Source organism: Anopheles nili, chromosome 3, assembly GCF_943737925.1.
Source record: "Anopheles nili chromosome 3, idAnoNiliSN_F5_01, whole genome shotgun sequence".
Classification (NCBI taxonomy): Eukaryota; Metazoa; Arthropoda; class Insecta; order Diptera; family Culicidae; genus Anopheles; species Anopheles nili.
In genome coordinates, this window is record NC_071292.1 from 75,640,198 (window position 1) to 75,774,468 (window position 134,271).

Sequence of the window (134,271 nt, forward strand, 5' to 3'; positions counted from 1 at the left end):
CGTGCGTCTACCAAAATGCTGGGACTTATCCTATGCTGGCCTTCATCTCCAGATGCTCTACGGCAGTACCAGGGAGTGACTTTCGAACAAGAGGCTTCGTACTACACAATTCACATGCTGCTCAAATTAGATTATTGACTGTAATTAGATTCACTGTAGAGAAGCATTGCAATGATCTAGTCCTTTTACTTAACGTCACGGCACGTAACTTTGGAAAGCTCCATTTCCCTTGTAAAATCTTAGTAGGCTTTGTAAAACTTTAGTATCACCTGTTTTGCTTTCCTCCAGGCAAGGCACGCACGCTCACACTAACTCAAAAGTTCACGTTCGTCCGAGGGATCGTCTCCTTGCACGGGAGAATAACTGGGAGTGGGTCTCGCTTGCTTCACATCCGATCTAAGCCGCGATCTACCAACGACTGAGTGTACCCGGGCAGCGACAAGCCACTAGTATCAGGACCGGCGTTGTGTGGTTCCGCCGTCTTGCTTATGTTTGCTATCATCTCAAATCACACCGAGCTCGCGAGCGCGTGCGCGGACCCGCGAATGTGTTTGCTTGGTTCCCGCAATCCCACCCAGCCGCTCCATTCTACTGCTTTATTTCTCCCACTATCCGATCGCATAATCGGCCGGTCGAGGGAGGTTGGCTTGGCCGCACAAATGAGATGCACTTTACGCGAGAAGGCATGTCGGAGGCTTCCGGGGTTTTGGTTCCGCCCGTTATTAATCGATGGAGGACGGCACCTGTACGGTTCACTCCAAGGTAAGGAGGAAGCCAAGAGCGTTCTATTTTGCGATTTGTTTGCATTTCCAGTGTTTTTGTTTCACACGCCATTTCTACACGCACAGGTGGTGTCCATGTACTACATAGGGGGGATTTTTTGTTTCCCCGAGAGTGTTGGAATGCGCCAAGAACTCAGCAATACCATCACGCATTGCCGGGAATTCCCGCAAAGTATGTTAGGACTCAATATGACACGTGGGTAGAAGATGTTCTTAGGCATTCCCTCCACACCTGTATTCTTCGATTTACATAATCAGTTTGAATCGGGTTTGATTAATTCGACCCGATTCGCTCGTGAATCATTAATACTAATTTAGAATAATGATACTACCGGCAAATTTTAGGTTGCTGTAGACAAAAGGACAGTTCGCTCGAGCAAAGTGCGCAGGTGCGTTGTCGTAATTATTCTATTCCCTATGAGGAAGAAAAACTCTCACCAGCGCGATCATTCTGGAACACGCACCCAATTTTCCGAGCTCCATAGCGAACCATGAGATCCTGGCGACTAACGCAATAATACGCCCCACCGCTTTTAGCGAATGCTCCGGAATATGTGCAATAGAGATACAATGGTGAGAACATGTTACTTAACCATAGCTTGAGTTGCAACCCTTCCTGAGGCAAATAATCGGCACTTCGTATTACCGGAGACTGATTGCTCCCATCAATGGACGCCATCGGTCAGAGGGCGCAAAATCAAAACTGATAGGGCAATCACTCAAAAGGGAAACTAATAGCTTTACTCGCTTTCCGCTGGTCCGGGGACGAGAGTAAGCCCCTGCGGCTAATTAGATTAGCCGCCTTACTTGAGAACAGGCGTCGACGGCGATCTGTCCCGGCACAGATCAAAATGGGATAATCATACTATGTGCTGATTCGTAACCAGGGATAAAGGGAGACAATCGGCGAGCTAACAAGCGCCGCTGATCGTCCACACGTCAACGGTTTCGCAGTGAAATTTGATGGATTTGATATCAAACCGACCTGTTATCGGACGGAAAGATTAAAATAATAGCAAGGGAAACAATTTGTTAATAATTGCTTAAAGAAACTCAAATTCATTAGGATACGATGGAGAAAACAGTAAAATGTTTGGTCAGATGCAAAGCTTCAAAACCTTCAGGTTATGTCACATGTTCAATGTCAATTTATCCAACCAAGCACTGTCTGGATGGAGAGGACACAAAAAAAGCTTGAAATTCTTGTTTGGATATCAAAATGTGATTGATGATGTACTGAATTCTCCGTAATCATATATCTCTCTGAAATCTTTGATTCGATTCGGTTGCTGGCTCCTTTGCCCATCATGATAACCTGAGCAACCTTGCAAATCAATTAGCCGGTATTCGCCTGCTCTGATTCAATTACACCTATCGGTGCCCGATCAGTTTTGTCAATTTATTTAACGACTTAACCTCAGGAAACAGATAAGTCGTAATCGGAACTCGGGTGAATTCACGATCTCATAGACCCTTACTGGTCCTTCAACGTAAGAGCCATGACGTTTGTGATGATCTTTATCTTTCAGAGACCTATTTCCATTTCACTAGCAGTTAGTGATCGCGGGAAATTGAGGCTTAAACTTCTCAAAAGTGACAGTAATTGGCAATTAGCAGTGAAGATTTTGGCTCCCACCAATAGTCTTCTCCTTCTTTCCTACAGCAATCACTTCAGCTCCAACTCCAGCGCATCTCCATGAACTCGCATTTTGAATTTCCCTTGGATGCGAAAACATGTGTGCGAAGGGGCGTTGTGTGCGAACAAGTCAAGCACTCGAAGGACAGGGAACTGGCACTGCACGCAACTTTTCTGTAGCTGTGTCGATACGCAGGCCGATCGTGCACCGATGCTAAGAATGCTTACCCACGGAAATGGCTGCTAGTGCTGGTGCATCGACGCACCAAAGTCAACGCCGGACGGGTGGTGCTCGCAGCTTCCGGGAGCTGTGGATGCAGCGGAGGATGGGCACGAAAGTTTTCTCCATGCTCTAACGTTCGTGTTCCGGACCGGTGAGGGTCAAGTTTGCCAGACAGACGGGAGTTTCCCATCCGTTTCGTTTGTGGAGTCTAATCACCACCAGTAGCGTGCGTCGATCTACATTGATCGATCGAAGACGCTTTTGTATTGGTGTTGGTTTGTGTGTGTTTTTCCTTGCCATCATTTCCAACCGAACGGGAACTTCCGACCTGCGAATTGAAGAGCTTCGAGGCAAAACATGGGCCAGGAAATGTTCAAAAGATACCACTAGCCCAGAGGTGCTAGGTGCTGGGCAACCTTGTTTTTGTTCGAGTATCATTTCTCTCGTACTTCTCCGCTCACGAAACCTTGTGTCCGGAGGTTCTGCATGTCCGGTCCAGCATGGGGGAGACGTACTTCCACAGACCTTACAAGCCTCGTGCCCTCGATCAGGACCACAACGCCTACGTGCAGCTTGACGTTATAATGGAGGTGCTGGAAACGATTAAACGCAACCTTTGCACGTATAACGCATCAGTGAAAGATCACCTATTTTGCGGAATTCGCACATTGAGCGGAAACCCAATCGGTCTGTTGCTGGGGAAGATTACGTTCCTGCGGTTAACAGACTATTCGCTCTTACGTTAGAATATACCCACCCTTGAGAAGCGGTGTATCTATGAAGTGTGTGTGTGTGTGTGAGAGAGAGAGAAAGAGTGAGAGAGAAAGAGAGAGATAGAAAGAAGGCAAGGAGTGTGGATTACCTTTCCCGCCAAACGCAACATGTGACTCAGATCCAAGCGCCACGTTTGCGTATAGTTACAATCCGTTGCCTCAAGCAACTGCCTCAGATGATCCGGGGGTTTCCCGAATCTCGTCCCAGCACGCCCCCGATCCGAAGAGTTGGCTTTTACGAAGTCCAAACTTTCCAGGGGCCAGTGCGGAATATCCTATGCTGATTTGCATAGGGTGAGTTTTTAAGGTGGAAAAAATCAGCCTATCCAGTCTCGAACTACCACGTGCGTTCGTTGCAATGCATGATACAACGGGGAACAATTCTGTATGCGGCAACCGTTCACTTGGGGAGTTCCGGTAACAGAGAATGAAGCGTGTGGTGCTGGCACACGAGACTCTTCTTCATATAAATCATATGGGGCGGGCTTCAAAATGCCATTATCGACTAACATATTGTGAGCTAAACATACTGTAGTATTAGAATTTATGGTAGTAAAAGGAAACAAATGGCTGTAATTATAGATACTCAATCATCATTCCATTCAATTCTTTTTTCAAATAATTTGCTCAATTAGCAGATATCTACAAAAACAGCTATCAAAACTTCCTTACGCATAAAGAGATTAAGTGTGAATGTTTTCGAATTTAATTAGTTTTACCGATTGGATAATATAGTTGGTTCTAGCAGATTTTCAATCGACTCGAAATAGATTGCCAATCACTACGTTTCTGTTTAACAAACTTTACGAAGACCCGCTCTAGAACTAGTTCGAAATCATCGCTTGGAATATCAATTGATTCTGGCGTTTGAAAAACCAAAATTATCCTTCCACTATTGAACTGAGTGGTACAAGTCTCTCGCGCCGCATCACGAACTCATTATGTTAGTTTCCCAACGAAAGATTGCGCGCTGTCATGTTATAGGCCAATTTATCTCCGTCTGGCCCCCTTTTTCGATCGAAAGGAAAATTGTTACTATGAAAAAAAAAACAAAGTAGCGCGATAAACAATAAATTTTTCCATCAAAAGTCACCGAAGGTGTTGTTGGCTCCTTGTTCATCTGCCTTCCGCCTGATATTGCCACTTGTAACCTCACTGGCAACAGCTCTGATATTGCGCCTCGTGCAGTTCATGCTTGCCCCAAGTGCCACTTCAATTATGCAAATCGCCAACTCTCCCACACGTACACCCTTCCCAGGAGTTGGGTGGCCTGTGACTACGTTGGCGACTCCCTAACCTCTGAAAAATCACACGACCCACAATGGCGCCCGTAGGTTCTCTGGCACCTGGCACCCCGGTATGATGGAAAAGCTCAGCGTGCCTTACGTGCGACCGGCAGTGATAAGATCGCCCCGATATGCGAACTGATTCTCGATTGATTTGAACTGCCGATTAGCATTCACGGTAAAACAATACCATCCGCGGTGGAGTGAAGAGACGCCAGACAAATCGGAGGGGTACCGATTCTGATAAATACACCAGCTGTTGCAAAGGTGTCGGAAATTGAACGCATCATACGCGTTTGTTGCATACCGATTTGGAAGCTGCCCTATCGCGAAAATAACGAAAAAACACCATATTTCCGTTATCTTATCGCCAAGATTCCACAAGAACTGCCTATTTCGGGCAAATAAATTCAACACTCAGTACTCCGTATTCAGTGTGCCGCTCGCAGTAGCTGTTCAATGTGCATTTCGTAAGAAAGCTCCCAGTGCTACCATGCACATGCGTCGATTGTAAATGGTTAACGTAAGCGACCTATCAGTTTAACCGATGACAAGATCTACGCCATCAGAGATCTGTCATGCGACATCTTGCACGCTTCGGCGCTATAAGGCTAACTTTACGACGGGCATTAAAAGCCATCTACAAAAGAGTGCCTCCGCTCCCATTACACTCCCACAGCCCCTTCGAAAACAGCGCACCATTCGAGATACGCGTTGAGAATTGCTCTCCGGTGGATGAAACCGTGGGAGTTGCTTATCATCGTCGGTGCTCTGGAACAAACAGCAAACGATTCATTCATGGACAGGTACCGTGAAGCGGTATGTTCCATGTGAATGAAACAATTTAGTACCCTTTGGGTGCTCCCTAGGTTTCTCGAGTTAACTCCAAACGATTAGACTGACCACTGGATCGGATTAGCATATCGGCCCTTTCGATGGGAAATGACAAAAAAAGCAGTACAGCTATCGAGGGTACAAATTGTAGTTTTCGCGTTTAAAAAAACTGTGCCCTTGCGGTTTTAAATCCGCCCACCTCCATTGGCTGTGAGGCGATTGAATGAATAATGGCAAATCCTTCATAATTGAGCGAAAAGGGAAAGGGAGACTAGTGATATTACTAAGCGCCGGTTTAGAATGTGTCAAGAAAACCACATCATATTAACCGATGACGTGTTCCAACTGAGTAGAACCAGGACAGAGATCTTCATCATTCCTACTCGGGTGTCCATTTTTATGCTTCACTAGCTGTGAAGTGGCGTATGGACAGGTGCGATTGGCATTGTGGTACGTACTACCTTTAGATTGAATCGCCTGCACACGGCACAACCACGAGAGTGGTATGATGCTGAGTGTTTGCAAATCTGAATTATAGCTGGTGTCAACGTTTCTCTGCACACGGGATAAACATTGAGTTTCCCAGTAAACATCCACACATTGGAGTACAAAGATGCTGTTTGATATGACTGTAGTCTGCGGATATTATAACAATAATGTAGTGTTGGAGATTCAATCCTGCTCTGAGTTTTCCACCCATACACGAAGTAAATGATTAGAAAACGTATTGTCGTTTCGAACTGTTTTGGTTAAAAAATACAATATTCTAATGAAGGATAGTCTGGAGAATGCTGTTTATAATCTTGCATTTATCCTAAATATTCTTTTGTTTGCACCGTAAATAAATTAAGCCGGCCAAAGGGTAGATAAAACGGATGTTCCTTCCCGGACGCATTCCGATTCCAACATCCGACGGATTGAAGACGGTTTGAAATATCCGTTAGAGATAGAAAACACGCATCCAATGCTTGACGCTCGCTATAGAACACAACTGCCAACATTTTTCATGGGTAAATTACAGCTCAAACCATTCGTGGACCATTCTTGGGACTAAACGACCACCGTTAGCATTAGACGTACGTCTGCCGAAACAACCCTTTGCAATGTGGCAGTGACGAGTGGGTTAAAAATAACTCTTTAGCATCGCATGCCAAAAAGATGCATTAAGTAGCGTTAGCAGCAACTCTAGCAGCATTAGTAATTAATTGCTAGTAAGGAAAATTGAAGGCAAAAAGAAAGTCGCGCCTTTCGTGCTTACCTTCGAAACTGGATGCGTGTATGTGTGGGAGTGTGTATGCAGGGGGAGGGGCAGCAAACACGTCCAACGCTTGCCTAGCACTCCCCCGTCAGTCAATTCGTTTGAGAAAACTTCAACTTCCTGCTTGCAGTTTGAAATTCGCTCGCTTTGTTGGCAGTTCCTGCCCCTTTTTGCTTGTGGTTGTTTCGGCCAAGCTTCGTCCGGAGGTGTGGGTGGGTGAAATGCATCTAACGGGGTTCAAGCACGTGAAGCAAGCGATGTGTCTAGTCCTAGCGTCCCGTTTCCTGCGACACAGAGCTGAGGGTCAAGTTCAAGATCCAACTTCGTCCAGTCCACTGAAACTGGTAAGGCAAGACTACACGACCGACGATGTTTTTCAGCCTTAAACCATGCCAGCCCCCGTGAAAACGCTCTATTTTGCACTGTTAGCACATAGCGTCCAAAACTGTCGTAGCGGTAGTAACCCTTAAACGAGCTTACGCCGGGCAAGAGGCTCTCATTAGTTCACAGATACCACACTGATCGGCTTAGTGGCATGACCGAAAAATGAAAAGCTCGCGGAGATGAACTGCGCCCGGCAAGGATTGCGAAGTCTGCGGAATACCGCATTGAAACTAACGCTCCTAATGACGGCGGACAACGGATTTATACGATGCACATTGCATCATTACGATACTCACCGGCGCACGAACACCGTACCGTCCCGAACGCAGCTGTGGGTGTAACTCGACGAGTTTTCCACTCGGTATCCTTTGCGGAAAATGAGTTCCTCGGCAACGAATATATGCGAGTGTGAGTGTTTGACGAGAATTTTCCGATCCCTCTCACAGCTACCACAAACAGAAGGATTTGGTTTGTCATTTCGAGCGAAGCGATGGTTACTGGGTTGTAAACAGTGACCAGTGTAGACGACGCGCGCTTCCTATGCGGAAAAGGGGTTGTTTTTTTTTGCGGGAGCTGAAGAGCAACAACATCAACAACAGTACACGTGCTACCCGTCGTCGGGACATTGTCTGGCGCGTTGTAAGGTGAGAGAGTCTCCCGTAGCCAGCCGCACAAGTGCAAGGTCAATGAATCAGCGGCTCCCGCGGTCCGCGAAGGTGAAGGGAATGCGACTTTATTGTTGAATTTATGGTGGAATTAACGGCGGAAGGCAAGCGTTACGAATCATTAAAACCTCTTGCCATACGTACTGTTCACATTTGGTGTCCGATCGGGTGAAGTAATTAGAAATGATTAAATAATAATTGTTTCCATCTGTGAAATGGCTGCGGTCGAGAGAAGGATTATTGATTTTGCTATTGGTTTTTAAACACGATATGTGGTTTGTCATGATTTGCATGTGTTTCTCTAAGTGAAGAAAGGATAACCGTTTTATTACTGTTATGTTTCTTCTTTAGATAATAATAAATTATCCCTCTAGTACAAGTTATCGAGATTTTTTGGAAGATTTCTGTTTTTAGTCTATCTTATCTCTTTGATTATGAAAGATAACAAATTGAAGGGCTAGACCATCCCGTTACCACAACTAGACATTTATCATGTTTTTATGTTTAAGAACCTCTTTTTCGCTAAAAAATGACCAAATTCAAAGTAATGTGGCAGTTATTTACGAGTCGTATCTTTTCGAATCGAGTTTAAATTGGGTGAAATTTCAAACAAAAACTTTTTTCAAAACTAATTGCCTAATTCATGCATGTGGGCTGTTCTACGCGGGAGTTGTTATACATAGAAGGTTGTTATACACGTACGAAAATAAACGGATATATACAGTGTATTGTGGTAAGTTATCAGTGATTTAATAGTTTATCGTTGCTTCTCAAAGTGGACGTTTGTATCCGGTGTATTTCACTGTAAGGCATATGACTCTAGATAGTCGAGCCTATGAGGAAGTGGTCAACCTTTGAATATATTAGAAGCGACTCTTTGGAGAATTCAAATATAAAAGGCTATAACCTATTTCTCAAAGAATGATGATAATAATAATAACAATAACAATAATAATAATAATAATAATAATAATAATAATAATAATAATAATAATAATAATAATAATAATAATAATAATAATAATAATAATAATAATAATAATAATAATAACAATAATAATAATAATAATAATAATAATAATAATAATAATAATAATAATAATAATAATAATAATAATAATAATAATAATAATAATAATAATAATAATAATAATTGTTTATCACCAGCTATAGACAATATTCTAAAAAATGTTTTTGCCTAAGCTAAATTAGCAATGTTGAGTTATAAGCCAACGTTTTATTTTTGCATTTAAGATTACAATTTTTCAATCGTTGCATGTTGTTGCTTATGTGGTCGGTAAAATATGTGGTTTTCTATTCCTATTCAATTACTTGGCCAAGACAATTGTCCTTTTCATCACTGAACTACAATATGTGTTCAATATTTTTCTGTGAGAGTTAAATACGCAACTATTTCTCATAGGAACAAAGTGTTTTTAATGTGTAAATCCATCAACTCTATCATTCTGAAAAGTTATTAACCTGTAAAAAAATTCTTTTTAAACCTGATGCAATTATTTATAAAATAATGTAGGATATGTTTCTTTCGTTTAGTTGAAAATGTTTCCTATTTTCTGATATATTGAGGGATAAATTTTATTGTCTAATGCCACCCTGTTTTATCTCCTATAGACTAGCACTGACGTTCATCTAATGCCGTCATGCGCCTTGCCGTCAAATCGAAACTCTCAGTTGTTGTCAAAGAGAGTAAACAAAATACGGGCGAAGTAAAGCGGTTTGTTCATTATTGCATAAATATAAGGTAAAAAAGTAAATAATAATATAACTATGGCGCACATACCAGCAGCAACATTGGGTAACAAGAATAAAAAACATTTTCTTGGAGTACCGGCACCATTAGGATATGTGGCAGGTGTTGGTCGAGGGTAAGAAGAAACAAGCTGTTAGCAGCCATGGCAAACTAAAGCAAACAACTAATGTATTGTTTTTAACCTATTTTACAGTGCAACCGGGTTCACCACACGTTCTGATATCGGTCCTGCACGAGATGCAAACGATGTATCGTAAGTTATGGTTCCATGGTCAATTCCAACGTCTATATTAAATTTCATTTTCCGGTTTCCTCCCTCAGAGACGATCGGCATGCACCACCGGCAGCAAAGCGAAAGAAAAAGGAGGAAGAAGAGGAAGACGACGAGGACTTGAATGATTCGAATTACGACGAGTTCAGCGGCTACAGTGGGTCACTATTCTCCAAGGACCCGTACGACAAGGACGACGCGGAAGCCGATGCCATATACGAGAGCATTGACAAGCGGATGGACGAAAAACGCAAAGAGTACCGCGAGAAAAGACTTAAGGAAGATCTCGAGCGCTATCGCCAAGAAAGACCTAAAATTCAGCAGCAGTTTTCAGATCTCAAGCGAAACCTCATTGCCGTATCGGAAGAGGAATGGGCCAACTTACCAGAGGTCGGAGACAGTCGCAACAAAAAACAGCGCAATCCGAGGGCAGAAAAGTTTACCCCACTTCCGGACAGTGTACTCTCGCGCAATCTTGGCGGTGAGTCAGCTTCGGCAATCGATGGTCGATCGGGACTGGCTTCAATGATACCCGGTGTTGCCACACCGGGTATGCTGACACCTAGTGGAGATTTGGATTTGCGAAAGATCGGACAGGCGAGAAACACGCTCATGAACGTAAAACTGTCGCAAGTGTCCGATTCCGTTGCCGGTCAAACGGTCGTCGATCCGAAGGGCTACTTGACGGATCTGCAGAGTATGATTCCCACATATGGTGGAGACATAAATGACATTAAGAAGGCACGCATGCTGTTGAAGAGTGTGCGTGAAACAAATCCTTACCATCCGCCGGCATGGATTGCCTCAGCTCGGTTGGAAGAAGTGACCGGAAAGCTGCAGATGGCGCGTAACCTGATCATGCGCGGATGTGAGCAGAACCCGCAAAGCGAGGACCTCTGGTTGGAAGCTGCACGGTTGCAACCTCCGGACACGGCGAAAGGCGTCATTGCGCAGGCTGCACGTCGAATTCCGACATCGGTTCGCATCTGGATCAAGGCAGCCGATCTAGAGACGGAGCCGAAGGCGAAACGACGCGTGTTCCGCAAAGCTCTCGAGCACATTCCCAATTCCGTACGGCTGTGGAAGGCTGCCGTCGAGATGGAAAACCCGGAGGACGCCAAAATCCTGCTGTCCCGCGCAGTCGAGTGCTGCGGCACGAGTGTTGAGCTGTGGTTGGCGTTGGCTCGTCTGGAAACGTACGAAAACGCTCGTAAGGTCTTGAACAAAGCTCGCGAAAAGATCCCCACCGACCGACAGATATGGACGACGGCCGCAAAGCTGGAGGAAGCGAACGGAAACATACACATGGTGGAAAAGATCATCGACCGAGCGCTGTCGTCGCTAAGCGCAAATGGTGTGGAGATCAATCGCGATCAGTGGCTGCAGGAAGCGATGGAAGCGGAGAAATCGGGCGCCATCAATTGCTGCCAGGCGATCGTGCGTGCTGTCATAGCGACCAACATTGACGAGGAAGATCGCAAGCAAACGTGGATTGATGACGCTGAAAATTGTGCCAAGGAAGGTGCATTTGAGTGCGCTCGGGCCGTGTACAGCTACGCGCTGACCGAATTCCCGTCAAAGAAGAGTATTTGGCTACGTGCGGCATACTTCGAGAAGAACCACGGCACTCGCGAGAGCCTCGAGACGCTGCTACAAAAAGCCGTCGCACATTGCCCGCAGTCCGAGGTGCTATGGTTGATGGGGGCGAAATCGAAGTGGCTGGCCGGTGATGTGCCCGCCGCCCGGTGTATCTTGTCGCTGGCCTTTCAGGCCAACCCGAATTCGGAGGACATCTGGCTAGCGGCCGTCAAGCTGGAGTCAGAAAATGCAGAGTACGAGCGGGCTCGACGGTTGCTCGCGAAGGCTCGTGCCTCTGCACCAACTCCGCGCGTCATGATGAAGTCGGCCAAGCTCGAGTGGGCCCTGAACAATCTTGAGGATGCGCTTAATCTGCTCGAGAATGCCGTGAAGGTGTTTCCTGATTTCGCCAAGCTCTGGATGATGAAGGGCCAGATCGAGGAACAAAAAGGGTTGCTTGAACAGGCGGCGGAATCGTACAATGTCGGATTGAAACGGTGTCCAACCTCGATACCGCTTTGGTTGTTGCTGGCGGCTTTGGAGGAAAAACGTAACCTGCTGACGAAGGCACGCTCAGTATTAGAACGGGGCCGGCTCAAGAACGCCAAGAACGCGCTACTGTGGCTGGCTGCCATCCGCATTGAGATACGCGCCGGGATGAAAGATATGGCCAACACGCTGATGGCTCGAGCTCTTCAGGACTGCCCGAACGCCGGTGAACTGTGGGCGGAAGCCATTTTTCTCGAGGCGAGGCCGCAAAGGAAAACAAAATCCGTACGTTTCTAATGATAGTTTGAGCTACACTTCGTTATTTAATCGATTTGACTTCTCCTTCTCCTGTTAGGTCGACGCTCTGAAAAAATGCGAACACGATCCCCATGTCCTGCTGGCCGTTTCCAAGCTGTTTTGGAGTGAAAGGAAAACCCAAAAATGTCGCGATTGGTTTAACCGGACGGTAAGCGAACACAAAACAACACGAAACCAACTTAAGCATTACGGTACAATCGATTCTATTCACTTGTTTTTGGTTATTTGCACTTTCTCCCAATTTAGATAAAAATTGATCCGGATTTCGGGGACGCATGGGCGTATTTTTACAAGTTTGAACAACAGCACGGTAACGAACAACAACAGGGTGAGCTGATAGAGCGGTGCAATGCCGCAGAACCGAAGCACGGTGAGGAATGGTGCAAAATGAGCAAGGATATCGCCAACTGGTGCTTCAAAACAGACGACGTCCTGAAGGCAGTAGTGCGCAATCTACCCACACCGATTTAAGAGAACACTGGCAAACTGGCAGCAGTGTATGTGGCCTCTTTCAACCATGTTTGCCAAACAGAGTAATACTTTTCCCAACGTTAGGCGCTCGCGAATTCAGAATAAGCAACAGACATGCTACTAGATATAGATGTTCAAAATTATTCGCGCTTTCAAAACACGAAATTTGTTTGCGTTCGCGTTTATTGTACTTCAATAGGTTCTACTTCGTAATGGGTATGAACATGGGGACCTTTTCGTTCATATTCAATGAAGTATCAATATATCCTGGCATAAACACTCACATAGCATGAAAAATTTGATGATAAATGTCGAGTTTTCATTGACGGTAACACGTATCGTGCAAGTGTGATTGTAATAGAAAATTGCTGGTTAATATGTTGGATAATAAATTTATCTTTCCAAGCTTTTAATAGTAGATAGTCTTTAAAGCTATACGTAGCATTATAAATAAAGAGAATTCAGTAATGTAAAGTTTTTGTAGAATATGATGTAAAAGAAACCCCGTCAATGTCGCATTCATTTTTGTATATATATATATTTCGACAGAAGGCTGGTTTACTTACTATTTTCTTTGGAGATTCTAGTTTTATTTGAATTATTATATTTTCAGTTCAGATATTCGCAATGAACAGTATGCAAAACGAAAAAAATACGAGAACAAAAACAGACGAATTTTCGCAAATGTAACAAGAGAACATACTCTTAACTGATAACATTGTTTCGCGATTAAACGACTGGTCTAAACTGTATAACTCAAACGGAGATCAATTTCGAACAGTTTTTGAAATTTGCTCATAGATTCAGATCAACTTAACTAGTGAAATGTTTCAAATCTTTCACAGCACCATCTATGATTGAGTAGAAAAAGCTCATGTTAGCAGCACTAGTGCTACCTGTTGCACATTATCTAAAACTTCAGCTTTGAAGCGTTTGTTGAATTTTAAGCGTTTGACGCATTTTTAGCGTTTTCATTTTCATAATGTCTAGCTCTTAGCTGGTACGCTCTCCTGTTACTTTTTTGTAAATTTTCACTCTGTCCTAGGACTTCGAGAAGTGCTTGGTTTGCCGGTTTTTATTTTACCTTTTCCACTTTGCTCAGTGCTGTAAATTGTCATGAGGCATGAGAAACTGGCGGTTTTCTTTCATTTAATTATAAAAGGAGTACTGCTGAACATCGTTTTCATTTTTACTTAAATTTTATTGAAAAAATATTTCTTTCCAAAGCCGACACATTCCTAAAGGCAACCAAACGCCAACGTAGATAATATTTAACGAATCCTGACGTACCCTGCTGCATCGTTTATTGAAACCTATATAAATACAAGTCAATACTGTCCTGTTAGTGCACCTTCACTTTTGCTCCCTTTCGATATTTTATTCCTGTTTTTGCGCTCTAGTTTGTTGGCTCGCAGTCGCACCCCGACGGCAAAATTCCGTTTCTAAAATTAAAATACTTTAGACAAACGTTTTGCCAACTGTTTCGAAATAGCATTGATTCACATATTATCTGTAAAGGTTTTGCTAAATTTCTGAATGAAAATCGGCTCGATCGAAAGAACACACAATGTACGCATTTTCCAGCATTCATTCACATATATACTTACAGGAAACATAGAGAAGTTTGTTTATGCTGTCTCGCTAACATTTTCATATTTTCATTTATTTCCACAGATCACATAGACAGTAATATCCACAGATTTCTTTTTAAATGGTCTCTATTTGAACTTGTTGAATTTAGAATGGCAGCCTCTTCGTAATAAAGGAGGAATATGCGATGTTTCAAGTCGAATTCTATTTCTGTGGTTAAGCAAATATTTTGGTACCTGATGCCTATATTCGAAATCCAATCGAATGTGAATTAAAAATAACTTTATATCTTAGCATAATGATTGCAAAAGTAAAGTAAAATTACAAAAAAGGGAACCATGAAAATATTTTCTATTCTAATATCTCATGTGCGAGACAGTGTTATTAAAAAAAAAGACCAAAACCGATCCTTCTTCGCAAATTTAATTAACTTCCACGCTTATATTTCGATATGGTGTGGGTTTACGTTAGAGCTTTTGGACGGGTATAAAGCGTTGAAATTATTAAACAAATTGCTGAAAACGCTGAAGCGACAAAAAACTGCCGACATCGACATGATTCATAGGAACTAAAGGACGCATGGTCGCAGATTGGAATAAAAAGAAATGCTACATTTTGGGTGAGGTAGGATTATGAAATTATTCTATTTTCTTTTATCGACTGTGGTGTATTTTACCAAAACATCTTTCTTCCGATGAATTCACGACCCCGAATGGTTCAGAGTCATGCGCTGAAATTTGATTGCATTTTGGAAAGCGTCTCTTAAAGGGCGAAGACGCGTACTGCTTTGATTTTTCATCCTTAAGAGAAAAAAAAAAGAATGAAGGGTAAATTTATTTTCACCCTTCTTGCTACCAGTTAGAAACCCATCTCCACGCCTTAACATGATTAAAATTACCACCAAAATGGCGGTACGAGCTTTGGGGCAAGCAAATTTGGCTGGAGAACTATGTTGGGTTTGTTCAATGTTTGGTCCACGTGGAGTTTCGCTAGGATTTTTGTTTTAATTCCCACCGCACCGCCGGTCAACAACCAAGTGACCACCGGTAGAGTTAAGGCAGAATCGAATTAGCAGAAAACGGGCTGTCAGGTGTTTGGTATGTATATGTTTCACTGGAGACTACTTATGCTTCTTTGAAATTGGTGTATTATGATAGCTTATTTCTTACGAAAGGTTATTGCCTTTACACTTTCCTTCCGATTATTCTGTACGTATATGCTTTTGTTCGAATGTGGGATGATTTTTGAGTTAGAAATTAAAAGAATGCCCAAGCTGGAATGGAATCGTTCCACTGGGCGGTTGTGCGCTATGAGGTATGGTTAAATCCTTATTATGATCACGTGTAGGCATCCTTTGGAAACCAGCAACCGGTTGAATAGTGTGTTGAATTTATGAAGTTGTTTTTTTATCCTTGCTTATGCAAAAGGTACGCAACATTTTCAAGGTATGCGCGTTGCAATCAAACCGATTATCCGCTGACAATCTGATTACGTATAGAGTAAGAAGAGAAGGAATGGTCTTTACCTAGCATAAAATACTATTTGGATGCTTTTCATGGCAATAGGTAAAGCTTTGCTGCCCTTACTCGGGGGAAAACAGCCTTCCAATGTCTCTTCCGATAGCGATTGCACTATCTATAAAGCTGTGAACGTTGTGCTGAACCTGGTTATATGTGGTTTATGTGATTATCACTGTTCGCTCCGTGCTCTAACACGCACTTTGTTAGTCCTTAAAAAACCTTGGATGGAGCGTTGGAGGGTCCTGGGGCGGGGGCATTAACCGCATTCTTCCGTTATGTTTCAATTCAATGTCTTACTATTTTTTGTATCGTATGTTTACTAATCTGGCGTTATATTATCGTTTTTTTCATTACACATATAGTAGAATCTGTGCACGCCATATTTAATCACCCCAAAAAAAGCTACCAGGAAAAGGAAGCTAAATGTAGAACAAGTCTTAGCTACAAGCAGATATCCCTGCGCTTTTGACGTAACCTATGCTTTGCTGGCGAGACCCAAAAATGACTCCAAAATTCACGTACATATAGGCACACCGTCACGCTGCTCTTCAGCTGCGCAACGAATTTGCGTATTCTATGCGTTCCTTCTGAACATTGACTTGCTTTATCGTGTTCAATTTTCATACACATATCCGCGAGTTGACACGTATTTTTCACTCCATAAATTCTTACAAAAATTTTCTGCATACGTTTTCTGTAATAATTTTTCTAACTCGCCTGTGCCACAAACAGCTTATATGGTCTACTTTTTTGCTGTCGCCACATAACTACCCTAAATTGATTTGAATAAATGTGTTTGTGATTTGGTAAGGTAAATAACTTAAAGTAAGATGTTTTTTGCAAAACCTTACAAAACAAATATAGTTATCCTTATATGTGTCCGTAATAGGAGTTTGTTTTCATCTTAAATTTTCGTTGTACAATAGATTTGGAAACGTTCTACGCAATGTAATACAAGTAGTAATAAGTCCCATGGAAACTCTATCGGCAGAAAGACTTAGTCCCCTAATAGTGTTCATTCTTTTACGTTCTGCATTTTGACATTTCTGGTTTACCAGCCACTCCGCATTTCAATTGATATCCATAATGCAGCAAAGCTCATTTCATTACAGCTCTCATTTCATTTATTGGCTACTTCTATCTTGACTTGATTCATAAAATTATGGTGCACATTTTATCATAACTCCCTAGAAACGACTATCGCGAACACGAGCCTTGCAAACGTTTACGCCGGGTCGGGTTTATCGAAAATTAACATGCCTTTCACGTAAGCCGGTGAAGTGTGAGCACTACCCATCTACTTCCTATCTAGTATAGTAACACAAATTTTTAATGTTTTCTTTCAATTTGTGGCCGCGTTGCAATATATGTGCATACTTGAAACACTTGCATCATCGTATCGTAACCGCTATTTTCGTAAGCAAAATCGAATGATTTATCGACCACCGACGTCAATAATACCTATCAGGTGATACATGCTGCTGCTGATGGTATGTTTGGCCCGGCGGCAACAATTTGAGCTACCATTACTAATGCAACCGATGCCCGTCATCGTGCCCCATCGACGTCTCCCAGCGTGAATGCTTCTCTGGTGTCAGGTGCGTTATCTGAACGTGGATGGCCTGTACCTTCTCGTATTTCGGTGGGATTGAACAGAGCCGATAACTGACTTCGTCCCCCGGCAGAGGCACATATTCGCCCTCGATGCTGAGGGATCACAAACCGAAAACAAAAATAGTTACAAAATATAGGCGACTTCGCGATCAATGACTGATCAATGATAAATGAATTCACCCATGGGTGGACTACTACTTACTCGGAGATGTGCACAAAAATGTCGTCTCCTCCGGCGTTCGGTACGATGAAGCCATGGCCTTTGCTTCTGCTGAAAGACTTTACCTTGCCTTCCTCGATCGGGTTGCGCATAGCACGATCGGATCTGGAAGAGGAAAGAAAATAAAACGCATCCGTCAATATTGAAACAGAAAAATAACACAATACAAGCTCCTCAATAAAAGAATGAAGGTGAACCGAATGAACAGAGGGGAAAGAATAGCAAGTTGCCCTCTCGGTCCGAATGTGGTCTTGCATTTCGAAGCTCGGATCTTGCAACATTCGTCAACCTTCTGCCTAAACTTGGATTAGATTACCCCCCACAGTTAACCCAACTGATTTGATTACTTTTGAAACGAATTGACAAAAGTACGAACTATGGACTCCCTCTCCATGGGAGGAACAGCTACACGTTTTGACGTTCAAAAAGCATGCAGTTTCGATTAATGCAGAATCATCAAATCCATATGTGTGCTAATTACGTTAAAGGTTCATCACGTGAGATGAACGAGATTCATGGCAGTTGTTAAACATGTGGCATGTAAATTAGAGGTTGCGCACATATGCTTGATTATATTAAGGTTTTAAATCCTTCCAATTGTACTACCCGTACCACTCAAAGAATTAAAAAGAAGCTCATCACATTCTAGTTCAATGATTAGGGCAGGGTAGCTGATATGTTGCCAATATTTGAAGCTAGTATACAACAAAAAAGATGCAAGGTTATTAACGAAACAAACAAAATCGGAAACACTTAAAACTAGGCTCAGTCGATGTTGCATACTGAGTGATATAAGCAGCAACTTACTTTCGTACAGGCGAATGCCTTTGTAAGGAACACCTTTGGAGTTGCCATTCAAATGCATGTGCACGGTGAGTATAATGCAACTCAGTTCAGTCTCTTAGTCGGTGGTGCTGGAAGTGAGCTAAACTCATCCTTCAAAAGCGAAGTGGCTTTCTGACAGTCTCATGAATGATGTATAAGACATAGCTTGCAACATAGCACTTACAACGACGTTTTATGAGCTCTGATAAGAGAGACTATAGCTAGTTCAGTCATCGTACACGGCATATGGTAAACGAGCCAAGGATATTTCACCCTCGGTTATTTCACGAAAAATGGAGGGTGGAATTAAAAATTCTCTAGACAAACACGGAACGCACGTGTCCAGCCTTAATGAGTGACACGGGATAGAGCCTGCGGAGTTTGCGATTCATTTTTTTTTTTTGTGTATTTTTATAGAGACTTTGAGCCGGCGTGGCTACATTCGCCTCTATTGCGATTCATTTGCTTGGGGTTGCTTCTTTAAAACGAGTCAGTACTTTTGGAAAGGAAAGCGGTAGATACATAGATCACAAGGATTGCTGGATGATGGAGACTATAAATAATAGCAGCTAATAATAGCTCGGGGCCAAAGTGAGTATTGCAACTTCCGTTACCTAATGCGCATAATCGCAAGCAAATCTTTCGTCAAACAGATGGGTGCATTTTAATCGGTCCTGAAAGCTTGTTTTACTGATGCTATTAAAGCGGATGGTGATGAAAGCAACGACCTAACAACATCCGGCTGCCTGTAGCCGTGCTTTAAGGATCGTTGACATGTCAGAGGCTCTTTAGTCACACAAGAGGAGTGGAAAGAAAGTCCTTTCATTCCATGCATCATTCATTCCTTCTGTCCCTCCCTTGCCTAGTAACAAATACGCCGAGAATGTCAAGCAAGGAGTGTTGAATGGCATTCCAATCCGCAGAATGTAGAACTCTAACGATAGCACCGGCAGCACACTCTAAAATCAGACCATTTATACGACCATCTCGACAATGCATGCCAGCACCATTCTAGATGGGCTTTCGTCTGATAGGAAATATTTTTTACACCTTCCTTTATGACATTAATCAACAAAACATAAAAGTTTCAACAGAACATAAATTGTATCTAAATACTTCCGTTATGATTTCCATCCTTTATAAAGTATTAATTAATTTATGTTTTGCTAAAAACCCAATCTATCAATTTGATTAGACAATAACTGCTAATTGAGAGAACCAGCACCAAAAAATACAAAACAGCTGAACATCTATACAGTCTATCATATATGTAGCATGCATATCGGCTAAACATCCAACTGTAATCCAGACTGTTATGTTGCTAACATACTACTGGCATAATAACGGGTTGAAGAAAAATAAAATACCCGTGAACAAATATTAAATATTAACTGTAACGCAAATTCGATTCTTTTTATAATCATGTTTATTCAATAAGCTGGATATATCACAATCATACTTGAGTGGAAATAAAGCCAATTAAACCTGGACTAAGGACAGAATGTCAGGTTAACTTAACATCCGATGTTCTCAGCTCAACAGCATTGAGGGTCTCCCTACCCAAAGTAAGGCCTCAAGGCTCCAACGTTTTCTGTAAAGGAAATCTCTACGCACCCACAAAGTATGTGCCGTCTAACCCAAAAGGTGAGAAAAATGAACGCAATCAGTTGCGTTATATCCTATTATATAATAATGTAAATGCAAATAATAATGAAAGTTGGATAGTTTTTTCCCTAATGCAAATAATTGAGATGCATTGCAAGCTGAATGCCTCGCAAGCCGTATCTACCCTATCGTTCGAAAAATGAACTATAAATAAATTTGACTTGTTTCGTCGTCTTTCGTCTCGTAGTTATCGTTCGGTCACTTTCCATTTACCCCACGCTAGATATATGCATGACTTTCGCACTGAACGTGGATAAGCACTGCTAAGTCTTAGATTAAAAACCAATTTTGTACAGGTGCGCGTGAACCTCGATAAGCTCTGGCCATTGCCGTATACCGCCCGCCTCGGACTATAATCTTTACGACCTCCTTCCGGACACAAGCCACCAACAGCTCCCCATTTGGACCTGGGATACTCAGATCCAACGATTCTCAGATGCAGTTTGCATCGGTTCTTCAAGCGAAGTAAACGTGTTTTGTTCAACAGAATAATGACAAAATTTAAACTATTTCTGCTGGCCACGGCTACCCTATTGCTCTCAGATATATTCACAACGTCGGTCGAAGCAACCCATTTCCAGAGTGCAATCGATTGGAGCCGGGTCAGGCCCATTGGTGAATTCCCACACATTGTTGCTCGAGTGGAACAGCTTAGGAAGCAACAATCGATCGGTAGCGACCAAGCTCCATCGGTGCGCATCGTCGGCGGGTCCATCGCTAACGCAGGGCAAATTCCTTACCAGGTACGGACAGTATTAGCAATTAAACCTGTTGATGCTAGGAATTTGTTGATTCTACATTTGTTGATTCTACATCTCATTGTACAGGTGGCAGTTCTGTCAGATTTAGAGAGCGGCCAGGCCTTGTGTGGAGGTATTCTATTATCCAGTAATTTCGTTCTGACAGCAGGCGTATGCGTCGAAGGCACGTCAGGTGGTGTGATCGTCCTTGGTGCGCAGAACCTTCAGAATGAGGCAGAAGCCGGTCAAGTCCGAATCAGCTTCACTTCCAGTAGCGTGCGCCTGCACGAAGATTTCCTCGGTGTTATTTTCCGCAACAACATTGCCGTAATTCAACTATCCGAGTCGGTTGCATTCACCGATCGCATCCAGCCGGTTCGTTTACCGGAAGTCGGAGATGCGCGCACGTTTGCCGGCGCCATGGCCACGGCAAGTGGCTTCGGAAGGACGTCAGATTCGAGTACTTCTTTCTCGGATGTGTTACGGTACGTGCAGAATCCGATCATGACCAATGCCGACTGCCACGATACGGCTTGGGGTGGACTAATTGACGGTCAGAAGCTCTGCATGCACTATCTCGGCGCACGGGGACCCTGTGATGGAGACATTGGTGGCCCGATGACCGTGGCCGACGGAGGAAACTCATTGCTGGTGGGACTGTATTCCTTCGGCTCGGTTCTTGGATGCGAAGCTGACTGGCCAGCTGTCTTTGTGCGAGTTACGTTCTATCGCCAGTGGATAGTGGCCAACACGGACGTGTCGTCGCATGTATTAACGTGAAGAGCTTTATTGACCCCACGTGCAGTGTTCATCGCGTGTCACATTCGAATGCGTTTCACTTCCTTTAGTAGCTTTGATTTTCATGCCAAGCAATGCAGAAATACGCAAAGTAAAAACTCATAAAAATTTTCCGGCATTCCAGACCGGCTGTTTGCGGAGGTCCTTTTGAAACAATCCACTATATTGTTTGATGATTAATACATTTTCTATTCCAAACTCGGTAAAGCCTACATAAAAAGTTGGGTAGTTTTGCTTATAATAAAGGATAAAATTCAATTTAATTTTTGATTTGCTAATTTGTCGTAGCAAAGTCTCACTGAAAAGGAAAGTAAGATAAACCGATCGGGAGACCACACTGTACCAATGTACCAATAAAGATGATCAGCGTTTTTCCAAGATTTGCAGATTAGATTAGTCAGCGTTTTTCCAAGATTTGCAGGTCCGAAGATTAGAAACATTCTTGGAAAAAAACGTGTGAAATGTTTCCGACACACCTCCCCAGCCGGTCATCAACGATGGAATGTTCCGCTTTGTCTTGCCGTACCGGATACGTGAACCGGATGACCTCACCTCCAAAAGATTGAACATCCGGACGTCCGAAGGCCAGAATCGAGAAAACGGTGGCAAAACGAAACAGCGAAGCCACACGGTGGCCAACTATTGCGCTGCCAAAGCCAATTGGTTGGTAAAAATAGATCCCTGTTAGATGCTTCATCACTCCCCACTTTATTGTCCCGCTCCAGCACACTCCCAGTTCGAAAATGGTATTCAATATGACACGATTTTCTCATCCTATTTTGCTGATCTTGAATCGAAATGTGGGAAAAAATACAACTACGCTTTCCAGGTAACTATTGAAAGCACGAATAACGTGAGCAATGTGCCTTCGTAAAGAAAATTTCCAGTACCGAACATTATCCGGAGAAGGATTACGATTATAATTAAAACCGGCATGAAGTCATGAATGTATTGCACGATAAATTTATCCGGTCATTGTGTCAAACCGGTCAATAGCAGCTAGGAAAAAGGACTGGAATCTCTGGAAGGACTGTAAGATAGACACAAAATACAGACACTTTATTGGAGTGAAAGGACTGATTTCAGATATCCCATTTCGAGAACATGCATGCACGCTTTCAAAATTGTGAATCACTTTTAATTGAGTTTTCGATTGAGCAACCACAAGATGAAGCGAAAATAGATAGCAAAAGGAGTGGATTCAACAGCCGGGAGCTTATCGAAAAGGTTTGCGGTGCTTAATTATGCCGCTTGAAAAGGAACCGCGTAGCCGAGATTTCCAAGTGACATTTTATCAATAGCTTGCGTGCTCTCTCAACCGCATTTGTGGCAAGTATAGTCACGTCATGAGTATATAGTCAAAAACATGTTTTTGACCCTATAGAACACAAATTGAACCTATTTCATTTACTCAACCTCCATCAGTGAACCTAAGAATAAGAAATCAGCCAAAATACCAAAAGCTTGGAACAGAGTATTGCTAAAATTGACACGGGTAGAGTAACCTATGCGATCAGCCAAACTTTTCCATCAAAGTAAAAGAAATTAAGAAAGATTAAATTGTTTGTCGCAAAACAAATATATTTCGGATGTTGGTGTACATAATCGAACCAATTTGAATAATTTGAATGACATAAAAATATATAATGATCCTTGACCATGAGTTCTATTTGTGTATCAAAACTATAGTATAAACTTGAATAAGTTTCTCACAGGGAGAGAATACAAAAATATAAAAAGTATCCAATACGTGAAAAGTTTTATCATCTAAAGATGTTTATTTCTCAAATGTGACCATTCGTTGATTTATCTACTACCTATATAATATTTACAGCTTTATTTAATTACAATTTGGTTATAAGTTTAACCAAAACATCTTTGGTTATAAGTTTAACCAAACCAAAACATCCATCTGCCAGTCTACAAAATATAAAACTCGTCTCAAGTGACACACCAAAATGAAATACCTCAATAAAACAAATAAATCGAAAAAATGATATTCTCTATGCTTGTTGCCATATCTACTAAACGAATAATTCCTTTATTTCATCGTATTTTTTTAAGCAAATTTTTAACATCCTTATTCGAAGAGCAAATATAGGACGAGAAGCTCGCAATTGGCGAAAACAAAACACTAGAGCATGAAACCCGTTAACTCTCGCTTCTCGATTGGTAGCGAACGGAAAATGCTAAATCATTTTCATTAAATTAGAGAATCTCTTCACAAGTCGATTTTCGTGTGTTAAGGAAAAGTAGAAAGTGAATCGAAAACGATACCATCACCTAGAGAGCGGCAGTATTTCCTTCTCTGTTTCTCTTTCGCTCACTCTCTCTCTCTCTCTCTCTCTCTCTCTCTCTCTCTCTCTTTCTATTTCTCTCATTGAACCATATTCCGTGAAAATTCTTGCAAATTTTGAAAGGCTGGATTTTTTATATTTTTCGCACTTTCGACGTCAGTTCTAAGATGCTAAAGCGCATTTTCCCGTATGTTCATATTTAGATAAATATTTCTATTCTTTTCTTGATGATACCTTTTTCTTTTTCTTTTTCCTTAGGAACATCAGTTACGATCAGTAATGCAGGCTAAGCCCATCGTCATGAATTCCAACGAGTGGTCGAAAAAAGAGCGTGACAAGGCTCCTCAATCGGATTCCGTCTAAGAGAGCTTTCGTGTTTTTTTGCAAGCACTTGAAACAGCTTAACGCTTTCTTGTACGAGTACAAACGGCATCATGCTCACCCATCAAGCGTGCAGCATCACGTTCACGCACGACCTCCTTGTCCTACTTGCCATTGATTTTCCACATCATTTTCACGGTCGATTTTTCTGCTACTATATTTTTACTTCCTAGTCTGATCGTCTGCCTTTGATGGTACTTCTACATGATATTGTATTTAGGTGTCGTTATGCTCATCACCTATTAAATCCACCAAAAGCTAGACTAACTACCATGCTTTTGTGATTGTTAATAGCGTTTCTACGGTTGTGAATTATTTTTTGATTTGCTTTCTTCCACCAGGCGCCTCCATCAAGGCAAGCCACTGCCGGCAAAGACTAACAAGATGGCCGTATCCCAGACAATGATTTGCAGTTTGTACCGATATGTGTACCTTTTCCGCAACCTATCACTCTTGTTTAGCTCGTATGTTGAGAATGATGCGGGAATGGAAACGAATGATGCGGGAACGGAATCTTGATGCAATCCCTACGAGCTCAATGGGTAAAAATTGTTGTACACATTATGTTGTTGGAGAAATTGAACCTCCACTTGATCTGAATGTACAGTTTCAAAAATACATACATTTAATGTAACATCTTCGGTTTATGAAACTCTTTTGAACAACAAGTATTCTGTACAAAATAAAGGTAGTTGAGCACTGCAGAAAATTTGAATCTCACATTTACACACACAAAATTAATATGTTAATAATGACAGTAATGATTGGTTAACATGCTTAAAATATACTTTACATCTTGCAAAATAACACCAAGAATATAACATAATTTAATTTAATTTAATTCTCCTTAATTCTGTCCCTGAAGCTACATACTCGTCAGATCAAGTACGAGAGGAGTAAGTTTGTTATACGTATTCACTGCCGATGGTTCGTGCCCGTACTCAAAGATACATGCACATGCCGATGCGGATGTGAATGCGGTTGGAATCGTGGAATGCAACAAACAGACACGCAATTTGTCCTGTCTTAATGCTTGTTGGGTAAACCCACAGGCTCATTACGCTGTGTTATCAGTCAGTCAGCCCGGCAAACAGAAAAACGCCGCCACACCATCCTCTTGAGGAGAGCCAATTTTTCGCATCGAAGGTGAAAAATGCTCACTTTACGATATTTATTCTACCCAGAGTCTTCGAGTCCTGTAGATCGAAAAGAAAAATGAATAGAGAGGCTCACTTCCGGCGGTGAGAGGTTGCCCCTCAACTGGACTTGGATGCGCGGTATTGCACGGTACTCCCTACAGAAACCCAGGAAAAGGATCAGCCAATGTATACCATGCATATGCAACGGAACGGAGAATTGTCCTCAGGGAGTGGCGAACCGAACCATAAGGATTCAAAGCATTCCAACGTGACTAAGTAAGGGACAACCTTTTGGATTTTGTTTTCGCTTTATTTGCAAGTCCTCCACTGGGTTGTAAAAGAATTGCTGCTTTGTCTGGTCGTAGTGGAAATGACTCACAGGTGAAAGGAAAAATCATCTCCGATGATAAAAACGGTGAGGTAAATAGAATTGCCAATTCAACCAGTAAACGATGTGGAAAGGGTGAGGAAATAAAAGTTCTAAGGCCATTTTCCACTGCTTTTCCGTTTTCTTCCGTCATTTCGCACAGAAGATAATAGACACGTTAAGAACGTGCAAGAAAGAATTGTTGCTATTTTCCTTTTTATTTTCCGACGGCGATGGGTAAATGTTAATCCTGCCCAAGCTGAGTGCTTTTCAGGCGTACAAACAAGGTTTTTTTAGAATTTCTGACACTTAAACTTTTTTCAAAACACGTTCAGTAATTTATTGGGAAAATCATTATTGATGTTAAATATTTTTTTCCATACCTTTCCATAATGCGTTCGTGCGGTTGCATGCTTTTATGCCTGAACCAACTTCTGTGCTTGTAAATCGTTCATTCGTAACATTTCGCTTCAACCTCCGGGTAATAAACTGTTTACCACCGACTTTGGTTGCGAGATAGTGTGGAGCATGCGTCTAGCTGCTCATCAGCGCTGTACCAGTAAATTGTTATTTCACAACTTCCAACTGGACGAATAACGCGGTTTGTCAGGGTTGTCACTTCGTGTGGATCTTGCCCATTCGCTTTACTCATCCGCTATTGTGTTATTTACGTCAGTGATGGTCACAATTAAGTGCTACCGAATAACATGTTCCACAGTCTGGCGAGGAATGACGACGGACCGAAAATAGTATACAAATAAATTGAGCACCGCCCAAAGAGGAACATTGATTGTGCTTGCTTAACTTTTCGGGTAAATACAAAAATTCCTGATACGGAGGTATTGCATTTGTATATTATTACCGCGATTCGATTGTCATTTGGCAGCCACATTTGTCCAAAATGTGGATGGGGTAAAGTTATGCATCTACTATAATAAAGCACGATAAAATATACCCCACTGTCTCAATTCACATTTATGCTACACATCGAATGATACTTGAGTTACGGGACTACCGGGACCTATATTGAACATATAAGACAGACGGGCGTGTATAACACGCAATAGGCATACCAAACGATCCCATCTCAAGGTTCATCAGCTTGGTCAGCTCGGTTTTCGGTGTGGGGCACTGTTTATTGGTATAACAAAGTAAAAATAGCATCATATCTATTTGTTTGTGCAAACCATGTTCTGTTTTTCTTCGATTATTCATTCCGGTAATTTGTAAGAAGCGATAAATAAAATTAACGCATTCTGATTTATTTTACAGTTATAATTCATGAACAATGACGTGTTCAATATTATGATAAAGTTGATATTTTGAATTCTAATCAATTGTATAATTAGCAGGTTCATTCGTTAGTTTCTATATCTCATAAGCAATTTTGGGATGTGTATACTAGGTTTCAACATGTAAACAATAAGATTTTATGTTTGATGTCCAAACACAGCATTTTGGGAATATAAGAGCTAAATTCGAATATCTAATTTGTTTGTTTAATTTTCTTAGTTGTTCACAACTTATAGCTACATTAAACGCTGTAGTTTGGTCTACATATTATCAATAGAAGAATCATAAGATTAGTGCCCCATAATCCAAGGACGAGAGATAGTTCATCTTGGTCTATCTTATCTTTTAAGTGCGTTAGATTCCGTACAGCCTGACGCGACTTCGACGGAAGCTCTCCAAACCATCACTATCAAGGTTTAAAAATATATTGAGTCTAAATATTTTGGCGCTGGTACTGAAAACAAACCAACAATCGATATCGTTTTACGACATATCTGTTTCATTCTTTAACTAGCTGCAACGCATGGATGCTTGTCACAATATTGCGTCACGGCAAACATTTCCTCCAGAACCGGATTCAAATAACCTCGAAAAATTGTAGTAAACGACAACGACCACGTTGTGGTGCCCGTCTCTATCCAATTTCTCTTCCTGTCAATTGTATGTACGGATGGTTATAATTTGCTATGTTGGAGGATGGAAGTTAACAGCACAACGTATCTTTCAAACATCGTTCTGTTATGAGAAAACAACAAAATCCCTCAAATACGACCGAAGCTGCGATTCATCTAGCGAGACTACTACTCATTCCCTGCAATATACCTCCTCTGCGGTATTTTCACGGAATTTTTCAATATCATGCGATAAGTCTTTGGCAGCAGCAATTGGCGTCTGAAACGTGTCCACCTCTTGTGGTAGATTTTACGACCTAAGCAACTCGCTCTAGGTTGCCTTACATGAGGTTCTGCCTTTTCCTGTCACAGATTTTTACCAATCATGCCGCAAACGCAACGTAGATAAAACAACTACGCGCAAACAAACACGCATCCGAAATCTCGGACGAGTTTAGCTAGATTTGAAAAAACTCCTCTCTTTCGGAATTAGTTCGCTCGGTTCTTTTTAAAGAGCTAGATTTTGGTTCCATTCATCTCGGTGACGCGTCTGACCTTGGATGACCCATGCTATCGCGGCCGTGATACATAAGTCCCACATAATTGAGTTACGATAACTGCGATGTAATATGGACAAGGCGCAACTTAAAGGGTGTTTTAAGTTGAAGGAGAAGAAAAACAAATGTCTACTCACGTCGATGCAGTTCTGGTACGGCGCGTAATTATCGGTGACGGCAGCTGTAGATGCGAAGGGCTGGAAGGAACCCCCGACACCGGTGGACTCGGCATCTTGGACGGCGTAACCAGTCCGCTCGCCGGTTTATCGTCGGTCGTAATCTGGATTCCGCTAGACATGACGCTAGGGTGACCACGAGTTCACTGGTTTCTTATGATGGTAGATGGTGGAAATCCACGCACAGCTTCTTTTTAGAAACACAGTTTCTTCTCTTTATCTCAAGTGCAGTTACACTGTCCACTTTATATCATTACAGGCTCCTCGAAGCTGAATTAATAATTAACACCCTTTAAACATCGGAAGCTCTCCTACCAATTTAAACCAAGATAGGTTGATGCAGCTCGTTGAATTTAAGTTTGAAAACACCGCCGAAGACGAACAAGATGGTGGATTACAAAAGTATTATCCTGATTTACATGGAGGTGAATGGCAGAGTTAGATGAGACACGTTATCCGAACAGCCATTACACTTCACGACGACTTTACCGAGCACTGTCGGGAAATGGAATAATGGTTTAAACAAATCGCGCTGTCATTAGGTACGCCATATTGACTCGCTCTGTTGCGACCCAAGTGACAATGAAATTTTTAATTCTTGAAGTCAGATAGCGGTTCTACAAAAAAATACTTATTGGGGAGCGAATAGAGTGTAGTTACATACTCAAAACCATTTCTCTTAAATTTTTAATCATATTTTTCATCGAGCAAATGTACAGTCAAATTTTAATTCATCCTAAACAAAAGGGAATTAATGACACAATATTCATACAAAAAAATCTCTCATCCTGTTGTAATCCTGTAATTTTTTTACCCCTTTTATGACTTTTAAACAGTTATTTCTGGGAAATGGTGATTGCAATCTTGCTCGAGGAACCTTCAAAATTAATGACAGTAATTTGGGATCGAATGTTTGACTGCTTACTGAAGAGGACTGTCATATTCGATTACAGCAACATTGCAATACTCTGGTACACCATATTTTCTCCTCAATTCCACAAATCCATTATTGCCGTTACAAAAATGCGATTTTTGGGATATCGTTCAATTGGCAATATGACACGCTTATTTACCAGCAGAGCGGCATACACACAAGTAACAGCTACAGCTCCAGAACTAGATCAAAAGTGGGACTTGTACGCCGGTGTTCTCGTCGAGCGGCTACCCATCGTTACGAAAACATTGACTCCTATAGAGGCTAAATTTAAGGTAAAGTTTAAAGTACAATGATCAATTGTTGTCATCAAGAATTCCTTATTTATTGTTACACAGGAAATGTTAAGCCAAGTGGAGTTGGAAAAAAGCCTCAAATCTAACCATGAGTTACGCAAAGAAAACGAGAAACGGCAGCTAGAGCTCTTAAAAGCGGGTAAAATTGATCTCGACTCAGAAGCATTGAAACAAACCGCACAAGATCTAGAGGATGCGTACAACGAAGAGTTTGGTCGTTTCAACCCGGCTTCACGTGTTACAGAGGCGGACACAAAGAACGACGTGCAATCGTTAGATCGTAAATTGGAGCAAACACTTATTCTATTGGTGGAACAAAAATTAGGTATGAAGAGCCACTACTTACTGCCTCAGGGACTGCACAAAACAGGGGAATCGTTGCGGCAGACAGCTGAACGAATATTAAAGGAACATTGTGGTGACTCCCTCGAGGTTTTATTCTACGGCAATACACCGGTTGGATTTTATAAGTATAAATACCCCTCAAATGAGCGTAGTGATACGGTAGGGGCCAAAGTGTTCTTTTTTCGTAGCGTAGTAAAGAAAACTAGCAATTTGAAAAACACTAAGATGAAGTTCAAGTGGTTATGTCAAGAAGAACTTCATAATCAACTACAGCCATCGTACTACCAAAGTGTTTCTCAAATATTGTTCTAAATGTTGCGATTTTGTTATATCTCAACAGTAAGCATAAGCTATGGGTAGGAAGTTGCGGAACAAGCTTGTTTATTTTATTCTAAAATAGACGCATAGAATTATGCTAGAATTGAATGGCCTTCCGGTTCGCCTGTGTTATTCGCACCAGTGTCCATCCGATTTCGTTTCTTGACGACGTAAACACGTTTGTTTGAAAGGCATATGGTGTAACTATGATCAGTGAATACGATGGATATTTTTCTGCATGAACGTGCATTGAACATAGTTGAATCGACACTGTAATTAGAAATGAAAATTATTACCGTTTATCGAATCTGAAATGCGGAATATACTATGCCTTACCTCTCGGTGAGAGTAAGCAGATTGTTAATGATACTAGCACTACGCTCATCGTTCTCCAGTTCGCCACCGGAGGCATGTACTGAACCATCTTCTGAAAGGACTAGAAATCCAAGTTGATCCGGTAATGGATGACGATCGAGATCCAACATCGTGTTGCTACTTATGGTGCTGTTGCTATCACAGAAGTCACTTTCTTGAAGCCAGGCAGCGTTAATATGATGATTATGATGAGACAGTTCCGTTTGCAGCGTTTCGCATACCACCTCTGTAATATTCGTTACGTGGTGGTTGCTATAGTTAGTCGACGACACTGATGACGAAATGCTGGCGCCGATGGTTACAGCAGTAGCACTAGTTAGCGTAAGCTGCCCGATACGGTTAAATTGTCAAATGAAATGCGTAAGAAACCTAAATGCAACCAAGAGCCAGTATTTGAGAGTACTCATTCAACTAAGCAACACTATCCAGCGAATCGCTGATATCCTAGCGGATCACTTTTTAATTATCGTACGAGAGGCACTAAGCGATGGGTTATAACGAGTTCAACAGATAAGCCCAATATTGACCTATTGTTTTGCTCCACGGTGTATTATTCTTTGTCTCAATCTGCAATAGCAATAAAACTATTCGATTGATATGCGTTAAATTCATACAAATTGAAATTTAACACGTCTAACGTTTGTTTTCTAAATTTCTCCTTTTACCGACCAACCACGGCGAGGGCAGACTTCTAAAACCAACTAAATATTGTTTCGCAGTCACATTATTTTAATCGTCAAAACCCAAAATCGACGAAAGAGAGATTTCATCGATTATTTATAATTTTGCTGTCACACATATGATTTGCCAAGAATATCAATTGCAAACTAGTGTTTTGTAATAAAACTCATATTAACCATGAGTACGCTCGAGAATACATTCCAAATAGAGTTAAAACTGGAAAAGGTGAGCAGAAACAACATTACCCCTTTTGCATTTTGTATACGTGGCGAAAAATTAATGTCTTTTCAACAGGAAAAAACTAACCAAGCTCTGCTGAAAGATCATGTCGAGAAATATTCTGAATTGACGCAATCCATGTCAAAGATTCTAAATTCATTCGAACAGCGACTGGGTAAACTTGAGCATACAATACTACCGGTTTACAACATAACAAAGAACCTACAAAAACAACAACAGAGTAAGTTATCAATTTAACTTAAAACTGACATTTTATGGCAGCTATTGGACCGAATTTACTTACACCTATTTGGTCGTTGAAGATCTTGATAGCACCCTTCAATGCATGGAGCAGGTGCTCTCTCATTATGATGCCTCGCAAGATGTATGTAATCTCATTCATCAAGGACCATCCGAAGGAAACATAGGAACGTTCCTGGATGGATTGAATAAATTGAAAAAGGCGAAAGATTACTTTTTGAACAATAATCCTCAGAGTGTCGAGCTGGAGAACGTAACCAGCTTGTTTAACAATGGTTGCGAGACTCTGAACAATCACTTTAAATCGCTGCTGAAAAAACACAATGCTCCATTGAAACCGGTGGACCTGCTGGACATGATTTATATCGAGGATGATTCATCGAACGAAGACTGCCCTTCGATCAAGCAACTACCGCCTAGCGCTCGCGATGAACTGAACGTGATTGCCCAATGGCTGGATAACAATCTGCGACGAGAGTATGTGCAAATATTTGGCGACGAACGTTCGGATGTGATAATGCGTTCGTTGCAAAATTTAAAAGATCATCAAAAAAGCGGAAGCTGGGGAAATGAACCACTGCGAACCAGGCACGGATACGGTCGCATGGATATGGGGGTAAAGAAGACCACATCTGCCCGATTACAACAAATGTAAGCACTAATCGAGATTTAAAACCATTTTAACAACGTGAAAAATCCTACATTATCAATCATTTCACATTTTTTTACATTTAAGATTTGAGCGTAAAGCCAACAAAATGTTTATGAAAGCTTCCCAAACTCTCGGCCAATCGGCGGGGTTAGCTATGCGAAAAAATTCCTCTTTTGGAGATATTTTAGCAGCTGAAGAATATGGTAATGATAATGATCAGGAACTGGAAAAGTATCTCGTGCTTTTGTTGGGACTCCAAAAGTTGCTCGTATGGGAGCGGCAATTGTTAAACGACATTGTTCCCTCTTCGCGCCACAACGAAGTCTTCTCTCGTCTGTCACAACCATCTATCGAAATGGTGGTTAAGGATGCGGAGCAAATTACATCTAAAGTGATGCGAAGTATTTCTCGTAAGGAGTGGTCAGCAGCGTTGGGAATATTTTCAGCGCTCAAGCACGTGCAAATCTTGCAACCAGATATCGATCGCATATGCGATTCCATGCAAAAGCAGCAACTGTCCGGTGTACTGAACAGGTTGCAACAAACGGCTTCTAAGGGATTGGAACAGTTTATTGAGTCCATTCGTAACGATTCCGGTGGTGGTGGCATGGTCAGCATGACGTCTAGCACAATTAGCTACGGTGGAGGGTCGAACGTTCCGCGTGATGCTACAGTGTATGAACTGACCTCGAACACGATCTGGTTCCTGGAACAGTTGCAAGAACATTGTGATACAATTGGAGGCCTTCTTCAAACGGAAGCGATATACACAAATGATCTTGATCGCATTGCTTTGCATAAGGCGGTGTCTGTGGAACAGAAAAATAAGGCTCTACTTGGGATCTATATTAGTGAGTACATTGAGCTAGATTTACATTCATATCTTATGATATTAAAATTATTCATGCTTTTTTCTTACGGCAGGGAAAGTTTTGGCAGAATTGAATTACACCATTGCCACTAAATCAGAACAGTACGGTGATCAGGCCACAAAACAGTTATTCAAACTGAACAACACTCATTACATATTGAAATCACTACAACGATCAAGCTTGATTGAGATCGTTTCCCTGACCGAACATGACTGCGAGCGTCGCTATCAGAAAATGATTCAAGATCTGAAAAAGGCCTATTTAGGTTCGTGGTCGAAGCTATTGTCCTACATTCATCCATTAGACGATATGCCACGGCCTATAAACGGTAAAGTCAAGGATAAGGAACGAGCTACAATCAAGGATCGGTTCTCGAACTTTAACAAGGAGCTGGATGACGCAGTAAAAATACAACGTGCGATTTCCGTACCAGATGTGCTGTTACGCGAAGGAATCAAACGTGATAATACAGAACACATAGTCCCAAAGTACAACGCGTTCTTTGAAGTGTAAGTGCTTAAAAACATATTGAAATGGTTATTGTTTATTGATTTCCACGTTGTTTGCAGGTATTCTGATGTGCAATTTAGCAAGAACATCGATAAATATGTTAAATATCGGCCATCAGATGTCACAACTATGCTAAATAGTTTTTTTGATGATACTGTGTAAATTATAAACTGTTTTATTATGTTATAATTTATTGAAATCATAAACCAACGCGATAACGCTTGCTAAAAAAGTTATTCAAAATTATGTTACATTTATATAGCAAAAAGCATATATATATATATATATATATATATATATATATATATATATATATATATATATATATATATATATATATATATATATATATATATATATATATATATATATATATATATATATATATATATATATTGCAAATATGCAAAATAAATTTGTCTTTTTTACAAAAATTAATTTCGTTGAAAATCATTTCATCGCTAATTTTATGAAATATGTCGGTAGACTGTATTAAACATTATATGAAAAAAATTAAATGGATTAAAGAGATTTATTGTCAGCTTGAAATAAAAAAAAAACTGTGCGAACTGTCAAAATTTTGTCATTCGTCCTGATACGTGTGTACGAGGCCTGAGGCATACATAAATCGATATTCTGCTATTACTACGGTCAACACAGCTAAAAGAAATTTTGTATTTACTTTTACCTTGTGTAGATACCGTACAAGCATATTTGTAGTTATAAATTTACAAGTTAACAATTGATAGTGAATTCCAACCAGCAATCCAAGTATCCGTTCAATCGCGGGTGCTTGAGCATTCGACGGAATAACGGAAAAGAGAAAAAAAATTTAAACAAAACACACGTAGAACGAACTATTTCAAACATGAATAACAAAGGAACTAATGGTAAGATAATGACTTTACTCATATTACGTCTAATATATGGTAAAATTATAGTCTTGCACGCCTGTTTGGTGGAATAGCATAAAAAGCATTTCAAGAGATTTGGGATTATAAGTTTCGCGTAAACCTAACATGAATTCAGCATCGACGTCAATGGTGCGATTGTAGTTCATTTTTTTCCGCCTCCGTCCATGACGGATTTGGGTTTGCGCAAAGAATTTGGCAACAAACAAATCAAAATTTGCATTGTGTAAACCAGAAAATTGTGCATTTCGGTTATAAAAACTTTTTTTTCTCATGATTAATCGATATGCCTCTCCCGCAGGTTATCCTACCTACGAAGCAGCTCAACAGGCCGCATATCAGCAGTACATGAACAGCCAGGTGAATCATCCTTATTTGCTAGCAATTGAAATGTACTCTTGAACAAATACATTCTGTAACGTTTTTGTTTCTTTTCTTCACCCTTTTAGATGCCAGCACACGCACAGCTTCCCCCCTCGTACAGCTCGGTGGTTACCAGTATGACACCGACGTACCCGCCATATCCTCCCGGAATTGTGCCGCAACCTTTCTACGGCAACAGCTGGAGCGTAAATCCGTCCCCACAGGCCCAATTTGCTCCAGCCCCTCCGCCATACGGAGCTTCGCCGGCGGCCGTTGCAGCTATCCCGGCTCAAACGGTACATCCACAAATGTATCAGTATCAGATTGCGGCAGCTCCTCCGCCAAACCAACCGCCTCAAGTATACCAGACGCAAATCTATCCCGTTCAGGTAAGTACTTATTTACTTATTAGTATGGATTGGCATCATGTTCGTATTGATAATGCTTTTTGTTGTACAGGGTGCCATGTTCGATGCTGGCGCACGCTTCGGCAAAACCGGCGGACAGCCAACGATTCCACCCCCACCACCGGGAATAGCACCGAATGCAGCTCAAATTGCAACAATCCAGGGCCAGCAGGTCGTGGTGACTAAAAAGAAGAACAACTTTCTTCATGGAGGAAACGGCGGGGGGTATACGTTCTGGTGAATGGTCAAACTAGCGTGGCCTGTGTGCAGCCGTTTTGTTGCATTCTAAATAGATGGGTGGAAGAATAGTGTTCGAATCTGACAGAGCTAGCAGTGCCATGTGGAAATTGTGAAAACTAGAACGAGAATGGATGACTGCTCTGGAAACGAAGACCGCATAAGAAGACTGCAAACATTCGGTAGAAGAAGCGCCCTAATGATAGTTTGTTACCAGCCAGTATATAGTTACATCTGGTATTTGACTAGCAGCTGGAACAACAAAGGGTTTGGAAGGCAAAGAGCACGTAAGAATTCATTTTCCTATTCGAAACGGACACAGCACAAACTAGAAACCATGAATGAATATTTCTATCAGCATTTGTACTGCATATGTAACACTGCAGGATTATTTTTCTTCTATTTGTTTTTTTTTTCATTATCATTTTTACAACGAACAATTATTTCATTCAATTGAGGTACTGTAAACAATAACCCTGTTTCTTTTTTTTTCAATACGTATTATTTCATTCGTATAGCGAAGTAGCCAAGTAATTACTAAACACTATGCACTGTTAGTCAAAACGTTAATCAATATTTGTTTTTGGTTTGGATACAATATCACGCATTGCGGCAGCGCACATGTGTGTAGCGTTTTCCCCGTGATACAATTTTGAAAAATCTAAATCATATTAAAGAATAAAAAGGCAAACAAAACCCATCTTAATGAAACAGAAGATAAAATATTGAAAACTTGTGTGTTCAAATTTAATGCAAATTGTAAACAACCAAAAAACAGGCCCTCTATACAAATTGTTGTGCAAACGAGAAAATATTAACGTGCAGGAATGTACCGGATAATAATGACATCCAGACTGCTCAATTTAGCGATATAGTATTGAATGAATGAAATCGAAAGTTGCATCCATCGGCCTGTGCTGAAAGATTTAGGAATGAAAAATAATATTATAATTTGCAAAAGTGGTCAAAGGAATGGAAAGAACGAAAGGAATACATTTATTATTTAGCTCGATCGAGATCATTCCCTTGTTCAGCAAATAATTACACAACATGCAATTACGCAGAAGAATGGAAACAACAATTACAAAATTGACCCCCTCAGTAGGACTTTGCCAATATACTGGAGTAAAGTTAGAACATGTGAACCAAATTAAGCCCTTTCGATGTTGCATTATGCAAAAAACGTATCACACGAGCAGTGAACAGATATACGTAGTTTCATTTAAATCAAATATATTACCCAAAGCCTTCGTGCGAAACTAAAAATTGAAGCAAAAATGGAAATCTTACGATGTTGTACGTACTAATACTGGATCGAAAAAGGAGCGGCATATGATGAGCAATCTTGAAAAGTAAACATTTAATGATCCAACTGTGACACAATGTGCACCAGTATTGCTCAACGTTTGGCGATTAAGTCGGCAATTATTAGTTGAACTTTCGTGCACTTTATAGATTGAAACACAGCACAAGTTAAATTTATTTTTGTGATATCCCAAAGCTGGGTCGGTTGTGGCGATTCCCTTTTTCCTTTACCGAACGGTACAATATTTCTGGCTAATTGCTGAGTACAGCTCAAGCATTAAATATAAATTTAGCTAAAATATTAATTTAGCAAACAAGGCAAATTTAAGGTAATTATTTCCTCATCATCTCTTCCCCCAAAGAGTGTAAAACATAAACGACCAAAAACAGTAAGACTTTCGGAAGTTTAAAAATGTGCCGACGCATGATAACGCATGATAATTTGTTTTAACCAAAATTTGGTACGTTTGATAAAATGCATTTGGGTAGGCTTGATCGAGCCGTCGTTTGGCGTCAAGTAACTGAATTTGTAATATCTGGTAAAGGACGGCGTAAAACATAATATCATAGGAAGAACGATCAGCCTGAAAAGTTTGTTGCAGATCGGTGAGGAAATGCATTACAACACAAAATTTAAAATATAGTGAGCCAATTAAGCGCGACGATGTTAGAAACAAAAATCGTGAGTTTGCAACATTGTTTGAGCAGCTAACAGCATAGAAACTGTATCAGGGCAACTCGAAATAGGCGATTGCATGTGAATAGCGGCTAAATGTGAAGCAAAGAGCAGTTCGATATTGATTTAAATTGGAAGAAATGTTCCAAATTACTACGACGATGATATTCATAGAAGGATCAATGAGAAAACAGCAAAGATACGTGAAAGTGTAGGGATTGGTCGAGAATAAAAGTTATGGAGTCATATTAGCCAAAAGCGAGAAGTATTATAGAAGAATATAGAATGAGAGACCATGAGGATGTAAAAGGATTCGAGTAATAGGCAAAGTGAAGCCCCGGCGGAAAAGACAAATTTGTGTCAAGAAATTGTAAGATAGTTTAAAGTTTTTGTTTGGTTTATTCAGCTTTGAATTTGTTTATTTCGAAATTTACCATTAACACCATATACGTTTATCATTGCATTGTATCTTATACAAAATAAAACGACTGTCACAGTGTAGTTTTGTTCCTTTTGCGGAGACTGTTGTTTTCACGTAGATATTTTTGGCGATTGAGTTTGGAACATTACAAGAAAAATAATTCAAAAAGTAATGATATGAATAAAAAACCAAAAAATACACACAAGAATGTTTGTTTTTTTCGGGCTCGTTGTATAATCTACTTTTAAAATAATCAGTGTTTAACAAAGTAAAGATATCCGTTGATCAGATTGTTTATTCCAAAAAAAAAATAATGCAAAGTTATAATGTAACAAGATCGTGTTTAATGAAGTTCTCACTAATTTCTAACACTGAGTGCATCTTTGAATCGATCCTCTTGCTAGACATTATCCCTTCACTTTTGCTGACGACGCAGTTTTAGCTCTGAATTCCTTGACGTGCCTGCCGTTACAGATACCGACTCCAGCTTGCTGTTTTTTATTTGTGTAACGTTGGTTCCCTCTGAATCGTCGAATGCCGTACTCATTTCTTTGTGCGGGTCTATTGCCATCGCTTTAGTGTTTATCAGTGGTTCTTTTTTATCAGAAGATTTCCGCAAACTTTCAAGTGCATCCAATACCGGTCGTTGTTTTTGGTGCTTTAATGGTACTGTTTCTTTTGACATCTTCAAATACTCCTTCTGATCGAGTTTATTTGTGTCTATTTCCTCACAAGCTGGGTTATTCAAGATTTCGTCCAATATATCTTCGTTTGTACACTCCTGCTTATTTTGCTGTTCGACCTCGATTGAATTCTCGAATGTCTCTTCTATGATCATCTGTTTACCTTCAATCACTGGTTTGATTAATTCCGAACTGATAGCTTTCTGCTCATTAGCTATGGTGTTTTTTGCGAATTCCTCATGCTCTACTGTAGCAGTATATTGTGATACCGATTGCGTTGTATCCATCGGTTCCGGTTGCTCTTTTGCCAAACCAAGTTCTGTATCCAGATATTCTTGCTTTGGTTTGTTCTTAGCAATAATACTGACCGGCAGTAGAGCTTCCTCCAAATCGCCCAGGTCGACTTCAGGACGTTTCCCGCTGGGATCTAGGCACACGCCAGTGGCTACGGAGATAGTACTGTTACTGGTGTCATGGACGATCGTTAGATTCTGCTCGGGTTCATGCGGTTCAAGTTTTTCTTTTTTTATACTACGATCCTCTGACAATACGATCGACGTACGTGTCTGCTGCTGTTGCCCATCTAACTTTGCCATGGCAGCTTTCGAAGCGCGGGTGTTGCGTACGCGTGTCGGGGTTAATATGGCCGAATCCTGCCTGATAGTTCGGCGTCTACCATCAATCTTCGTTGATTGTTTTAAGTCGCTTATCTCAACATCGTGCAATTCTTGTTTAATATTTGCATTCACTTCTTGTCCCGCGTTGGCCTTGTTTGCATCAATGGAACTGAGTTCACATTCTCCTTCTGATTCCGATTCATACTTCCGTTTGTTGAACGAACGCTGTGCCGGAAGCTCCATGTGCAATGGACAGGTTATGTTATCAAATAGCCCGGCCAATGGTTCTTGGCAGACTACACCATTCTTGTCGATACTGCACGCCCTGAACAACACCTGCTTCTTGTCCTCTAGGATGTGCTTACGGCAGTGCTTGCAGCAGGGTAAAGTTCGCTCACCACACTTCACTCCGCCCTCAGTGTACGAACACTTCGGTAGCGACGGAGGCTTGTGCTGGAGGCCCTCAGTTGCCTTGGCTCGCTTCTCTAAATACTTACGCTGTAGAATTGCCTCGACACCGTGCTTCCGGTGGTATCGATTGAGACCCTTCAATTTCTCGTACAGCATGCGTTCCCGGGGTGTTTCTTTAACCTGGTCATAAATGCTGCAATGTACGTCCCGCTCAGCGCGTTGCTCCTTCAGATAGCTGCGACGTCGCTCGCGTAACACATGCTGTAAATGGTGAATCTGGTCGATGTACAGCGATTGCAAACGGCTCAATTTGTCCTTGGTGATGCGAGTAACCTCCTCGGCCGTGTAGATCCCAGCGTGTTTCAGCGGATCGTCCCCTTGCGAGTCAACACTCTCGTTGTCGGAGTTGTCCATCTCATGACCTTTCCAGGACGTACCGTAGGTAGGATGGTATACGGGTTCATCGTCAGAGCTCGAATCAGAGGCATAATCAAGTACGACACGCCCGGAATCATTTACCGCTGTTACGTCAACATCAACTAAAATGGAAAAAAATGATGCATACACGATTAATTTTCCAATGGATGCAGTAAATTGGATACAGGCCTATTCTGGACTCTATGGCGCTTAAGCGAATTTTCTCTATCATGATGACTAATGTAAAACTCAATTATTAACATAAAAAATATCATCAAAATAAACATACAATGTCGCGCTTTGATCTTTGTTGAACGTCTACTCTTATATAACACGGAAAAATAAAAACGCATTTGTTTCCACCTTGCAAGCACAATGAAAAACGTTGTATAAAATTATTCGTACCGTACGAAGCATTTTCTGTATGCAAATGGTCCATATTTCATTGAACTGAATAGAACAAAGGATTGATTGAATTAACCAGAAAGGTGAGTATTACTATCCTAAATATGTACCGAATCGACCCGGAACTAGATTGAGACATACTGCGAACATTATCCGCAAAACGAGATTGTCATGGTGAAAAATTTGCCTTGCGCTATATAAAAAGCCACCGACCAATGTTGAAACGCTCGCAGAACAAAAGAAGAAAATGAAAGGACTCGCACTACTGGCGCTGTTTGTCGCAAGCACGGCTCTGGTGGCCGAAGGACAAAATGTCAACGTCGTGATAACGGCCAACACGGACGGTACAATCACACTGGCAAGTGCTGACGGATCCCAGAGCATTACGGTGTCGGCCAACTCCCCGCAGTTGCTCACGGAATTGGCCACCTTGATCAACACCATCATTGCTAACACATCTGCAGCCTCCGCTACGACATCAGGGACCACTGTAACCGCTTCAACTGCAGCAACTGCCGCCACGGTTACAGCAACAACGGCTGCTACGACGGCATCTACGACTACCGCGGGTTCAACAACTACGACCACCGCTAGGACCATTACCAGAACGTGCGGACGAAAGAGTATTAATCAGCCAGGGTTTGGAGTCGGATTTAGAGCAGGCATCGGCCTCGGTGGTTTCGGACTAGGCGGAGGACTATTCGGAGCAATCCGGCCGGCTACGAGCGTAAGTTATGGCACCGGAAGCAGTGCGGGCATTATCCCTGGAGCGATCAATTTGCTCGGACAAGGCATCAGCTCTGGCATCAACATGGTAGGCAACGTACTGTCCGCGAAAACCAACTTCGAAGGACGCTCGCTGTATAATGGCGGCGCCCTTGCCGGTGGCATGGCACAAACAGCTGGCAGCGCTATCGGTAACGCGGCAACTAGTTTAGGAAACATTGTCGGTAGCTTCCCTCGACTCGGTACGGGAGTGGTCGCCAACACTGGATACCAGCGACCAGCAGTATACGGATGAGCATTGCCAGCATAATTTGTTTTCTTCACTCAAACAGCAAACTAAAGCTCTACTTATACTTATCTTGCAAATTCAATAAACGCAATACTGCCTGCGAAAGTAATCGTCTCTTAGAACACTTACCAAATGGATCCACCGATGGTGTAACAATGTCCACATCGGTATCCTCATCGTCTTCATGGACAGTTATCTTCAGAGGCGTATTGCTTCCTAAGTAGTGCTGCTGCTTTTTGTCTACCTTCACGTGGTGAGCGAGACTGTTCAGTAGCGTTTCCGTCGTCTCGACTGGTACGAGCTTTCCAATGGTAGATTTCGTTTTGCTAAGCTGAGTCTGTCGGCTGTGCTCGAAGCAATAGTTCGTCCCGTAATCCTTCTTTGCGTCATACTTTGGTGATGGTTCCAAACAACGACGCCCGTTAGAGAAAACATATTCACACTGCTTGTATGGTGCGTTTGGGTCTTGTAGAATGTGACGAAAGCAATAAGCATATGAATCAACACGTGGCAGCGTACACTCGTACTGCGTGTTGGCACAGAATTTAGCTTTTCGTTCGATTTCCGACTGTATCTGCGAACGAAGAGCTTGTTCCTGGTCTTGCCTCTGGATACTGCTACCGCTAGCTCCGCCGCGATTAGTAATACGCCCTTGTTGCAGATTTATCGGACCCATTATGTTGCTTTAGTACAGCAAAAGTAAACGCACTGAATGATAAGATTGGCAACACAGAAGCTTGATTAATGCTCCGTATAAATATTTTCCGTGCGTCACAACACTGTTAACACGCTCTTTGCAGCGAGGACGCGCTCGTCTGTCGAAGAAAAATAACTGTCAAACACCTGAAACGTCGCACTTTGACAGCAAACGTCAGCTCGTTGTGAGGTCGGCCATGTTACGGAGTGAAAAACATATTTGTGGAGTGCATTTTTCTACACCAAAATAATACCTTCCAACTCACATAGTATCAGCTGGAATTGGTTGCCTTACGATCCCGAACGTGTCGCTAAACGTTTCGGATAGTTTTTCAGCACGGCAACGGCGGCCCAGTGGAGGCACGACACATTTTCGCACCGCGGTGGCAGTAGCCAAAGCCAACCGAGTCCACGAATAAAGCTAAGAAAAACGGCACGACACGACGTAAGAAGGCCCTCACTCTCCCCACCTCCAACCCCACCCGCAACGGCCTTTCCCTTTCTGGCGCAAGCACCTCGCGGTCGATTGGCGTCTTGGGAGCTAGTGTGACGACAGGCAGTCATGAAATGATGAAATTGTTCCGACCACTTTAATACTTTTCACACCGCGACTAGCGGTCTCGAAGTTGGTAAAGTAGGCTGCGTGTTCAAAACAGCGGTCGGGGTTACCTGACTCGATGGCAGCAGTAGCTTCGTCTCCACTCAATTGAGGCATGTAATGAAAAACGTCGCATATTTCTTTTCTCCGTAAGACAGCAAAGAAATAGGCTGCCTGGCACTAGAGTGTAATAGATCGGCTTGAATAACGCGAGCATCACGCTGCTCCTGCTGTAGGTTCAATCGCAAACCAAGCAAAACAAAATCTCGCATTGAGCGATTGATCGCCATTATTTCCCTCTGCATACATGAGGGGGAAGGGAGGATATATATGAACAGGCAGTAGAACCGCTCGTCAAACGTGTGTGTGCGTGAATGCGCGCGCGTTCTCTGTGTCGTGTAGGTGCAGTTGATCGGAGAGCTCGCCCGATCTATGACGTTTATGAGTTGTGAGCACGTACGCCAGCTCAGAGCGTAGACGCGTGTGTGTGGTGCGTAGTTGGCGCGTAGTCTCTAGCAACGGAGGAAGAAGCAAGCGTATTGGCGGTGATGTGAAAGTGTCAATGGCTTGCAAACGGTGTGTGCCCGGGTTGAAGTAGGGACAACGAGAGAGGTGTACGTTTAAAGTAGACGGTTGGCTTGTATATTGTTTTCCTTACGTCATCGATACGAAAGGTTCTGATGGATAAACAAACCATGATAAACAGAATCAGTAACAACAACAAGAGCGGCAACAACAGCACCTCCATTCTGCGGCCATAGCTTATCATCACTCATTTGTAGGTAAAACAAGTTTGCAGCAAACGACTGCTTCGTGCCACAAAATCACCTCCAGAACAACGGATACAATCAACAAACAGTTGGTTCGGGATGAAAGCAAGTGCTACCGTGTGCATCACTCGCAGAATCAGTGAAATTCGTGCCATCTGTGCGCAAAACTGAATACATCGAGAGATTATAGTCAACGACTCATTAACGTAGACGTAATTTCGGTGCTGAGATAGGCGCAAATCCGGAAAGCAGTCACTTGTTCCACCGCCATTCAGTAAGGCGGAAGGCGATCACTCACCCCGGACCGCCATCAATGGCTTCTGGTGGTAGCGCAAGCGGAACGACGAGCAAGAACGATGACTCGAAATGGTACTTTACGGCTGAACAGCTCGCGAATTCGCCGAGCCGTAAGTACGGCATGGATGCAGACCAGGAGCTTATGTATCGACAGCGGGCAGCCAACCTGATACAGGACATGGGTCAGCGATTGCAAGTGTAAGAGTTATTCCACGATTATAGATTGTTCCAGAATGCACGATCATGATCCTTGAATTACGATGGTTGCTGTGAATAAAATTCCATTAGCAGCTAACTTTTTCATTTATATTAGTATGGAGGTGTCTTTTATCAAGAATTTTTTATATATCACGTAGGTCCCAACTATGCATCAACACGGCAATTGTTTACATGCACCGATTCTATGCATTTCATTCGTTCACACAGTTCCATCGAAATAGCATAGCTGCTGCCGCTTTATTTCTTGCGGCAAAGGTATGTTATGCTGATTTCATAAAAATAGATCTTTTAATAACAGGGTAATATCGTCTTGCAGGTCGAAGAGCAACCACGTAAGCTAGAACACATCATCAAAGTCGTGCACATATGTCTAGGATTGGATGCACCGGATCCAATGCGGGAGAATTACGCCGAGCAGGCTCAGGATTTGGTATTCAACGAGAACGTGTTATTGCAAACTTTGGGATTTGATGTAGCCATCGATCATCCTCACACGCACGTAGTGAAAACATGTCATCTGGTGAAAGGTAAGGTGATATAGTGCTTTGAAGTAAACAATATGAGTATACGATGCATTTTTTACTATAAATTCTTTTAATAAACAGCTTCTAAAGATTTGGCACAGACTTCTTACTTTATGGCATCTAATAGGTAAGTAAAACTTGTCTTTGTTTAATAACTAGAGACAAAATGGTTTTTTTTTAATGCAAAATGATTGTTTCGTTTCAGTTTACATCTTACAACCATGTGCCTCCAGTACAAACCGACAGTCGTAGCTTGTTTTTGCATTCATCTCGCCTGTAAATGGTCACGATGGGAGGTGTGTTGCGATCAACTGAGCGGTTCGAGCATTTTTATGAATATTTTGTTCTTTAATTTTTCTTCCTGTGCCCGCACCTCTACCGTACGGAATGGTATGATTCTGCAAAACGCTTGCAGATTCCCCAGTCGAACGAAGGTCGGCACTGGTTTCACTACGTGGATAAAACGGTAACGCTTGATCTGTTGAAACAATTAACCGACGAGTTTCTGCATATCTTTGACCGGTGCCCGACACGACTGAAGAGCAAAATGAAATCAATACGAGCAGACGCGGGACCAGTAAGTTGGCTGAGCAGAAATTCCTATTTGAGACAAATGATTATACTAATAGCACTTTTTGTGTTATCGCTTGCCAGGAGGATTCCGGAAGACGCACGGGTGGAAGCAGTAATAGTAGCAGCAGCATCATGGCAGCTCCGTCGTCATCTGCAGCTTCTCGCGGCACTGATGAAGGCAGCTCTGGTTCATCGTCGGCTTCTAGTCATCATCGTACCAAGCAAAGTTCTGGCCGTAAGATTCTTGTTGCAAATATGGCCTTATGTTCGATGGTCAATTCTTTTAATTTGCTTCGTTTCGTCCTATTGTAGCTGAAATGATAAAATCCCACAGTATGTCATCATCTGGAGCCCATCAGAAGATATCTTCCTCATCGAGTTCAGGGTCGCGCTCACGTTCGGATCGACCCTCGGCCGGTCAGTCTCAATCTTCTACGGGTGGTTTGTTAGGCCAACAGCAACAACAGCCACCACAGCACTATGGAAGCAGTAGTAGCAGCGGCAACAGTAACAACAATAGCAAAGGGCCATCATCGATATCGTCCCACCGGAGCAACATGCAGCAGCCTCCGTCGATGTCACAAAGCTCTTCCAATTCATCATCCTCTCAGCGAACGAGCTCTGGGTACCAGGGACACGATGGCAGCAAATCTCGCCAACCATCATCATCTTCTAATATGCTATCTTCTGGAGGAGCACCACCTGGTATCGGTGGAAACTCATCATCCTCTTCGTCCATGCATTCCGGTTACAATCAAATGAAAGCAGATCGCCACGTGGGAGGGCAAAAAATACCCGTAAAATCACAATCCACTTCCTCATCCGTGTCGTCCGGTTCCGTTGCTCCGATGTACAGCGTGAAACATCAGCAACAACAGCAACAACAAGCATCCCAACAGCCTTCGTCTCTCTTTTCTCATCCGCCAAGCTACAACCAATCGATAAGCGGACGTTCAACGAATGTCTCTTTGCCAGACCAACAATCGGGCTCGAGTGCCTCGCTAAGCAATGCGCAGATAAAAACGGAACCATCCTCTTTTCGATTACTGGACGAATCAATCGGGCGGTTGGCAGATCCGATTCAGATATGTACGCCACCGAAGCAAAGTAAACCATCTTCGATTTTTAGTCCTGACTGGAAAGATTCGCAAAACGAGTCTCTACAGAGTGTGTCGTCGAGCAAATCGCGATCTAGTGGCCATTACGGAAATGTTATGGCTGGGAGCACGGGTAGCAGTGCGACTCAGGGCGATCGGTTGCTGAAACCACCGAAGGGAAGTCCCAGTGGCAAAAAGCAACACTTACAGCAGCAGCAGCATCATGGCTCCACGAACATCTCAGGATCGCAAGGAGGTTCACGCTCAGACATGCAGAAGAAGGATCGCCGTATGGTAGAAGGCTCTGCAAGTATCGCTGGACAGCTACAGCAACAGCCGTCGGGCAAGCATCAATCGGTGGTAAGCGATAAAAAATCTCTAATACCACCTGGTTCATCTGTCGCAATGCCTGTGTCCGGTAACACTACCGGCAACAGTTGCACCGGTAACAATAGCAGCAATAACAATAGTCATAATAGCCATGGTTTGAAGAGGGCGTTGGATGGAACGCTTGTACCTCCGAACATGCTGACTGCCAATGACGCTCTGACAACGGGTGGCTTGTCGGGTAACGGAACAACAACAATGGGAGGCATGAACAACACGCATTCCAACAACCTCGGCGGTAATACCATGCCCACGCAGGGGAAGCGGCCGCATTCGAGCAATGAGCAAATACGTCAAGATGATGGTACAGATTTCCGAGAACAAAAAGTACGTCGAACAGAACAGGCCAGCTCATCGTTCCTGACGGGTGGTTCGCCTTCTGATACGCTGTTTAATTCGTCATTCGATCTGGCTTGCACTTTTGACAAGATGGACGATTCGTCTTCATTGTTCAATTTCAACGATCCTGGATCGTTGCTTTCACAGCCGCTATTGAGCGATTCGAAACCATCGACGCTTGCCAAAAGTAGTGGTATGTTCAACAATACCATCAATGGTATCGAGACAAATGCGGCGCTTGTTAGCAGCCTGCTTAAAGAAAGCCTATTTAATGAAACGCCGAAGTTCAGTTCGCTTTATGGCGGAACTGGCATGAATGAGGTGCCATCTAGTGGGTCAAGAACGGATGCAGCAGATACGAAACCGATGGATACGCTCATGCCCGTACCACCCGCGGTCGATACGAAACCTCCCTTAGATAGCCTACTGGCTCAACCACTACCCCCACAAGTCGGCTCACAAGCAGTTGGTTCCGCCGGAGCACCGAGTGAATTTCCTCAAACGAGTAGCGCAGCCCCACCTTCTTATCCATGGTCGACTGCAAATGCGCCAGTAACGAGCATTTCCTCCGCTAGTATGCCCGTTGCTACTGTGGCCGCTCAGCCAAACCCCGGTGCCGTAACAGAACCTATACCTTTAACATTGGCAACGGGTGTCTCAATTGCTTCTGATCCTGATACAGACCAGGGCACAGGAGGGCATCGATCAAAATCGGAGAAGAAAAAGAAGAAAGAAAAACACAAGCACAAGGAAAAGGACAAGACGAAAGATCGTGATCGGGAGGAAAAGAAGAAGCACAAAAAAGACAAGGAAAAGCATCGAGATCGAGAGCATCGTGAAAAAGTGGACCACCATTTGGTCGGATCTTCAGGATCAGATGCCACAGTTGTAGGTTCCGGGGGTCATCAACATGGTTCGGACACACAACCCGGACCACCACCGGGACCGATAAAGATCAAGCTTAATAGGTCGATTATTCCGCCCGTGGTGGAGAGTGTGGTTGGCACAGGATCACATGGGATGGCAGGTACGGGGTCGGTCGGAGGTGGATCCAGTGCTGTAAACGACGGGTTGAAGATAAAAATTCCAAAAGATAGACTGTCCGGGTCCTCCTCGCTGCCCGGTGGACCAAGTGGTGCGGCTTCAGGTGCAATCGGTGGCTCGCATAGCGGATCTTCCTATCCTGCATCCGTCTTGACCGGTGTTTCCTCGGGCAGTTCGGGAGGATCGGCTTCACTGAAATTGAAAATTTCAAAGGACAAAACTGAGCATTACAACATCAGTGCTACTAGCGATCCTATTGGAAGCGGGCACCATCTAGCGGGCCCTGCCGGAATCACTGGTGTTACAGCGGCTGCCTCGCTGAGCGTGGGTGGTGTTCCGATAACGGGAATTGGAACTACCGGCAATAGCGGTAGTAGTGGTAGCAAAAAGAAAGAAAAAGATCGTGATAAGGATCGAGAGAAGAACAAATCGAAGCCGTCCAGCTCATCCACGGACCATGGCAATCGTACGAACGGAAGCGGTACGACGACTACCGGAAACAGTAGTAGCAAATCCTCTAATAAGGTGAATATGAGAATATCATTTTCTTTGTAATAATACTTTTTTTCTGTTAATTTTTGAAAGGAATTAACGTAGATATTTGCTGATTTTTGTATGAAAAATATTTATTTTAAAATTGTCCAATAAAAGATGTTTCCCTATTTCTACTCACTACAGGCGCTATCTAATCTCTTGCAACAGCAGCAGCAGCAATCACAGGCGCAACAACAGCAATACGGATTGTTCATGCCAGGGATTCATGAGTATCATCATCAAGCAGGATTCGATTATCTTCAGCAGCAACAAACCTCCCTTCAGCAGCAACAACCACAGCAGTACTATTCCCAATTCGGTCAGTATGGACAACAGCAAGCGCAACAGCAACAATTTCAACAGCAAATGCCTGCCACTGGACCCGGGACAATGTTGATGAACACATCAGTAAGTGGGTTAGGGGCTAGCATGATTGGCAAACTTCCGGGGCAGCCCGGAACAGGCATGCAGTCATCGTCGTTACCACCTTACTATTATAGCGGCGGTCCTGGGGCGACAACCGGCCCGAATCAAGGCGGCAATAACGTTGGGAAAAAATAAGGCTCAAAGATTCGCAGATTACCATGGTAACTCATATAGATTTGGATCTTAAAAAAGAAGTTTACTTTTTTTATTCCATTCCGTTAGCGCTTATTTGCAGATATGCTTCTCGTCAATATTTCTCTATCTGTCTGTCTGTCTCTCTCTCTCTCTCTCTCTCTCTCTCTCTCTTTCTCTCTCTATCTCTCCAATCTATATTTTTTATCACCAAATTTCAAAAAATATTTTTATATTCTAACCGAACAGTACATACGTGACACTATCTTGAACCCGCAGTAGTTTTTATGCGACCAATGAATTTATGAAAAGTAATACACATCGACCTTTTTAGTCGATTTAACAATTGTTTGATTACGAATGTATCACCCACTATCGTGGAACAAAACAATTACGTTGTTAAATGTTTATCAAATGTCGTTAATATGCTACTAGGTTCTTTTTCATATTTAATTTTAGCTACGGTTAACTTTATCAGCTAATACACTCAAATTTTATACCAATACGAAGCTGTGCACTGCAAGCATATTTTGTCATCAGAGGCATGGGGAAGGGAAATTGGGAACCCAAAAAAATGCAAACGTTTGCGGTAATTTAAAGTAGGCACTATATAGTAGTCTAGCCCTTCAGCAAACCCTCGTCGATGCAGCGAAGGTGCGAAGGAACTGTAATTGATAGAATAAAGACGAAATCTTATCAAGAATTTAACGATAAAGGAGCAAAGCTAAATACACGAAAACGGATGCAGTTGTTATATGATAGGTGTTGGTTCCTCCTGCCACTCAGATATAAACAGTCAGCGCTGGCTCTTCTAGGTTAAACGATGCCTTAAGCAAGGTAACGAAATGGAATAGAAAAATCAACAACATAAAAAAGATCAGTCACTATGAAAGGACGGCAAAACAGATTGTGAAAAGATAATTTTAAGCTAGTGAAAATGAAATTTATGTCTAAGTTCTACGATTAGAAGAAACAACAAAATTTAACCGAATGTACATCGTAGGCAAGGACAATATGCGCATATTGGTGTTTGCAAACTTCTTAGAAGTTTCGGTTTCTTATGATGCAGAATAAGAAAACGTGGATCAGAAAAAGTTACAAAAACAAAATAAAATGTCACAAACAAAGTTGAGAGCGAAATTGTTTACACAAATATTTACAACTATGTGTCGGTCGTCGTGGGAATTGTTTTAGTTGAATTTTGTTAGTTCTGCTTACTAATTCCTTTCCTTATGCTGTTTTCAATAGAAGTACCGTTTCATTTTTTTTGAGAACGGGTGTAACATGTACTGACTTTTAAAATGCATTGCGTAGCCTTGTATATATGGTAAAAGTTGTTTGAAGAATTCAGTTTGGATTTGGTCTGAATTTTTTTTACGGTTTGAGGCTTCCCTGAAGCCATGTAAAGTAATGTTCGAGTTGAGGCTACAAAATTCGAACCTGCTTCGACTTCGTCACAGTGAAGTCAAACACCAGTCACAAGGATAGGCTTCATTATAGCGATAGATAGTCCTCAACATTTTGGCAACTTTGCTTCGACTGAGAAAAGTGCTAAGATATAAGAAATATAACCCTTAATACAAGATGCCGAATAATTCAGCACTATTTCTTTAATTATCTAGAAAAGCGACTGCAATCGTAAGATAAACAAAATGTAGTTGTTACGTTCGGAATAGTTGTCACAAGGAGATGAAAGTTATCAAGTAAATATTAAAGATCTTCAAAATTAATCGTATTTTGGCTTAAAAATAAACAAGAATTATAAAAACGTATGCATGCTACTGAAAAAAAAACATTGAGGTTATACAACAACGGCTTGATTTATTTTATATCCAACAATTATTATGATATTTGGAGGGATTACTGCAAAAGCAAATTTTATGAACGTGCCGTTAACATTGCTTTATCGAATACGGTGATAGAACAGCACCTTTTGTTCCTTTACACGTCTACTATTTACCGTGTAGAGAAACTTGTTCATCAATTGCGGGAGCTGCTGTAACTACACGTAGTCTAGGTTCCCATGTTTGGGTTTGCAAACTTAAAAACAATCATAGGAGATTGTGATGTCGCTGATGAGATCCTTTCTAAAAGCATGATAGGATACATGTTTGATGATTTGACTTGCATCGGCCACAGTTGAACCAATGAATCTTGCATCGGCCACAGTTGAACAATGAACCAAGATTTCTATAAGGCTACGGGTCTGACTTGCAACTTTTACCTATTTTTCTGTTTCTTAGTCGCTCAGAAGTATAACACTAAAAGCTACTAAAAAGTACAATCTACGTATCATTGTCATAGACCACGAGAAGATTGAGTAGTTTGAATGTAACGTGCAAGTTTATATTCTTCCTTGTGAGAAAGGAAGTGAGTTGTTTAGTAGGTGGTGAAAATGATTGTAAAAGTTCTACACACGATGGCAGATCAGAAAACAAGAAATATAACCAATCAGTGAACGATATTTAACTGCATTATGACAAGACAAGGATAATGGCTACAATACACAAACCCTCATAATACAGATTAAATCGAAAGCAGATATTACAATAAATGGAATCACTTATAAAGGTGAATGATGCACATTTAAATGAAACTATACACAACAAACACTTGAACTGATAAGTCTGAAATAGATGGAAACTGTAGTAGACGAATGATTGATTAAAACAAAATAATCTCGCCTAGATGCGATAGATAGTCCAAAAGAGTGAGAATAAAAAAAACAGGAAGGATAAAATGTTGTTGAAAAAAGGCATAGAAAGAAAGGTAACATTCAAATAAATATGTAACGATCTAGTTAAACAAACAGCAGCCCAAACAAAACAAAAGTTGCATGAAACCATTTATATGGATCAATATATCTTTCCGTCTTAACTCTGTAAGCATACAATTACCGTTTCTTGATGCAAGAAAGAGGAATCTTTCATATATGTCGCAATTAGTGATGACTGGAAAAAGCGAAGGATTTCGTGTACTAGTAACCATGTTCCATAACGTTCATCTATATACATATATTGAAACAGAAGCAACTAGAGAAGACAAGCTAAAGTTATGAAACACGTTGGATATAGCATGGTAACGATCACAGTCGGAAAACGTCTTGCTGTTATACTGTGCTGCTATGGTTAGATACGGTTCTAAAATAAATTCTGGAGAACTTCAGCTGCAGTTATTTGTAGCTTTAAGCGAAAACCTAGCCGATCGCAAGTAAACGAATCATGAAAATAAAGAAAAAAAAGAAAAAAAAATTATAAAAATAAGGAGGCTTTTTTATGTTTCTACTATGTGCAACGATACAACAATGCAGCTTTATTTCACCTGTACATATGACAAAATCTATGTATTGATTATGCATTACCGTCAATGTTTCAAATGAAATTGCATTTCTGAGAATTCTGTAAAAAGCTTATGCAGTTGATTGATTGATTTCAATGATTACCAACAAAGTTTAACGACCGCTGGAACAGCAGCGATTCTCGCGTTCACCAGTGTTCCGTAGAACACTAGCATTCACATGGAGATAAATTCGATATTTTCGTTTTATTCGCTTATTGTGATGTATTATTAGTTGAAAGTTAAATAGATATTCAACAAATCAAATGCACTAATATTTCCATTTCAAATTAATAATAATAATATCAATGTTGCACAATTTTCGGACAACTGTTAATTTAAACTATTTAAATATGAAAAAATCCCTACTTGCAAGAAATTTAGTACAATTTTTCTTTATTGATTTTATTCAAAGCACATTTTTTTGGTTTTTATTGTTTGTTTTCAAAAGTGGCTATTAAAAACCATGTCATCATAAAATTTTTTGGAATAATTTGAGGCTTATGAAAATATTGACCGTTTCCCTCTCACTATGCACTGTCGTTGCTCGTTCAACGTGCAATCTGCGGGATTTCCAACGCAATTCGCTTGTAGATATCGAACCGCTTCGGTTGTGTTTTTAACCCGTTTGCTCGCAAGTAAACCAATACGTTTTCGTTGCTTTTTTCCTACCGGAGCTCAGTGTGGGAGGAGTTTTCCAAGGTTTCTCGCGTGCTAGGACTCGTAGTACAGATTGTGCACTCAGTTTTACTGCTGCGCTTTGCTCGCCCGACCTTTTGCCGGATTTAGACCCATTCGCACGCGTGCAGTGCTGCTTTGTTTTTCGTGCTTTTGTTTTCTCCCTATCTCTCTCTCTCTGTCACTCTAGCTCACACGCCTTACAGCTGGTACTATTTACATTGCCGATCTTTCGTTTCGATCCGCCTGCTGTCTGGGCGGTTGCAAATGAATGTTTATTAGTAGTTTTTTTCCCATTGCATACTAAGTGTGTTCCCGTTTGTTTTCAACGCTCCGTCTAGGAAAGCTTCTTCCGTTGTTACTATTGCAATTGTGGTAGTTGGTTGTTTTAATTGTATTGGTTCCCTGCGTATGCATTTTTAATGCAGCACGCTATTCGTTATGCCAACGTAAATGAAGGGCACTGCAAAAAGGGGGGAAGAAATCCAAAATCCGTCTTCGTTCGGGTCTCGTTTGTTGGATCCAAATTTCAGTGAAACAAAAAATGGTTTATTGAGGGCATAAGTGAAGTGTGCACGTTTAGATGTTTGATAGTGAGGCAATTGCAAGCGGTGCTCCACGGGTTTTGATCAATCCGAAGGGAGCGAAGAGAGATTAATTGATTGATCGATCTACTACCTATTTCCCAACAATTTTCCCTTTATACTACCAGCTGCTGCAGTAGCAAGTATAAGAACATACCATATTACAATTAAAAAATCCGACAAAATATTAGTGCAAAACAGAATTGAGATTGGGTTGTGCTGACGATTTGCAGCAGCAAAGTAGCAATAAACCGTTCCGAATTTGCGCGCCCTTCCTGCACGGCTTTAGCCAGCACGATGTCGATGAAGATGCCCACCCTCGAGGATGACGAGCGGTTCGCGCTAATGAAGGTAGGTGCACCCGGCGATAAGATAAGACAGTCAGTTTCTTTTGATCGATACCTCCAACCGCTATAGGTGATAAGGTGCGATTATTTCGTCTGGGGGTTGGACTGCTTGTGTCCGAAAAGTTTGACGAGCACCTTACTTTTGACGCACTTATTTTGCTTCCCCCCATTCCGGAGTTTTTCTTCCCCAATTTGGATAGGATTAGATTAGGCAACTAAGCTAGCCGACCCAACGGGCTAATAGAAAGTTAAGGCTAATGGATTGCGTACCGTGTGTACCCTCCCAAATCTCCTTTGTAGGGGTGCAATGCCGAAATTGATAATCCCGTAGTGCAACTTTTATTTTTTCTTTGGTTGGGTGTAATTTCATGCAACGTTGCACCAATTCGACCACCCGTCGATTGCGCGTGATCGTGTCGTACAATTATAAATGTGTTTTCCGGCTCGTTCCTTTTCCGTGGAAACCAGCGCATGTAAAAACCAGGTGCTGTTATGGTTGCTTTCATATGAGTTTGGACCTGCGAGTGGTTTTTCAAGCGTATGAAAATAATGACACCCGAAAATCTCGGGCTGATTATGGATCATTCGGGAAAACAAGAAATCTCAACTGTATAAATGTGATTTTTTTCTATTTGTTATTGTTCAAACGATAACAACTCTTGGTGGTAATTTGACCATTTTTCCTTTTTCGATTTCATTTTTGGTACGTAGTTTGTATGTTCATGTTTTTAAAGCAATTAAAATTGAAATTTCAGGAACTGGCAAAGTTTTATCATTCGACGGAACCAGCATCAATTTTTTCATCTCTCCAAAAAAACATATCAACCTGTTCTTCAGAGTTTGCTCGAATCGAAATTACCGAGATTATCGAATACGCTTCGATTTACAGCACCATAAAGATAGCGGAATGGAAGGGGTAATCTTTCAAAGCAACGTTCATTTGAAGGTCGAATGTTTCATTTACGATGAGTTTATCTTTATGCCCTTGTGTAATAACTTTCATAAATACGCAAAAACAAAACAAAAGGTACAAGAATCAAAATACATCCATTCGTTAATTCCTATTAAGCAAACGGTGTTCTTAGTATTTGCTTTCTGAACGAGGTTGGCATATTCATTAATGTCTTATTTTTCTCCCCAATTTTAAACGAAAAACGTGTTGTTTTTTCTCAACGCATTTCATTTCTGTTCCGCGTAATAATATGGCGATCAACTTCGATATTCGCCTTGAAAAGTACCTTCGCTATATTTCCGCAGCCAATGATGGTTTGCAGACGCACAAAAAAGAATAGCATTCCGTCGCTCTCAACCTAGCTCGGTTTCCATTGATGGAAAATCGTTCCAACCACCGAGCTACAGCACACGGCAGCACAATCTAGGAAGGAATGCAAGGTAGATTAAGTGTGGCATGTAGAGGCTTGTTTATGACCGACGGCGAGTGGTTCGTTTTTGTCGCTTTCACGCCTATGATACGCTTCTTTTGCGTTGTAGCCATTTGGCTGGTTGGCAGACTTTTATTTCATATTTGGCAAGTTCGTGCTAGTGCTGCGCGTACTCCACATTCGCTTCTACACGCATAACCTTGAGCTCGGCCATGGTCATCAGCTTGGAGAAGGAATGTGGCTTTCCTCACTAGTTTAGGTCCGCAGCAAGATGAGTATGTTTGTGTGCTCTACACTAGGAAACGAGCGGATTTAATAACCGCAAACATATGCTATCTAACGCACAAAAACTCCATTAACAATCAAACATAAAATTAAGCACAGTGAAATGGCAATAATGTTGAATAAAATTGCTTCAGTAAGAAGTGAATTGCGAAACGCAGCGATTGAAGTCTTTCGTGTACCGTAAGCGACGAACCCCCATGTTACGCTACGTCCAAGCAATTTAATAACAATTAATTTTGATGAGAAAACAAAATCGCCTTGGAATTGCTCTTGACACACGATTGACAATGTTGCTAATTCGAAAAATTGTCGTTGCAGAATTTCTAATCATCGTCTTGGATTAGTTGCTTGGTATTCTAGTTTATGCATAGCTCCTAGTACTTGCTGTTCCTCGGGCTGGTTTGTTCTGGTATGAGCCATATTTTCGCAATTGTGCGTTAAAAAACTTCCCCATTGTTCCATGATAAGGAAGCCCTTACGTAGGTAAACGTCTCGAATGACGACAATGACGGGAAATAATACTTTGATGATCGAACGGTACGGCTACAGCACGTTTCGTAGCATCAGCAACCGCTCCGACGTCACTTCGCATTCGTTGCAGGGCGAATCGCTTCTAGAAGCTGGCCTGTCAACTCGGCACTAGTAGAGAGCTGTTGTTACGCGTCGGGAAATTATACCCGCCACTGGTAATTATTTGCACATTACTAGTGTTGTAATTAATACCCCGAGCGACGGAGATTCACAATGTAATCCGGTGTTCGGCTCCGGAAATAAACTATCAGCACAATGATGGCCTTATTTTGGCAAATCCTCCGATAATGACGTGTTGCAAGGGCTACCATTCCGAGGCAAATATCAGTGATGGGGGTTTTATTTGGAATTTGTTTGAAAAAAAGGATTTTTTTTTTCTAGTGGTCAACTTTTACTTCAGCATCCCAATATATATGAATATATGTTTATATGGTAATTTTATATTGTTGAATAATTATTGAATTATTATAACTATTAAATTATTATATAATTACTAAAAAATGTTCAGAAAACATCCTGTTTGAAATTTTGTCAGTAAACATTTTTTTTCCTTTTTTCGACTCGATGTTATTGTGGCTAAACCACAACGAAGTATGTTTTGTGCGCCAAAAAAATTGATTCACATTATTCATTGCTTGCCTAAAAGATTATTCATATATTATAACTGCGCTGAAATGCACAATTCCTTTCGATCTACTCCATTCCCAGAGTAATATTAGTCACGAAATTGGTACCAAATTATCATTGAACACTACCAAGCCTGCGCCTGCCTGAGGAAAGGGACTTTAACATAAAATTATCATTTTTTAAACAGTTTTCTCATGCTAATTCTAAATCTAAATCTTTAGCCCAACTCTCAACCTAGCTGAAGAGACCTCTTGCTTATACGAAGGCAGTGGCTCTTTGGTTAAGAGGCCGGTAGATCAGTACCCACCTGCAGGCAATTATCGGTCATGGTGTACGACTGCAACGACGGCACATATTGAAAGCTTCGTTACACGTTTACGTGGCTAAGAATCGGCCGGTAGGAAAATGAAACGTTGCCATGAGCAGGTGGCTAGAAAAAGTTGTTCACCTTCAGTGCCATTTTCCTCCTGAAGCACTCGCTGACGTTTCCCCGTTTCCCCTACGGTAGATACTCTAGGAAAGTGGACCCCGTTTGAGCTGGTATTGAAGAAGGTGGAGATTATTCCTAAACACACTGCCGGCATGCTGTGGTCGGAATGATGTAGACTTGTATTTCAGCATGATCATTTCGGTGTAACAAACTAGCCCGTTTCAGGGTCGCGAGAACTAGTGTGGTACTACCAGTCTCGAGCCAGTTAAGTGGTGCAGGTTGACTAAAACACTCCCGAAAACTGGTTTCCGAAAATATATATGACACAATATTAATGGGCGCAGCACACAGTGTCGACAGATGTCAAAGCGACGATCGGTTGGGATAACAGACCAGCTCGCGGCACTGTTCCTTTCCGATGCATATGCTAATTCGATGTCCAGCAATGTTATTTTGCCTATGTGATGATATAACCGACCATCCTTGTCGACACTTTTCTCCCGAAGCTACGTATTGGAACATTTCCATTCCACGAAATTTCACGGAGGTTGCAGTGATCGACTAGTGTTCTGGAACCTATCAAGGACGTTCTGTGTAAATTTGATAGTTAAGCGATCGTATTTATGATAAATGACTTACGCTGACAATAATCTAGATTATTTAGCTTCTAACTTTTTCCGTCGCCGTTTGGGTCGCTGCACTTAACCCAAGTAGACGGTATATTGCATACTTGAATGAATGTTTGATCATGTATAACGTGTCAATTTGTTAGATTACAAAAAAATGCATCACTCATCCTGGTTATATACATAATAAAGCAAAAAATTATCATTTTTGCGAGTTATTGCTGAGTTTCATTATAATGCAGCACATTATGGCGTTCATTAATTCATTGCCCTCGAAAAAAAACCAATTACAGGAAAAGAAAACTTCGTAATTATTTTACAGTTATCACTACTTGTATTGCGCGCATAAAAATTATCTAGAAAATCTATCAAAAACATATTGATCACATTACTTGAAATTTCTCGAAAAAAAATAAATGTCCTTTTAGAAAATATTGATTATAAATTTACAAAACTGCGTGTTCAGCAGTTAAGCTTTTTAATATATTTATATATTACAAAGCATATAAAGTAGATAAAAACTAAATCGCATTACAAACTCACATTATAAACGACATTTAGCGTGTTATTCTAACCGAAATTAATCACCATCAATTTACCTTGTTTTGAAGAAGGTACCAAAAAGATACATTCGAGCCTGAACTATTTTATTAGGGCGCCTAGGTTATACCCTTTTCGTTTTTGAAGCACTAATAAAGTGGTTTTTAGTAGATACAATGTATTGCTGTAATTATTAATTTTCAATAGACTCAGTACTTTGATGTTATCGTTAATGACAGAAGAGCGGCTGATATTTCAGAAATGTATAGGAGATGCGATCGAAACTTTCTCCTCTTGTCCAATGATTGACAGCTTGTCTTGCGTCGAAAGCAACACATTTCAAAAACTATTCCTCGCCTTTCCAGGCGATTTTATGCTGGAAGATAACTGGCAGTGGTGCACAACACAATGCAGTTGCAACCGTTAGATTGCATTTTTTTGCATCTACCAAAAGACGAGTCAATGATTCTAAAGAAAAAAAACACATATCGTTGCCGTAACGATCAATTTTATGAGCAAACCATACCACTCTCTTGCCAGTATAAAGGAAGATACATTTTTAATGGATCCTTTAGCCTTGGATGATTGGAGGCTGGCGAAATTATTCAACACCGGCAAGATGCAGCTATTACATTTTCCCCCATTGCGTTTAGAGGATATGAAACCGGCTGAACATGAACGCAAAATGTTGGTTAGTTATTGGAGCTAATGAAGAATGCTTTAATATAATTGTTAATCTAATATCGTAGCCGATGGGTTTATAGTTCTTATCCTAAATAATAATAATGATTAACCAACATAAGCCGTAAACTACACGCTGTTTTACGCTCGTGGTCGATTGATTTCATGAGAAGGCCTATTAGCTTAGTGTAAATCGACTGGAAAAGCAATGCTAATGAAATTATTGAAGCATATATATGGTGGTTGCGTAAAGGTAACGATCGCAAGGGTTAATAAGAATAATTGAAAGCTAATTTACTGTGATTTTGCAAACATTTCTTTTAAAAGCGTTTCGTAACTATGTTCGCTAAAATCAGCATATTCATGATATAAAAACCTTTTTTTTTGCAGTTTCTAATGTTTCCAATCCTTAAAGGGTCACCCCATTCCAATTCATATTCCCACAACTTATTTTTAACCCATGACATCGCTACTACAAAAGAAGATCACTTTAACTCCCGTCGGGTGCTCAATCAATTCAAAGAGCTCAATCTTCAGATACCGGTGCCGGTTATCGACGACTTCATGAAATAGTTTAGATGGAATCACGCAGTTACTCGACATCTATCAATCATGTTATTTATTCCCGCATCGAACTAGACACGAAACTACAACACGGTGCCAATCGAAATTCCGCCTGGTTCGCACGTTACAACGCATATGTTGGTTATTGGATGTGTTTTGCTGTCTGCAACTGTTGCCCCTTTTCTCTTTCAGACCAGCGAGGTCTTCCAACTGGGTCGGTTAGTGCGAAATCGCTGTAAAACCTCCAAAAACCGCGTTGCGAACCATATGCATCACAGAGGCTCTTTTGCCCAATTAGCTTGTCTACCGACTGAACGAAGTGCAACGAGAACTATAGGTGCTGAGTAGGGAGTAGATGAAGCTTTGTGCCGTAAAAAAAGCCCAAAATCAATGCGTCAGAAGAGGTTTCGTTTTTTCAGTCTTAACACCATTTTTTTTCAAGCGTGCTTCAATACGTTGCGAATGTAAGACGATCATAAATTCATCTCGTAATGTTGCTTCAAGAAAAAATCGTAGGAAGTGATGATCATGGAAAAAAAAATTGGTAATCAGAAATTTGAGCCTTCGCGTACATTTACAGAGTTTTGTTTTTAATGCAATGTTTTGATGCAATATTTGTTATTTGAGTGCTATTTTGAAAATTGGTTTATTTATGTTCAAGACGTTTGTTGTTTCATTGCAAGTTGTATCGAAATTCTATGTGATTTTTCTTGTCTATAGCACATTTCAAATAATTTTCAAACATATATGGGTGACATACGTTCAACTAAAATTTCAAACAAAACATTCTCCAATAGTCCTTTTTTGTCCAAAAGGAAACGCATAGTCCTATTTTTTGTTTTATTTTTCGAAAAATACCACAGTTAAAAATGTCATAAATTTCCGATAGAAAATTTATATATCCTTTTGAGTTACTCAAAAATGAAATTATCTCATGCTCCCTACGAAAGTTGTCATTTCTTGATGTAAGGTCCTGTCGAAATTTGAGCGGATTTCTTTTTGGGCACAAGTAACTGATTCGAATTGAACCTTATCGTCAATATCGCGATTCCGACGGTATTTTGTTTTAATTGAGTGTATGTTTTTTCTAAATTGAATTGATGAATTCTCTACTTGGATCGAAAAACGAAAAAAAATTTTTTTGCTGTGGACAACACTCATTCTATAATTGACTGAACCCACCACCTCGTCGTTTGCATTTGCGCGGCCGAATCGACACGCAAACGGCAATTGCGCAACACACGTGCTCTTTCTCGTACCGAGTACAGCCCATATACTTGACGCAAGTACAAAGTGAGGAAAACCTATTGCGTAGGCCAATGCCAGGTGCCCTCGTGCGGATCGTACTTCGATACCTCGGGACCGACGCTTAGACACTCTTGATACTGGCTGACCAGACTTGTAGCGGGAATGGAATTTCATTGAGTTACTTTGGCGCAATAGGCGCATCGATTTGCATGGCCTATTAAAATTATGGGCATAGGTTACTTTTTCTCCAGTTTCATTCACCCTAGACCTTTACCACCCTAAAACCTATGTCAGTTTTTTCACACCAGTACCGTGTTGCTGGAGCATTGGAAGCACTGGTATTCGATTGCTGCCACGAGTTTTACGTAATTCAGGTATGATCACTATTTAGCTGCGAAAGCATTGACCTTGCCGTACGCAGTCAACTGGGACCTGTACTTCATGGTAGCAAGCGAATGCGAAAGAAGATATCAATTACGGAGACTATACGGTATAAAATGTCCTTTTTATTTAATGTACATCAATGTAACTTTATGTGCAGTATCTGTGCTTCGATATAATTTTATCATAGCATGAAACACTTATACGATCAGATGATACCCTCAATATTATGTTAGTGACAATTAAAATGCTAATTGCATCTTTCCGATCTGCGAAGTCTATGTGAAAGTCATATACTTGTCCTTCGCTGGAGGTTGTCGCTGATGCCAATGTTTACAAGCGGCAATGTAAAAGGGACATTTCCCTTCTAGTTAACCTTTCGATAGCGTGGATTTCGAACCCGTGGATCAAATACTGTGCCGGGTAGAGTGCTTTCTGTTTGCATAACAATAACAATATATTCGAATTTCACACGTTTCCCAGCAGTGGCTGATGGAGTCTTAAAAGGTAAAAAGTTTAAGTAAACTCTCACGGTGGGTGCATTTCAAGTCACCATAAGGCAACGCACACGCGATGGAATTTGAAGGAGGCATACAAATCGATCTTCGAGTTGAACGATGTAGTAGGCTGTAGGCCCGAATCCTAACCAGGAAGAGTTCGTTTTAATATTCCATTTATACGTTACCTTGATCCCCGCGAGTTAATTGTACTATCATCCTGGTGTCTATTTTCCTATGCATCACGTACTATCGCATATTTATTTCTTGCCTTCCACCAACCTTCGCTATTGATGTCGAATATCACGCCTCTTCCTCCGAGAAAGAGAGATTGGCAATCATCTTCCACCGACACTTCCAGCGCATAAAACGACGATGATGACTCGAGTGAACTTAAGTTCAAGTGCATCGTCGTTTAACATGCGAAACAAAGCTATCTACTTGGTGACATGCCACGATCGGAGGTCATTACGAACATGTATGTACATGCATGTTAGCACACTAGATTCATAATACCCAGTAGCGCAAATATCAACCATCGTATTTGGCATTGCAGTTACAAACAGGACTGTTCTGTGTTTTCGTTTTTTTTTTGCGCAAGGCGTAAACACCACTGTGCCACAGCTGATATATAAGCAGAGAGCAAACACGAGAATCAAATGCACGGCGACGTGACTGTATGACCATCATCAGAGGTCACTCGGTATACGTAGTTCGCAATTCCACTAAGTACATCTCCCCAAATAGTCCACCTTCGCCGGGTTAGAAATGAACATTCTGAAGCCCTCTTTGTGGCGCGGTATTGAACCAAATACCAATGGGGCAGTACAAGCTGAAGTTGAAGGGCGCTTCAGCGCCGTTGTGGCCGACGTGAAAGGTTGATCCCCTTACGATTCAGCTGCTCGCGGCCTTCATCGTCATCGGCATCGCTCAAACCAGCAACCAGTAGTGTGGGAGAACTGTTTTAGGACAATTTGAACCGATTGCAATGAGCGGTTGCGAATATAGCGAGGGGTATCCTGCTATGGTGAATTACACTATCCGAGACGAGTTGCGATGACGCACGTCTTGATTATACTCTGATTACCACATGACACCGCTTTCATACGTTTCTCCCTCTCTCATTGCAGTTCCGTCGGCAGGTTGTAGACATACTGAAACCGGAGCACGATGATTACTACCTGCTACGCTGGCTGCGAGGTAAGCTATACCATCTGAGTCCTAGGGAGGACATGGAAATATAGGCATTAGGTCGCGCACTTTGCAAGGGGTCTTTCAAACCAGTCTAACGCTAGATGATCAATTATTAGGCATTGAGTAAAGAAATATTTAAAATGAAAAGTTCTTCGGTTCGGCATACCAACGATTAGAACATCACTCATGGACGAACGGAGTTTTCTTTTTTTCTTGTCTCCATTGAGCTTGCGCTAGAAGAAAAGCAAACCTCAACTCCGGCACGTGCCTGTGGCACTAGAAGGTTAATTGGTATTTTTGTTTTCTATTTTTTTTTCTCACCTCCCATCTTTTCTACCAGCTTGCTGGTGTCGTGTGGGGAGATCTTATTAGAAATCCAGTAACGATTGCAAGTTGCTGACAGTAAGGTCGTGCGAATCTGTACAAAAAGATGCTCAGAAGAGTGTAGAATGCTTGTTACTACAATTCATTTAGAATCGTATGATTCAGAATATTCAGAAAGTTGCCTTTATATGTATGTCTTGTCTTTAATGGGATTCATGCCTAAAATGGAATTAGTAAAGTACGCAGTTAAAATTAGAAAAATCTATTGATTTCTATACCAACCTCCTGCAAAGAGTTTAACTCGCTCTAATCTTGTCGTTCTATTACTCTTTAGCTCGCAACTGGAACCCTGAGGCGGCAGAAAAAATGTTGCGCGATTCAATGAAATTCCGTGAGCGCTGGAACACCGACGAGATTGCTAAATGGCCGACGCCACAGATCTTGCGCGACTACAGTCCGCACGGTGTGGCAGGTTTTGATAAGGAAGGCTCGCCGATTATCATCATCCCATTCGCCGGTTTCGATATCTGGGGACTGCTGCACAGTGTGTCCAGGGCAGACATCATCCGCATGACAATGCAGGCTCTCGAGAGTTATATGCAGCTCGCGTACGAGCAGAGCCAGAAGACGGGTAACGCGAGTAGTCGGCAGTTCGTAGTTGTGTTTGACATGGACAACTTCAACCTGAAACAGTACATCTGGCGACCAGCAAGCGAAGTCGTAATCTCGCTGATCAAGATGTACGAAGCGAACTATCCAGAGATCCTGAAGTGCTGCTACATCATAAACACCCCGAAGGTGTTCGCGTTTGCGTACAATATGGTGAAGAAGTTCCTTGGCGAGTACACGATTGATAAGATCCGCATCTACAAGCCGGATCGGAGCAAGTGGCTACCGGCTATCCTGGAGCGATGCGATTCGGAACAGATTCCCGCCTACTTTGGTGGTTCGCAGACCGACCCGGACGGCAATCCAAAGTGCGAAAAGAAGATCTGCTGGGGCGGAAAAGTGCCAAAGGAACTGTACACCTCAAAAGAGGACAGCTTCAACAATAATCTGTCGTTCACCGAAACAGACATTCGGAAGGGCAGTAAGCTGAAACTGACGTTCGACTGCGAGGACACCGGTTGCTTTCTGAAGTAAATGAACGTGAACATGGGGAAGAAGAATCACTAACCTAATTGATCTCATCCACTCTAGGTGGGAATTCCGCACGTTCGATCACGACATCAAGTTCGGCGTCAAGTGCGTCAACAAGAAGACAGAAGAGTCGTCCATCGAGGTTCCGCTGAAGCGCGTCTCGTCGCACCAGGTGGACGAATCCGGTTTTATTACTTGCCAGCCAGGATGCACGTGTATGTATACGTACTTTTATCCCTTTCTAGGCATTTTTCATCCATCTTTCTTTCCATGTTGGCTTCAGATCATGTGCTGTTTGACAACTCATACTCGTATTTCAAGACGAAGAAGATCCGCTACTCGGTGCTCATGACGGCGCCACTGAGCGACGTGGAGCAGACGATGGCCCCGGTTGCAATCACGGAGGAGACGTCTCCCGAGGAAACGCCGGTCGAAGATTGATAACTGATGAGATGTGATAACTGAAGATGTCCTTAACGCCAGTTCTCCGTTTACTCCATTTAGCTTGATTCAAAACTTTGATGATTAGCTTCCAGTCGTCACTGACATCATAACGCGGGAGTTAAGTGACCATTCTTGCATTGGTCAACGAAGACGTTGATCAAATTTTACACCATCGTGAGCCAAAGATTTCTCTCTGGATGCCCCTAATTTTGCTATTCGCCATTTTCCGGCGATCCCGTGTGAGTTGCATAACACCAGAACAAGGAAAACAACTCAAACACAACACCCCACCTTTCTACTCCAACTTAATCACGGTTTTCCTTTATCATTTTGAGTAAGGAAATACAAGATAAAAAAATGGCATATTTGCATATTCCAACAAAAGGTGATATTTGATTAGGTAGTAAGCGAAATTGGATATTCCATTCGCCAAAAAGGGGGTTTCATTGTTATAAGGTTGTAAAAATATTAATACTAATAGTACTGGTGGTAAAAACCAACAAACGCGTAAGGATGTCCTGCACATTCATAGTGATGGGGATGTATCGTAGCTCGGAATGTAAGTGATAAGAAAACGGGTCGGTGCGAAACAATAGGACTCCCACGACAAGTGCACCATAATAATGTGTGAAAAATCTTGGTAATGCCAGCTTCAACATTCGCATATACAACAGGGAAGTAGCGCTGCTATTGCTCTACCAAACTAACCATTAAATTCAATAAAACGATCGGATTGGTTTCTCAAAACTTTGGTCGCGTGTTGGATTTGTTCCGTTATCATCATTGTCAGCTTCATCAGCAACTCGTTCCAGATGTATTGATTGCAAATATTGTGTATTTTACAATTACACTGCTCCATTAACGGAACTGTAGGTTGGCGATCTATAGCTTAATTCGGCCCTACGGGACCTCCCCCACCCGGTCCTCCTGCCTGCGGCCCTCCACCCGGACCGACCATTCCAACGTATCCACCGGGCTGTTGTCCACCGGCTCCCATCTGCTGCATCGGTGAATGCATCATGGGGCTCGGGCTAGATCCAACTTGAGGCACTACCTGAGGCGATGGACCGCCGCCCATCTGTCCACCCATCGGTCCACCCGGTCCGCCAGGACCTCCCACCGGGCCTCCCGGTTGCATGACACCGCCAAGCTTAGGAGAGCGAAAAAAAGGAATAAATGCAATTCGACGCTCAGGAAGTGATTTCCTCCTTCCTTACCTGCATCTGCATCTGACTCGGTGCGGGCGGTTCGTTAGGTAGCGTGAGCGTTAGCAGTAGATCCCGCACGGCCGGGAAGAGAGAACACTCATCTGGTAACAATACGGAACACTCAGAGAAACGACGCAGGTGCGCGCTTACCGCGCTCGTCAGCTGCGGTGGCATTGGTTCCCGCCGTTCGGCCAACGTTGTGTGGTTCATATTCATGTCGTACACCATCGGGAGTAGCATCGTAACCGCGTCCTTCCACTCCATGTTCGGGAGATAGGGGACACGCGTGATCTGAATGAAAAACAGAATCTTCTGTCGGTGGGACAAGATTGTGGTCGTACCGACGGGGACGATGGGTGTGGCTGACGGGGGCACCCGAAGCACAAACTGCACGTTCCACTTATTGCCCTGCACCAGCTCCGGCATCAGGTCAAGTCGCATGATCTGAATGAAGTCCATCAGCACCTTGGCTGGAAGGTTCAGCATCCGTGTGAAGCTCGTCATCACGGCGGGACGATAAGGTGGGGCTGCCACACGTTGGTCAAAGAATTGCTCCAGAATTTGGAGGTCCTCGGCCGCCCACTGGTATGGGGGTTTACCGTCCATCATCGGACCCATTGGCAATTGGTTCACCTTTAGGTGTAGCGACTGCATATGGTTCGGATTAAGGAACACCTGATACTGCAGACAGTCCGCTTTGAACACTATGACGCCCGGCTCATTCGATGTGATGGCCATTAACTACAAGACAAAATAGGATGACAAACAAAGAAGATAGTGGAAGATAGTATGGAACATATTTCCCATTATAAAGTGTGACAAATAAGTCGATTTAATTTACTGCATATTTTGTCCATTTTTCTCTGTTCAAGTTAACAGATTGCAAACGGTTTCGCATAATTTGTACTACTCATATTTAGTCTTAAATTAATCTAAAGATTTTTGGAAAAGCTCATTACAGTCCAACTGTTACGGTAACACAAATACTTGCGGTAGAAATGTAACTTACGCTCTCCTCTTGGTGGATGATACGCTGGAGCTGTCGGCGCATAAATACCGATCCAAGAAAACGTTCTAGCGGACTAAGCTCTGGACCTGGTACTTCTTTTTGTGGATGTGGCGTCGATCGGCAGAGAGTGTCAAGCGCTTCGTACGTTAACAGGGTCGGGATCGCTCCTGCCCAAGACCGAGCCGGCAGGACACGAGATGTATAGTGATGAGGTGCTGAAAAATAGAAAAATGTAACAAACCACCAAATGCTCGTTTCACGCTCCACCTTAATTTCCGTTTCTCTTATACTCACTTTGTACTTTATGTTCGGGGCTCTGACCAGGACGCGGCGAAGGACGAGGCATTCCCGGCGAGCCGGGCCAATTAGAAGCAGCTGGTGACAGGGCTGCGAACGGACTGCCGTCGGTGTGGCCCTGCATGTACGACAAACTGCTGGGTCCGGGAGAGTGGGCAGCCATCGGGCTGGGTTGCGCGTTCAAAGGAGAAGACGGCATTAGACCTCCGCTTGGTGACGGGTGCGGCATGTGCGAAGCTGGCGGGGATGTCATATTGAAGTTGTTTAAATGACCTTGTTGTTGCCCTCCTTGGCCACCGGCTCCGCTTGTACCACCACCAGCGTTATTGGCACCCGCGCTCCCACCAATCGGGTGCGGACTGGCTGGAGTGTGCGGATTCGAACTGGTCGGCGGTGTTAGAGGCGCCGCAAAACGAAGACCTGGATCACGTGGACTCTGCGGACCACGCATACCAGTCGCTCCAACGAGGAATGTGTTCGAACCAGTCCCACTAGTGCTACTCCCTCCGGTGCCTCCGCTTCCTCCAACAGCACCACCAACGGTACCGACAAGTCCGGACGGGTCTTCCAGCGTCACCGGAGAGGGTGGATTGTCGTCCTCAGACTGTGAGCGCCTCCGAAAGACGGCCGTCTCATCAACATATTTCGAGAGGAAACCCTTCAAGCCCTGAGTTGGCGTGAACTCCTCCACCACGTTGCTCCGGTCGAATCGACTATACGCACCGTCCCGGATAGTGCAGAGTCCACCACCTCGGAACCGTACTTCAAGGCAATATACACCCTGGAAGGAGATACGCAACAGCGTTGGGGATTGCGGGATAATGCAGAACGACAGCACTGGAATCTTGGGCGACTGCAAGATTGCTAGGTGCGGAATAATTGGCAGCTTGGCTATCGAACCGAGTGGTTGGTAGGTTTCGTGTAGCATGTGCACGATCTGTGCCAGGCTGTAGTTGTGGTTCAAGTGTGCTTGTAGCTGATCACGCATCATAGAGTGCGCGTTGATCGCGCTATTACCGCCGGTAAAGACAAGCCGAAACTCCTTTGCTTCGGTATCCCAGCAGATGTTCACGCTCACCTCCTTGTTAGGACCATATGCGAGCAAGAGGTTGGTATAATTGTACGATTTGATCGCTACCATGTTCTGCAGGTTGTGCTTCTCATTGTTGAGATGCTCGCGGAACTCGTGCACCAATGTGTACAAGTATACGATTTTTGACCAGTCGCTAAGCAGCAGATCGACCACCTTCGAGACCGACTCGACCGGTTGCATCTCGTATTGGAGATAGACCGCTCTTCGCATACCCTGCTCTTTGTGATGCATGCTCGGTAGCGGCGACCCATAGAAGACGAGTTCAATCGTCCAGAGCCGCGTTTGATTGCTCTTATTGACTTGTGCCCGCACCGATACCGACAACAACCGTTTGAGCAACGCATTCCACACGTGCTTGTCAATCGGTGGAACGTGGAAAGTTTTCGGTTCATTTCCAGCCATGGCTCCTGCCTTGCCATCCGACCCAGCATTTCCGTGTTGCTGTTGCGGCTGCTGTTGATGATGCTGTTGCTGATGTTGTTGTTGCTGCTGTTGCTGTGGCTGCTGCTGTTGCTGTTGGGATATGGATGACACTTGCTGGGGCTTAGGTTGGGGCAGTGTCAAAAGCTTCAGCACGAGCGAAGTCGCATTCGCCTCCACTTGCAAACCACCGTGTGGGATCTTGCGAAGCGTGAACTCCTTCGCCAGGGTGACAAACGGAAGTTTCTCGTCACACATCGCAACCACGTGCGCCAGTTCCGGAATAAAGTACGCCGGGTAGATGGTTTTCGGTTGCTTCAACGGAGGCCCCATCCCAGTCAAAGCACAGTCCAAGGGGGACAGCTTACGTTTGCTCGTGCTTCCTGAGATCGGATCGTCGATGTACGTACCTGGGCCATGCGTGGCCACGAACGTATCGAACTCGATCATGGACAGCACGCGAAGGTACATCTTTGGCATTGTATCCGTCGTCGCACCGTTGACTGTTGCCTGGCCACCGGAAGCTTGCTGACACGCCAATCCAGCTACGGAAGCCGCTTCCTGCGGCTGTCCCTCCTCGACAGACGACGGTTTTACCAACACCAGATAGAAGGTGTATGTCATTTCGTTTGGACACGATTTCTTTTCCTTCAACTCAGCAATCTGGAAAGAAATAAGGAGTGGATAAATTGTCAAAAAATACTGTTCAACGAATTATTTAGGTATTTTACCAAAATAACGTTAGCATGTCGATAGAGCTGAATGAACACCTTGTGAGGTCCCATTCTAGCAATCGGATGATTAGAAGCGTATATCAGCGGTAGGCGATCCTGGGTCGAAGCGGGTAGATGCTGAAGGGTCTTCTCGCACCTTCGTTGGGTGATCCAGTAGCGTAGCTCCGAGATTAGGTACTGCAGCTTGGACCAATCATTGTTGAGGGCATGCTGCATCTCAGGCATAATAGGGCAATCGAGATGCTTTGGCACGTGACACCGCAACATACCCGTATGGGTATCGACCGTGATGTAGATATGTTCTGCACGTAGGCACGGATTCAGTACGGGTACAGTCAGCATGGCCGGAGTGCCTTGAATGTGATATTCCACGTCCTTCAGGAACAACTGTAGCTCGGTTTTAACATCGTTCAGACGCGCCAATGATCGAACGTACACCGTGTGTACCAGCAGCCGCTCCATGGACAACAAGTCCGACCGGACGGCACAATCTGCAATATCGGCCTCCTTGTTGCCAATGGAGGGAACATGCAGAATAGCGAGTTGCTTGGCAGCGTCGTTCGGGTCGGTTTGAATGGTCAATCGATAGCCGAGCTCTGATTTGGGGTCTTTGTTGGTGAGCTCGCGCCAGTACGAAACTGTCAGCCGTGATCCAACTACGTACTCGTCGACGTGGATATGGTCGTCTAGCCGGTCGCGAATCAAACGCAGCGTTTGAGTGTATAATACCTCGAGCTGGAGTGATTGGCAGAAGTAGTGCAGACATGTATAGACCTCCGCCAAAGCGTCAGTGCAGTCTACAATACGACCCTGTATCAACTGGTGGATGTAGTTTACTTGAAGCGGATGCACGAGGGCTTTGCCGTCACCCGTCTCCTTGTCTTCGACGAGGAAGTCGATATCAAGCAGTCGCCAAGGCACGGTAGGTGCGTCTCCCATCACCGTTAGCGAAACCTCGAACTCGTGGTCCACTTTGAACGTGACGCGACCATTTTCTATGCGGAACTTGCGCAACTGTGGCAGCAAACTCCCTGTCACTAGGCGATGCTGGATAACCTGGTTCAGGCGTTGCAGCGTCTGTCGCTTTTCGGTAGGTGTGATCGGGTCAGGCGGCACAATTCGATCACGAATGACGGAAGGCAGTCGAGAGTAGCTACCGGTTGTAAGAATTTCCACCGCCGCGGGAATGTGGAAATTGGGAAGCCGGGCATGTACAAGCGTTTCTCGCGCCACTCGCGAAAGCATGTCGGCCGTATCGATGAATAGCATCGACTGCTTGTCCAGGAAGCCCATAATCTTGGCCGACTTATCTACCTTGGAGGCGGAGTTGGCCCACTTTACCAGTGCTAGCAAACGGATAAAAAGTTGCCTCGTGCTTGCAGAAAAATTGTAGATTTCAATCTTGCGGTCCATGTCTGTTTTACGTGGCAACCTATCGAAAGTACGACAATTATTGAAAAGGTGAGTATCCAAAAAGTTGACGAAAAAAAGGTAAGTCGAAAGAGAATCTTACAATTCTGCTAGAACCGTCAGCTCATGATACGTTCGCTGAATGATGAAATCAATCAAGCGGCCTAGTGGAATTAAATTCTGTCGTTGAGCCATCTCTTGCCCCGTTGGGATGAAGCTCGTCACCGCACCTCCCTGTTCCAACGGTTGTGGGGCCATTATACCACGCGATTATTCGTTTTCCAAACACTGTTTGTTAACACAGGAACCGCGATCACAATGTTTCGTTGATTCTGAGATTTTTACGAGTCTGGCCATATAATTCACAAAACTGTGAACACAAAGCTAAATCACAGTCGAATCACTCCGGTACTATTAGGAGAATCAAGTTGTCTATTAAGAATCGTCACTTATATTATTACGATTTTAACAACACATGGGTTGTTCGGCATATACACGAAGTTTAATTCTGGGACGAATACGAATAATGCAAAGTTAAACTCAATTGTTTCAATCCGACGAACCTTAAAACCCACAACTTCTTCTCGTTGATCGTTTTATGTTATTCCTCAGATGGGCTATACTCGCTATCGAGTGGGATTTAAATGGTATACACGAGTTTTTCGACAATAGATAATCACTGCACGTAACAGAAAATAAAAAAAAACGAGCTATTTATTCCTTAGATATGAATTCCAAACATACCATATTCATTCACAAAAATTACACATTTAAAAGATGATTGTATATATTTCTCATGTAATTAAATATATTTTCGTAAAAATACATCATTAGAATTATATTAATGCCAAAACCCTCTTAAACTACGTTATTATTGTAAAATTTACAAAATTCTTTGCAAGCGTAGTAGCATCACAACATTTTTGCACCTACCCACTTTCACACAACACACACGCTTCTTGACATCAGCAATGTCATATATGGTGAATTATTTAATTTTCTAGGATCTGTCAAACTTCACAGTTCCCACGCAGCAAAGAATCGATTTCGAAACATTTCAATGCTCACATGCTATCAAATATTATATGAATATGTACAAAAATTTATAATTTACACGATCGTCTGAATATATTCAACTAACAATTTCATTCAGTTTACCAATATGGTATATAAAATTTTATTATTAATAAAAGTCAATTTATGTAATAAACAACCAACAGAACACAATTCAAACACCTCTTCAGCACAAAAAATCAAAAGACTTACAACAACTCGATAACATGAAAAAAAATGAAAAACAACACAACTGAAAAAATAGCAACGAAATTAAAAATTGTACTTCATAAGCATTGCGTTCGTACAAACCTTATTACTTACCATTTATTTCAAACTCCGCAATACAACATTACAAGCATGGAAAGAACACAAGGTATGGCGAACACCAGTGAAACATACAATTTTAAAGTTTTCTTATATGACACCTTTTTTGCTTTGCTTTTAGGCTTTATTAAATACCGAAATTCATTTTATTGGCAGTAATTTCCTTATTGGCACAGTTAAGCGAATTATAATGAGTTATTCTTTTCTCGTTATAGCTTTGTTGGTGTAGTTCGGACTATTTGAAGATATCCCTTTAAAGTATACTCATAAAAAAGTACATGAAATTTTCAGCGAGATTCATTTTGAAACAATGATATGAGCTTAACCAATAAAACGTGATAAAACCCGATAGTAACAGGTGTGAGTATTCGGGATTCTTATCGTAGACAAAATTAAAGTAGAATCTGCCATCATCATAAACTCTATCATTGATTTTTGAAATCCTAAGCGACTGATCGAACATCGATTAAATGTGACATAGCACAAACGTAAACTAGCTGTAATTTTGATGGCATTTTATGCGCAATTCTTTTCACAAACGAAACTAACGGACTAATTTTGACTGGATAGCCCTATGACAGTGAGAGTAGTGGTAAGTAGCTCTCTGACGTGTTAAGTATTTTGTATTCCTGAGAACTTTTTGCCTAGGGATTGTAATTTTCAGTCACTTTTCTTACGATGTATAGAAAGCACGTTATTTCTTGAGTTGTAAATGCAATTAATACCAGTTTGAGGTATTCCGCGGCTTAGTTCCCTGTGATTCACGAAGGCCACATTGGGACAAATAAAATATGCATCTGTTTAAATTCTTTCGTGATTTTTAAATTGTCATTTGTTTAAATTCTCGCGTGATATAAAGGTTCACCTTAGTTTCTTCTTTTTGTCTTGCTACAGGACAATACAGACGTTAACAGATACTGTACGACTAGCGTCTTAGTTTCTTCTTGTCATTTCGCTCAAAATACATGTAATCCTGCAAAAAAACGGAAATTTTTTTGTTAACATACAACATAGAACGTCGAGGAAAACTGCTGCACTTACAATCAAAAACAGCGCCCCCAGCATGGTGGCCTTTACTCTGACGTCCAAATCCATTGGGAAGTTGATTCCAAAATTGTCCGCATCGGTGAAGTGCTCTTGCACGAAGCCGCCCCACTGTTTCGTCACTTTGCCAACTTCGGTGCCGTCCTTAGCGAACACCTGTGGAACAAACCTATTTGAAATCCTGCGCGATCCGTATTTGAGTAGAATTAACTCACAGCAAACTTCACATCACCGCAAGGTGAACACTGACAGATAGGGCCCCGGATTGTCAGTACCGTGTCGTTGTTACGATCCCTGATATCGAACACCGGACGGCAGAGACTCCACTTTTGCACGACGGTTCCGATGACGTTGCCAGGTGGGGCTGAAACCTCCAGCTTCTGAAGACAGCACGGAAAGCAACATGACGTGCAGCGCAGATCACGGTGCAGGTGGAGCACCTCGTTCTGGTAATTATCCATTATCTTGATGTCGAATGGGCGATCAGAGCCGCAGCATAGTCGCGTGCAGAACGACGTATCCTCAACCGCCCAGTACACGTTCTGACCAAATGTGTTCTTCACGGTGTACTTGTTTGCCATTTCGAAACCGGTGAACGCCTCTAGAAGCTCCACCTGCTGGTGCACCAGCAGCTGATCAACTGCCGTCAGGTATTCCAAGCCAGGCGGACAGTTGGGAATGCCCTGCGGTATAGGCATCCAGGAAGCTGTCAGGTAGAAACATTAAATTGAGGCAAATACATAAATTAGTATGTTTCAAACCCAAGCTAATCGTTTAGCACTCAGCCACCTGCGCTCTTTCTCCGAGAGCAAACGCTCAAATTCCTGTCCTTTCTTAGTAATGCCACAGAATACTTCAGCAGGCTGCTTTTGCAAGCTTGATCGTTTTCCAAGCCGTACGTTTTGCACAAATCGCCTACAATTCGCAAGCTTCTTCCCCAAAACATGCCAGACGACGGCCACGACTCGCCGGGTTTGGTATTTCTTTCGTTTCTCCTTCTTCTCGGAACGCCCTCCATCGGTGGATTCATTACTCACACAGAGCTGATCGACCGATGCGCAGCTCGTGAAATATTCCTGAACGTTTTTCCGCGATCCCTGCACCATACTGAGTGGGCCAGCGCTGTCGGTGTACTGATGCGAATCGGCCATTATGACTTTATAGGCGATGGATCATTCAATTGAACCACGATTCTGATACACACCCAGCCGAGACACACGTACATCTTATCTACTCGCGTACGAGCGAGAATATGGAGTGTGGAGCCTTTAACGTTATCAGTTGGCTTTCAGCAGCCACCTTTTCTTGATAGAGACTTTGTCTCCATGTTAGCACGAGAAGTTTCACAATCGTATCAATATCATCTCAAAAGACTATGAAAGGTGGAGAAACAAAAAAAATTTCTTACCAACTTGCTGCTGACCGAGCACGGGTTGCATCGGAATGCCTGGTTGAGTCATGACCGGTTGACCCATTCCATTCACTAGCGGCACTGGCATGTACCCTGGTGGCGGTGGAGGTCCCGCAGGCTAGCAAAAATTAGTGAAAAGAGTAAATAATGCGTTTTGTAGACGCGTGTCGCATGACTTACCGTTTGAACTGGAGGATAAACTGGCGCTGCTGGTTGTAACAGCGGATTCGACGCATCCTGGCCAATCGATGGATACATCGGATTGGTGGAAGGCTGTTGCTGTTGCTCTTCAAGCGGCACCTTTTCTGAATTAGTCGCCATCTCTGACCTGAAAACCCTATTGATAGGGGTAAGGGAAAATGATATAAAAGCCTTTGCGTTGACGTAGTCTTGAAAAAATTTCAATATAACTCTATAAAATGGCCGGTGCTCTTAACAAGCAAAAGCTCGCCATCATTAGTTCATTTGCCAACGAGTACACATGGTTGGTCATGTACCGTGACCTTCACCTTGGTTCCCTCGTTGCGCAGGTCGTTTCACAAGGTTTCCGTTATCGTCGTCACAGCGTATTTGGACGCACCGTAAACGTTGAGATTGGGAAAGTCGACGTACTTATGTTATGTACTTATGTCTAAGGATGCTGTTGATATTGACTATATGGTCAGAGACCTGACGGCGCCTCATTGATTGGAACATTTTACGACTACAAAGGACCAGCCCCATTATGTTCGTGTTAACTACAGTGCGCAGATCCTGCGTGTTGCCAGGATTAAGCAGTGACGCCGTCAACTTTGACAAAGTCATCACGTCCTCACCACCGAACTGACGATCTACAAAACCGAACGCAGCCATAATTGACTCCTCGCTCGTCACGTCACATTAGTACGCGTGCACTCGAGAGCCAGCTTCCGGTGGGTGGTCTTAACGCAGCTTTTCCACATGGTCTACGCGAGTTAAAAAATCAACCATCTTCATTCCGATCCGAGCAAGAACTCCTTAAATGACGGCTCCGATGCCGGAGCTGGCCCCTGTCACAACCGCCACTATCCATGAGTCTTTTGGCATTTAACGCGCACAGGAGAGCTAATTATAATGAATTTTTTCATGTAAAACAGTGAAGTTTATAACATACAAGCGTCCTTAAGTAATTTCTATTCATATTTGGAGTATACTAAGTTAATTGTAGATCAGATGTATACTTTGAAATGAATTTTTTGTTTTAAATTTTGATACTACCACGCGCCACGAGATGCTCCTGAATATGGTATGTTTGTGATAAATGTAGTCCTTGAACCATAAATCTGGACGTTTGCTCTATATGTCATAAATAAAACATATGACGAGAAAAATTATATCTGGAAAAAATGCTGTTTCAGTTTAATTTCAATTTGGAATTTTAAGTTAAAAAGAATACAAGGTTCTATTCATGAAACCGAGCACTCTGTTACTGTCATAATTCAAATAAAAAATATGTTAATGTTTGTATATCGTTATCCATTATCGATAAAAAAACTAGATTGTAACGTTTATTTTTTTAGCAATGCTGACATTTCAAAACAATACTGGGAACAACATCACATAATATTCATATCACATTCACGCTCAGCAGGTCTTGTTATTAAACATAGCGCTCTTCAATCACTACTAGGCACATTTTTCTGCTTGAAAAAATATCCTTCGCTGAATCGGCAATAGAGCTTATCCGATTCATTCAGAGGTCACTGCATAGTATGCCAAGTGCAGTAACCGTTAGCAAAGTTGGTGGAAGGGATGTGATGGTTAAAGATTTATAACCAAGCCGGGGTCCATGTCTGCTCACACATATGGTATACGCTGCACTGCATTAGCACGTAGTTAATATCAAATCAACGAATTCCTTTGTTACTGTATAATCCCAAACAGTTTTTTAACATCTAAAACATGGATCGCTGGGTAGGAAAGGTAGCAGTTGTGACAGGTGCCAGTTCGGGTATCGGTGCTGCAACGACTAAAGCTCTCGCCACAGCCGGCATGGTAACAGTCGGACTAGCGCGACGTCTTGATCGAATTGTTGCCCTGAGGAGAGACGTTCCTGCAGAAGCCGCAAATCGTCTACACGCCATCAGGTGCGACGTCACCATAGAGGAAGATATTCGGGCCGCTTTTCATGAGATTGAAAAGCGCTTCGGTGGAGTCGATGTTCACATCAACAGCGCAGGTATTCTGCGACGAAGCGTTCGTTTGTTGGATGCCAACAACACGCAAGCTCTTCGAGATGTGGTCAATACCAACCTATTGGGCATGGTTCTCTGCAGCCGGGAGGCGTATCTTTCGATGAAAAAGCGATCAGTCGATGGTCATATCGTGCTTACAAACAGTATCGTAGGACATATGGTACCGCCACTGAATACGTTAAACATATACACCGCGACCAAACACGGTATTACAGCCGTAGTGGAAACTTTGCGACACGAACTACGGCTTGAGGGTTCTAGAATCAAAGTAACTGTAAGAATGTCGACTTAATTCTATCTGCTGAATGTATGTTTTATAACCACGTTTTTTTCTAATATTTGTAGAGCATCAGTCCTGGAGAAACCAACACCGAGATGAATCCAAAAAGTGAAGCTCCCAACAATCCCATGCTAGAGCCAGAAAATATCGCAGACGCCATTCTGTACGCCATTGGAACACCTCCCGGAATGCAAATTCAGGAAATTATCGTAAAGCCGGTCGGGGAAGCGGTCTGAGCGACGGATTAATACAATCAGTCAATGTAACGAACAGTTTCGAGACATATTCATCAATCGTCAGTTCCATTTACTTCATAACATTCTTGCACCAATTTCTGAATTATATTGAAAATATATTGGCACTTATACTGGATATATACGTACCGGAATGGAAACAATAATGCCTAAGAAAATGAAAAAAGTATAACCTACGCTGAACGTTATCGCATTGTTTCTAATTGATGGATACGGTTATTTAAATTGTTTACGGTTATTTAAATAATACTTTGTTACGGTTATTTGAATAATACTTTGTTGAGTACTAAGCACACCTGAAAATCCATAAATCCTAGTTCTACGCCAGTCATTTGCAGTTCGTGGAAGTGAATATTACATTATCCTTGAATATTGCACAATACCATAAGCTTAGCGTATCATGGAGCGTTGGATAGGAAGATTAGCATTAGTGACAGGAGCCAGCTCGGGAATCGGAGCTGCAACCGCGAAAGCTCTTACCAAAGCGGGCATGATCACTGTCGGACTAGTTCGTCGTACCGAACGGATTTACCAGTTGAAGCAAGAGCTCCCGAATGATGTCGCCAATCGTTTGCACGCCATGCAGTGCGACGTCACCAAAGAGGAAGATATTTTATTCTCCTTCCGTCAAATCGAGGATCGGTTTGGAAGTCCCTATGTGCTGATCAACTGCGCTGGCTTTTCAAGGAACGCCATTCGCCTGTTACAGCCCAACAACACGCAAGTCTTACGGGATGTGATCGATACAAATCTGTTGGGGCTGGCACTATGCAGCCGCGAGGCGTACCTATCCATGAAGAAGCGCTCGATAGATGGTCACATTGTGCACATCAATAGCATCGCTGGACACAAGGTTCCCCCGTTCAATACGGTCAACATTTATCCTGCAAGCAAGTACGGTGTTACCGCGCTTACTGAAACGATGCGCCATGAGATGCGTTTAGATGATTCCAAAGTCAAAGTAACGGTAAGAACTTGTATCTTCTTCGTAAATAGCTCAACAACCAGTTTACGGTTAAGGCCTGCCTTGTACGATTGTGAAACCGAATTAAAAACACTAATAACTCACTGTAAACTATTATTACTTAATCACGTTATAGCATTTACTTTTACTTCACAGAGCATTAGTCCCGGGCTTGTTAGAACGGAAATGACCCCCGAGGAAGCTCTCAATTGCAAGTTACCTATGCTCGAGCCGGAAGACATTGTAGAAGGAATCATTTTCGTTTTAGGAACACGACCCGAAGTTCAAGTGCATGAGATGATTATTAAACCTTTGGGTGAAAAGTGTTGAAGAAAAACGTCGAACGAGTTTTCGATATGAAAGGAATAAATAAATATTTGTTATGAATAACCAAACACCTACACAAGAAAATTATTGCTTAACATGTATAATGGTACCAATATACAAAGATGCCCGTATTCTTATTGGTTTCATGTACATAAACCTTAGCCCTTATCTTTAGGGAAGCAACGTGATAAAGCTTCTACGGAAAAAAGGGCATTGATGATGGTGTACCACATTAGTAGCCAAACCATCATTAAGTAAAGAGCTTGTTTCGTAGACACGTGTTTCTAAAAAACAATATGGACCGTTGGGCAGGTAAAGTGGCGGTTGTTACTGGTGCCAGCTCGGGAATCGGTGCGGCAACTGTGATAGCCCTTGCCAAGGCCGGTATGGTCACCATCGGCTTGGCGCGACGACTCGAACGAATCGACGAGTTGAAGCAAAAACTTCCAACTGAAGTCGCCAAACGTCTGCACGGCATGCGGTGCGACGTCACCAAAGAGGAGGACATCTTGGCCACTTTTAGCGCGATCGAAGATCGCTTTGGTGGTGTCGACGTGCTGATCAACAATGCAGGTATTGCCAGAAGCACCGTTGGTGTGCTGCAGGCCAATAACACGCAAGCCCTCCGCGATGTGATCGACACCAACCTGTTAGGATTGATGCTGTGCAGCCGGGAGGCATATCAGTCGATGAAGAAGCGTTCTGTCGACGGACACATTGTGCATATCAATAGCATCCTGGGGCATAAAGTACTGCCAATGGGTACCCTCAATGTCTACCCGGCCACCAAATTCGGTGTAACCGCGCTGACAGAAGTTATGCGTAATGAATTACGTATGGCAGGCACAAAAATCAAAGTCACGGTGAGTAGTTAAGTGAAGGTGACGTCCATGAAAACTTCTCTGTTATCGTAATCGATGGCTAAGATATATGGAAGCTTTGCTACTATGCGTAAGTCTGTATATGTTCCATTCCTTTAGTTCAAATTACTTTGATAAACTTTTAAACGGAAGTAGCTACTTCAATAGTTCATGGTTTTTTGTTTACTGAAAATCACTAAAAAGAAAAATCGTAGAAGATAAATCTTCTGTAAAAAAATTATGCATACCCATCGTTCGTTTGCATTATTGATTGTCGCATCTACACTGGAACTAATCGCGCTTTCGTTACATGAAACCAGAACCATTGCGAAGAATACGCAAAATACTTCTCGCATTGAGATGGAACAACAAAAGTTGTGAACAACAAAAAACATGATATACAATTGTAGCGTAAGATGCTATTCACAAAAAGATTTTGAATGGATTAAAAAAAATGTCTGCCGTTTGGTGTCATATCCGTTAGGTTCCTGTCAGCGTACGCAGCGATTTTTTCGGTCAAACCAACGTGCGTGTGATTTCGCCAATTCGGTGCATAATCTCCTTCTTCTCTATTGAATTTTGTTTAATTTTCATTTCTTTTTAGAGCGTCAGCCCAGGTCTAGTGCGGACAGAGATCCTACCCAGCAGTACCGCGTTGGGGGATATGCCTATCCTCGAGCCGGAAGACATTGCGGACGCGATTCTGTACGCGCTCGGAACCCCACAGAGGGTGCAGATCCACGAATTGACTATAAAACCGGTTGGCGAGGAGATGTAAGTCATTGAGATTTGCCAAATACATGAACAATACAAATAAAGAAGCAAAAAGAACGATGAGGATGATTAAAAGCAAAAATACAAAATAAAAAACTCACTTACACAAAGGTAAAAAACCGGTATTGAGGATATGATGATCGAGCGCTGTTTTTTGTGCATGGCCGGCTCAAAATGGGTACAACATTTTGAGAAACGTTGCGTTGCATTGGATTAAAGCGTTAGATGCAGTTTTATTCCATATTAATACCAAACCCGTTAAAGCTATCAACTGAGAGTGGGTTGCGTCAGCTCATGCTGCATATAATCGATGAAATGATTTTTTTGTGGGTCTAGGTGCTAGATTAGATAAACATGCTCAAAGCTTTATCAAGAATTCTCATACTGGAATTAATCCTTGGACGGAAAAGGTGGCTATCGAAGCTGGAAGTAGCTCTGGAATCGGTACAGGTGTGGCTGCCTACGTTGGCATAACTGACATGCTCGTGATGGGCTCTGGCCCTTCAACTCGAAAGGAGTAGTAGTTTGTTCTCACATGGAACAACATGATGTGCAGCGTCTAGGAGTTCTAGTCGATCCAGAGCCGCCAGATCACAGACAAGTCGTACACATAAACAGAAGCTTAGGTCCCATGTTTTCAGCACTCGGCAGTTTCAACATTTACGTTGTAATCAAGTACCCTGTAACTGCCCTCACGTAGCCGTTATGACAAGAACTGCGGGAAGCCAACAGTGACGAAACAGTGAGACGAAAATCAAAAAGCACGATGCTGAATAATTTCTTAACAAAATTTTTTGCGTCGTTCTCTCTCTTTCTCACTCTCTCAACAAAGCAACAGCCGCGGTATTGCGAGGACGGATGCCGGTCAGAGTGATATGCTGTACGCATGTTCGTGGTAAAACTAGTTTAAAAAGAATGGTGCAACTGTATCATCATCATCAAGCCGTTAGTAAAAATGGCAAATTATATTTCATGATATTTATAATGTTATTTATGTACCCGATACAGTTTTAAAGATTATTATCACAATCATTTCAAAATTTCATTGAACTAATTGAAAATGGTTAGTTTTATACACAGTCTGTTACAAATATGGGGGAGCACGATAGCAGAAACGTTAGCGTACGGCACAAACACACGATAGTATCGGGATCGAATCTCCTCTGAGCTCCCCGCCGTGTGCCGTGACTATCCAGCTTACGAGTAATTAAAAAAGTCATGAAAGCTTTGGCTAAGCATAGTAAGGTAGGCCCATGTTATCACGCCGTGCTCAATTGTGAGCGAGCCAGCAAAACGAAGAAGAAAACAAATATGCACGAAACGTGGGACTGAGTAAATGATGAGTATGTTTATTAGTGTCTCCAGTCAACAGGGTTGTGCAGAGAACCCAACCTACATCATCACTAAAAAGTAGTTTTGAACATCACTTGTTATGTCATAATAAAGCGGATCTGGTTTTAAAAAAGCCGTCCAAATATTAAGTAAATTATATACTCTACTGAATGTTTCCGTGTCGTTCGAAACCAATATACCACCACTGTCTGTGATCATGGCTTTTGTCCACATGCCATTTGTTCGTTATTCGAAACTAGCAGCGTCCCGTCGACGACATATGTAGAACATTTGATTTAGGTAAGCAAAAGTTAGATTTAACACACCAGTTTTCCAGTTGTGACTATGAGAAAAGTGTAAAGCGAATACTCTTATCCAATTTCGAATGGTGTAGAGCTTCTCAGTAATGGTAAGTTATTTTAGAACTGTCTCAGTTATGACTCGTTCACTACATGTTAAATCAGCATTCTACTCGGTATTCTACAGTATTCTATTGTGTGTGGGTATGAATGTGATGTGTGCATCTGGCATTAATTTAATTTCTTAACCTCTACCTCGACTAGCGGCAATAAAGATAACACACGCTCAGAGCGTACCCAACCAAATGGCACGAAATGTTTGTGAAAGAAAAGCGTAGCAAATAGTAACAACAAAACCAAACGGATTTTTTCATTCGTGCACTCTAAATTATGGGCAACACATTTTTACTTTCGTTTCGCTTCTGCTACCCCGTTTCTCTCCTACTCCATGAACCTTCTACATTCTTTCTGATCGATGAGTGGGGTGTATGTTTGTATGCTTCGCGAAGGCCACCACTCTTTTAATTGAGTAGAAACGCATTCCTGCTGAAGAAACCCATCCCCTAAAATGTTCTGTGATAATTCTACTACAACGGAATCCACCGATAATAGAGCAAGCTCAAAAGAGCACTACTTACATTGAAACCAGTGGCAGTTTCACCATACAGCCTATCTACAGTTTTCCACGGCGTACTTCGACACCACAAATTTCGATTCGTGTTAGCCCGAAACACAATTTTTCTCCAAGCGCAAGGGCTTGGCCAGCAATATCACATATGATATGCAAGCGGGTGGCAACAAATAGGTTGAGGTAAAGCTTTTTTTATAGTTAGCGAATGAGACAAAAATGGTTTCTTTTCATTAATCATCGTTCTGCGTTCGCTTATCTTGGAAAGGGTATGGCACAAAAAACCGATCGACTAGCATAACTCAACTCATGATCCGTGTGTCGTTGAATAGGCGGCATTTTTGAAAATGATACAAATCCAAAATTGGAAAAATCTTGCGCAAATGGTTCACGTATGGTCTGGATCGATGTTAATTTTCATACTGTAGCAAAATACACAGGAATTTGTTGTTGCAAGTAATAATTCAACTTAAGGGTATTAATTCTTGGGACATTCTGCCTAGGATACAAAAATGATATTTTAGAATAAACATAACCCTATAGCTTCACTAGCATAAGCAGGACTGTCGATGTATGGTGCAATACTACCCTGTACCCTGATGTTGACGCAAATTTGCATTTCAAAATTCTCTTAAACTACCATTTTCCATATTACAATCGTTGTTGCATGGCTTAATCTCCGCAGGATTGTTGAAAATCAAGAGAAGCTTTTATGAATTTCAAACTTCTCTAAAGCGCTTGCTGCCACGACTTACCTGACGCTATCAAGAGTGCTAGTTTCTGCCAGCAGTGCCTATGATGTTTTTACTTGCGCACTGGGGTACACTGAATGTCACTTACTCGGAAGAGGCTCACTAAATGTATACTCACAAAAATTGAAACGTTGATGCAAAGGGCCCGAACGATCGCAACGTAGTAGCAGCAGAAACGACAGCAAGTTGTCTCAAAAATTTGCAAACTGCTCTTGCGTCTTAGCGCCTCCGGAGCAACGAAAGCGGAATGAAAACTCGCCGGCTTGTCGCGACACCGACCCGGCGTCTCCTTCAAATTATGGGCTTACGGGGAAGAGAAGAATAATGCGGGGCGTCCGGCAAGAACAATAAAACAAACGCCGAAATCGCGCCAGTCGCGGTGTAACCACTACCAACACAGACTATGCGTGGATGGACCAACTGGGGCCGGGCAGCATAAATATCATCCCCAACATGCTTCAACAGCTCAGACGCGTATGCTGAATTTTTAACTAGCGTTTAGTTACTGTGCTCTTCCTGTTGCTGTTAGTATTAATGAAACATAAATATCAATTTTACTTTGCGATAGTGAGGTTGACTTGTAGTGTTTATTTTTAATCAATTCACACAATTGAAGATAACATGATATCTTGCTAAGACAGCATCTCGTAAAATCCATTCTACATAGTCCTTGTTGTATTTTATATGTTCAAATAACACGCATAGGAACATACTGTTGCTTTACATATGAAGCATTATTAAATTCGAGAAATAAAAAAATTAAAATGTAATAATGTTGCTATAACAATACCATAACCGTTCGGATACACCGAAGGGTTCAACGCAGTCTGAACAGAAATCAAGTTAACGAAACAGGAGTAAGCGTATAGGTTCCTTCTATCCGGCCTGGCGATTGTATCATCGCGCGTTTCGGCAACGATTTCATTTTGCCCCCAACATTTCGTCTCTCCACAGCATGCAAAAATATATGTAAAAAACGAGCATTCGAAGATGTATGTTAGTGGTGCGTTGAGGTGACGAGGAGATGGAAGATACTGGGTACTATGGGGGGGTTTACCATAACCAGCATCAGCTAGCAGACCCGTTGTAGCACTCCTTCTTTATGACTCCCGTCCCTTGGCCCGCTCAGATACAGATTTTCGCAACGTCTGAGGTTACATTCGCGAATGTCAAGACAACGACGTGGTCTAACCGTACTTACCACCAGCAGCACTGCTTCACGGGAGAAGAAAATGAAATTACTCGTAGCATGTTACAAGCAAAATCCGTCGGAAACTCGTCTCATGCGTCCACGCAGGATGTTTGAAGACGTTCTTAAGTGCAGCTAGATACTTTTATTCTCAAATTCTCAGTGTACATTTCAAACACAATCTTTCGGTTCGAATTCCAACATTACCGCCAGCTGGATTCAATCGATTGGCAATTTTTTCTCGCCACGATTCACGCCCTGCAACATCCCGCGGACGATGGCGAACGTGATTCGGTACTCTACAAGATGGAAATTTTTGCTCAGCGATTCTAATTTCCTACGTTCATTTCTCACAAAGATGAGAACTATCATATGCTGGAGTTCATGCTGCGTTACTTTTACAACCCGATACAAACAAGGAATCTCGCGGGGGAAAATTCGCTTCAAAATATTATCATTGATGGGACTGTAAGCAAGGAAAAATAGGGCGGGTTGGGGACGAGAGGAGAATCATCTAACATCGCTAGTCGATTTTAGAGTTTTGCACCCGATGAAGTTAGCTGCAAGAATTGCCAACTGCGTTTACGTAAACGGACTGGGTCTCCTATACGGGCAGGAAACCTATCTTTTGTTGAAATCAAAGCAACGAAACGAGCCTTTAAAAAGAAGAAACTAAAACAAACGTTTAAAGAACAATACCAAATAAAACGAAAGTTATAAGTTGTGTTTGCGTGGCGTCGGACACTCCAACTTGCTAAAATCAGGACGGATAACGTGAACAACCCGGACGACTTTTTCATAGAAGGTAGATGAGAAGCGGCATTAAATATTTGGTTCAATGTTTTGGGAGCTAGGTTTGAGATTCCATAACGCTTAACGTTTTGGAGCCATCAGTGTGCGAACGATACGCTTCTTTGCAACGATTTCTTTTCATAACCCCTGCTAGCACTAAACGCACGCGCACGGGTACGACGGGACACAGAAACGAAAACGTACTTTCACCTTATGCCCAACACGTTGCGAGAGTCCCAAGCATGGAAGTATTGAGCTCCGTTCAAGCATAAACTGAATTGTTGCATTACTCCCTCGATCATGCAACCAGTTTGATATCGCCAACCTAATTAAAATGATAGCTCGTAAGCCTATTATCCATTGTTTTTGTCAACACAGAAATCGATAAGGTACGTTCGCCGTTATGATTGTAAAATTCAATCACACTCGAAAACCCCACATAAAACGTACCCGTACTCAAAACAAAAAACGAAGTTTTTTAATGTACTAGCTGCTTTACGTTCAAATGAATAGGCAATGAAAAACAACAGACAAGCAAGACTCGCACACTCTGCTGAACATGTATAAATGCAGGAGTAACAAAAAAGGAATGCATAAGCAAACTGCTTGTCTATCCCTCTCTTTAAAAAAAGAGTAACCAAATGCCATTGTCTCTGCGAAGGTGTGCTCGTTAAAAGAATGGCACTCTATTGAGGCATCCTTATTGTATCGACCATATCTATTCGCCGCATGTTACAACCTGTGGAATAATCGCTTTGGAATGGAAAGCTTAAATGAATAATAAACACCTTAATAATTTAAGATAATTCGATTAATCAAATTCTAATTATACTGTAACGATTGAAAGAAACGCAGTAATATTGGTGTAAAAATAATAAGGATCGTAAAACAGCGGTGCTTCGTTTATATGTGATAAATTGTTTTATTTTTCAACATTCACATAAATATGGTCTGGGTAAATTTAGCATTAACTTTTGATCAGCTGAATTTGTTTTTCACCGATGAAGCGTTGATTCACACATCTGTATGACCGTCGGTTTGCATTCTTTTCGTAATGATGTGGAATAATATTTTGGCGTTTTAATGAAACAGAGAAAGATTCGCAAATGGACGCAATGAGGTTCAGAAAACCCCATCGCTGAAGGGTTACTATTTAGTTACAGCTTCAACAGGTCTATGCTTTTGCGTTTGCAGTAGCGACCGTTTTTGCTTTAATCTTTCATATCACGGACCAAATTGTTCGGAAACATTTGCACAGGCGACATAGAGGATCTTATCAAAGATCAAATACCTAACAATCATAGCGCTGTTACCACATAGAAATGTAGGCATATTTAATTGCATATGAAGAAATTAAGCATATTTAATCGCATATAAAGAAATTGAAAGTGGTTTCAAATGAAAGGCAGAAAGTATGTATTCTTGCCAATTGTTGCCTATTGTATAGCATCATTGTCAACCTAAACCAAGTAGGTTTGGATAAGAGGCTCGCTCTTTTGCAGCATGTACTGTAAATTATACGGTATGCCAAATGCAACATTCTGTAAGATTATTCTTAATATTTAGAATAAATGTGTGAACCTGTTGAGATAATGCTAATCGTTACTGTGACAGATGGAAGATTTCGCTTTTGCGTGTGCTATTGTGCGTATTGCGTATGTTGTTATGTTTTTAAGGTTTACATTGTTTTCCTGATTTTTTGATTAGATATACTACATTCCTGTTGGTGTAAAAAGCCAAAGTTGTAAATTACAAATCCTTCTTTTGGTTCTAAGATAGATTTGCTACATTTTTATACTGCTTGATTACACCATGACACGAGACCGAATTTTGTTGTGCGTACAATGCCGTTATGGTGTACTCTTTTAAGTATCTTATCCTGTGATCCACGCAGAAAAATCACAGGACTGCTTTTCTGGGTGGTTTGATCTAATAGCATTCGGTAACACTGGCGTAACAACTTTGGAAGGATTGCAATGGTTTGGTATGGTTCGAAGCACAAAGTATAAATCAATGAACACCTCGAATAACGAGATTATTTTAAAACAAATGGTAACAAAAATAGACGAACACCACGCTTTGGAGCGACGTTATTTTGTGACCTTTTAAAACATTCCCGGCCTATCCTGCTCCTTATTGCCCGACTTTTCGAAGAACATGTAGTCCTAGAAAAATAAAATGAAATATTTACACTCAGATGTTGTTTACAATTCAAAAGGTGACCAGTTACTTACAATTAAGAACAGTGCTCCTAACAGAGTTGCTTTTACCCTAACGTCCAAATCCATTGGGAAGTTGATTCCGAAATGATCTGCATCGGTGAACAGCTCACGACCCAACCCAGACCATTGTTTGCTGATTTTACCTACTTGAGTGCCATTGGTAGCTAACACCTAAAATGAGAAGCGTTTGATAGTTTACCTCAAAATACAATCATGTTATACAAAAAATACAAATTATGTTTTCCCGTGCATTGATGATTTCACCTCGTTACATCCTTTTACCTCAAACTCTACGTCTCCGCAGATGCTGAACGTGCAAAAAGGGCCGGATATCTTCAGTACCGTTTCCCCGTTCTGATCCTTGATGCTGAACTGGGGCGTGAGAATAGACCAGTTCTGCTCGACATAACCAATCACGTTACCGGGCGGTGCTGTGACTTCCATCGTCTGCAAGCAGCATGGGAACCAGCAGGAACTGCATCGCAGTGGCCGGTTAAAATGCAGTACCTCATTTTGAAACGTGTCGAGGATCTTCATGTCAAACGCACGGGCCGCTCCGCAGCACATGCGGTTGCAGCAACCGGTATCTTCCATCGCCCAGTACACTTTCTGACCGAGCGTATTTTTGATCGTGTACTTATTGGCCGTCTCGAAGCCGGTGAATGCTTCCAGCAGCTCCACCTTCTGGTGTACTAGCAACTGGTCAATGGCAGTAAGGTATTCCAAGCCGGGAGGACAATTCGGTATCCCTTGCGGAATAGGCATCCAGCCACCTGCCATAGAAAGAAATAAAAAGAGAGATTGACAGAAAAGACACAGATGAGAGAAAACTATTGGTAATGAAACACCAATTCGTGATAGCCTTAGTCGTAAATTATTGGGAGTTTCATTATGCATTACTTTCCATAATGTTATTGATAATTACGAATATTTTGTTTTATAAAGTATGTCTAAAGATCTCAGACATTATACTCAAGAAAAGTTTGATACATCTTTATACTTAGTACCACTACACTTCATAACACTAAAACACAGCACATAAGTAATATGAAGGGCATCTAGGGGAGACGTGACCAGTTTTATAAACCGTAGGACCAAAATCTGGAGCTCGTTTGCAAACATGCCGTGTCTGAGCGATAAGATAAAACTGAACCAGTGATCTTTTCTCATTTGCTACCAACCTTCGCTCCTCATCTGTCACCAGATGATCGTAGCCCTTTGCTTTGGCAGACCTACGAACGCCCGGAATGAGACGTAGCATTCGACGGATCGATGCTATGCCCTGCCGGATATGTAGCTGTCGACCGACATAAAAAAATTTCTTATCGAGAGACCGGAACATAAACCGAGTACGATGATCTGCTTGACACTCTCTACAAGTACTATAACTTGCATCACACTCAGAAAAACATTCTGCAACACTCACGATCGAACCGAACTCCTCAATTATCGGTCGCCGTACAAATGCCTTTTCCGCGTCGATTCGCACTAGTTTTTTAAACATTTTGCATAAATTCAACACTGATGGACGATTTTGTTATTACTTCTCTGCAAAAGTACAACCACTTCTCTAACTACAATCGATGCGTCTGTTCCTTCGACATGGGTAGTAAGTTTGACCAGTGAAACCACTTCTCGGCTCAATGCAATTGGATTTAATTTAACCTTATCATCTCTTATTAGTCCCTAGTGTAATCTCGACACTGTTCTTGTCTACGGAGCTGAATATAATATTGACTGTCCGTGGGATACGCTTCAGCCCTACAGTCATTAACCGGACCGCATCCGTGCGTTCTCTTGTACGATGGATTCTGACTCTCTGAAACCAGTTCCGTGAAAGATTCCATATTTATTATACTAGGGGCGATAAGAAGTGCCTGAACAATGAGAAGTAAAGCGCGTATGTGTTGATATCAAAAATTAAATAAGGTTACCGCTTGTTACCACAGTACATGTTACCGAAACGAATCCAATAACATGCCGTGACCAGGGGATTGCCCGGCTGGAAGAAGTCCGCTGAGAATAGAAAAAATGCTGCATCTGACTATTGCATCACTGTGATCCAGTTGACTGGCTAATCAGCGATGCGACCAATGGTCTTTCATGCTAGAATGCCTGACAGATAGTCCAATTCCACCGTCATCCGGCGACATATAATGCCTCTTAGTATCACACAAAAGGTTATTTCAACGACTAAGGGGTGCTAATGCACTGTGGCTGAAGCGAAGGGTTGTTGAACTAAATATTGATTGTCCAGCTTATCGATAGGTTAACCGTTGATGTATTCAAACATTAATCTTAGGTACCCTGGTCTTTTCTCGGTCCGAGTGAAATGACCTGTAGTTCACGTCCCATTCGTCGCAGAACAGGCGTAACAAAATGTTAAAGTATGAATTGCACTTCCATACCTTGAATTTTACCCTTACAGTTAAAGTGTAAAGCCAGACAAAGTAGGTTGAAAATTACATTCCAAGTTATCTCCAATGGAATAGATTAAGTTAAAAGCTACCGTTTTATGATTAACTCTCAGTGGCTAAGGCAATCGCACCTACATCAACACACGCACTTTTATCTGAAAAAATGGCTTATATATATATATATATATATATATATATATATATATATATATATATATATATATATATATATATATATATATATATATATATATATATATATATTTATATATATATCTATATATATATATATATATATATATATATATATATATATATATATATATATATATATATATATAATTATACATATATCGTTTGTTAAGCGAGCGATTTAATACGGTTTTTGATTTACCCTTCATTCATCAATCGTCCTAAACTCATACTGTTTACCTGGGATCGGTTGAGCCATCATCGGTGGTGGATAGCCAGGCATTCCAGGTTGAACGACAACAGGCTGATAACCGCCGCCATAAGGCTGATTCGGAGCGTATATTTGTGATTGCTGTCCATATTCTGACCCTGGCGGATGATATGGCGATCCCTAAAAGTAAATCCAAATAGTAATATAATTTCCTGCTGAAGACACTATTTTCTGCATTTTGGGGGTTTATAAAAGTGACCAGTTTTGAAGAAAAATTATGATAAAACAAACTGAGTTGATAACAAGTTTTATTTTGGTCGCGTTGTTCGAATGTTCTGCAACTCATAAAGTAAACATCGAAAGCACCGAATGCGGCTTTCTACAGATAATTTATTAAAATTATGAACGATATCCTTTTTCCTAACACCAAATGCAATTGTAGCTATATTATATTTGTTTTAATGAGAAGTTTAGATATTACCAAATACAGAAATGATTTGAAATATTTTTTAAAAGGCGTTTAAATGGCGAAACATGAATATTCCGGTAAGTAATATTACTAGTATATTAAATGAAATGCAACAACTAGATCCATCATGATAAAGATCGACGTTTATATTTGTCGTTTGTGTTTTGATGTCGTCTATTAATCGTTGCGAATTATTAAGCTTAGAGTTGTCGTCCCCACTGGAACTCACCTCGTATTTATTATACTCCATGACAGAGAGGATAACTAGCAAGATATCAGAATCACTATTCCTGGTTTCCTACTTTTTTGACTTGTTTCTCGGACAAATAAAAGATCTTAAATATCGAACCGTTCGATGCGCTACGGCAAACGCTACTGAAGAACTTCTACCATAATAGCATCGAAACAGCGAATGTTTCCCATACAACTCATAACAGGACAGTAAGTGTTATCGTGAATTGGTCAGCCAGTGCCACATACAAACAATTTATAATGATAATCGTCAACACACTCGGGCGCACCAGTGGGTGAGGTAACGAATTAGTAATACGAGTGACTATGTTAGATTCACATCACACGAAACGATGTAGATTTCATTGTGGATGAATCATCAGGCATTAAGTGTTTGCCATATCACTGATACAACTATGTAACGAGTATTTCTACAATCAGAAATTTAGAAAACAAAGTTACTATTACAAATAAATGTAATATTAAAATCGAGCCATAGCGCAATCTCAGTTACGCAAACAGCAATCAATAATGATAGCAACTTATCTTACAAACAACTTCGAAACAGATAAGCGTTTTAAGCTTAGCAATAATCTTGAAACTCCTACTCCTGAATGTGCTTCATTCATTAAGAAAAAGATTCGAGCACCGAAGGACTAATAAAGATTGAACCTTTTCCATGCTACTTCCACTTTCCTTTACGGGCCATGACTCAGTGACTCAAACAAGCCTGAAAGAATCCAAGTACCATAATCGAGTGCAAAATCTTATGCTGATTGCAAATTAAGTGCAATATAGACCTACGATTTAAAAAAAACACTTAGAGGACCAATGAGACAATGAAAACCCTTTCAAGAAAGGAACGCAGTAACAGTGTAACGCAGAACGCAGTAACATTTGAACCGTTGTTTCACTTACCGTTCCAGAAGGTGGATATGGTGCCGGAGGGAACCCTCCTGTCGGTGTTGGATATCCTACACCTTGATCTGTATATCCTTGGTACTGTGGGGCGTACGGCGCATACGGAGCCTGCGGCTGTTGCTGCATCATGGAATTAACTATAGCCCCCGAATACACTGTATTGTGCACCAATAACTGAATTCAAGCACTCGTTCGTACAGTCTTAAGCTGCTAAGAAAAATCCATCCAAAAAGATAGTACGGTAAAAATTGGCTAGGTGATGGAGATAAAACCGAAGTCTGAGTTTATGAGAGGATGATAAACAGCAGATAACCAAGAATGATGATAAGGAATTTATCTTATCAGGCTGGGCGCAAAAGAGTGCTTTAATAAACTGAAAAAGCATTCGGTAAAGCTATACTATCTAATTTGACGTTAACACATAGGGTTGTGCAGAGAAGAATATAACTTATGCAAACTAAAAAATTAAATTACAAAAATGTCAATTGAAAATTATCAGCCAAAAACGAGTGACAAGAGAGTTTTGAAAATTAAAATTTGCTAGTTACACGTTGCTAAGTGAAATCATTTTAAGAACAGGTCAGCATTTTCTCCACACCTACTCTGCGAGAGCATGCCTTAAAACCGAACCGTTGCCTTCTGTTTGCCAGGAAATCATAAACCGAACTCTGCCCATAAAATCTCCATCCCTCTGCGAGCTGATGGACGAATTTCGGTATCGATCGGAAGTCACTCCCTGTTCTCGGTGGTAAGAGAAAAGAGGTCCGCTTATAGCATCTGTGGGCATTGAGCGAACACATTAACTACGAACCCATCGTGTAGCTGAGCGAAAGTGAACATAATCGCACCGTTGCGACTGTTGCCGCCAGTTTGGCGCGTCAGTCTTACGTCATCTGACTCCCGCCATAGGCAAGGAGGACACGGCGTTTGCGTGTTACGCTCCGGGGTGCTCGCTATCGGTGTTGCGGCTTGGTGGGATCCGCCACGGATACGAACACACGACCCAAACCAAGGGCACTGGTGTTGCCTCGAACACTGGTGCGTTTGCGTTTAGTTTATTTTTCATTCCCCCAAATACGCCGAGGGTGCATGCGTATACATATGTTGCTGTGTGTGTCTCCATCCGTCAGGGGTTAGTTCCACTTAGAATTGACCTTCGACACGCGACGGCCTAGCACATGATGTAGGGCGCTAGGAGTTCGGAGGGCCATTCACTTTCGTTAAGCTAGTTAAAACGCATAGTTTGAAGGCAATCTGTAGAACAGACGTGAAGAGATACATGGCACAGCAAAATACTCTGCCACTATGAGAGGGAGTCAGTACACTTTGCTATATTGGAAGCATTACTCTGCCATAGGTGGACTTTCTTGCTATTTTGAAATCCTCTGGCACGGAAAGTATCACTTACGTCCAAATAGAAAAGGCAACCCTATGATCTTCCAAGCGATTAGAAACCAATCGGAACCTACAAAGTCCTACCTGTTGCATTCGGTGATGCAGAACTGCTTAGAAACCCGAAACAATACATGTTACACGCACTTGATGTAAAAACATAATCAGGAAGGCTGACTACTGTCCAAGTGTCTAAGAGGGAGAAAGTAGGTTGTAGTCGATAAGGAATTCCGCCAAAGCGGTTCAAGAATATCGAATGTGGGCTGGCTCGCAATACGCCTACCAGTTGAGCGCACAATTGGTTTGTGCATCAGTGACTGAAAGTATTTGCATTAATGTCATGTAGAGCGAATCATTTCACTATATGCCGCTCATGTTTCGGATGTAGACGACGGGTTGCTACAAATTCGCCAAAACGTGAGATGGGTATTAAGTGAATATTTGTTTGTGCTTGGAAATGTGCACTTGCAGATTTAACACATTTCTTGGAAGCTATCGCCTTTGCAAGCTATCTCTTGTTATAGGAACAGCATTTCGATTAGCGTGACTCACCGTTCAAATAACATTGACACATTTCCGGAAATTGCCAGTTCTGCGAAATCTAAATAATTTAAACAAATTTTAAAATCAAACTATGATTGCTTGGAAAGAATGGCAGTCGCTTTATGCATAGCACACATGCGGAACGATTTGATGTGTATTTTAATTTAATACTACTATTGCCGTGAGACAGAATAGTGTTAATGGGTTTCGGCGCTCAGGACATTGAGGGAGAAAGTGAATTTATTTATTAGTCAGAAAAAAAGAGACGTATATCCGTCGAATGTACGCAGTATTTTTAGCACCTGTAGAGAGGGTCTATAGCTCTATTTCTGGATTACAGAATGTAAATCTCGAAAGGGAAGACGTTTGATAAATAATATGGCCTGGCTTACATTCACCTAAATTACAATATAACTTCTCGGATGTAAAAGATGAAATTGCAAGAAATCCAGTAAACAATAAACTGCCAACGAGGCCAAATTTTAGCGATACACTATGTTAATGTTTGGTAGGAAATCGTAAAACAAACAATAAACATCGAACAGTAACCATAAATTCCACGCTACGGAACAACAATTCTATGCACAGTTTCTCCAACTTTATAATCGCACTTGATTGCTGCTTTGCGTCAATATATCAAAATGCACCGTTCATTTCAACCACTTAATTAAACCAATCACTTTCAGCTAAGCCAATTGAATGCCAAATATAAGTAAACATTGGACCTAGAGGGTTTGAAGTAAAACAAAATAAGCGCACATGACAGTTCGCCGATCGTAAACCGAACCGGCATGTGTCTGTGCTGAGTTCATTTTAGTCGCCCGTTTACTTCCTGCATTCGAACGCCAAAGCATCTATCTCCTAAGAAACCCCCATACAATTGTTGCTCGAAGTTGACGGTTGTATCCAGGGTATTTCACTGAAAGGCATATGACTCCAGATAATCGAGCCTATAAAGAAGTGATCAATCTTTGAATATATTGGAAGTAACTCTTTGGAGTATTCAAATATAGAAAGCTATATACCATTTCACAAAGAAGAAGAAAAAAGGCAGTTTTGGATACGACGCGTTGCGATACACCATTTGAGACTGAGGAAGTCCGGTTCTGATAATTTATGAATAACTAGTAGTTCTAATAAATTTAATACAATCAAACAAAATCGAATTCAATCCCCTGCTAGATATTCGGATAGCTTTTTAAAGTCGGATGCATATTGTGTTGTTTCGGACTTTCATTTTTACGGGTCTATTTTCTAATTCAAACAGAACAATAAGCAAAGCAGACAACCATCGCACGTTAGAAGGTAAATATTGGCAAATTTTTATTTCATGCTTCGCCAGCACGCCGATAGATTTGAAAGTGCAAATCCAGGGTCAAGAATATCATCACTCACTTATTACTGACTAACATCACTAAAGCAAACGCGTATAAGAAAACTTAGGGCATGAACTCGGCTATGAATTTCAATGATGTACTGTGATCGGAATAAGAAGCACGGAATCAGGATAATCGAAGTGACCGCCGTTTCACAACTTCACGCTTACAAGGGATGATGTGAAATGAGAAGTTGTTCAACCAAACCAACCAAAATCAAACCTAATCTCGCTAACTTGTAGAGAGTCTCGATACAACCTTACAAGCTATGCAACTTAAAGCTAAAATAAAAAAATTACATAGCAATTAAAGCCTTTTGCAGCCGTACAAGCATTTCTAAAAAAAATTACAGTACGTAGTGATCGAATGATTGAATATAAGCAAGCTAAGCGTACGAGTAACGAAAATCACTGGTAAACACGTGGGAAGAATTTTATGGTTTTCCATCAATGCTTATGCAAAAAGATCTGAACTGAGCAGGACAACGTCGTAAAGTATTATTTGCACAACTTATTAACACAATAATGCATGGCAAATTAATTTGCAAGATGTTATGCGCTAATATACAATCGAAAAAAATAAATAAATATACACACAATATTTTGTATGCTCTTCATAAAATTTTCCAAAAGATATAGATTGTATATTAAGAAAAAAAACTAACGATAATTGAATTGAACAGAATACTTTGTCCTCTTTTAGCGTCTTTACCTAGCGCTGTTCAGGAAATAGCTATGTCACCCCATTGTAGATTTACATATCCTACAATAATCTGTTATACAACAATCTAGGAGTAAGTTATAGAGTAACCAGCCAAAATATTAACAAGCTTATTTGAACGATAAGTTGCGCATGCCATACGCAAGAAATTTCGAACCAAACATGCAATCGGCAACATTATTTGCAAAGTTTTCGTAGGCCATAGTATTCGGTCATTTGCTTATGGCGTGGACAATTCTATCAAAATGTTTTGTTTGTGCGTTACCGACGCGATATTTACGTGTTCATGAAACGCGGGAGGATCGAAGAGTAGAATGTCTTCTTGAACTAAGATTGTTCTCGTATGGAACTCAATTTATATATGGTTTAACTAAGGAAATTTCATTTTTTTGCGTAGGAAAACCTTCTTTTTAAAAATTTGCTTAATTTGATACATTGTTACCATTGATAAAAATTATCTTATTACTGAGCAAATTGAATTGATAACGTCAAAATTACATATAACTTCCATTCTGACGTGTGTACCGTACCTCTTGTTAAGTCATAATCACAAGATATAACTTAACATTGTTTACAGGTAAATTAGTAACAAATAGTGTTCATTTTCCAACGTCACGCTGATCATTGTTTGAAGAGCCATGTCCTTATAGATGATATTTAAATATAATATTGCTCAAACAATATAGATCTTTGATACGGTTGTTGAAGTCTCATGTCAAGAAAAAAAAAAGTTAAAACTCTCACTCCTCAAAAGAATGCCACATAGGCGTAAATGTCGGTAGCCTAGGGTTAATACTCAGAGACTTGTTCTAATCAAACCACACGTCAACTTATAACCGTCATCGTCATACTTCGAAACACATTAGTTGCCGAAAAGTAACACAGGAAGTTGGGTATACCATACAATCTAATATTAAATGAAAAGGCAGCTACAATACTTGTCATGTGCAATGTCCTTTAAAACCATATTCCAGTTGCAGTTTGGTATTCGAACAATTGAATCCTATCTCGTTAGTAGTTCCCCTAGAGACATTGGTACGCATCTTTCGGGTAAGCAACAATTTCAGCCGGCTTTCTCTAGCTTCTTGTTCAATGCTCGTGTTCTGGTGGATCAAGTATTCGTCTACCATGTCTGCTTTGCTGCACAGTCATCCCAATATATCTTACAACCAATTCCTTCTCCATTCGCAAGCACATGCATCCACAAACATACACACGCATACACCGAAACAGCATTACAGGGCGGGCTCGTCAACGTTCGTTGCAGTCGTAGTTTTATTTTCAATCGCTCATCGTGTATTTCAGAATTGTGGATGAGACTTAGATGAGGATGGAAAGTGTTCCCTACTTGTGTTCTTCCGTCATGTTAATGTATCTTTAACGTCAAGCCGACATCTTCTGACGTATTGCTTTTTGAGAGGATATTGAAATCATTTGTTGCCTCTTATCTCTTGTCAGATTCTACCATTTTTTTCTTCTAGTACAAGTCGACTATAATTACTACTGTTACATGAATCTTCCGGAACCTCATGTCATTACTCCTGGTTGGTTCCGGTATGTTACATTCGTTGTGCGACTTTTGGCTCAGATCATATGCTCATCAATTAAGGACTTGTGTATTGCTAGTTAGTTTCAATCCTTCACATTCTGTCTTACTTTTTCACAGAACAACGTTAGCCCGCAGTATTGCAATAGCGTGCAGAGGCGAGCAATGAGGAAGAACATGATGAATATATAAAGTACTTGATGATGATGGTGGAGTAAGGGTTTATTTATTGTAGCGAAATCTCTCTCTTTTTCTTTTTTATCATTTCAAGTCTGTCGTTTTGCGATTCGTGCCGTTCTGAGGGTCCAGGTGTCCAGAGGTCCTTTGGTGTCCAGAGGCGTCCGTATGTACTCGGATGGTCCAGGAGACCGACAGAGGAATATAGACAAAACAGAAAGATCCTACGTCCTTGATCGCGTGCCGTCCAGTAGATATAAAGTGAGAGGGATAGTTTGTGTAGCGGTGCTTTAGTAATAACAGTAGTATAGTAGCGAGAAGGATCAAGAGAGCATCGTCACGTTTGTTGGTTTCTTGTTTTCTTTTCTATAGTGTACTGGTGGTCCGATTGTCAGCTTGCCGTGTCCCAATCCAACATGTCATTTGGTGATTTCTCTTGTATGGAGGATACGCAAAACGTGAACTCACGTGCCAGGAGTAGCGAGGTAACACACGCAGCAGTTCTGATCGTGTTCGGACATTCTTCGTGCTCGTTTTGATAGGTTTCAGTTCGAGTACTAGGTAGGTAGAGAGTGTACAACTTCTGAATGGTACGAATTGTTCATGTAGGTAATCAGTTATAGTACGTTATAGTAGTAGTAGTAGTATGTAAGTAGAGCTACGATAGCGGTAACATTATCGTAATCTCATTTCGTTCTTTTTTATCTCTGTACCGAGGTTTTGTTCAATTGCGTTTCTTGCGTTAAAAATAGTGTGTAATTTCTGTGGAAAATAAATTAGTTAACTATGTTAAGCAAGTCAGTAAGTAATATAATTTTGAATGTGAGATTAAGATAAAAATGGATCAGATGTTACGCAGTTGCACTTAAAGTTATATATATATATATATATATATATATATATATATATATATATATATATATATATATATATATATATATATATATATATATATATATATATATATATATATATATATATATATATATTTATATATAAATCGTAAATAACCAAATTAATTTTTTTTAAATATCAAACAGTTCACTACAGGGTGCTTCATAAACGGCTATCGTATTTAGAGCTATCAAAATGTAGGTAAAGGCAGATCAAACGATTGTTTGACCGTCGCTGAATTGTTGTTCGCTTCCACAGAAAGATATATCACAGCATGAGTAAGATAAGTCAATAATACATGACTCTAAAATGGTTCTAACTTGAAGGAAACTGTTAAACCGTTTTTTTGTAGTATTAATGTTTAAAACCCACATAATTGGTTAGCATACATTTGAATGCAAATGGACGATTAGTAATTACAGGAGCTGATATATTTACCTGAGAACTAAACAAATCATCCACAATTCTTTCTCATCTTTGTCTTTTTACTCGTTCTCCATGCGCTCGTCGTGACGCATTCGTTTCCGTCGATCATTACTGGGTTCTTCCGCTTCTAGCACCTAAGGTAGGAAATTGAAAACATTCGCATCAAAATATTAGACAAAATAACAATGCTTTGCCCGTGTCGGCAGTACCTTCAAACGCACGTTCAGAATATCCGCACCATGTAGCTGTTTGATAGCTTTCTTTGCTGACTCCTCAGAGGCGTACTTGGCATAGCCACAGTTCTTGTTCGGCAACAGATACACGTCGATTAAGTCGCCAAATCGACAGAACGTTTGCTTCAGTACGCTTGTCGGTAGCGCCTTTGGAATGCAAACAATGAAACATCGCTGCGCGACCTCGGCGCTTGAACTAGCCAACGGTTGCGGTGGCGGCAGCGGTACGCTGCAAAAGGTCGCCTCACGATCTACGGAAGAAACAGGCGTGGTTAGCGGCGCACCGGTTCGAGCCGCCAGTGCCGGCGCGTCCGCCGTTCCTCCCCGGCTACCGCCACCCATACCGCTTCCGTTGAATTCGACCGTGCCGCCAACCCCCATCGTGGTGACGGTTTCGTGCCCATGACGTATGATTAACCGCTCGCCCGGCGGATACTCGAGCCCGTGGATTTTGTCTCGCGCGTACATCGCCGATTGGCTGTTGTTATACACGACCGTCGCCGTCACATTGCGATTGTCTACAAAGAGTAAGTGCAATAAATTCACCATTAAGCTTAACTTTGTTTCTTATTGGCTAACTTGGGAGACTTACTAAAATCGTTGTTTATCTGACAGTAATCCAGTCCCGGAATGATATCAAAAAGACGCCACAGTTGGTCTTGATTTAACACCGGGCTGCATAGTACCGTCAGAACCGTTTCATTAGTGTTGGATACCATTGCACTGTTCGCCGATCCTCCATAGCCACTGAACGCCCCGAAATCGCTACCACCTCGCCGATCTACTGCCCCAACGCCGGTCCCCGATCGTCGGTCGTTTGAGCCCATTGCGGCAAACCCGAGCATGGCACCCGCGCCAGACACACTGCTTACGCCACCTGGTCCCGTCCGACGATCGTCCGTGAAACCGTTCGTGTTGTTTCCGCTACCACCAAAGACAACGCCACCTCCGGCACCTCCTCCGGTGCTCCCACCGGTCCCTCCACTACCACCGCCGCCACCACCACCGCCACCGCCTCCACCAACAAAGCCACCGAAGTTTTCGTTAGACGAAACCGACGCGTTTCGCGGGGGTTTCGGTTCCGCAAAAACCGCCTTATATTTTGGGTCGCATCCCTCGAACGCTTGGGCTGCATGCAGGAAGCGACCGAACTTAACGTAGGCGAATCCTTTGCCTTCCTTCGTCACCTTATCACGGATGATGGTGACCAGGTCAACGGTGCCGTATTTACCGAATTCTTCTCGAAGCGCGTCTTCCGTCATGTCCTTCGGTATGATCACAAAAAGCCGCAGGTATTTCTCTTCCTCGTTTTCCGTTTGCTTACGTGAACCCTGCTGGCGGTTGGCTGCCACCAGCACCTTGATTGGACGGGTATTATCACCGACACACTTGCCGTTCATCTCTTCAAGCGCCCGGGCGGCGTCTGACGTTTTTGCGTATTTTATGTATGCGACACCTTGGAATTGGAAGAGATTTGGAGTTAGAATGAGCAGTATACGTGTAGGGGATAACGGAATGTGTATGCACAGCAGGGAAATATCGTAAATGCAAATTCGTATGCATAACAAATAACGGAAGGCTTCTACATGATACTGAACCCCTCTTAGCTACGTTCGAGAAAATAATGCTGAGAAGAATTTTTGACCCCGTATGTGTGGATGGACAATCGAGGACCCGTTACAATGACAAGCCTTATCAGATGTACAATAGCATCACTGTCGTGCAGGAGATTGGACTCTTCAGGCTCTGGTGGGTAAGTTATGTCATTAGAATGGCACCGAACGAAAAAGGTCATTAAGGTACACTTAAATTGAGTAGGACGGATGGTATCTTTGGCAGGTGAAACAGACGTGTCATAGTAGAATAAACGTTTCAGATCGCGGAACTTCTGTTGCCAGGTCTTCCGTTCATCTGCTGTTTTGTTTTAGCCTCTTTTATATTATGTGTTTCCATATGCTTGGCCTATTTTCGTTTGATGGGAGTTCTAAGTAGGCGCTGCATCGAATAGTCCATTACATCAATGACATGCTCCCTATTATGCACCCGAGCGATAAAGAAAACAAAGATACGAAATAAAGCCCTCATATGCATAAATTCACGCTTTCACATGCACACACTCAGCTGCATGGGTAGGAAATATCACACCACAAGCAATCACCGACCCCGGACCAAAAATACCTTTTCCTTCACCCGTCGACCGGTCCTTGACGATCCATATTTCTTCGATATCGCCAAACTTTTCGAAATGTTCGCGCAAATTTTCTTCGGTCACGCTCTTGCTGCATATGATAAATAGTCGCGACATAGGCGGTATATCTGCGGAGCTTTTTTCTTCGTTGAAATTGTTACGGCTCGAACCGCCTGATCGTCGCTCAGCCATTTCAGCCAGTTTTTGAGTTGACGATGCACTCACATAAAAGCAACACCTCGATTTGGTTGCCTTTTTGCAGCTGCCTGCTACGACGCGCAAACCTCTAGCAGGGTCAGGCGTAAAGGATAAAAAGATGTCTGTTACCGGATGTTGTATTTTTCTGAGAAAAAAAATTATTCTAGTCGACGGCAGGCACAATGAGACACGGATAAATTACGCGGACAACACAAACAGTTAGAATATGAACACTTTATACACATTCAAAGCAAGACGAAAACAATTGCAATGAGAGCTGACATCACAAAGCCTCTTGACAGGTTTCACATAAATTCACACACGCATTTTGCATCTCCCGCATCAATCGCTTCATCGTACGTGAGTGTTATCAACGTACAAGCGATTTATTTAAAGTTTTTTTTGATGATGTAAAGCTCAGTAAAAATCTATGTATCGAAACATTATTTAGCGACTGTTAGAATTTGTGTATAAATTTTCTAATGTTTGAAACAGTTATTAATGCTTTGCAAATATGTTAAGAAGAGCTCTATCAAATGTCAAATTCATGAAAACATGTTTTGTGAAACGATACCGTTTTTACAGTGCTGAATAAAATAGCAGCATTTTATATAGTAGAAAAGAGAGTTTGCACGATAACGTACGATATCAGAACATATTTAGCATAACTATACAGCAAATAAGTTTCATGTCGATCAAACCCAATAACAAACCTAAAGAATAAGTTACTAGCATGCATAACGTATTCTTTTTTTTTTAATGAATGTAAAAAGTTGGTAGACGATAAACTAGGTCTTTAATGCCCGATTAAACTGATGACATTTGATGATTTTTGACAGTATCCACACGACAGCGCATGACATCTCGATATGAGATAAAAACAAGAAAAAAGACGAATGGATCTGTATTTCGGTTTTCTCCTCAGTGAGTGGTTCGATTAGTGTGAATTTTAAGTCAAATTATTCAATACAGTCAGCTGTGCATCTTCAAGTGCATGTGGGTTTGTTAGAAAAGTGTAGCAATACATAGAGCCTTGATCACTGCGATGACGGCAAATAAAAACCTTCATCAGGATAAGGGTGTTCTCAGTTGACTTGAATAACTATAAACTTTAAAACGAGACTGATATTTCCGGGAATGGGATTTTCTTGCGAAGCAAACCCATACCAGCTGGTGCATGCGTATTTGTCTTAAAATTTTCCTCCAGGTGGAAAAATCGCAAGTTTTAGATTGTACGCAGTTGCGTTAGGAATGTGCTTTTGCTCACTTTAGTTTTCACCCTTCTTTAGCTACTTGATTCACTCGGCCAGGGCATAGTGTGATCACGCAGATGGTAGTGTATTGCAAAGCACATACTTTTTCGGCACCATCATTATAGCTAGGGGATGAACTTGAGAGTATTTGGCATGAATTCGTTTGCTTAAAAATTTATGGTCTTTTGTCGATCCTTCATCTCGTCATTTACTTTGTGCTTCCTGTGCGCTGCGTGTTGTGTGTGTGTTTCCTTACAGCTTTCAAATGCAGAGAATTTTTCACTATCCGCTAGGAAACGCATGCATATGGTCACTGCTCTCGCTCGTATCCGAGATCTTGCGCTTTCTCGCTCTAAAATCCGAATTACGTCCTAGTTTCCCGAAGAGTTTGAATCTCGCTTATAAACCCATTCATTTGCTCTCGTTTGTGCGATGCACGCCGTCTTTGTCGTGTGTACTATTTTTGCAAGGAAGAAAATATAGAAGGATTTGCTAGAAAAATTGAACCGTATCTCCACTTTCTGGCTGTTTTTGTCATTTCCGTGTTAGAATTTCTAGGAAAACGTACGTGACACGGAGAGTACATACCTTGTTTTATTGAGCCAAGTAGATTTGTGCTGTACATAAGCTCGAAAGTGTTGTCACGTGCACGGTAACGCTTTTATGGGCTACTGAGTCAGAACTACAAATTAAAAGTGCAAATTAATCTACGCTTTACATAATCTAGCTAATCGTATTGTCCAACAATTTTTGTTTCACGGTCATATCGTCGTTTTATCCTTTTTTTCACAATTCATTTCCTAGCGATCAAAATAGTATTCCTTTGAGGAGGGTCTCTGTCGATGTGTGCGTGTTGTCAGTGAACAGTGTTGCAGTTGTTCCTGCACAGGCATAAGAATTCGGGTATTTTTACCCTTTTTGTTCCGTGTTCTTGGAGCTTCCATCTTGGCAGCAGGAGTCGCCAATATCTCGAGGGAACAATTCCTTCGCTAATTTTGCCACATCTTGGTTCGTCTTCTTCAGTCTACTAGCCGAAAAACGATACCACATCGTGGGTGAACCCGGCTATCGACTGTTAAAAGTCGATCATAGAAAGGACGCGTATACAAGGATTGGTTAAAGATATTTTACTCCTCTCTCCTGAGTAGGCAAGCGGTGTTCAGAATTTGCGTGCAAACCGTAAGTATTATGATTTTAATAATTTGTTTTGTTTTAAAATTGCATTTCCGTGTTCTTATCATTCACTCCCCACTAGAAAATATTCAAAATTCGGTCATACACAGTTAATCTTTTTTCGCAGTGTATAAGACAAACTGCCGTAAATTTACATATATTCGAGATTTCCTGCCATGAGAAATGCGCGCACATCAGGATGTTTGATATTTGCCAAGAAGTTAACGAAATGCAATTCCCATTTTTCTACGATAGAGGCGCTCTCTCGCTTGGTACAAAAAAGGGGCACAAATCAAACAAACCATAACCGTCTTAGGACGTGTCCTCTATGTATGCCGAACAGCTGTATCCAGAGGCTGTTGAGAAAGGTAGATTTTATGATAAATTCATCGACAATAAGGACATTTTAAACAATCACCAACAACTGTAACGCCCTCCCATCTATCGTCCTTCGACTTGTGTCGCTGGTAAAAAGGCTGCTCTAGCTTGGAGCATCCTGGCACTGCATTTTCGATTTTTGGTTCGGTCAAGCAAAAAAGTGGTGGGGGGGGGGGGGGGCGGTGAAAAGCGAAGAACAAAATATTCAGAAAGACCATCAGTCTTTTGCTTCAATGCCGAGAGTATTTTGGCAAATTCCAATAAGTTGTTTTGTTAATTGATTCGTTGGCTCACTTTATTTATTGATTTTTGTCAGGATGTTAAAATGGCGTTCTTGCAGTCGTTATATTTGGAGACATTCTTTCTGCCTGTAATGCAATTGCCTTCCATTGTCTTATCTATCAATTTACTGCGACTGGACTGTTTCGGGACTTTAGATGTGTGCGTATATAGTCAATGACGACGTTTAACACAGGACTGTTTCAGAAATGTAAAGTTAACGCCCATCGACGTACACGGTATTGCAACCTGCACGCAACTGCAACCTGCTGAACTGAGCTGTACATTATCTTATGAAGAATACATATTTTAAGATAGGAAGTTTTCCTATGCGATACAAAACATGCTGCAATAAAAGGATGTATTATTCTTGATGATGTCTTCGTACTTGGGTAAATTATGGGATTGTTTGTGTTTGTTTTGGGTTGAACGTGCTCCGTAAATACTAGCATATTTGCATTTTTCTGTCACACTTCAGCAGAGGAGAAAGAAGCCCTGAAGCTCATTACCATATACGAAAAACAAGAAGCTTCTAATTGGTTTCCAATTGTTAGTCCAGTTGCTAGTTCATGGGAACAAGCGGGTTATTGGATAACGTTTGGAATCTAATTGTTTTTTTATGTGCTCTCCTGTTTCGTTCTGTATAGTTAATCTTTTGAATCAAACTGCGAGCATATTGAATCTCTCTTTGAAAGCCACAGATGTGCAGTTGAATTTACGAATCATCAGATAATATTATGAATCTTTCATATTACCGTCAGGATAAGGTTCTTCCGTGTGTTTAATCAATTGTTCATGCGTGTCATGGTTTTCTATCATCTACTCTCAAACATTGCGCCAGGAAAGCTACCGTTTATTCTGTTATCGTATTCTTCGTTCGTGTTTACGTTTTCTGTTGTCTATATTTAAGATAAGATTTGAAATAGATCCTTGTGCTGTTGCAGTCTTGCAGTTTTCAAACTAAATTTTAGTTATTAGCACTCTTATAGTTTAAACTTCACTTATATCAATTTATTTTTCACATTTAGCTATTGGTACTAGCACTCTTGTAGGGCGTATAACCAATAGGGACCATATCGGTACAACTTATCGATACTAGCAGTCCATTTGGGATGGATAAGAGTTATACACGTTTTTTGGAGCACTCCTATGGTTTTTCTTTGGTCCAGCTTTTTCTTCTTCTTCTTCGTTGAGATTAATATGGCCTCCTACAATAAAGAAACAAGAAATTCACTACACTGCAATCAGAGGATTAATCTGTTATTGTATATTTTCTACACTTAGTGTTGGTGCCCGGTACCTCGCGCTTCAATAGACGACACGAAAACCGGTAATCAAACCAAAAGACATTGCTTGACGAAAAAGCAAGACTGTGTCTTCAAAACTATTTGACACCTATACTACCATACTTGGATAATTTGCTAAGACTATTAAAAAAAGGAATGTTTTAAAAGAGTTACATCCGCGTGGAAAACATATCAACTTCTCCATGAAAATTCTTTAACGCATGTGATTGTAATATATGTCGATGTCTATTTTCATTTCATCTCTGGACGTAGACTGATCTCCTTGAGACTGATCTGTTTTGAGTCAATATATTTTATCACTAAAGGCATACCTCCTCGTCAATCCTTACGTAATAAGTGCACCGTAAAGGTGAGGTGAAATGCATAACAACATCGATTAGCCTAATTAATCTGTACACTAATAGATACCACAAAATGGATTACCTTCCATCGATGTGTGACCCAGTTGGCGGTGCTGCTTCCGAAGACGGTGGGGGATTAGTTAGGGCGTTTGCGGTACGAACACATCGAAGATGCACTCCTGTTGAGTGCATTCTTCTAGGCCCGTTAGATGGAACGATGGCAGCCCACCACGGATTGTCCATGTGGGCAAGCATAATTTGTCCGGTTTTTCTTAGAGCTAGAATTACCTGAGTGATACAATGAGAGTCCGTAAACATACTCGTTTGATGAGTTATTAATTGAATTTTTTTATTATACTGCTGCGTTTTTTTCTCTGCGTAACCTACGCTTCTCGGGATGAACGTTATTTTGGACTTTTTTTTTAAATAAAAATTAGTTTGAATCAAAATGAAATCTAAAATTTTTGTTTTTGATTCTAAGTAGTGTATTGTTGCAATTGCAATCCGTTAATTTAAAATTCAAAGGACAAGATGTTTTTATGTTACCATTCTCAGTTTAAAAATTAAATGTTGAAATTATGGTTTAAAATGGTTTATTTTGATTATTTGATTTGATTTTTGATATTTAAATGGTTTATTTTGATAAAAAGCAAAATTAAGCAGTATATTGTCAGGGTTTTTCCCAATTGATTGGTTTTATTAGAAAGACAACGATAATTAATCCTATGAATACGACCGTAATAAATTATGGGGCATTTTATACTTCGTTACATAATACATGGTTGTGATGTTCTGTGATTGAATGTTAGTTGAAAATGATGAAGAAGTCCTTCTAGCTTATTAAAATGCTGATAGTGAACAGTGTCGCGTGCAGGAATAGTGTTGTACTTATTTTTCTTTTTACATTTACTTTGAGTTGCTTAGTGCGTAATGAGTGCAATGTCGGAAATATAAAGGCATATTCGAGAAGGCGAGGAAGATTAAGAGAAATTGATAGAGAGAGAGAAAGAGAGAGAGAGAGAGAGAGAAAGAAAGAAAGAATGGAAAAGAGAGAGTTATTTATATATATATTTCAAGAGAGAGCAATTGAAAAAAATGAAATAAAAGAGAGATTTAGAGAAAATGATAGAGAAAAAGAGCGAGGTAGTAGGCTACACTCTATCAAGTAGTAATTCGCTTGGGCACTCTCTCAAGCAGCCATAGCGAATCCTGGCTGGGTTTTGATTTAGTACTCGGTTTCCTATTGTTCCGATCGCATTGTTGACTATACCGTATGTCTCGTGATCCGCATGTTTTCCCGTGTGTTTGGTACCAGGGCAGAGTCCTTAGTATGTGCTTCAGGCGACTGCTCCGTAACTAGATACGTGCGTGAGTGCTTGTGTGTGTGTTTCTATGCAATCATTATAACATTTGATACGTGCCCGGGAATCGTACTCACGTCTGTCCTACGGCACATGGTAGTGTGTCCGCCATCATCGTCGTTTCACACAGAAGTGTGTGCTCGGGAAAATAATTTTCGCTGTCAATCTGGCCGGTGTTTTTAGATTGCCTGCATGTTTGTGTATGTACGTGTTAAATTGAGAGTGTGTGGTAGAATTGCATGTGCGAAAGAAGTGGGGGCGTGTATAGAGAAAATATCCTTTGGATAGTGTATAGAGTCGATTAGGAGGAACGTCGAGTCCGCATCGTTTTAAGGACGGTGAACTGCACAATAACCTGCAGGTAAGACATAGGGATCCATACCACAGGATGATACGTGTGTGCACGTGCGCCTTGGGGATTTTTGCTTAATCTTGCTTCTCTTCTCCTTTGCGAACAACGCGTCGATGCACTTGTATTTTATTTATCCAATTGTGTTCTTATAATAGCAGCCTTCAAAATACACAATGTGCAAATCGTGCATTCTTGGCTGATTCGTGCATGTTGAGCAGACGTTTGGTATTTGATTAATTCAGTACACGTGCATTTATAGCCATCCAACAATTACACCAGTGCTCTTGCGAACATCTGTGGTTGTTTGTGTGTTTATGTGTTGTCGATGTGAGTACGAAGTTGGCTCTTTGCTTTGGTTACATTTGATGTTTCTCGAAAATCAGGTTTTAACTCGAGAAAAGCTGCATTATAATAAAGAGGTTAATGTGAATAATATGAAATATGAATTATCGAACATTGACCAAATTTAGGTTACCTTAGACTCCCAAAATCTTGTAAAGGCATGAAATTGTTTTTGGAAAGGTATATTTACTATCATCAATCGAAGGGAAATTTTGCGTGTCGAAATGAAGTAGTGCGAGTTGGACCAAGAGAGTATATTTTTTCCTTGAGCTTAAAGCTGATTAACGAAAGCCTACAGCCCTCTCTGATTCATCTCTTTTGTTGCCGGAAGTAATACCACGGAAGTAAGACCGATTTTTTAACGTTTTGTAACTCTACATTGAATCTCTTGCGTTTGCTTGTTATGTTTCTGCACATCATCTCATGGTCTGTCATCTACATATACGAGCGTAAGCATTGTATTTTACTCTCGATTTTGTTTATTCGTGCTTCCCGGTTGAAGCAGTAGCATTAAATATCCGCACCGGAAGCAGTTCAACAAAACTTAATGTTTGTTGATGGGTACAAAAAGTGAGCGAGTGTTGGGAAAAGTGTGTGGGGATGGAGGGACTAAGGAGAGATTGGTGAGTTCCTACAAACATACATGTGTCATGTGTAAGGGCATCACTGTTTCATTGCCTCTTAGTTTGTATTTTCATTCGCTGGGTGAAAGTGAAGAAGTGTAACAAAATGGAAAACTAAAGAGACATCGCAGCAGCGTACGTTTCACCTGAGCCATGGTGGTTGTGCGATGGTATGCTTTCAATCTACATCTCGCAGCCTCCTTGTGAGAAAATCTTATGGTATACTTCTAATTTCTATACATGCCATTAAAAAGGGTTTCCATGTTAGGTCCGCGATATAATAACCTTTGTTCTTTTTTACGGTTATTCTTAAACAATTTCTATTGAAATTTTACCATTCTCTTTTATATCATTTCCCTCTGCTTGTCCTTTTTTGTCAACTTTTCTGCAGTATTGCAGGATCATTCAAATAACATCTACTATTTCAAATACCATCTGATTACATCTACCTTCTATTTGAAAAGTACCTGATTTTATCATGTAATTGAAGTGAATATTGAATTGAATACTTGTAATTGAAGGGTCCGAATAGGACTAAAAAATAACCAGCATGTTTGATCATAGTTGATTAAAAAAAATAACATTAAATAACATAACATTAAAGGTTAAACAATGCCCCGTTTCAGATGATATGCATAACTATTAAATAAGATATGGCTTAACCAGAAATATGTTTTGAAATTCCATGGGTACTGGAAATCACTGATCGCTCTTACTTAATTTTTTATTGGTACTCCCATCACTGTGTTCCTCACGAATGATTATACTGGGTTCGCACTGTTTTCTGCTAGTTTTCAAAGACACTTTGATGTGTGCGCTGATATTTTATAATCGTGCGACGATTTTTTTTTGCTTTGCTGTCCCCAATTGATCGTTCGAATGAACGATGGTTATGATGTATTGGTATCCGCGATTTTTTCGTGCTGTAATTGTTGATTAAAATATTTTTTGACGTTTCAACCGAAAACAAGCGAATCGGAAGCACCTATTTTTAAAAATGGAATTAGCCATAAAAGAGGCAGTGTGCACATGAGTTTGTTGACGCGATGGGTTCGTGCCTTGGACAGCTGTCAACGAAGGACAAAAACACATGATTCTGATGATGAGACAATCAGTTGATGCTTTTTTTCTTCGTTATTCACCGCTGTTCGTCTTGATGATGATGTTGGAAGGAGCAGAAGGCGCATATATGAGCCAGCTTGGTAATTTGAACAACACTCTCACACGATACCAAAAGGACATTGCGAAGCGTCAAACCGATGAAGTCATTTTTTGTTTCGTTCCCTACTCTTCTTCTGTACACCTTTAATCTTGTATCCAAGAATTGCAATCAGCACACTTTTATATGATGTGGTTCAAAGATCTCGAAATCGGCCTGTGAGAAAGAATGAAACGTGTAGAGAGGGATTTGCCATTGGAGTTGGATTTGCAGTGGTCCCAGAGAAATTACGTGAAAATTGAAAGCAAAATGAAGTGAAGTGAACGCATTTGTGGATGCACATCTTTGACATCTTTTTAGATCTTTTGGTGTGTATCGTTACATAAGGGCACACGTAGTAGCGTTCACAAAGATGAGGCTAGAATGAAATATAGAGAATGAGAAATGCACCCCAACTTTGAGCCTACAAACAGTAGTGATTAGGGGAAACAAAGTACGATCGATTGGCAATTGTGTCTCTGGTTTTCTGTCATGTAACGATTAACCTTTTTCACATCGCTTTATCTCTTTTTTTTAACTTCATTTGTTTTTTTTCTCTGGTTTGTGCACTTATATTTTGTACTTTCGTATAAGACCTTTTTGCCTTATAAATCCCACAAAAGAAAATAAAATGTCAAGAAAAACAACGAAGTGGTACTTTAAGTTTGAATTTGAGTTTGTGAGTATTTTTCGTATTTGAGTGTAGTTTCATTTCCAATGCTCCAAGGCTGGGTTTAGTATCTGTTAACCAGAGAACTAGCTAAAATTTGAAAATGGATGCCTTGGATTAAAAAATCATTTTTCAAAATTAATAACAACTTCTGAATTCTAGTCATACCAAACTATCATGACTACATCCTGGTGCAAACGGACACCTGTGCTGCTGTGCGCCTATTTCATAAACTTATTTAACAAACTATGCTGCGCGATTACATCCTTTCACGCTTTCTCAAAAGGCGCTTTCGACTGATGTCGTTACACAAATCAAAAACGCATATTGAAATTCCAACGAAGGGATAGAGAAAAAGGAGAAAAAATTGTTCGCAACACTTGGGGTTCGAGACGCCGGAAAGAATGTAGGACAGTTCACAACGTGAAATCCGTCTATCCGGAGTTTCTCCTTCAAGACGAGGCTAGTCCGGTTCGAGGGAGCGATAGGTATACCAGGGTTAGAAAGGAGGCTATGTGCCTGCATCGTTGAGCATTATGGAAAATTATGCATTTTATGCAATTATGGCTCCACATCGTTTTCGTTGGCTTTGCCTGCTGCCATGGTTATCTGTTAGAATGATGTCGCGTTGTCGGCAGAAGACTAATGCGTCGAACTCGTCCAGAGTCTAATAATTAGGGAATCGTTTTCTGGTCTTGGGACGATGCAGCGTTGGTACCGTCTTTTCTCCCTTGTGCCGGAGTACTTTCCAAGTAGCATTACAACATTTATTGAAAGTCATATGTTCCTCTAGATCTAAAATGCTCAAGTCTTCAGATCATTATAATTAGATTATTATTTGAACTAATTTGAAAAAAAAAACACTAATTTGAGGTTTTCTTCGTAGATTTTAATTTTGCGACTATCTTCTTTTTGATATTCAAAATGAACAAAAAGCAAGCATAAGAAAAACTGTAAATTGTTGTTCCCCGTAGGAGTTATCATAGAAATTTCAATTCGTAATTTATATGCGAAACTGAGAACTATGCGAAGCTTATTGTTAAGATGTTAGGTGCCTATGCAATTGTATAACTTTTACTTGTTAATCAAGCTACCTAGCGAACATACCATGCCAAAACGCATAACCTAAATTTTTATGCTGACTCGTTTTCCGCTCTCTCGCTCTCTCTCTCTCTCTCTCTCTCTCTCTCTCTCTATATATATATATATATATATATATATATATATATATATATATATATATATATATATATATATATATATATATATATATATATATATATATATATATATATATATATATATATATATATATATATATATATATATATATATATGTATATATGTATATATATATATATATATATATATATATATATATATATATATATATATATATATATATATATATATATATATATATATATATATATATATATATATATATGTATATATATATATATATATATATATATATATATATATATATATATATATATATATGTCTTTCTCTCTCTACCTGCCTATCTCTCTCTCTCTCTTTCTGTCTCGTTCTCGCTGTCTTGTTTGGTTTATATTTATGTCTTTCAAGCATGAAACAATGTATGTTGTTTCTCTTCCTCTTCTGTGCTATGGCTATCTAGCACAAGTCTATCCTTTTCATCTCCCTTGGGGGTAGTTTTCCCGTTTCGCAAATGGGTTTCCCGCATGGTTATTTCGTCCATAACGTAATGTTGCTGCCCAATCGATATGTTCCTAATGTCAAACATTGGTGCTTAACTTCTAGTTTGGTTTCCGCCTCGGTAAGTGCATCGCAGAAACTGCTCAGCATTTATGTCGTTTATAAAGGAATTCAAAATGAATACAATGTTATCGGTGGATGAATTCACATACTACAGGTGATTATAAAAGGATTTGTTCCGACGTACATTTTTGCTTTGTGCGTGGATAAACGCATTGAGTATCTGCCCCAAGCTTAGGATTTTTAAAATCTGACCGTTAAATACGCTCATGCTCATCATTTTTTTGTAGAACTGTCTCATTTTTTATCATCACTTATCCTGTATCTCGCGGATGTCCTGCGAAATACTATAAATAACAATAATACGCCACATCCAATAGATAATAAATACGTTCAATTGTCTACATTCCAGACATAATAATTTTCACTAGTAAAATCGAGTGTAAGGTGTCCTGTTGCTTTTCGGTAACATTAGTAGTTGTTACGATGGGCATCGAAGCAGCACCCAATTTCTTAGGCATATTGAGAAGACGTGAGCAACAAAAATAAAAAAAACGATACAGACGAAGAATCCTATCTTTGCGTGCGCTGATGAAAAAAGTATAAGAAAATTAGTACAGTAAAGAAGCGAATGATGGAGGCCGATTATTTTTACTGTTTTCCACTTATTCTCTCGTTATTCTGCTTCAAAAACCTGCTCTGTGTTTGAGCGTGTGCATTTTTTCTGTCTCATGTCATCACCATGCGAGCGGATAATAATCTCGTTTTGGTTGATTTTCCCTCCGAAGACAATTAAAAATAGCTGGCCCTCTTTCTACCTCGCTGGCACTGGTCAAATGGTTGGTCAGGAGGTGTAGGAGGAGGTGAAAGTGGTCTTCTTTTAATATTCTAGTTTTACGAACAGCTCTTTCTCGCTATTGAATGTGTGGTATGGGAGTTAGGTGGAGGAAGGTGGTAATATGACAGAACGCTGAGGGAGGAGCGGCGAGATAAATTCGAGCTCAAAGTAGTACACATTGCGGGAATAAATGAAATAAGTAAAAATAAATAAATAAATGAAACGCAACGCATCTGCAAATCCGTCTTATTGCGCATGTTGTCGAGCTCCACGTCGCGGAAAATGAGTGGTTGGATATTTTTTCTTAAGTTCGACAATGCAAACGATACGAGCATCAAACATCGTAGGTGAAATTAATTGTATTTTCAGATTATTGTTGAAAGGGAAGGGAATTGCAAACTGAAAATACGCCCACTGACAAGTGGAGGTGCGTGTGTGTTTCTGTAAATTTTTCCTCACATTTCTTCGCCAACTATCGTGGTTCTTCCCACCAAATCTGGTTAATTTCCTATTTTTCCATCTTGTTTGGAATACTCACTTAAAACAGTCACCCAAGCGGCCTCGACACTTGCAAACATATATCTTCTTTTCCACTTTATTGGCCAACATTGGAGAGCATGACGGAAGGAATGGGAGGTCTTCTAAAGCTAAAAAATATCTGGTATCAGATCGTATGTATTTTCTTTATTTTTATTTTACGAACACCCGTAGAACTGATACATTCCAATGCAATGTTATTTTATTTAACTGAAATAGGACATTTTAGACCTAACCACGAAGATTGGGATTGCACTACTAAAGAAAAATACGATTAGTTAAAGAGAGCGAGAGAGAGAAAGAAAGAGAGATAGAGAGAGAGAGAGAGAGAGAGAGAGAGAGAGAGATACAGATACAAGAGGATGGCCTGAATCATTTCGTGGGGTTTTTAATAATGGCTACTCGCTTCTACAGCGACCAAAATACAAGAAGAGGAACCATTTTTGCAGGGTTGCTAGCATCCTCAACGTTTTCTACACACTCTTCCTATTGTTATCCCAGCATTTTATAGCTGCGGACACAATTAATGTGAACACTCAAGCAGGATTTTTTCGTCGGTAATTTCATTATTCTTTTTTATAATAAAAACATTTGCACAGAACAATATTTTTTTTTACTTCATTTCCCGATTGAAAAGTTATTTTTACGGTTTCCGTGTACAGTGTTGAAGAATAAAAAGATAAGTAAAAAAGTGCCTATTTCAATAATGAAATCACTCAATGTTGATTCGCAAGTTTGAGTAAGCGTATTGTTTTTAAACATATTTGTTTGTAGAATCCTATAAATAAAAATGAATGTTTGTATGTTTATATATATATATATATACATATATATATATAAACATATATTTTATATATATATATATATATATATATATATATATATATATATATATATATATATATATATATATAAACATATATATATATATAAACATATAGTTTGTATGTTTATATATATATATATATATATATATATATATATATATATATATATATATATATATATATATATATATATATATATATATATATATATACATACATACATATATATCTATATATATATATATATATATATATATATATATATATATATATATATATACATATATATATATATATATATATATATATATATATATATATATATATATATATATATATATATATACGCACTTCAATGTGACATGTATTGAACCGATTTGCACCAAACATAGGTGTATGAAAGTCTCGGATTTAGGGATTTGATTTTTGTTTTTTAGAACCCCCCAGAAGGGGGACTCCCATACAACTCCAATTCACGAATATTCACTCAAAAATACAAATGATGCCCGATTAGGCTAAAATTTGAAGCGTAGGCGTTTTATTACTTAAAACTAAGACTTTCAGACAAAATTTCAGCTTTTCCTACGTGGATACGTCCCCCCCCCCCAAAAGTTAGTATTATTCGCTCAAAACTGTAAATGATATTCGATTTGGCTGACATGTGGCAAACATGTTTCTTTTTACATTCGGCAAAAGTATTCAAAGCTTCAACCATCCTGGCGAAGTAAAAAGAAGTGCTCCCTACAACCCCCATGGGTTGGGATGTGGGGGGGGGGGGGATCTAACAAATCTATAATATATACTAAAGTTTTTGTAACATGTTTTTAAATGTTTTTGTAGAGATGCCAAACCTTTATGCCCCCTGTGAGGTTGAAAAGAGAGGATCTTCCATATATTCCTTCTGAATAGAATCAAAGGGTGGTATTTATCTCTCTTTAACTAACCGAGTCAGCCCGGGATAAGGCTATCTGCGGCTGTTGGGAGGAAATGCCTTTCAGCTCACAAAAAATTATCCAAACCAAATACGGCCAGGCCGTTCTTAAATAATTAACAATAACAATCTCTCTTTAACTCCAACAATAATCTGATTTGTTGTGCATGCTTATGAGTTCGCAATTTAATAAACGGAACTTAATTACTTTCTCGGAGTGTCAGTGTAGGTCTAGATTTCCGATCATCCGCAAGAAAGATGCCTGAACCATTTAGCAGAACTTGCACTCTCTTTGTTGCAGCAGACGCAAGATTTCCGGGGTCTTAGTTAGAACGATCGGTCGAATTTAGTTGCGATATTGATATTGCGATAAGAATGGCAAACATTATTTTCCAGACTTGGAATAGCAGGTTCGCTTTCTCTTTCTATCTGTGTGTTGGGGTGGCTCGCTACTGACGGAACTGTCAGGGAATGGAATTCTATTTGTATTTCGTGTCGTTGTCCGTTCTATCTCACAATAGGATCGTAGGCTTACAATTTAGTCAGTATTTAAAAATGCAATCTTTCTTCTCTGATCGACAGCATACATCGAATGTATTTGTTACATGTGTGGAGATACGAACGTTGGGAGATCATGTTAATTAAAAGGGAAGATGATGTTACTGTTATGATGTTATGTTTATCTTTGTATTTTTTCGTTTCTGTTTTTTACGGCATGTGATGTGAAAAAAATCGCTAATGTAGTATAAAATTGTTCATTGACTTCAATATGCGTTAGAGCAGTGTTTCGCCGAAAAAGGTTCACGGTTTCCTCATCCAATTTTCGCTCAAGAATTTTTTTTTTGTTATTTTTTTGTTCTCGGATGCTATCGTTTATAAATGGCAACACTATTGCTACCACTCCGGATGAACGATTCATACGGATGAACGATTTCTAACTAGAGTTTTTTTCGTCTCCATGCAGCATCCAGTTTTTTTGGTCACTTCCTTTATTTTCGGTACATCCTATATACTAATAAACAAGTTGAATTTTCTCGAATAATTTCAGTAAAAAAGGTTTTTTACCATTGCATATCTCTCGCATCTTTTTTCTGTTAGGGATTTGAGCAAATATGCGGAAATTATTTTGCCCATTACTGTTTACTTGTACGAGTGTGTAGCACGCACATGGCTCCCCTTAGCGGATATCTCCTTCATTGGATCATTCGAACAAAACTTTCCCTTAACCAAGCAAGGCGGGGAGACCAAAGGTTTCTCTTTCTCTATTTACCTCGCGTTCTTCGGACCATTCACGGTTCGTTTTGGTGCAGTCGTTGACAAGACGTCTTGTACGGAGAAGGGAGCATGTTCCGCGGTAGCGGTATCGACTCGCTGGTGGCAATATCCATCAAGGAATGTGGAACTTTAACTTTCCACGCTTAAGCCGCTGCCTCGTTCCATCTTCAGTTAACGATACGGTATCGAAGACGTCGGTCCTGTTTGTAAGAACCAAATAAAATACAAATAAAATACAGCTCTTAAAAGCCGATAGAGGGCATCTGCTTTGTATCTAATACAATAATGTGACAATTTGAACTTGAACTGAAGACTAAAGACTTAAACTGAAAATGAACAACATTGATACGTTTTTTCGGCAAATACACAACAGAATGAAGCATTATGAATGGTGATGGGAATGAGAATTCTTTCACTAAGAGAGAGCTTCAGAGTCGGAACATTCGATTACGTAAAAACCATTTTCGGCGTGTTTGTACCCTGTTCTAGGACGATGGAGTATAAAAGTAACTTTCCTCTCTATCACGACGTACGTAAACCAACACATTCGCCAGTAAGTTAAATTCAAACTCTTTGGATGAATGATAAAGAGAAGGTGATTTGAGATGTCGTATCATTTGCCGTCCAGGAGCATAGAAGTTGGGGTTGCCCGTCACGACAGACAGGCACCGAATAATGTTGCCGATATATGCCACATGAGATATGCTTCGCTGGAACTTCAGAAAGTGCCGCATAGCTTTTTCCTTCTCTGTGAAGGTCTTTCGTGGTTTACCGAGAGCTGTAGCATCAGTCTGAGTGCCTTTTTACCATTTGATACCATTCGTGTCCGAGGAGCGAGAGTTTTGGCATTTCATGTAAACGAGTGATTTAATGATTCTGGTGCAGGGTTTAAGCTTTTTTCGGTTTCGGGATAGGCTTTAGGTGCACAAAATTCCTATCCAAGAGAAAAGAGATTTCCTAGAAACTTTATAATCCAACAAGACAGCGGACATGATTTCCCGATCTCTCTCTTGAAAAGAATTATCCCGTTGTACTGATCCGTTAAAGCAAGATAGACCACTTTCGATTTTTGGTCTCCCTTATCATCAAGCACAAATTCCGATGGAAATGATCCTCCGATGGAAATGAGAAAATGAGATTGTGCAAGTGTGACTTGAAGAGTAAAAACGGGAGTGAAAGAAAGAATCGCTTGGGGTGATAAAAATGCCATGGATGCCATCGTTTTTTGACGCTTTCCATCGGTTGAAAATCTATTCTGCTTTTGTCGACTGGTGAAAAGGTAATGGTTATCGATTTTTCCTGCCAGAGCCGACAGAGGAAAACATTTGTAACAGTTTCAACCACTTTCGGTAGAAAAGCGCACATCTGGTGGCTCGCAAGACATCAATTTGGGAGAGAAGATAAAGAAAAAGAGAAAAATAATGAGAGAGAGAAAGGCGTAGAGAACAAATTTGGCTTCCGGGTAATATGAAATGTTGGAGAGAAGATAAGAAATAATAAAAAAAGAAAGAGAGAGAGAGAGGCTTAGAGAACAAATATGACTACAAACATGTCCACAAAGGTGGAGGAATGGTGGTGGATTTTCATGGACAATTCTATTAGATTTCAGTACAATCGGCAGTTTTCACACGACGTGACACCCCTCCTTGGACAGAGTGAGCGTGCATCACAAACACACGATAGTATCGGGTTCGAATCACGACTGAGCCTCCCCCGTACGCAGGACTGACTATCCAGCTGCGTGATAATTCTAAGTCATAGAAAGCCTCTGCTTAGCTTAGAAAGCCAAGCCTTTGACCGTGCTCTGATTGTTGAGACATTTAAGAAGATTTTAGAATATTATTAGTAGATAGTGCATATGATGAAAATGTAAAAGCTGAGAAATCTCAACTATTAATTGTAAAATCTGGCTTAGTTTTGATTTATTTCTTTTCCCTTATATATATATATATATATATATATATATATATATATATATATATATATATATATATATATATATATATATATATATATATATATATATATATATATATATATAATATATATAAACATTAATTTATAATAATCATATCTTGTCCTTTATTCAAATCGAATGAATAGTTAAAACTTTCTCAACATATATATGTGCTTTCCATCACAGAGAACAAGACCTTCCAAAATCGATCCACGAACGAAATCGGTGTGACTCGTATATTGAATGAATAATTCATACCAATCCGGCAGCATCCCGGTCGATGCTCGTTAATATTTGTTCCCATTCTAGCTACAATTGGGAAAATCGAGCGGTAGCAATATGACAATAAAACTGTATTTCGATCATATCACATTTTCACCTATACTATACTACACTTATACTTTTCACCTATATATACTTTCGTATAAATAGATGCAGGAGGATTGGAGGTATGCATACCAAAATAATGCTATTTTGAGAGACCGTAGCACAGTATGCACTCCAACGAGCGAAGTTATATCAAGAATAAGAACCAATGTTATCAATGTTTTAAAAGTAACAACAAACAGGTGATGTCCGAGTTGGTTTAATGGAAGAAGTATATCATGAGTAGATAGTTGGTTGGAGATAAGTAGAATAAGACAATCCCTTTAGCATGACTGAACCAAATTTTCGTTCGGTATCCTATAAATTAAAAAAAAAAGATTTCATATTCCCTTTCAATCTGGATGCATTTTTGGAACACTAGAAACTCGCTGTACGGTAAAGTGGCATACAAGAACTTAGCATGACCTGGAGTACAATCGATCGAAAACATAAAATATTCTTTATTTCATGGAAGGCGCGATCTCAAATTGAAGATGTAGCCAAACCGAATCCTCTTTGAGTATACTAAACCAATCGTTTAAGTAAATTGGAAAATTGTGGAAAATGATGGTTAATTGTGTAACAACTATTTGCACGGTACTCGTCATTCTTTATAAAACATTAAGTAATGGGAGACAAGGACTAGATGATGATAGGCAGAATGTGCTCTTCTGTGCAAAGCATTACCCCATACAGAGAAATATTGCACAAAAAAACGATTTCATTATTTCCCCTTTTGGTAAAGTACCTTCTAGAACAGGTTGTTTGGTTAAGCTATGGAGAAGTGAGGAGAGATAAAGATTGCCTTGCAGCATGTCGCACGTGTGTGAATATGACATGAACCAACGCAATTTCATCCGCAGCACCGCTCCAGCGACGTTTTAACGATGATCTATGTGACGAATGAAAGGCATGTGCGGATGGATGCAAATGCGTATGGTGTCGTGCAGCGACGCACCAGACCGCGACAGTCCTTCTTCCATCTGTGTTTTGGCAGAAAGAAATTAGGTACGCGAGATTTAAATATCGCGAGAGTATTTAATTTGGCTGAGAGCGTGAAAGAAACAGACAGTACGAATTAGGATATGGACGTAAAATTAAAAAAAGCTTCATTTTGGGTTATCGTCGTAATTTCAAACCAAGAATTTATCTCCAACGTTCTAGACCATTAAACTTAACATTTAGAATTATGGTATTGATTGAACAGATTGGTTAATATTTTCCTGCACATCTGGGTGTTTGCATCTTTGCTTCTCTTTTGTGAAAATAGGATATCACCTCGCTACATGCATCTTGGACCAAACATTGTCTTTTGGCCTGCTGGAGGCATGAGCATTAGCAAATCGATGTGATTGTGCTGCAAAACATCGAAAATAGTTCAACTATCAATATATATTACGTCAGATCGTTCTATTAGGAGATTCGAATCCATATTATTTTGAAGCTCGAAGTTTTGGTTGTTTTTGTTTGAATCCATAGTCAATAAATTGATACCCCTTCTAGCGACAGTGACATCTTCTTGCTGCTGCGATGTATCCCCGTTCATGACCTAGTTCTCGCTTCATCAGCAGTCGATTGTTTGCCGGGGTTGTTAGTGCAAATACGCCTCACAACAACGCAATGGAGTTTGTCCTAGTTCTTGCCCGAGCAATAGGCGCGGTGTTCGGACAACGGGGATGGATTTCTTATATATCGGATGCGATTGTTAAATGCAATTAGTATAGCTTTCTTTTATGTCACTCAAGAGAAGGGCTCATTAGCGATTGGAATTGCCAATTTCTAGTTAGGCTATAAATATGTTAAAATTTTACACTAGTACTTAGATATAATCTCAATGCGCAAAGGTGGATTAAGTGAAAAATGAACTCGATTGGAGTGCAATTTTAAATGTGGTTATTCTGCTATGTTTCAAGCATTACCTAACAAATACATTTTTTACCTTTTGTGATATACTCTTGTGAATGCGACAATGAGGCACTTCCATATTTTAAAAATGAATAAAATGGTACCGACCGTTCGCCCTTGCAAACGCTGCCAAATGCTCTTTTTCGTAGTCTTTCTATTCATTAGCCGTACATTTTTATAAGCATAGAATGGTGGAATAACAAATTAAATGGGTTTCGTGGAGTCTTTGACTTCTGAAAGTTGATGGTCTTAATTAATTGATCTAAATGAAATTGGTGAATGGTCTAAATTAAATAATTAAATAACTTACAAATAAAGTATATAGTAAATAAATAGAAAGTTCTTATTTTTGATGAAGTTAATGGTTATTATTTTACGTAGCAGCATTAAAATTGAGATATTTCATCGATTGATAGTAATGCGACAAAGAAATCTTATCTTGAAACGTATAATAAAATGATTGTCCTTTAGAAACGTAATAGTTTATGATAAGAGTCGTTGAGCTATCTTACATTACTATATTTCATTGTTCTAGCCTCTTCGAGTCTTCATTTATTTTTAGTAGGATTGTTCTATATGCGTTCTCTCGAATTGCTGGCAAAAAATAGGTTTTGACAAACAAAACCAGGCTGATATGGTGCATTACCACCACGGATAGCGCACAAGCATGGCACTGGAGAAAGCACCAATATCGAATATTGTCGGCTTTTGCTGTAAAAATAACTTTTTTTTTGTTTAAATCCGCTCCCTAATTCACTGTAGAATTTCCTTTTTCCTTTCCTTTCCTTTTGTTTAAATCCGCTCCCTAATGTCCTTACTCCTATGAGACATTATCATCTTACGCTGCTCCCCGTTTTTTGTCGATTTGCCCAGTAGCGTTTGGCATATGGTATTTTCTCGTTGCGTATTCAATTGATACGTTTGTTGCTGTTCTTGTTACTAATTTCTCGTTGCTGTTACTGTTGTTGTTGTTCGTTTTCTATTGTGTTTTTCTTTCTTCCTTCTTTTTTCTCGTCCTTGCTCTCATCGTGCGCACCTTACTCGATACTCTTACTATTAACAAAAATCAACAACGAAAACGGCCCCGCGCGTGCGTGATATGTTATATGGATTACAATGCTGACTACCACTACCAGTAACTGCAGTCTCCCATTCACGATTCAGGAACGTAAAACCGAATAAAGACGCAAATTTGACGGATTTCTAGGCGTAGCGGTAGCTAAGGTTTTTTAATGTTCTCTAGCAGCCAAACACAAACCTGCACAACATTCTAGCAGCAATTGCAACAACAGTGAAAACGACTATAAATACGAACGTGTCTAGAACGGAGATTAACAAAAAGGAACCAATACGAGAGCAGCACGCGGTGGCACTAGCCGTTATTGTTGAAGACAACGACCCAGACGATATTAGAGGTGTGTGTTATTGTTGTTGTTGTTACTTGAATCTTCCCCAAATCAAGCAAAACATCAAGGGTAGAACCTCACAGGAAGAACTGGAAGTGTGTACTGTTGTTCCACGAGTCCTTGTGTGGTCACAGTTGCAAGAAGAGAGCACGAAAGACTCACTGAAGGAGGTAACATTGTTCAACAATTCCGCAAGTGTTACGTATAATGGATATATATTCTTAAATATATATAAATATATATACAACGAAGAGTTTTTATCTAATCCTGCACTGTGATAGTGCGCGAACGACATAAGTAGACCAAGGCAGGGTCTACAAATATACAGCGTGAACGGCTTTCGACGAAAGCCTTTGAAGAAAGCTAATCTTCACCCCAGTCAAACGTAAGGGTACAAAAACGAATAACGAAAAGGATACCCTCAAAATCTCGTTTCACTACAACAAACAGTTGGAACGTAAACAATATATTTAACAGATTTCTTTAGCGCGCTCGGTTGCCGTTCTTCGTTTACGACACACTTCCCATACTAAATCACCAGAGAGCGTGCTTCCATACGCTTTCTAACTGCAGTACACCGCGTAGTCGGCTCCCATTTTATAGCGCGCAGGTAAAATCCCCACGGCCTCACGACGGAGCCGTATCCGGCAGCACTGCACAAAATGTCCTTACCGAATCCGACTGGGCAATTAGATGGGGCCCTGGCAGCCCCGAAATACGGTACCCTTATACCGAACAGGGTATTTGTCGGCGGAATCAGGTAAGTGCCGTTTCTCCCACCTGAATGTGCGTTCACACAGACTGTGTTCTGTTTTCCGTTTCAAGTTTCTCTCAATTCGTTTCCATTCGTTTCTTCTTTGACTTTGGTTTATCGTTGCTAATGTCGCGATGATGTCGGCTATGTATATTAGAGTATTTTTTTTTGCTTTTTCAAACGGTTAGTCTTCTGCTAAGTTAACTTTGAAAGCTAATGTATATGTACAGGATATTAATTTGACAGATACCTTTAGGCGTCTTGATTCCACGAACCTACTCACGATTGTACGATAAAATGTTTAAAACAACTAAAAATAATCAGACAAAGGCTCATTTCAATAAAATTGGAGAGTGGAAAAAGATAGACAATCAAGGAAAACAGACAACAGGTATCCCGGTAATGTTTGGATCCCTATACCTAACCCGCGCTGTTTTTTTTTCTTTTCTCGATTGCTCTCGCAGTGGCGATACGACGGAGGCCGAGCTATGCCGTCTATTTTCATCATACGGGAACGTTAAGTCGACTAAGATCATCGTGGATCGAGCCGGTGTTAGTAAAGGGTACGGATTTGTCACATTCGAAACGGAGCACGAAGCGCAAAAACTTCAGAACGATGTATGTTTTCCACCCCTAATGCTGCTGTTTTAATGAATATCGAGCTATAATGTGTCTGTTTATTGCTACTTCTATATTTTCATTATAGTGCGATTGCATTGTCCTGCGAGATCGCAAGCTCAATATTGCGCCTGCCATCAAGAAGCAGACACTCTGCGCTACGAACGGTGCCGTGTATTATGCTGCAACCCCACCGACACCAGCCATAAACAATATACCGATCGAGCAGTTTGCCACAGTATACCCGCCAGGTGTGCCAACCATGTATCCTCCAACGTTGCCGTATCAACCGTTCTACCAGTACTACAGTGTGCCAATGGTGAGTGTACTTAAAGGATCTTTTTGGAGATCTGAGCTAGCATAGAGGTTTACAGAGGTTTATCACTTCTGAAAGTTTTTGAGACAGTCCTCCTTTATTTTTCTCTGTTTTTCTTTCTCCTTTTTGGTTCCCAATGCTTTCCCTCCACAGAATGTTCCCACTATCTGGCCTCAGAATTATCAAGGTGAGTAAAACCAAGATAAACCTGTAGTTCCAATATTTCGTTATGTGAAAAGTAGCAATATTTTAAAAATACTATATTTTTAAAGTAATTTTTTTCCTTGACTATAAAATAAGAAAGAAAATGCATTGAAACACGTGCACATGCTTCTTTGGTTTACATGAATTTGTGTATATATTTATTCTTTGTAGTTTAATAAATGCCGTGAATGCAACAATGCGTTCCTTTCTTTTAGTCTCATCACTATGACTTTCTAAAAATGTCAGAAACTGCTATACTATTTCACACAATGAATGGAAAAAATTTAACTGTTTTAGAAACAACATATTCTTCATCATCTGGTTGTGAACGTATTCAATCTGAAATTACTTTATTCACCGTAGGAATCTACCCTTGCTAAGCGGCAACCGAAGGAGATGCGTATGTTGCAGCATAGTATATAAAACAGTCAAGACTATAGGCGCAGTTTTGTACGTGAAATTCAGGCTATACAACGGAATCAGTGGTGCGAGAGAAAGAAAGTGTGTGTATGTATGAGAGAAATAGAAAGAAGGTGATATAAAAATAGAGAGAAAATACGAGAGAGAATGAGAAGAAAAGGGACAGCGAACGACTATGAAAAGTGCGATCAAGATGATGAACAAAACAAATCTTATTTATTATAATGAGTTATATTTATACAAGAAGCTAGAATGAGCGATGAATGAGTAGCAAAAAAAATCACAGTCTATATATAAATGAAATATTAGAGTCAGGAAGAGTAAACGTAATGAAGCATAAGACATAAATTATAGGATTCGATATGTTAGTACTATGGAAAATACGATTGGGGAAGATATCCGTTAAAAAGCATAGCAACAAAAAAGAACGGAAAGTCTATGGTCGTGTTTGTATTGAATGACAAGTGCTAGGAATGTGTCGTTAAAAGAAACAAGATTTCTTTTTTCCTATAGCAAGTGGTAAACAAGGTAAGGTAACAAATGATAACACATTTTCCACCTTAGTACGCGTGACCACATAAACGGCAACGCCACTTGGAGTGTATGGTTACTAATTGTCCTTTTATGTTGAACGAGGAAAATATTGTCGGAAATGTCTAGAACATTTTGTAACATTCAGTACGCATCGTTCGCGACGCGATCATGATTGGTATGAAATTATTCCCTAAGCGAAATATGTCGTGAATCTTTTTCGATGAACCAAAAAGCCGTTATGCATTTCAAAGCAAGCGAAAGTCATAAGTTCCAATCGTGTTCTTCCCGTAAGTGCGGCATCTCAAATCATACTCCATAATACCGTAAAGGCGGTAATCAACGGTGACGTTTAATGATGATGTTTGGAAAAGTTGCGGTATCTCTCCTTTGCGTACGTCCTATGTAGAAAAATTAATGGAGGAAGGTGAGAAGAATTAAGATGATGATAAGAAAAGATAAGAAAAAAATCCAAGAAAATAATGCAACTGGGATTGACAGGTTAATGTGGGGCAATAAAACACGTACACTAAACAAAAGGATTGGCAAGCAGCTCCGAACATCTGTATAGGATAACATTGAAGATAGGGGCAGAGGAAGAAGAGCGTGCAGGCTGTGACGTATCTTTTGGCTGGATGATAGGTTGCCGGCCGTGTGTAGGCGAAAAGCAATATAGCTTCAGCGATGGATGTAGAACAACCATCACTTGAAGTAACAAAAGTATATAAATAATTATATTCTTGGATTGGGATGAGTGAGAGCGATTGGCAACGTAAAAAACGAATCGAAATTTTTCTTCCATTTACATCAAAAACTTACCAGCACGAGCAATCAATGCCGGGAATCATTGCTTAGCAGATTGTGAGTAAAGAAAGATGTCCCAAATGTGTGGGCTGTTGTGTAAAGAATGATATATTCCATCATCGTTCTCGCCTGCCACGCCAACGAATGGAAACTATTTAAATTGTCAATGCTGAAGCTTGCCAGAACAAAGAGTAAGTGTATAAAATTAGCATAGCAAAACGCATGTATTACATTCAAATGGGAACGCCAGGAGGAAAAAAATGTTAATAATTGTACAATTATCGTGATAATATCGATGGAAAGGCGCGGTCTCTCCCAAATAGAAGAAGTGCACTGTGTGTAGTAAACAGTGAATTTTTACTTTCGCAGTATGGGCCATATAATCAGAATAAAGGAGCAACTGTGTTGCTCTATGCATTGTACCACAGAAATATGCGCCGCCAAGAGCGCTGTAGCGTGGTAGTTGGTAGAGCTGTGCTCAGTAACGTTTCTCATGAAGAGTAATTTAATTTGTCTCGTTTAATTCGAAAAGCATGTTGCATTGCAGCCAGATGTTTAATCCATTGTCCAACTGTGCCATTTTGTTCCGTAACCAGCCTAGTTATCCTGAATCATTCGCATATTCTTCACGATATGCGTGGTATGGAATGAAGCCTAAATTCATATATGGCAAATACAATCTCAATGGCGTACACAAACAAAAAAGTAAAAGTAAAACTCAGAGTGAGAGTAGTTATGCAAAACACGCACGATATTTTCTTTAATTCCTTCATATTGTACTTCATACACTTCGTAACCCGGTGAAAGAATGTGATATTGGTGTTTATGTAGGCAGCAGCAAGCACTTGAAATGCTGCCATAGAGAAACTCATCATGAATCGTCGATCGGAGTGAGTGGAAACAGATAGAAAACTACTAAGTTGAGGTGTATTTAACAATCACATTAAGTTATGGTTTTCGGTGATGAGATATTTAACGTGAAGTTTTCGTTGTATTCAATACAGAAAGGATACAATTCGGCATAAAAGTATTGCCATAAAGCACAAGGTATTATTGGGATACAAGTATAATTTTACGCAACTGTTGCGTTTCCCTTATGCATATATTATATATTACTGATACAATGAAAACAGAAAACTTACATTTGACGAAAATATGTTTTCTTCCTCATAGCTAAATATGAGCAAGAAATAAATAAATCATACATCGCAGACACATCCCGAAACCTCGTATATGTAGCTGTATTTCTAATTATCCTGACATCTCAATATGCTGCTTTACTATATGATGAAATTTGGTATCGTTTCTCAATGAGTCTGATGTATGAAACGACGAACAAAGAATTTTTTGGTGCTACAAATTTAGATCACTGAGGTAATTCAATTTTGCATATAAAAAGGGATATTTCTGGATGCAACGAATGCCGACACCTGAGAGGAGAATTAGGACCAATGGCATCGATCCTCTTCTTTGTTTTATTTTTCTCTCTCCTGTTTAAACTCAATTCTGCAATTGGAAGGCTTCTGACGTTTTTTGTCATTATAAAGCCATGTGTGAGAAAAATGACACTAAAGAAGAATTATAGCTTTCAATAATGTAAATAGGATGATTGTGGAAAATATGAAAGTTAATTTTGGTTACTAACTACTATTTCTGGTGTCTGCTAGGAACTTTCGCTGCCAATGGGTCTGGCTGTCAGTGATCTTTCTTTGGAAGCTTTGAAACAGATAAGCTTTTGTGTCGAAGACATTGTATCTATTCGTAGACTGGTGAGTTAGTGGGATAGTGAACAGATGTAATTCACGCGATATATCTCTCGCTGCCATGTCATGTTGATAATCAGGTTTCAGCACCTTACAGTCGTAGCATTATGACATAGACCCGTTGTGATATATTTTGACATTTGCGACGCTCTTGCACCGTTAATACAAAGAGGTCATTTTGTCTTTGGACATATGGCCATTAGTTGCCGGTCCTATTTACTACTAAGGTTAAGTGGAGTCAGAATACGGATTAATACAGGAGGGCCCAGGTAGCTGGACTTCTGCATCGTACCGTATTAAAACCTTAGTAAAGGAGGAGAAGAAGAAGAAGAAGGTCATTTTGTCTCCTCTAGGTTGTTTTTATGGGGCTAGATATTCGTTAACAAAATATTGAAACCAATATTGTCGGCTTCAAAAAATGATATAGTTACTGTTTTCATAGATCAGTCGTTCCTTTGTCCCCCAGTTACTGTGCTTGTTACTAAAAAAATAATGTTTAATTGTAGGTTATAGACTGTTTATTGATTCATTGTTGTATAATTATTATTTTTTTACTATTTTGTTAAATCTATTTCCATCCAAAGACACAGAAGCCATCTCCTCGCTTGTTGAGTTCATGACGTATTGCGTTAATGATGAATTATCTTCGTCATCTATTCTACATCGACTAACATCTGTTTAGTCTGTTCGGTCAAATTAAAACAAGAGCAATATGTTTCTAATAATAAATCAGGCTGTATGTTTCATATTTTTTATATTTTACCGTCAGTCTTTAATTCGTGCTAAATAATGAAGAACATAAATGGTAATATCCTAAGCTTCGGCAGAGATTAATTGTGGTTTGATACGTATTGTATGGATAATTTTTATATACACTTGAAATTAAGTGTGTCACACTAAACAAGGATAAAAGCAATATTTGAAGATGGAGAAGCGTGCACACTCTCATTAATTAATCAGTTTAAAATAAACTTAACGCGATAAATGAGACTGCGTCAAACGTGGTCCGAATGTGTAATGCAATGAAACGGCATCTGAATCGAGGAAGGCGATTGAAAGGTTTACATTTAAGTGAAACTTCGTTGTAAGTTATGCTTTAATAATTTAAAAACAAAGAGAAAACGAAATATAATATAATAAATAAACATATAAACGTAAATGAATAAGAATGAGGAGTGAAAAATAAGTGACAAGCATAACTAGCAATTAGTAAATCAGAGAGATAAATTATAGTAGTAAATAGATATAATACAATTTACTACACTAACAGAGAGGAAGTAATGAGATGGATGTAGAGAAATGCACATCATAACAGTGCGAGGAACTCTCGTTAATCACAAGAGGATGAAGAGGAAAACCTATACTATTATTTTTTTTATTCGATGGTGAATTAATTTTATTTGGGAATCGATCGATCAAAAAGACATTACCATAAAAAATGGCGTCTCTTCAAGAGCAGAAACTCGCAAACTTAGACATATGTGCTGATAGAAACATGCACAACACTCATGAAAGCATATGATAATTCGTAGGGATACTTCCATTTACACTCACATGCTTATATGCTCGTTCTCACACAGATTATCGCTAATGTGAAACACTGCAAATTCTAGACAACAAAATCATAGCCAACGTAATTCACAAGAATGTAAAACTCACGAGACATTGTTAAAAAAGAGAAAACAAAAACCGTTGAATGCAAAAAATGGTACCAACACGTCATCATCCATGAAAAGAGTAGCCATTCCCCGCGCCTGAGTGCCAGCACATGGGTGCCAGATGCCTCGTTTGCCTATAAGTGATTTGTTAGAAGTGGTCCCATTAGCAGCGGGTCCTCGTGATTTCAGAACAAAATCCGAAAAACACCGAATGAAACTAACATTTTCCAACGACACGCACATGTACGCGTACATGCAATTCTACTCCAACACACTTTCGCACGAGTGGTCGCGTACGGTTTAGAAAATATGTATCAAAGGTTTCAAAACATGCGAAAGCGCGGAAAATGTTTTGATATGAAATTTATTGTTATTGTTGAATCAGAAAGAGTTGGTACCGACGGAAAGATCGGTAAAGAGCGGGCAGCTGAAGAGTGGTAGAAACAGATTGGAAAGGAAAGATCGGGATGCAATGGTTGTTGTTTTACCGGTGAGGACTTCGGGGGAAAATAAACGGAGTAAATCTGCACTCTAGGAGGTTGTTGAAAATTAGGACATTGTTACAACAGATGTTGTCGAGGGTTTTCGTTCATACCGTTTTTAGATTTTCTTTTTGTTATATAAGTGTAAAACAAATCAAACAAGCGCATAAGAAGCCACAAACCCAAAACACCCTATCCAAAGCGCTCCAATATGGATACATAGCGATTGGAAACCCCAAAAATACTCTTTGTGATATATTGCCAAAACAAAAACGAAGTAATAATGATAAAACAAAATCGAATACGGCTGCTAAAATTGTGGCCGTTTGGCCTGCTTTGTGGGTCCCTTTTGCCCGTGTATAAGCAGTAGTTTGCTGTGGCTCTGATCGGAATCGTGCAAAATGATCGGGGAACGTGCAGAAATGTTGGTGGAAAGTATTCATTTTCGTTTTAAATTCTCGTTCTCTATTTTTTTTTGTCAGAGTAGATTGACATATCATATGGCTTCCATTACGACAGTGATCGTTTATGTCCGTTGAAAAGTGTTGTTTTTTAATCATGATGAACATCATATTAAAATGCAGAAAAGCTTGATGATTAGATTTTTGAAAAACTAGTTTCTCTAAGCTCTTCGATCAGAGACACAAATGATCATTCATGCATTGACGCATCGTGGCACACATCATATTTGCATGAAATTAAATGAAAACAATGCGATCTTGTTGCGAAAATGTGTACTCGGAACGTTGCCAATGTGCAAAAAACATGATTTATGGCATTGGATTGGCCAATTTGCCATCAGGGACAGATGCAGTAGCACTCCTTAAAACCATACATGCTTTCTCCGTAAATCATAGAATACTTCTTGTACTTCAAATAATTTCTTCTATTGTTATAGAAACGTAACACGGTCATATAACATACACTCTTGAATATTCTCGATTTGGGTGTAAAAAAACGAATAAAATGATTATTTAAGCCTACAGCAATGAATCAAATCAAAGCTATGAATCAATGAAAACGTTTTTAGAACTCCCGTAAATGGAGGATTACATGAGTAATTAATGTCGTAAAGCAGTAGTGCTTTCTTGGTGTAAAAATTGATTCAATGATGTGAAATGCCTCGTCTTAATGCAACGGTTATTTATTTAAGCGCAAATTGTGTTTTAATCGCATTTTCCTAATTGGTTTTATTTTTTTTGAGTTATTTTGTGCGTAATGTGTCTATGGCGTGTTTCAGGAATTCAATGTACGAGATCGCCTTTGCAAAGGATTAATATGATCGCATGGCAAAGCTGGCTGCTTGCTTCTAATGCGAACGCTTCTTCTCTTTCACCTATTGTATTGGCGCATGAGTAGCATAGTGGGCGTCAGGGGGTACCTCTTGTGAACGTTAATTTATTGAGTTAAGTGATTAAATATAAAACCAACGGTGTCGTAAAAGGAGGAGAGATGCTGTGTTGCGAGTTAAACATTTTTTGACGGTAAACAACAGGATGGAATGAAATTTTTAAACGAAAATATATGTGCTCCAGTATAAAACAAAAATGTATGAAACCTAAATAAACAAAAACCATAATAATATAATCTCTATTGAGATATTATAAATATATTATTTATAGACATGGCTAGACATGGCGAAACTGAATAATAAAAAAAAGAATGCAAAGAGCGAAAGGCGATCAAGTTATAGAGTAAATAAAAATCTAGCCAGGTGGTAACATAAAAAGAATGATCAAATTTATTTATATTATAATATATTCTATCTACAGATAAAATTAAGCAATGAAACAAAAGTAGGCAAAACTTAAAACGAATATAATATCTTAACTATGTAAAAAACATGAAGAAGAAAGCACCGAAAAAACTTGAAGATGTATCATGACGAATATAATCGATATATACCAATAATTATATATAAAATAAAATAGCTATATATATATATATATATATATATATATATATATATATATATATATATATATATATATATATATATATATATATATATATATATATATATATATATATATATATATATGTATATATATATATGTTTAGAAAATATGTATACAAATAAGAAAACACAATGCGTAAGGAAAAGACAAAAACAAAATGTTATTATGAAAGCAAATTTTACCATTCAGTAACAAAAATAAAACTAAAAGTCATTCATTATGTCAACTCACAAAACTTCACTGATACACTATACGAAATGGTCAAAATTATACAATTAATAGTTCACTTCGTATGAATACCCATTAACCAAACCAAAAAACTACTAGATGAATACAGATAAGTAAAGGTAACGCAATAAGACCACACACTGAAGCACAACCTTACCCGACACTTGCATGATTACGCCAGCAAAACCGATTATATTTTTTTACCATGTATTATATGACAAGAGGATGGCATACTAATGATGATCTTATATGCGAAATAAACCAAATGAAAAGAACCCCTACACTCTAGGGATCGTAAAAAAAACAAACACACTGCAAAGCTAAATTCAAACATTTGCGACGAATAATTGGAAAAGGCAAGAGTAAAATTATACAATAAATTCCGACCGCCAGGCAGAACAAGCATTTGAAATAAATTTAAACTAAAAGGAAGAAGGAAACAGACATACAAAGAAGTGGTATACAATTCCATGGGTAAACGCAATTCGAACCTAAAAATCTTGCAGTCGACAAGATAACATTTACACACTTCAACTAACTCATACAACCATGGATAGAAAAAAGGAAAACTAGAAAAAAATCTTATCGGATAAAAAATATATTCAAACTGTCGGTGATATTTTTAGATTATAATTAATACTAAAGTAAAATGTGTAAAGTAACAGGTAGCTAAAAGGGGCAGGTCTATAATAGAGCGCTTTAGGATTAAAAAAAAAAAGAAACGATGCGTAAGATGTAAATCCATATATGTATATATATATATATATATATATATATATATATATATATATATATATATATATATATATATATACATATATATATATATATATATATATATATATATATATATATATATATATATATATATATATATATATATATATATATATATATATATATATATATATATATATATATATATATATATATATATATATATATATATATATATATATATATATATATATATATATATATATATATATATATATATATATATATATATATATATATATATATATATATATATATATATATATATATATATATATATATATATATATATATATATATATATATATATATATATATATATATATATTTAAAT

General features: G+C 40.5%; 17 protein-coding genes across 20 annotated transcripts; 10 read left to right on the forward strand and 7 right to left on the reverse strand.

Moving 5' to 3' along the window:
* Nucleotides 1–9,610: 9,610 nt before the first annotated feature.
* LOC128725185 (pre-mRNA-processing factor 6) lies at nucleotides 9,611–13,193 on the forward strand. The gene is made up of 5 exons (XM_053818908.1): nucleotides 9,611–9,727; nucleotides 9,806–9,865; nucleotides 9,934–12,235; nucleotides 12,306–12,416; nucleotides 12,515–13,193. The coding sequence occupies exons 1-5, from the start codon at nucleotides 9,630–9,632 to the stop codon at nucleotides 12,737–12,739; spliced, it is 2,796 nt and encodes a 931-aa protein (XP_053674883.1). The 5' UTR covers nucleotides 9,611–9,629; the 3' UTR covers nucleotides 12,740–13,193.
* Nucleotides 13,194–17,378: 4,185 nt separating this feature from the next.
* On the reverse strand, nucleotides 17,379–28,762 carry LOC128727119 (cold shock domain-containing protein CG9705). The gene is made up of 3 exons (XM_053820987.1): nucleotides 28,494–28,762; nucleotides 17,666–17,788; nucleotides 17,379–17,556 (listed from the first exon to the last, which is right to left on the reverse strand). The coding sequence occupies exons 1-3, from the start codon at nucleotides 28,652–28,654 to the stop codon at nucleotides 17,379–17,381; spliced, it is 462 nt and encodes a 153-aa protein (XP_053676962.1). The 5' UTR covers nucleotides 28,655–28,762.
* A 793-nt stretch (nucleotides 28,763–29,555) lies between these two features.
* LOC128723394 (39S ribosomal protein L46, mitochondrial) lies at nucleotides 29,556–30,533 on the forward strand. Its single transcript, XM_053817127.1, has 2 exons — nucleotides 29,556–29,741; nucleotides 29,805–30,533. Exons 1-2 carry the CDS (start codon nucleotides 29,556–29,558, stop codon nucleotides 30,417–30,419), a joined length of 801 nt encoding a protein of 266 aa, XP_053673102.1. The 3' UTR covers nucleotides 30,420–30,533.
* On the reverse strand, nucleotides 30,513–31,464 carry LOC128723395 (ragulator complex protein LAMTOR4 homolog). The gene is made up of 2 exons (XM_053817128.1): nucleotides 30,762–31,464; nucleotides 30,513–30,695 (listed from the first exon to the last, which is right to left on the reverse strand). The coding sequence occupies exons 1-2, from the start codon at nucleotides 30,908–30,910 to the stop codon at nucleotides 30,518–30,520; spliced, it is 327 nt and encodes a 108-aa protein (XP_053673103.1). The 5' UTR covers nucleotides 30,911–31,464; the 3' UTR covers nucleotides 30,513–30,517.
* Nucleotides 31,465–31,658: 194 nt separating this feature from the next.
* On the forward strand, nucleotides 31,659–34,157 carry LOC128725585 (exocyst complex component 7). Its single transcript, XM_053819340.1, has 6 exons — nucleotides 31,659–31,706; nucleotides 31,776–31,941; nucleotides 32,024–32,612; nucleotides 32,698–33,464; nucleotides 33,538–33,994; nucleotides 34,055–34,157. Exons 1-6 carry the CDS (start codon nucleotides 31,659–31,661, stop codon nucleotides 34,155–34,157), a joined length of 2,130 nt encoding a protein of 709 aa, XP_053675315.1.
* A 488-nt stretch (nucleotides 34,158–34,645) lies between these two features.
* Nucleotides 34,646–38,395, forward strand: LOC128722443 (DAZ-associated protein 2-like). Its single transcript, XM_053816105.1, has 4 exons — nucleotides 34,646–34,885; nucleotides 35,208–35,266; nucleotides 35,356–35,658; nucleotides 35,729–38,395. Exons 1-4 carry the CDS (start codon nucleotides 34,864–34,866, stop codon nucleotides 35,915–35,917), a joined length of 573 nt encoding a protein of 190 aa, XP_053672080.1. The 5' UTR covers nucleotides 34,646–34,863; the 3' UTR covers nucleotides 35,918–38,395.
* Nucleotides 38,396–38,730: 335 nt separating this feature from the next.
* On the reverse strand, nucleotides 38,731–42,539 carry LOC128725079 (uncharacterized). The gene is made up of 2 exons (XM_053818798.1): nucleotides 41,993–42,539; nucleotides 38,731–40,565 (listed from the first exon to the last, which is right to left on the reverse strand). The coding sequence occupies exons 1-2, from the start codon at nucleotides 42,537–42,539 to the stop codon at nucleotides 38,731–38,733; spliced, it is 2,382 nt and encodes a 793-aa protein (XP_053674773.1).
* A 1,701-nt stretch (nucleotides 42,540–44,240) lies between these two features.
* LOC128725080 (cyclin-T) lies at nucleotides 44,241–49,502 on the forward strand. The gene is made up of 9 exons (XM_053818799.1): nucleotides 44,241–44,422; nucleotides 44,581–44,698; nucleotides 44,760–44,970; nucleotides 45,049–45,094; nucleotides 45,173–45,263; nucleotides 45,383–45,544; nucleotides 45,622–45,775; nucleotides 45,853–48,932; nucleotides 49,086–49,502. The coding sequence occupies exons 1-9, from the start codon at nucleotides 44,241–44,243 to the stop codon at nucleotides 49,500–49,502; spliced, it is 4,461 nt and encodes a 1,486-aa protein (XP_053674774.1).
* A 4,892-nt stretch (nucleotides 49,503–54,394) lies between these two features.
* On the forward strand, nucleotides 54,395–66,064 carry LOC128723434 (SEC14-like protein 2). Its single transcript, XM_053817176.1, has 5 exons — nucleotides 54,395–54,448; nucleotides 63,367–63,436; nucleotides 64,089–64,893; nucleotides 64,955–65,109; nucleotides 65,178–66,064. Exons 1-5 carry the CDS (start codon nucleotides 54,395–54,397, stop codon nucleotides 65,333–65,335), a joined length of 1,242 nt encoding a protein of 413 aa, XP_053673151.1. The 3' UTR covers nucleotides 65,336–66,064.
* A 120-nt stretch (nucleotides 66,065–66,184) lies between these two features.
* LOC128722884 (mediator of RNA polymerase II transcription subunit 14) lies at nucleotides 66,185–71,767 on the reverse strand. The gene is made up of 6 exons (XM_053816567.1): nucleotides 71,613–71,767; nucleotides 70,097–71,531; nucleotides 67,850–70,028; nucleotides 67,556–67,770; nucleotides 66,556–67,287; nucleotides 66,185–66,488 (listed from the first exon to the last, which is right to left on the reverse strand). The coding sequence occupies exons 1-6, from the start codon at nucleotides 71,765–71,767 to the stop codon at nucleotides 66,228–66,230; spliced, it is 4,977 nt and encodes a 1,658-aa protein (XP_053672542.1). The 3' UTR covers nucleotides 66,185–66,227.
* A 1,236-nt stretch (nucleotides 71,768–73,003) lies between these two features.
* LOC128726081 (phospholipid scramblase 2-like) lies at nucleotides 73,004–84,209 on the reverse strand. Of its 2 annotated transcripts, none has more exons than XM_053819869.1 (6): nucleotides 84,146–84,209; nucleotides 75,525–75,681; nucleotides 75,342–75,462; nucleotides 74,149–74,639; nucleotides 73,931–74,089; nucleotides 73,004–73,862 (listed from the first exon to the last, which is right to left on the reverse strand). In XM_053819869.1, exons 2-6 carry the CDS (start codon nucleotides 75,663–75,665, stop codon nucleotides 73,815–73,817), a joined length of 960 nt encoding a protein of 319 aa, XP_053675844.1. In that variant the 5' UTR covers nucleotides 75,666–75,681; nucleotides 84,146–84,209; the 3' UTR covers nucleotides 73,004–73,814. The 2 variants fall into 2 exon arrangements, with proteins under 2 accessions (XP_053675844.1, XP_053675843.1); XM_053819868.1 differs by having other exon boundaries at nucleotides 84,031–84,203.
* LOC128726083 (farnesol dehydrogenase-like) lies at nucleotides 77,265–78,073 on the forward strand. The gene is made up of 2 exons (XM_053819871.1): nucleotides 77,265–77,831; nucleotides 77,903–78,073. Exons 1-2 carry the CDS (start codon nucleotides 77,265–77,267, stop codon nucleotides 78,071–78,073), a joined length of 738 nt encoding a protein of 245 aa, XP_053675846.1.
* On the forward strand, nucleotides 78,492–79,385 carry LOC128725081 (farnesol dehydrogenase-like). Its single transcript, XM_053818800.1, has 2 exons — nucleotides 78,492–79,058; nucleotides 79,212–79,385. Exons 1-2 carry the CDS (start codon nucleotides 78,492–78,494, stop codon nucleotides 79,383–79,385), a joined length of 741 nt encoding a protein of 246 aa, XP_053674775.1.
* Nucleotides 79,679–81,055, forward strand: LOC128726082 (farnesol dehydrogenase-like). Its single transcript, XM_053819870.1, has 2 exons — nucleotides 79,679–80,245; nucleotides 80,847–81,055. Exons 1-2 carry the CDS (start codon nucleotides 79,679–79,681, stop codon nucleotides 81,018–81,020), a joined length of 741 nt encoding a protein of 246 aa, XP_053675845.1. The 3' UTR covers nucleotides 81,021–81,055.
* Nucleotides 84,210–86,923: 2,714 nt separating the features above from the next.
* LOC128727412 (phospholipid scramblase 1-like) lies at nucleotides 86,924–94,686 on the reverse strand. Of its 2 annotated transcripts, XM_053821322.1 has the most exons (6): nucleotides 94,616–94,686; nucleotides 92,669–92,878; nucleotides 91,080–91,230; nucleotides 88,513–89,003; nucleotides 88,243–88,401; nucleotides 86,924–88,173 (listed from the first exon to the last, which is right to left on the reverse strand). In XM_053821322.1, the coding sequence occupies exons 2-6, from the start codon at nucleotides 92,798–92,800 to the stop codon at nucleotides 88,114–88,116; spliced, it is 993 nt and encodes a 330-aa protein (XP_053677297.1). In that variant the 5' UTR covers nucleotides 92,801–92,878; nucleotides 94,616–94,686; the 3' UTR covers nucleotides 86,924–88,113. The 2 variants fall into 2 exon arrangements, with proteins under 2 accessions (XP_053677297.1, XP_053677298.1); XM_053821323.1 differs by lacking the exons at nucleotides 92,669–92,878; nucleotides 94,616–94,686 and adding an exon at nucleotides 91,749–91,827.
* Nucleotides 94,687–99,804: 5,118 nt separating this feature from the next.
* Nucleotides 99,805–102,358, reverse strand: LOC128726438 (RNA-binding protein 45). Its single transcript, XM_053820250.1, has 4 exons — nucleotides 102,157–102,358; nucleotides 100,571–101,434; nucleotides 99,955–100,496; nucleotides 99,805–99,879 (listed from the first exon to the last, which is right to left on the reverse strand). Exons 1-4 carry the CDS (start codon nucleotides 102,356–102,358, stop codon nucleotides 99,805–99,807), a joined length of 1,683 nt encoding a protein of 560 aa, XP_053676225.1.
* Nucleotides 102,359–124,086: 21,728 nt separating this feature from the next.
* Nucleotides 124,087–125,834, forward strand: LOC128727207 (protein boule). Of its 2 annotated transcripts, none has more exons than XM_053821089.1 (5): nucleotides 124,087–124,184; nucleotides 124,643–124,796; nucleotides 124,885–125,115; nucleotides 125,266–125,299; nucleotides 125,680–125,834. In XM_053821089.1, the coding sequence occupies exons 1-5, from the start codon at nucleotides 124,087–124,089 to the stop codon at nucleotides 125,694–125,696; spliced, it is 534 nt and encodes a 177-aa protein (XP_053677064.1). In that variant the 3' UTR covers nucleotides 125,697–125,834. The 2 variants fall into 2 exon arrangements, with proteins under 2 accessions (XP_053677064.1, XP_053677063.1); XM_053821088.1 differs by having other exon boundaries at nucleotides 124,885–125,113; nucleotides 125,240–125,299.
* Nucleotides 125,835–134,271: the final 8,437 nt, after the last annotated feature.

Coding starts and splice junctions, on each gene's coding strand:
- LOC128725079 (XM_053818798.1), bottom strand. CDS start 42,539: ATGGGTCCGATAAATCTGCAACAAGGGCGTATTACTAATCGCGGCGGA. Junction 40,566..41,992: donor ACCATCGGTGGATCCATTTG/GTAAGTGTTCTA, acceptor TTTCCATTTTAG/TTGATGTTGACGTAACAGCG.
- LOC128725081 (XM_053818800.1), top strand. CDS start 78,492: ATGGAGCGTTGGATAGGAAGATTAGCATTAGTGACAGGAGCCAGCTCG. Junction 79,059..79,211: donor ATTCCAAAGTCAAAGTAACG/GTAAGAACTTGT, acceptor TTTACTTCACAG/AGCATTAGTCCCGGGCTTGT.
- LOC128723394 (XM_053817127.1), top strand. CDS start 29,556: ATGCGATTTTTGGGATATCGTTCAATTGGCAATATGACACGCTTATTT. Junction 29,742..29,804: donor CTATAGAGGCTAAATTTAAG/GTAAAGTTTAAA, acceptor ATTGTTACACAG/GAAATGTTAAGCCAAGTGGA.
- LOC128726082 (XM_053819870.1), top strand. CDS start 79,679: ATGGACCGTTGGGCAGGTAAAGTGGCGGTTGTTACTGGTGCCAGCTCG. Junction 80,246..80,846: donor GCACAAAAATCAAAGTCACG/GTGAGTAGTTAA, acceptor ATTTCTTTTTAG/AGCGTCAGCCCAGGTCTAGT.
- LOC128726083 (XM_053819871.1), top strand. CDS start 77,265: ATGGATCGCTGGGTAGGAAAGGTAGCAGTTGTGACAGGTGCCAGTTCG. Junction 77,832..77,902: donor GTTCTAGAATCAAAGTAACT/GTAAGAATGTCG, acceptor TAATATTTGTAG/AGCATCAGTCCTGGAGAAAC.
- LOC128725185 (XM_053818908.1), top strand. CDS start 9,630: ATGGCGCACATACCAGCAGCAACATTGGGTAACAAGAATAAAAAACAT. Junction 9,866..9,933: donor CGAGATGCAAACGATGTATC/GTAAGTTATGGT, acceptor TTCCTCCCTCAG/AGACGATCGGCATGCACCAC. Junction 12,417..12,514: donor GCGATTGGTTTAACCGGACG/GTAAGCGAACAC, acceptor CTCCCAATTTAG/ATAAAAATTGATCCGGATTT.
- LOC128727119 (XM_053820987.1), bottom strand. CDS start 28,654: ATGTCTAGCGGAATCCAGATTACGACCGACGATAAACCGGCGAGCGGA. Junction 17,789..28,493: donor CGTACCAGAACTGCATCGAC/GTGAGTAGACAT, acceptor TTCCTCTTCCAG/ATCCGATCGTGCTATGCGCA. Junction 17,557..17,665: donor ATTTTTGTGCACATCTCCGA/GTAAGTAGTAGT, acceptor GTGATCCCTCAG/CATCGAGGGCGAATATGTGC.
- LOC128725585 (XM_053819340.1), top strand. CDS start 31,659: ATGAGTACGCTCGAGAATACATTCCAAATAGAGTTAAAACTGGAAAAG. Junction 31,942..32,023: donor CCTACAAAAACAACAACAGA/GTAAGTTATCAA, acceptor TGGTCGTTGAAG/ATCTTGATAGCACCCTTCAA. Junction 33,995..34,054: donor TACAACGCGTTCTTTGAAGT/GTAAGTGCTTAA, acceptor CGTTGTTTGCAG/GTATTCTGATGTGCAATTTA.
- LOC128722443 (XM_053816105.1), top strand. CDS start 34,864: ATGAATAACAAAGGAACTAATG. Junction 34,886..35,207: donor GAATAACAAAGGAACTAATG/GTAAGATAATGA, acceptor CCTCTCCCGCAG/GTTATCCTACCTACGAAGCA. Junction 35,659..35,728: donor CGCAAATCTATCCCGTTCAG/GTAAGTACTTAT, acceptor TTTGTTGTACAG/GGTGCCATGTTCGATGCTGG.
- LOC128725080 (XM_053818799.1), top strand. CDS start 44,241: ATGGCTTCTGGTGGTAGCGCAAGCGGAACGACGAGCAAGAACGATGAC. Junction 44,423..44,580: donor ATGGGTCAGCGATTGCAAGT/GTAAGAGTTATT, acceptor TATATCACGTAG/GTCCCAACTATGCATCAACA. Junction 45,545..45,621: donor TACGAGCAGACGCGGGACCA/GTAAGTTGGCTG, acceptor ATCGCTTGCCAG/GAGGATTCCGGAAGACGCAC.
- LOC128727207 (XM_053821088.1), top strand. CDS start 124,087: ATGTCCTTACCGAATCCGACTGGGCAATTAGATGGGGCCCTGGCAGCC. Junction 124,185..124,642: donor GTATTTGTCGGCGGAATCAG/GTAAGTGCCGTT, acceptor TTGCTCTCGCAG/TGGCGATACGACGGAGGCCG. Junction 124,797..124,884: donor CGCAAAAACTTCAGAACGAT/GTATGTTTTCCA, acceptor TTTTCATTATAG/TGCGATTGCATTGTCCTGCG.
- LOC128723434 (XM_053817176.1), top strand. CDS start 54,395: ATGTCGATGAAGATGCCCACCCTCGAGGATGACGAGCGGTTCGCGCTA. Junction 63,437..64,088: donor CCTGCTACGCTGGCTGCGAG/GTAAGCTATACC, acceptor ATTACTCTTTAG/CTCGCAACTGGAACCCTGAG. Junction 64,894..64,954: donor GACACCGGTTGCTTTCTGAA/GTAAATGAACGT, acceptor CATCCACTCTAG/GTGGGAATTCCGCACGTTCG.
- LOC128722884 (XM_053816567.1), bottom strand. CDS start 71,767: ATGGCCCCACAACCGTTGGAACAGGGAGGTGCGGTGACGAGCTTCATC. Junction 70,029..70,096: donor GACATGCTAACGTTATTTTG/GTAAAATACCTA, acceptor ATTTCTTTCCAG/ATTGCTGAGTTGAAGGAAAA. Junction 67,288..67,555: donor TCATCCACCAAGAGGAGAGC/GTAAGTTACATT, acceptor TTTGTCTTGTAG/TTAATGGCCATCACATCGAA.
- LOC128726438 (XM_053820250.1), bottom strand. CDS start 102,358: ATGGCTGAGCGACGATCAGGCGGTTCGAGCCGTAACAATTTCAACGAA. Junction 100,497..100,570: donor TCAGATAAACAACGATTTTA/GTAAGTCTCCCA, acceptor TACTCTTTGTAG/ACAATCGCAATGTGACGGCG. Junction 99,880..99,954: donor TTCTGAACGTGCGTTTGAAG/GTACTGCCGACA, acceptor TTCCTACCTTAG/GTGCTAGAAGCGGAAGAACC.
- LOC128727412 (XM_053821322.1), bottom strand. CDS start 92,800: ATGATGCAGCAACAGCCGCAGGCTCCGTATGCGCCGTACGCCCCACAG. Junction 91,231..92,668: donor CATATCCACCTTCTGGAACG/GTAAGTGAAACA, acceptor ATTTACTTTTAG/GGATCGCCATATCATCCGCC. Junction 89,004..91,079: donor GATGGCTCAACCGATCCCAG/GTAAACAGTATG, acceptor TTTCTATGGCAG/GTGGCTGGATGCCTATTCCG.
- LOC128723395 (XM_053817128.1), bottom strand. CDS start 30,910: ATGTTGGATCTCGATCGTCATCCATTACCGGATCAACTTGGATTTCTA. Junction 30,696..30,761: donor CTGCTTACTCTCACCGAGAG/GTAAGGCATAGT, acceptor TTCTAATTACAG/TGTCGATTCAACTATGTTCA.
- LOC128726081 (XM_053819869.1), bottom strand. CDS start 75,665: ATGGCGACTAATTCAGAAAAGGTGCCGCTTGAAGAGCAACAGCAACAG. Junction 74,640..75,341: donor GCTCGGTCAGCAGCAAGTTG/GTAAGAAATTTT, acceptor TCTACCTGACAG/CTTCCTGGATGCCTATACCG. Junction 74,090..74,148: donor GCGGTGATGTGAAGTTTGCT/GTGAGTTAATTC, acceptor TTTGTTCCACAG/GTGTTCGCTAAGGACGGCAC.